Genomic DNA, 142,695 nt, shown 5'->3' on the forward strand with positions numbered 1-142,695 from the left:
CCCACGGATCCTTACTTGAGCTGGTGGGACTTTATTCCTTACAGTTGAAAGAACCCAACTAAGTCCCTCTAACCCAATAATTTCCCTGTAAAATTAAAAACTGTACGTGACCTTTAATGATTCTGTAAATACAAGCCAAAAGCCATTTATAAAGTTCTGCCATTAGATGCTACACTGTATTCATTGTATATAACCATGTCACCAACCAAAAACTGGAAAACCACTCTTCTATTTATTTATGTATAGACAGGGTCTCAGTCTGTTGCCTGGGCTAGAGTGAGTGCCGTGGCGTCAGCCTAGCTCACAGCAACCTCAGACTCCTGGGCTCAAGTGATCCTCCTGCCTCAGCCTCCGGAGTAGCTGGGACTACAGGCATGCGCCACCATGCCCAGCTAATTTTTTCTGTTTTTAGTAGAGACAGGGTCTTGCTCTTGCTCAGGCTCGTCTGGAACTCCTGAGCTCAAGCGATCCTCCTGCCTCAGCCTCCCAGAGTGCTAGGATTCCAGGCATGAGCCACTGCGTCTGGCCCCACTCTTCAATTTAAAACCATCCTTTTATTAACTCTCTTCTTTTTCCTTTCAAGCCTTCTTTACAGGGCCAATTGTTCACAAAGACCTTATTGTTCCCTGCAGAAAGGCAGATGCTGGCCAGCGAGATTCACTCACTAGCCTTCCCTCCTGCAGGCACTGTCCAACCCATGTGTCAGCCACACTGCAAAGGGCCTCGTGTCATGGCGGCCACATGCTAGATCCTAGACCTGCAAGTGAATGGTGCCAGGCCCCTCTGCCGGCTGCTCTTGCAGCCCAGCCGTGTTTGCCACCTTGCTGGCACCTCCCATCACTAACCCCGAGGGCCCATCTGATTCTCACGGACATCCTCAGAGTTGGCTGGAAAGGGCGAGAACACCTGCACCCCCGGCCCACAGGCATTTCCTCCCGGCTGGGGCATCTCACGGGTATGGTGCAGGAGCCCCTTGGCTCATGCAGATCTCAGGGCTGTGAGTGTTTAACGAGCTAATGGGCTGTGTTTCCAACTGGGCTCCACCACCTTTTCTCCCTCCCCTGAGTGTGAGGATTGAGTCTTAGAGTCTTTGAATTCCCCAGTCCTTTAAAAAATGTTTTTTCGTTTCCTCGATCATCTGTACAAATGACTACCAGTTCTTCTGGCTCATCTGAAGATTGAGGTGCCACATTTACAGGTGAGATGCCAATTGCCTGCTGAGAAGAGATCCAAAGATAAAGCCATGAACTGCAAAAAGCTGTCCCTTGAAGAGGCAGCGTACATTATTCATGCTTGAAAAATTCTCAATCAGCTAATTTAACTGTGAGAAAAATACCTGCTCTAAGAGCATGTATAATTTGGATATTTGCAAAGATCTCAGATGAAATCTTCAGTGAGGAGGGTCACCTCTCTCCTGACTCTGTCAGGATGTTTGGTTGAATTATTTCCATTATGACCGAGGTAGGTCCTTATTGGACTCCTGCCAGCAGCCCCCAGGCGCCTGCTGGTGGGTCGGCTTTTCCTGCGGGTTTGCCTCGACACCAGCTCCCGGAACCTGCCTGGGCATCTGAGAAACACACAACAGCAACATGCGTGGCTCCCAACCAGATGGCCAGGCCTGAACCTCCTGCCCTTTGTGGACAGGTTTGTTTTGCTGCGGGGGGCACTCAGCCCCTCACACTCGTGGGGGAAGCTGGCCTTCTTCTCACACCGTACCCAGCGCAGCTACAGGAGGGGCTTGGGGCCCGGAGGGAGTTTTTCACACTTATTCAAAGCGATTTGCTCTCCTGGGCTTGACCCACTGCAGGACTCTGCCTCCCACTCAGAGCCTAAGGAGAGAGGCCGTTGCTTGTAACAACAGGAGGAAAGAAAAGCAGAGTATTCCTGGGCTCCGGAACCAGCTGCAGGCGGTGGGAAGCCTGGTGCAGAGGAGCCGCCTGCCCTGGGATGAGGTGGGACAGGGTGTCCCCAACCTGCTTTGGAGCTGGGAGCCCCGGACAGGACGGGCTCAGCTGGCAGGACAGACCTCCCGCTACTGGGCCCCTCGATGACGCCATGATGTCGTGACTTCAGGCCCAGAATAGTTGAGAACGACTGGGAAATTCACACTCTAAAAATACTTCCTTTTTTCATGCAGTCAAGATAACACAGGAGAGTGACAGTGGCTTACTAAGAATGCGGTTCCCTCATTATGTAACGCGGGCAAAAATAAAGTGTTCTGGGCCGACACAGGACTGGGAGAGGAATGTGAAGGAACAGCATGGACAAGTCATCGTTCCCTCAAACTGTGGTGTGGCCGGAGAGCTCGTGTGGCATCGTGTGTCACTGAGGTCTGACCGGCCCCTGGCGCAGGTGTCAGTAGAGGAGGGGGCAGCAGGGCGTACCCTCCCCTTCCCCGCAGCAGCAGGACTGGAGACTCCTGGGTGCAGCGGGGGACAGGGGTCACCTCCTGTGGACACGTCCACTGTGTGACACGTACTGCAAAGGGCACGTGGCTCCGCCGCGGGCTGCGTTGGCAGACCCCCTTCACGACAGCAGCTGGCCCCTCAGGGTCACGGGGACACCCTGGCTCACCGCCCACCTACAGCCCTTCACAGAGTCCCCCTGAGGTCGCCTGCTCGGTCCCTCCCCCCAGTGTCACTACCGTAGGTCAAGGCCACCACCCGCGCTCGCTGGGCTCACTGGTGGGTCCCTGGCGGGTCTCCGTGAAGGCTCCTCTTCACTGCAAACCTTTCACAGCTTCTCCGCCCTCGCGGAATTCGGTCCAAACTCCAGTATCTGCAGCAGACGGGCTGCTGCCCCCCAGCACCCCGCTCCCCGCCCCTGACCCCCTCTCTGCCGCAGCCGCTCAGAGCCCCTGCAGGTCACCCCTCCCGGCACCCCCAGCCCCTTGCCGCCAACGCCCACCCAGCCTTTGGATAAAACCTCCTTCTGTGACCCACGCAGGGGCAGAGGGATAAAAGGGCAGTTCATTTGGTGAGACGATAGGGGATTAGATGGGAGCGGTTCTGTCTGGGAACACTGGAGAGCCAGGTGTGCCCTCACGCTAAAATGGTGCTTGTGTCCCACAACTGATCATTCTGCCATCCACAACTGTGCCACTTAGCACAGCGGAACAACTCGTCGTTATTAGATTTAATAAATAGTAACAACCTGTTGGGTACTTATTTGTGTCCCCCTTTGGCGGAGGAGAAAACAGAAGCTCAAGGAGGTGAGGGACAGCCCAGCGTCTGTGGCTGGTGCCTTAGGTCGCGGTTGGAAACTGACCTACTCGGAGCCAAGGCCCCGGCTTCTGTGCGTCCCCCCGGCTCAGCCCCAGGACACTGGGCGTCACCAAAGGCTGGATGGCTTTTGAATTTGGCCGTTACGGGCTGAATTATGCCCTCTCCACCAAAATAAATGTTGAAGCCCTAAGCCCGAGTACCTCAGAATGTGACCTTGTTTGGAAATAGGGTCATTGCAGAAGTCATCAGTTGAAAGAATGTCATACTGGAGTAGGGTGTCGCGAGGAAAGAGACGGACACACAGGGAGAAGGCCCGTGACCACGGAGGCAGCGACGGGAGAGCGGCAGCCGCAAGCCCAGGAGGGCCGAGGGCGGCGGCCCCAGCAGAAGCCAAGGGGCCAAGGACGCGCCCCACACCCGCACCCGGACTTCTGTCGTGTGGCCTCCAGACCTCTGAGACAAGCCGGCCGTGTGTGAGACCACCGCGTTACGGCAGCTGTAGGAAACTGACACAGTTACTAAATCTTATTTTTTCTCTTGAGAAATACCTTTTCTCACGGGCCACAGCGCTGCAGACAGGAATCAGCTCGCCCAGCGTGGAGCCAGCCCCGTCGCCCGCACAAGGCACCCCCCCCCCACCTTATTCCGGGACAAGGACCTGCAAATTTAAACAAAAATCAAAGATGCTGTGTGGTTGTGCATGACAACAAGTCCATCCTTTTCTCAGCCTGACAGGGAGGAAATGCAACTTCCTTAGAGAGGCTCCCTCGGCTGGCAGGCACAGGGGGTGTGCGCCCGGGAGCTGCGGCCAGGCCTCTGCCAGGGCGCTAAGGCCGAGTCGGTCCCCTCCTTCCGCCGCCTTCCTCGGCTGGGCAGCTAACCCTGGGAGCGCTCCCTGCAGAGGTGACACGTTCACTTGGGAGGGATCTATCCATGGCCACCTGTCCGACATCACAAGCTGCTGGCAGGTGGGGGGGGGGGGGGAGTGCTGGCGAAGTTGTGCCAACACGAACTAGCTGGAGTTCGTGTTTCAGCATTAGCCGCGTCTCCTTTCACAGCTGAGACAAGTCCCGCTTCTCCGAGCTGGCAGCCCTCCTTGGGTTTTCAGGAGCTAATATTCTGAAGTGTTCTGGTCTCGTGGTGCCCAATGGCTGAAAATCAAAGAGATCGGAAGATTCAAACACAAGAGAGGGGCTGTAATCCTAGCACTCTGGGAGGCTGTGGCGGGAGGATCGCTTGAAGTCCGGAGTTCGAGACCAGCCTGAGCAAGAGCGAGACCCCGTCTCTACTAAAGTTAGATGGACGTAGTGGTGCACGCCCATAGTCCCAGCTACTCGGGAGCCTGAGGCATGGCTTGAGCCTAGGCGTTTGAGGTTGTGATGAGCTGTGATGACGCCACTGCACTCTAGCCCGAGTGACAGAGCAAGACGCTATCTCAAAAAAAGAAAAAAGAAGAGTGGGGCTTCTTTTGCCATAGACACATTCATTCATTCACTTTCGCATTTGTTGGCAACAAGCCTGTCCGTGTGTGTGCCCAGAAGGGAGCTGGCGGCAGGGGCAGTGGACAGGGCACCTGTTGGTTTGAAGCAGACTGAATGGTGGCTTCGTGGTCTCCTCTTCCACACCCTGCCCTCCAGTGCCTGGCATGGAACAGTGCCAGCGGCCCAAACTCCATGTGGCCCGGGGCAGAAGTTTTCACTGTACCACTGCACTGCTGAAAGGCTCTAGGGGAGACCCATCTTCCCTCGAGGCAGCTCCCTCGGTTCATTCCCAACCAGGATCACCTCGCCCTGAATGCAGTTGTTACTCTGCACACCAGTCAGTTCTTAGTCCTCACTGTACTTGACAACTCAGTGGCATTCGACACAGTCGATCAACTCCCACCTTGAGTTTTTTTCTTGGATTTTAAGACATCACACTTTTGGTTTTCCTTCTACTTCATTAACTACTCCTTTCTCGTCTCCTCTGCTGGTCCTCCCCCCCCCCTCCTCCTTTGCTCAATCCTGACCTCTTCCCTTTGCTGTGAGGTCCCTCCCCAGGTGACAATGTACTCCGTGGCTAAGTACTACCTATATTTCCCAATTTATAACAGAAGCCCCAACATTTTTCTTATATAACCAGCCACTTGGGTATTAGTTATCTATTGCAGCATACTATTAATAAGTCACCCCCAAACTTAGCAGTTTAAGACAAACATCTCACATGGCTGCTGAGGGTCAGCAATGTGGAGTGGCTCAGCTGGGTTGTCCCGGCTCAAGGTCTTGGGAGTGACATCCCAGCCCTACTTCTGCATCGTGCTGGTCACAGAGACTAGGCCTGGTACGATGGGCGTGGGGCTGGGGCCTGCACAGGGTGTGGACTCCCGGAGGCAGGCGGGGAGGTCACTGGGGCTGTCCTTCAGGCTGGCCACACAGGTGTCTAGTTGACATCTTAACACTAACATGTCCTAACTCAAAATCTGTACTCACGGCACCCCCACAACTTGCTGTTCCCTGTCTTTCCCACGGCAGTAAATGACAGCATCACTCCCGCAGGCCCCGACCTTCAAGTCATGCTTGACTCTTTCCCGTTCCCTCACTGAATCCATCAGCATTCTGTGTATTCTGCCTTCAGGATACGTATCGAATCCAATCCCTCCCCCCACAGCTCCCACCCAAACACCTCCCCAGCCTCTGCAGTGCATGCTGCCCACGGAAGCCAAAGGGGTGACTCCTAAATGTCACGTCAGGACACTTCCCCCACTGCCTTCAAGAAAACAAATCTCTTGAGGTCTGGTTTTTTGGGCTGCAGTATGTAGACAGCAAAGGTTATTTTTAAATTTAAAAAAAAAGAATAAAACAAAGAATGCAAATCCCACGTCCTAAGGCTTCATGTAACCTGCCCTCGCTGGTGCGCCCAGCGTTCTTTCCCGCCGCCCTTCCCCGCGCCAACTCCACTCCGGCCCCGCGGGCCTCTCTGTGCCTCCGCGCCAGGTGCACTCCCTGCCTGGACTCGCCTCCCACGCTCTGTGCACGAGGGCTGCTCCCTCCCTTCATTCAGGCCTCTGCCCAAAAGCCACCGCCTCACAATCCCGCCTCACAATCCCTCCGTTACCACTTTCTAGGCAGTCCCTGCCTCCCGAGATAGCTGTGTACACTGGGTGTCCCTTACTGCCAGCCCCATGAGGGCACGTCTTTCATTTGTGCTGTTCACTGCTGTCTCCCCAGTGCCGAGAACAGTACCTGGCACACAGCAGGCACTCGAGAAGTATTTGCTGGACTAGTGAACGAAATATAAACAGAAATGCCTGGAGGTTTTGAAAATTCCAACCCGAAGAAAACTCTGATTACGGTGGTGTGGGAAGGTGTAGGTGTGGGAGGGCCCCAGAGTGAGGCCACTTCCTGTTGCCTCCACAGGCATCTGTGCACCTCTCCGGAGCACAGCACCAAGCACACAAGGAAGATCAGCACTGACACTGTCATTGCTACCTTCCTTCCAAGGGGCTTCCAGATGAGTTCAAGATCTAGGACTCGTGTACTTTCTCAGCTTCTCCGCTCCAGCTGCCCTGCTGCAGTGTGGCCTAAACGCCCCCTGCGTCACTCCCTGCTTAAAACCCTGCAATGACTCACCACTGCCCTGAAGGTAAAGCCCAAACTTCTCGCTGTGGCTTACCTAGAACTTCTTGGTCCTGCCTCAGTTTACCTCATCATCTTCATTTCTCACCCCTTCCCACGCTGGATACCATGCTTCAACCAAACTGAAATGCTGGCTGTTGCCTAAATATACATTTTCTCTTATTTCTGGGTTTCTGCCCATTCTGTTTCCTCTGCTTGTTGCACTCTCCCTATCCCCTCCTGCCGGGTAACTTGTGCTGCACAACACAGCACCCGGCTCTCGGCCTGGCGCAGGCTTTTCCCCGCAGTGGTCGGGGCTCTGGGTGGGAAGGGAAGGCAGGCCCCGTGGGCAGCGCCCTCCAGGTCTCTGCCTGCGTCACACTTGCTAATGTCCCACTGATCAAAGACTCGGCGCTAAGTCCTGACTGAAGAGCTGCAGAAATAAACTCCGCGCGTGGCACAGTCACGAGCATCAGCGAGCACACAGGGGTGGGAGAATCAGTGAGGCTCGGTGCAAACAAATGCCTCAGCACACTTCCTGCCCCTTTCCCCAGCTCCCGCTCATCCCCTGGTCTCCAGAAACCACATCCTCTGGGATGATTTTCTGGATCCCCAAAGCCTGTGGGAAAACCCGTTCCCACAACACCTCATCCTACTACTACTGCATTTAGTGGTAACGTCAATGAACCAGTGAGTGGCTGGATCTGAATGACAAATGCCGGCCCTCCAGACCACACAGCTGCGTTCACCGTAATCTGATGGTAACGTCACGCCAGTCTCCCCTACGGGCAGTGTGTGTCGGTTTCTGTTTCATCTTCATTGCCAGTACGGTACCTGACACAAAGTGGGTACTTAAAAATGTGAAATAAACTAGCACATAACTATAATAAAAATAAAATGGGATAATTACCTTTAAAAAGGCACAAAGAATGTTCTTCAGACTCCTGTTCTGCAAGACCCGGGAGGCTGCAAATACTCAGGAAGATCTGAGACAGCACAAAACTAAGTGAAATAAGGCTGAAATAAGTGAAATAAGGCTGAAATGCTCCTCAGAGGGGAGAAAATAAGAGAAAATTAGCCACAGAAAGCAGCACTCTCCTTTTTATTAGACTCACAACGCCTTTTTAAAGTCTGACTTTTCCTTTTGTAGAATTTTTCTTTGTTATGAACTTCCTCATTAGAAAGCAAACTCTGTCCTTGAAAGAAACGTCTTCTACTTGGTCCGGTGCTGTCCCCAGGCCCGTCCGCACGGCTGGCCGTGGCGACAGAGTCCGGCCGCGCAGAGGAGATCCCGTGAGGCTGGCGGCCGTCAGCCAGGGCTCCGACTTCATACGCACACACAGACGCCTGTGTGTACACACACTTACTATATACACACATTTTTAAAATTTTTACAAAAATAACATAACACAGGGTTTGCACAGCTCTATCAATTCCTTAGAGTTACACAGGCAAGTTTCTACTTCAGTATAACCATTTTTTACTTTGGATTGAAGTGGGTACTGTAAGGCCTAAAAATAACTTCAGATCAGCAAACAGAGGCCATATAGCAAAACAGCTTAATACATCCTGATGTTCACATAACTAGAAACATGGTGGTTATCCCCACACTGGGTGTTACACATCCCCACAGATTATTTTCAACTAAAATACAAAAGCAAAATAGGACATTAAAATAATCCTCTACTCACTGCATTAGCACATATACCAAACTATACTAATTGCATGATAATCTCTATGTACTGAGACTGTATCTGTAGCACGTGTTCCTCTCGACTCCATTCAGACAGTGCCCAGCCAGCACCCACGCGAAGGGACGCATGCTGCTCGGCAAGACAAGGGGAGAGCGAACATTTGCCGGCTGATAAGCTACATGGTGACCAAAAGGAAAACAAATAAGAGAAAACAAATCTTACAAGATATATAAAACTAATTTGCCAGGACATTTTACAGTTTTATCAGAAAGAATACATCTAGGTTACACTTACATGGAAAAAGAGAAACTGAAATTCTAGGCTTCCTCCTAGAATATTCAAAATGCTCATGAAAAGTTAATTAGTATAATAAAGATGACCACCAGGTGATTGAATAAACAGAGTGTCATGTAGCATTTTAAAAACACAGATTCTGGGACTAGAAGCTACCACCAAAATATCCAGAAATTAGAGTTAACAGATACTCTATTTTGCATACTTGATACTAATAAACACAACCATTAAGTGTTTACACAGACTATGAATGCAGGCAGTAGCCTGGAGGACAGTCACAGGAAAGACTAGAATGAACATTATCCTGCCAGAGTGAGTACAGAGAGCTTCGCTGTTCTGTGTCCCCACCCCCTACCTCCCACCCCATTTACAAAGGCCGTCTCTTCAGGGCAGAAATCTCTCAATAGCGCGAGCCCGTTTTCTCTGCCTCCACCGAGAAACAGAGATGAGAAACAGAGATAAGCTCGGGGCTGGCAAGTCTCTCAGATGCTGGTTTGATTCCTGATCACTCCACTGCACGGGGCCCTCAGCGTGACCGCACAGGTTCTCCCTGGCACACCCACCCTCTCGCAGAAGAGGCAGCACTGTCTCGGAAGCCACCAACGAGGTAACACCAGAAGAATTAGAAGAAGGAGGTATCTGATGAAAAGGCACCTGCGAGTCTAAAGTCCTCTTTGGTGAGAACACTGTACATTCGCTGAGGCAGAGCTTTGGAGTAGGGAGCAGGGCGCGGCACCGTGGTGCGCAGGATGAATTCCCGGCCAGCAGGGGGTGGGAAGTCTGACACCAAGTTCTGCCGTCTTTCCTCCGGGGAGCCCAGCCTCTTCAGTTCCTCTTCTGGTGGAGCCATGGCTGCAGCCTTGAATAGAATCAAATGCTAAATTCAAAAGCAAGGCAAATGCTAAACTCAGACACTTTTGGGGGACAGATGAATAAACATGATAAATACATAAAAATGTCCTACATTACTCAGTAATGCAGTCAGCTATTTTATGATTATTCAAAAAAAATATAACACAGAAAATGCAAGAAGCTTGAAACACTGCATGAGCAGCCAGACTGGTGACAGAGACAGAAGGGATAATGACTGCCAGGCAATCTGCTTTGAAAAGTGAGGGCCATATTCAGACATCTGATGAAAAGGGATCATGAAGCTGAACGGGTTTCTATACGTTTCTTCTAGCAATGACCCAAGTCTACATCTGATGTCCTCAGTCCAGCAAGGAGGTGTTTCTCTCCAGAGTCTCAAAAGAGGATTTTCATCTCGACTCTTTCAATCGATTGCTTTAAGGTTCACTTGCCCAATTAAAACTGGGGGCATCGATTTTGTTTGCTGGGCAGCTACTGTGGTCATAGCGGTCCATATAGCAATGGCCACAAGTTACAGGCATTATTTTTTCACTACAAAATTAAAAATCATTATTATAGGCATCTATTTTTTCGTTAAAATTGCATAGGATAAATACATATTCATTTATAGCCTTCATTTTTAACTCTGATCACTATACGTCTTTCACAATACCATCAATTTGGGAAAAAAGAATTGTTTTGGCAATGGAAATATGAAATCATGTTAATATAAACATCCGCAAGAAAGGTATGCCAAATCCAGACTGTTAAAAAGAGGTGGTTAGTTTTAATGACCTTATGAAGTTAGAGGGATGGGAAGGAACAAGGAACTATGAGGGACAAAGGCTATTTTGTTACCTCATCAGAAGATTCAGTCAGCTTGAGAAAGGGTGAGAAAAGAAACCGTGATGAAAGGAAAACAAGCAAGATGGTTTAAAAAGGGCTAGACAAGAGATTTCAAGGTTATTTCAGAGACAGCATGCACTACATTAAGGAACATGATCCTATCAAAAGAATATTCAACACAAACAAAGTCGCACCACATACAACACACCCGGCTGTCAAACAGAGCAGACATACCCCACTACTCATGCATCTAATGGTGCCACAGGTGACGTACAGAGTGCCATTTAATGGAGAAATGACTGGACAAAAACCTAGCTCTCTTACTGAAGAATTAAGATGCTAAAAAAAAGTGCTCATGGCTTAAAAAACAGATAATCCAATGAATTTAAGAAGTACCTAAGAATTATTCAATTTAGCTAGTCTGAAGCAAAATCCAATCAGTTGTTTATTTGCTGAATTCCATTTAAATATGTACATACCACAGATACATAATCATGATAATCATTTATACTTTTAAGTTCTAAATATATAAAATTACTACATACCATAAAATATTCCCAGTAAATTTTCATCACTTTTTAAAAAATGTTAAAATCTTGATTAATTAGGAAAATTGATATAGTGTCAGCTAATTATAACAAGAAAAGTTATATGAATAAACTTTAACAGTTTACTTTAGCCAGACATTTAAGAGCTGAGTTTAAAAATGTACCAACCAGATGCTTGTTATATGGATTACACTGTCTACCAATTCCCTAAAAATATTCACTACAAGTTCTGAAAGTTTGAAATCTTTCCTTAAATTACATAATGTGAGATGAATGTACAATTTCAGTATCCTTGAAAGGGGATTTTGAAAGATATCTTAAATATATTAAGTGGAAAACAAGAATAACAAAGTTATTATATAACATAAACCTATTTTAAATAAAATATATATATTTGCATATACTAGATGTTAAATGTTGACATTGATCATCAGTGGGTAGTGAGATTGTGATTAATTTTTTCTTTATAATTTTCTATATTGTCAGAATTTTTATAATAAGCCTCTATTTACTATTGGTGGAGGAGTGGAGAGGCTATTTCTATTTTGGGGAAAATAATTTTGCTTAATTATCCAAAACAAGTAACACTCTCAGCACTAAAAACATAAATACTTGAGATTTTTAATCCTCTTAACATACAACTTTTAAAAAACGATCAAAGAAGAGTTTTTACACTATGGGGAACATTCATATTGGTGGTTAACAAGGAAATGTGCTTATAAGCTAAGATATTATAGGATGTAAAAACAAATTCAGTTCTTAGTTTCACGCTAGGGACAAAAATAAAATAAATCAAAGAAAGTATCTATTGTTTTCTAGAAGTCTAATTTATAAGGAAATAAAATATTTGGTTATTAACTTAGAAACTTAAGTTTAGGGAGCTATATCCCGTAAATCTCTCTCAGTTTTTTGCTCTTGCTAAAAATTCATGTCAGCATATTTGGCTATGATTTTGAATATGTTAACTAGTTATACTCCAGACCAACTCAACAGAAGTTATCAAGTTGTTATTCCAGATGTAGACCCACAAAAATTCTTTTTCTTATTTAATTCTGAAAATTACACTCTCAAAACTGTTATTCTAGTGCCATCACAGTACCAGGTAAGGGAAAATTTTATTTAGTGCACATCATAATATTTTTATCAAAATCGCTAATATCAATGAGCCCTGACATGAAATCATCTGTGAGATGCCAGCACTTCTTAACCAGTAACCAAGGTACCATATAATTATAAAACCTTTACATTCACTAGTAGAGTTAATGATAATGGTAATTTTTCAAATTGGTCTTTTTTTCTGTGCTAGAGTCTAAGTTTCCATAGTCCTAAAAATCCAAAATCTTCCTCTTCCTTTCTAGGGAACCTCTAAAGTTAGATCTCTTCAGCATTGTACAAACAGTTAGATTTATAATTCAAGTGGAACTGTAAATCCAGTTTGCAGTACATGGGGTTCAAAGAGATGGTAAAACTGAACTCTGTTCTAACTGGAAAGCACCTGTAGTGAACACTTTTCCACAGCACAGCACTGGCCATTGCTAACCCAGTCCCTGCCAGCTTCTGCAACAGTGGATTTCAGACCCTTCTAATTTCTGAAATTTAGGTCCCAGAACATACATATCATTTTACTTAAGCATGTAGGAAAGCAAATGGATTTCAAAGACTCAGAAGTCAGAGAGTCTTCAGTGTTAAAACCCAATGCCCAGACTTACTCTTGGTTATCAGCTGTATAATTAGCCACGTGTGGGAATGAAAACAGCATCTTCCCAAGTAGAGGTCTGCAGAGCTCATGATACAGTCAATAATGAATCTCACATACCCTCTGAGCATTCACAAACAATTTGTGAATGATCCTGCCAGCATGTCCTCTTCCTGCACCGGTGACTAACACTTCAGGCTGCTCCAGCAGGCAACTCACAAACCTAGGGGAGAGGGGCAACATGAGGATGGAGAGCAAGCTGCTCGGGCTGCCTGGTATCCATCCTCCCACGGGAATTTTGTTGACAAGTCCTCCAATTGATACTGGCTAAGCCTACTAAGGCTGGAGTGGAAATTTTATAGAATAGATTGACATCTGGAATTAAAATCGACTCAGCTGACAATCTTCCTGCTTTTTCAACTGTTTTCATAAAATTTTTTAAAAAGCCCATCTCTGTCAAAGTGTTAAGAGGAAATAGTCAGTCTATTTTTTTCAGACTAGAAGCTTAGAAAATGCTACAGTTAATAAAACATGAAAAAAATTAGGGGACAATAGAAGCTAAGTTTTATTTATTCAGTAAAGCAATGATCCATATTTGTTTTTGTTTTTCTAAGGTGTGTGTGTGTGCGCGCGTATGCTTAAATATATGTTGTGTTGGGCAAAGTCACAATTGTAAACTGTGCCATTACGTGCTGGAAATACGGTACTTCCAAGTACATCACAGTAACGTATGGTGGAACTAACAGAGGCGAAGGCACGGAGCCACCAAGCCTGCACCACCTGCTCACTAATTCATACTGCTATTTTAGAAATGACTCCCTTGATTAGAGCTTATTCTTCTCACTTAAAAGGAAGAAATCTTCAAGAGCAAAGTAGGCTGGGAGAAAATTTCACTCAACAAAAGATATAAAAGTCAAACAAGAACTTGTTAAAAGCCATAACAAACGCCTTGTCATATATTAATTATTTAGCATCAATAATGCCATTTCTCATGGAAAGGCTGACGAAAATTTTAAAATGATGGCAAATTTAAACCACTGAATAAGCTAATTTAGAAACACTTTATCACACACTAAAACAACACTGTCCTTTCAAATAACACAGGCAAAAACTGGCCAGGGATCCACACTGATGTAGGCTCCACGGGCGATGGTGTCAAGTCTCAACGAGAGAGAAAGACAGCCCTAATCATTTGCCTCTTCTGAGAGAAGCCATCTGGTCACTCCCTCCACATATAACTACAAGGTACATAGGATGTATACCTTTGCTATCACAAATATTGTTTAAAATGAAATAAATAACTAGGAATAGTGACCCGAGACATAGTCTCAGCACACCCCGCACTGTGGTCACGGAACAGTGAGAGCTGAAAGCGGTTTCAGGGCACTGTGAGCAACAGAATTAACAGCTCCTCCGCAGGAAACATCAGGTACCGCATCTCCAAGGGCAAACAAAGGAATCCCTAGAAAAAGAGGCTCTGGTAGACTGTTTCTAAAAGTGGGAGGAATGGAAACATCTGGCAGAGACTCAGATATATCACAGAGGCCAAATCCTATGATAATTAAATATTTCTCTGTCTTTAGTCAATGCTTATTTCAAATAATAAATGAGTACCACAAGAGTCTCAATATCCTATTACAATTTTTCTTTTTTCTTCTTTTTAAGAGATGGAGTCTCACTCTATTGCCCAGGCTGGAATGCAGTGGCCAGATTACCAGATCATAGCTCACTGAAACCTTGAACACCTGGGCTCAAGGGATCCTCCTGCCTCAGTCTCCCGAGTAGCTGGGATGACAGGTGCACGCCACTGCACTCAGCTAACTTTTGTTTTTTTAGAGATGGGGACTTGCTATGCTGTCCCAGGCTGGTTTCAAACTCCTTGCCTCAAGCAATTCTCCCTCCCTGGCCTCCCAAAGCGCTGGAATTATTGGCGTGAGCCACCAGGCCCAGCCTATTAGAATTTTTCTTAAGAGAATGGTGGGTTTTCCTACTGCAGACAAAATTGAGTTAGCCAAATAGCAATTACCTTTCAAGATCTTCCTTTTCCTCCTCCTGTTCACATTTCTCAGTTCCAAACTTGGCTTTCAGTGACCGGGCTCTAGCAATTAGAGCTTCCACATTAGTAATCTGGTGGATGATTTCCTAACAGTGGAAAAGGGAGAGACATACGTTGGGAGACAGCAAAAAAGCAAAGCCTTTTAAAAACATATCTTTAAAATAACTATTGCCAACTAGGGAGAACACTTGGCAAGATTCTGACACCACATCAAACTTACTTCCAATTTCTTGTCTTCTGGACTGGGGAAGTGCAAAACTTTACTGGAATGGGATATTATCTGCTTTATAATCTTCTTAACTGAAGAAATGTTTTCCAGAGTTTCTATTTTTAAAAAGATCAAAGCAATCATTAAATAAAGCAAAATATAATTTCACTTTGGAAATAAACTAATGACTAATCAAATTTGACATTTACCTTCTTCCTTTACCTTGAGGACAGCTGCATGAACCACACAAGGTAACAGGTGCCGAGCAAGGTCTGCAGGTTTCTGGATTGCCAGATAGTGCAGCACCTGAAGGAGGCAAGTTACGTAAGTGATGAATGCAGGTGTCACAGAACAAAGCAGCCATTACAAAAGTACAAAATCCTCAACCACTCAACTCCCATCTTTTAACAAGAGAGTAGAAAAGAGCTCTCTTCTCTTAGTACCTAACCCCTACACACCCAGGTAAGTAGCTACTATGACCAAAGTTAAGAATAAGAACCTAGGAACGTCAATCTTTAATAATGATAAATATTCTCATAATTTTTTCTGCTTCCATATGCAATACATGCAAATTGGGAAAACACAAAGAAAATATAAACCATTTGTAAATTAGAATACCTAGAGATAACAATAGTTAAACATGGAGCACTTTCATTCCAGGATTTTTGAAGATATAGAATACACATATTAAGGGCACTAATATTAAATATGTACAATACTGTCTGGTAACTTGCTTTTCTCATTTAATATTTTTAAACATTGTTAGTTACCTTCCACAAATTTCTTTGGTTTGTTTACTTGTTTTGGTTTATTTTTTTCCAAAATGGAAATTGTTTTTATTATTTTTCTTATAAAAATACAGAAGTATGTATAACACATGGACCTTACCTTTAAGTTCCTTATTCAACAGCAGTAAAGATAAAAGTAGAATCCTATAAATATGTATAATTATGTATCAATAAAAAATTCTTTTAAAAGTATAATCTCATAATGTGTGCCTGACTGATAAATGCTCATGGATTTCAAAAATAAATATAAATATAATAAAGAAATTCTCCTGAAATCCTACTTTCTAAAAAAACCCCACATTTCTGTGTTTATCCTCTCAGACTTTTTTCTATGCCCATTTAAAAACAGATATAGGTATAGATGTAATTTCCTAACAAAAATCTATAATTCATATACTGTTCTATCGCTTTTGTTTTTTTTTATGGAGACAGAGTCTCGCTCTGTTGCTCAGGCTAGAGTGCTGTGGCATCAGCCTAGCTCACAGCAACCTCAAACTCCTGGGCTCAAGCAATCCCCCTGCCTCAGCCTCCCAAGTAGCTGGGACTACAGGCATGCGCCACCATGCCCAGCTAATTTTTTTTTTCTATATATATTTTTAGCTGTCCAGATAATTTCTTTCTATTTTTAGTAGAGACGGGGTCTCGCTCTTGCTCAGGCTGGTCTTGAACTCCTGACCTCGCATGATCCTCCTGCCTCGGCCTCCCAGAGTGCTAGGATTACAGGCGTGAGCAACCATGTCTGGCCTCTATCATTTGTTTTGTTCATTTAATGATTTATGGTAGTTTTTTATTTTTTGGCTTAGAGTTTCATGTGATTTGAAACTTTTTTAAAATTAACAAATATACATACTAGAATACTTGCAAATAGTTGAAAGAAAACATGAACATCTGTTTACTTACCCATCAGCTTAAGAAACAGCATATCACCAGTACTTTCCAAGTCCCCCAATCAAATCTCCCTCCCCCACCACACCCCTCCCACTTCTCCCCCAGAAGTAACTAAGAATCATTTTTCTGCTTTTCTTTATAGTTTTCTCACATATGTAGCCCTAAACAATATATTGTTTAGTTTTATCTGGTTTTAACCTTTATATAAATAGAATGTTTCTATTAATACCCCTCAATGACTTGCCTGATTTAAATTCAGCCTTGTTTTTGAGATTCATGTATGTTGTTACATGCTACAGTTTATTCATTTTCACTGCTGTATTAAAATGTTCCTCCACTAATGTTGTATACCCCCACCCCAATTTTTGGCTATTACAAATAATGTTCCTGTTACATTATTACACCTATTTCCTGGTGTACATGGCACATACAGAAGAATTTCTTTAGGGTATATACCTGAAAATAGAACTAAGATATGTACAAGATGATGTCAAATTATTTTACGAAGTGTTTCAACAGATTTACACTCTTATCTAGAGTAATGAGTTCCCATTGTTATACATCCTTACTAACATTTACTATCCTAAATTTTGTTTTAACTCATAGAAAAATAAATTTGCAAGAATAACATAAAATATTTGAATGCCCTTTATCTAGATTCACTTCTTGCTAACCTTTTACTGCCTGTTTTTAATCACCTGCATCTCTTTTTCTCCCCTCTAGCTGGGTGTGTGTACACACTATATACATAATTTTTTTCTGAATTATTTTGGAGTAAGTTGTATACAATGTCCCTTATCACCAAATATCTCAACGTGTATTTCCTAAAATTAAAAATATTTTCTTATAATAAAAACGCAAATGATTCTGATTATATAAAACAAAACAAATTTAACATTGATAAAATACTTTTAATTTAACCTACTATCCTTATTACAGTTTTATCAACTGACCCAATAATGCCCTTTATGACTTTTTCTCTCCATCACTACAGGCTCCAGTTAAGGATCCATCCATTGCCTCTAGTTGTCAAAGCCCTTTACTCTCAATCTCCAAGTTTTTTACTCTTTTATAAAAAACATTGACATTTTGAGTATAGCCTTCCCTTCCCTCCTTGCTTTTTGATTAACTACATTCCATACTTTATTCAGATTTCCTTAGTTTTTAAAAATTGGGATATAATTCATGTACCATAAAATTCACCACTTTAAAATAAACACTTCAGTGGTTTTTAGCATTTACAAGGTTACATAACCATCACCATTAACTGATTCCAGAACATTTTCATCACCCCAAAAAGAAATCCCAAAGTAGTCACTCCCTATTCCCCACCTCCCAATCCCTATCCCCTGGCAACTACTAATCTAACTTACTGTCTCTATGGATGTGCCTGTTCTGGGCATTCCAAATAAATGGAATGATGCAATATGTGGCCATTTGTTTCTGGTTTCTTCCAATTAGTACAGTGTTTCTGAGGTTCATCCATACTGTTACACATACCAGTAGAATATATTCCATTGTATGGCTAGACCGTATTTTGCTTATCCATTCATCACTGATAGACATTTGAGTTTGTGCTATTTTTTTGGCTATTATGAATAATGCTCTCAACATTCGTGTATTCAACTTCCTTAGTTTTTATCCTTTTCCTAGTGTTTGAAATACAGCTGGGTTAATTTGTTGTGGCCTCCTTTCTATTTTAGGTTATTTCCCCTTCTCCCATCCTTGTTACTTTTTTGAATATGCAGAACATTAATGTTCTTCTGGAAGTCAAAAGTATACAGAAAATACACCCTTATCTAAGTGTCACTCCTTCCCATGTTCCTTCTCCTCTGTCTTTCCCTCCCTCTTCTATCCTTCTGGCTAACTTCACTGTTTTCTGGTTTATCTGGTTAATCTTTACTGAGTTTCTTTTTGTAAAGAAAAATATATGTTTTCTTGATTCCCAATCTTCTTTTTTTCTTTTAAACACAAAATGTAGCATACTATATACTTTTTGCACTTTACTTTTCTCTTAAAAACATATCCTAGACACCACTTCTCATTAGGTAATTGGGATCTTTAAATTTGGACATTCAGGCAGTGTATAATATTTTATAATGTAATGTGGCAATGGACAAGCGCATGCATTTGTATTGCTGTACCTTTGAAAATATTAGAGTGAATTCTTAGAAGTGGGATTCCTAGGCAGAAGGGTAAATGCATACATAAATTTTGTTAGATATTACCAAATTCTCCTCCATGGGAATTCTACCATTTTGCCTTCTCACCAGCAATGCACGAGAGTGCCTGTTGCCTCACAGCCTCACTAATGGAGTAGTTGCGCAGCTTTTGAACTTTTGCCAATCTGATATGTGAGAAATAGTATTTCAGTGAAGTTTTAATTTGCATTTTTCTTACTATGAAGTTGAACATCTCTTGATGGGTTTAAGGGTAATTATCTTTTTATGGTCAGTTGTCCACTCATACCTCTTGCCCACTTTTCCACAGTATTTTGAGCCTTTCTCTAGGATACATTTTTCTCCCAGTTTACAAATATTTCTCCTAATTTATCATTTGCCTTTTGAACTTCACTTATTTTTCTTTTTGTCATGCAAAAGTTTATTTTACACAGACAAATTTTAAATTGCACCTGAATTTTGAGTCCAAATTAGAAAGGCTTTCCCTATATCCAGATAACAGAGGAATTCATCCATATTTTCTTCCAGTACATTTATGGTATCATCTTCAGTCCATTCTTGTGTATGGTATGACAGAAAGAGCGAATTTTACCTTTTGCCAGTTATCCCAACACCATTTATTAAAAAGGCCATCTCTGCCTCTGTGATTTGAGATGCCATCTTTATCATAGACTAGACTTCTACAGATATTTATGCACTGTTTCACTGGGCTATTTGTGCACCATCATCCCATTATTTAAACATGTAGGCTTTGTACTACGCTTTAATATCAGGTAGGGTTAGTCCTTCCCGACCCCACCAAAGTGCTCCATTTTCAGTCTATTCTCAGCTATTCTTGCATGCTTTTTAAAAACAACAATTCACCCATGTAAAAGTGTACAAATTAATGGTTTTGGGTATATTCACGGAGTTATACAACCAAAACCACAATCAACTCTAGAATACTTTCATCACCCCAAAAACAAATCCATTAGTGGTCACTCCCCATGTCTTTCCCAACCCAAATCCTAGGATGGAATGTTTCTTTTTCCATATGAACTTTAGTTAGTATCAACTTGTCTGGCTCCATAATGAAGCTTTCTGGTATTTTTATTAGGATTGCACTTAATTTAGGGATAAACTGATTTAGGGAGAATTGACCGTGATGATATTGAGACTTCCTAACCAAGAACAAGGAAAAATCTATTTGTTCACGTGTGTTTTTGAGGAATGTTTTATTTTCTTCATTCAGATTTCAAACATTTTCTGTTAAGTTTATTCCTAAATACATTACCTTTTCTCCCCTCTTATAACGAAAATTTTATTTCCATCTTCTGAATGGTTATTAGTGTACATGAATGATAATTACCTTTATATCCTGCTGCCTTGCTGAATTCTGTTGTTTGAATTGGTTTATCATTGATTCTTGGGATTTTTCCAGGTATGTTGTCATATCATCTGCAAACAGAGTTCTTTCTCTTCAACTTCTATGGCTCTGCTGTCTCTTACCTAATTACATTGTCTGACACTGCCAGAATAATGTTTAATGGCAGTGGAGAGAGTGGGCAAGCCTTGCCTTGTTCCTGACCTTAGCGACCTCTAGGGCTTACCCAATTAAGATGCTGTGTTCAGGATTAAAGTTTCTATACATTTTCTCATTTTTAAGGAAATAGCCAACATATATTTTCTCAAGAGTTTTTATTAAATTTTTCAAAGGCTTTTTCAGCATATATTGAAATGATATAATTTTCTGTTTGGACCTATTAATGAAGTGAATTATATAAAAAGACTTCTAAATAATCATTCTCACATTTGATCAACATATATTATTTTCTTAAAGTGGTATTAGAATCTGTTCACTTAGAATTTTTGCACTGAATTTCTTAAGTATTACTTGGTTTTATTTTTGTTAATATGTTATATTTATCAAGTTTAGGTACCAATGTTATATAGTTGCTTCATAGAAAGAATCTGGAAGCTTTATTTAGCATTGGGACTACATGGTTTTTTGATATTTATTTGAATTTCCCTGTGAAACCATCTGGGCCTGGTTCTTTTTTATGTGGCAGTTCCTTGATAACTGTCTCTATGGAAATTGGTCTGTTTACACTTGCCATCTTTATTGGGATTGTGTTTTGGTAGGAATTTGCCTAGGAAATTATCCAATTCAACTTGGCTTTAAAATTTATATACTCAGAAGATGTACAAAGTAGGTTTTTAAACATTTCCTTTGTATCAGTAGTTATTTGCCCTTTTTGTCTTTCTTATTTTGTTTATACATGCTGTTCCCTTTTTTCTTGATTAAAGTAGCTAACAGCGTCCATTCTGTTGTTTTTAAAAGAACCAGATTTAACTTATTAATTTGACCTGTTTTTCTAGTCTATATTTCATTTTATCTTTATTTCCTTCCTCTTGTTTTCTCTTGATTTTTCTGTTGTTCTTTTTCTAGGTTTTTGAATTAGGAATTTAGGTCATTTATTTTCATTCTTTCGTTTTTACTGATATAGGTGTTTGGGGCTATGGATTTTCCTTTGATCACTTCTTAAGTATATCCTATAGGTTCTAACTTGTAATGTTTTCATTATCATTTTTCAGAAACTCTGTAATTTCTCTTTGTATTTCCCCTTTCACTCAAGCATTGTTTAAAGGAAGGTTTGTAAATTACAGGATGGAAGGCTTGGGTTTTGTTGTTTCATTTTTAACTTCTAGTTTTATTATAAAGATTAGACTACTGGTTGTAATAGTTCTATTATAAAGCCTACTGATGGTCTTTTTGGTGCCCTAATAAATGAATTTTTGTGAATGCTCCATGTATGCTTGAAAAGAAAATACATTCTATATTAGCAAGATGTAGTATTTGATTTATATCTAAAGAATCAAACTTACTGAATATCTTATTTATAGATCTTTCCTTATTTTTGATCACTTGACTGTCATATGCAGAGAATAGTATGTCCTCTCTTCTTACAGTGTTTTGATCTATTTCTCCCTGCAAGTTTTTGTTTTTGTTTTATATGGGTGGTTACTGTGTTATCTAGTGCATGAACACGAACAACTGTTAGGTCATCATTGTGAAAAATAACTTTTAGATTATAAAACAATCTTTTCTGGTCTCATTTAAGGTTTTTTTTCTTTAATTCTACTTTGTTTGGTACAAGAATTGTAATGTCTGCTTTCTGTTTCCATTTACCTGGTAAATCTTTGTCCACCATTTAATTTGTAGCCTTTCTGAATCATGGCATCTCCTCTGTTTATAGTACATAGCTGGGTTTTATATGACTGTCTTATATTGTGATTATTCTGCATGTGATATGATCTTTATTACGTATGTTTCTCTATTTGGTGTGTTTGCTTTTTTAAAAAACTTCTCTTTGAAGTGAATCTCATGGAGGGAGAGAGTAGAATGGTGGCTACCAGAGGCTAGGAAGGGAAGAGGGTTGAGAAGGGTACAAAAGGGTACAAAAGGGTAAAATGGGTACAAAATAGAGTTAGAGAGAAAAAATAAGTTCTAGTATTTGATAATACAGTAGGAAAATTACAGTTAATAATTTATTGTTATTTCAGAATAGTTAGAAGAGAAGAACTGTCATGTTCCCAACATAAAGAAAAGATAAATGCTTGAGGTGATAGAAAACAAAAAAAACTTTTGGTATTTGGGAAGATTTATATTTCTATTCTAGTACATATCCTCGCATTAATACTTTTTACAGTGCCCTTAATTCCCTTATATATTTAACTGTTTTATAATCTGGTCTGACAATTTTAAATGGCATCCTCTGATTACCACCTATTATCTGTGTAAGAATCAATGATTTATTCTACTTCCTTCCCCCTTTCTCCCTTTCCATTCCAGTTTTTTAAAGAAGTTGTACGCTTTCTACTTTGTCTAAACATATAATTTTTATATCTTCTTCTTCTACCATGTCCCATGTTTTACAGCTGAAACAAAAGTCTTAGCACTAAAATTAAATAAATGAAATGCTCATTGTTAAGTCCTTTGCCACAGTTTCCCCAGCCACCTCTAAGAGCTGGATAAAGCTCATCCTCCTACACTATGCTGTTCAATAAGGTAGCCACTCGAGACACACAGCCACTTACAAATTCAGTTCCTATGGGTTCCCCCCCAACTTTTTTTTAGTTCCTATGTTACATTAGTCACATTTCAAGTATACAATAAAGCCACATGTGGCCAGTGGCTACCATTTTGGATGGCATAGTAAAAAACATTTCTAACAATCCAGAAAGTTCTATTGGATAGTGTAATTCTAGTGGATTCCTTAGGAAGGGTATTGTGTGTATAGTATTAAATGGGCAAAAACTCAGGGAAAAATGTTTTTATAGGCTTGATACTTAGATATCTTGGCTGAATGTAAAATCCTTGGTTCACACTTTTTCCCTAGATTTCTTGAAAATGTCGCTCTATGTTGCCTTGCTTTGTATGTTGCTTTTGAGAAATATGATGCCTAATTCTCTTGCCCTTTAAGTTATTTTTATCTTTTTGCATAAAGGTCCTAAAGACTTTCTTTTTTAATAGTTCGGATCTAGTAGTTTTACAATAATGTATTTTGGAGTTTGTTACTCTTGGTCAATTTTCCTCTGTACTTGGTAAGCCCTTTCAATATGTAGAGTCAGGTTTTCCTTGAATGCAGTTTGTAAATTCAGTCATGTACTGCATAACAATGTTTTGGTCAACAACAGATGTATATGTGACAGTGGTCCCGTAAGATCATAATACTGCACTTTTACTGTACCTTTTCTATGTTTAGATATGTTCAGATACACAAATACTTACCATTGTGTTACAGTTGCCTACAGTATTCAGTACAGTTACATGCTGTACCGGTTCACAGCCTAGGAGCAATAAGGCCATACCATATAGCCTAGGTATATGGTAGGCTATACCATCTAGGTTTATGTAAGTATACTCATGATGTTTGTACGATGACGAAATTGCCTAACGATGCATTTCTCAAAATGTATCACTGTTGTTAAGCCATGCATGACTATGTTAGTTTTGCCTTACTGTTCTGATTTTTCTTCTTCAAGGACACTAATAAAATGAATATTATTTCTACTCTTCTTACCTTGCATTTCTACTACTGTTTCTCCAACTCCTTTTACTCCTTTATCTAATTCTCTTGGCTATTTTCTTGCTTTTCTTCAGTGCCTTTTATTAAATTTAAATATAAATCTCTCTCAGGTCCCTTGTAATTTAGTCTTCATTTTCAATATGGTTGTCTTTTTCTTCTACTTCCATCCTGAGTTAAATAGCTGTGATTTCATTTCTTTGTGGGCTTTTTAAAAATCCATTTCTGTTCTTGGTTTTAGTATTTCTGACTAAACATGGTTTTTTGTATCCACCATAATTGTTTGAGGGTATCTGATTCAGTATGGACCATCATGTCATAATTTTCTTCAGCTTTGTGGCAGATATTCTGAGAAATATTTTCATTAGCTGAAATGATTCGGTTAGCATTTCTGTTTTTTAAAGTCGTTTTGTATGGATGTGGTCTGTTCTCTTCTATTCCTAGCAATATCACAGACAGAAAGTGCTCTCTTCTGCAGTTTCTTTAATGGCTAGAAGAACTGGAGGAGGTTGAGCGTCTTGTTTCTCTTTCATTTCTACAGGATCCTTAAATTTTCCCCTCTATTCCTTCTTTCCCATCATTGCTTTACCCCTGTGGGGTGTCATTCCTTCTTTATATATTTGATTCTCTCCCAGGCTCCACTTCTAGTCCTGTTTACATTCAAGCCCCTTCCCTGTAGCCAGCACCATGAACTACCAAGCCCTACCTGTGTTCAGTATTTTGGCACACAATGTTATTAGGCTGTGTCTTTCAGGCATGACTTTGTGTTTCATCTGGGTGCTCTGTATCTTTTGGCTCTTTTTCTTTCCCTGCCCCCACTCGCTACACCCACAGGCTTACAGTAGTGGGAGCTCCACTGGAATTTGGCCTATTTCTCTACTTACTATTAATTTGAAGGTCACTGTAATCTCTATCTCCTAGTAATGCTGAATGCATGGATTTGTTTACACTACTTATTGATTGCATGACGTTTCTGGGGAAGTGGGAGGGACAGGAGGGTGTGCAGGGCAATTTGATATCAGTTAGGTGGCGTCATTCTCCATAACTCTATTATGTTTCTTAATAGTTGCAAAGCAGTCCACTAAATGGATATACTATAATTTATTGAACCAAGCCCCTACTGTTGGAAACTGCAATTGTTTCTACTTTTTCACGTAAGGACTTTCTTTGTTGAATGTCATTCATATAAATAGGTTTTGGTGTAATTCCTCATTATTTCCTTAATAAATTTGTTGGTAGTAGAATCGTTAGGTCAAAGGACATGCCCATTTTAAATGCTTCTAACATATACTGTGAGACAGTCCAATGGTAAGCAGTCTGCATAGACTATGCATGTCTTTTCTTTGCCCTATTGTCAACTAGTTCTAAAATCTTAAATGTGAATGCTAGATATATAGAAGTGAATGTTAATGCTTTGCTTCCCAAGTAGGTCCAAAGCTCCCACATCTATGATAACTGAGTTTCTAAAATAAGTTTATAAAATGCAAGAATGATAATTAGCATTCTAGTAGTAGAAATTCAAACTTCAATTACCTTTTCTGCTTCCCGTGTATCGTCAAAGAGTCTCCTTTGCCTTCTAGCAGGAATTGGCTTAGCTGTTTCCCAGGCTTCTACCCACATGTTGCTTGGAATCTTCATTCGGGCACTCAGCTCTCCTTTCAGCACCATGTTGCCCTTTTCATCAATCACCTCCTCTTCAATATAATCCCGGGGTGAATACCACCTCACAAAATCTTCCAGACAACAACCTGGATTAGCAGCCTAAAATAAGAGAAAAAATTCAGCAGAATCAAATAAAATCAACAGTTATTGATAAGCCTGTTTGCAAAATCATACTTTTACTTTCACAAAAATCCTCTCTAATCTTTACAATAGGTAAAATAAGTTTGGGTGTTACTTTTAAAACAGGTCAGATGCTAAAGTGTGAAAAGCATTTTATTTGTTGTCTCAGTTTTATAGAAAAAGAAAACATTTTCATTTGGTGAATTTGGAAATAAAAACTTGATGTAAAGTAAAAATCATCTTCTAAAACAGATTATATGTTCCATAATTCAGTTTAAAATTATAATGTAATAACTACTCAATACTAAGGAAAGTAGCAGAGAAGCTCAAGTCAAATAAATTAAATAAAACACAACATGATCAGAATAACATAGTGATGAAAAAGTTCTGCTCCTCTTTTCCTCAATAAATCAATACTGGTATTGCAATAAACATCAGCTAACCTGAAAAATGTTCTAGTCAGACATCAGATTCTTGTGCTTTATATAACAAATTACCATCACATAAATTGGTTTTGTGCTGTTAAGGAATTGGAATTCAAACTATTGTTTTTCAGGGTTCTAGAAGCAAACTGATTAAAGTTTTATTCAGTGGTTAATTCTATATAATTAATGATGATGCATGCCAAAAAGCTTTCAGTGATTCTACTCAAGCCTGGAATAAAAGAAGAGGCTTCACAGTGTTACTGGTAAGGCATAAAGGTCTGTTTGCAAAAGTTCCAGTAATGTACTAGTAGAGTACTAAGGATGAGCATAAAAACCAACATAATGAGAATGGTCTGTCTTAAATGTGAAACTGCCAGTTTCTTCTCATTGGACTCACTGGCTACCAACTTCACTGTTCCTACCATCTCAGGAAATCCCGAGGGGATGAGGACTTGGAGGAAGGCCATTCACTGTCAACATACATTTCTAAGGGTTAGGACATGGTCCATGGGAACTGCTGTGACTTGCAATGGGTCACTCAGTGACTCAGGATTTGTGTACAAAGATCTGAATCTTAACCAGGCAATACCATACCCATAAGAAAACATCTTGGGAAACTAAAGCAATAGGTCCTGAGTGAAGACAGCAGACTTAAAAAGAAAATAATATTCAACTCATGCATTATAGATTAAATAAAGAGCTTTCACACCGGAATTCTTCCTTCCGGTTGTCCTTACTATGCCAGGCTACCAGGAGAGAGTCAAGGCTCACTTCAGCTACTGCTTATCTTCTTTTTACGTTAAAGGTATGTAGTACAACAGCATGCTCCAGAATCTGCCCTGTCCTTCTGGAACTGTGAGATGTAGGTGCTTCAGGTACATATCAGCATTTATCTAATGCTCCAGGGACTCTCTTAGTATTTCTTTCTTTCTTTTTTTTTTTTTTTTGAGACAGAGTCTCGCTCTGTTGCCCAGCTAGAGTGAGTGCCGTGGTGTCAGCCTAGCTCACAGCAACCTCAAACTCCTGGGCTTAAGCGATCCTACTGCCTCAGCCTCCCGAGTAGCTGGGACTACAGGCATGCGCCACCATGCCCAGCTAATTTTTTCTATATGTATTTTTAGTTGGCCAGATAATTTGTTTCTATTTTTAGTAGAGACGGGGTCTTGAACTCCTGACCTCGAGCGATCCACCCACCTTGGCCTCCCAGAGTGCTAGGATTACAGGCGTGAGCCACCGCGCCCGGCCAGTATTTCTTAAATCATCTCTATACAGAAAGGTAAAGGCAACCATATATATTTTAGAGTGATTACCTATTTCCTTAAATATATTATCTGATTCCTACATAGGGGCAGATGTATAAGTTGGCTGTTTGAATTACAATCTACTTTCTGATTAAAATGATGCTATACAAGATTTGCAGGTGTGCAAGTTAGTCCCAAAGAATCTAATGATCGCAGTTTTGCTGAAGCACAGTATTACAGGAACTATATAGAACCTTACCATGAGGGATCAGTATGTTTCCATGGGGAAAAACTTTCACAGCTCCTATTTAGAATCTCCTCCTATACATGCCTCTGTAAAGATACTACAGCAGGACAGGGACGGATGAATATGAAGGCAGCTAGACGTGAGGTAGAAAACAACTGCTGAGGAGGCTGCTATTTCCCGCTGTGCACACACACCCTAATTTGGTTTTACGTGTGCCCTGAGAGCCAAATGGCTTCTCTTTATCCATCGTACCAACTATTTGTTTTAAAGCAACATATCTTTCTCATCATGTGGCAGAATAGAACTCACAGATTTTCTGTATCTTTTTAGTCTCTAAGGAAAACATATATCTCTTAAGAGGTTTATTACAGATTTTCCCTTTTAGTAAAGGGAATAAAAGGCTCCCTTTTATTGTCACTTAAATCTGCTAGAAGGGAAGGATGAAAGTGGCATAAGAGTTCATGTAGAGCTTTATGTTTAAAAAAAATACACAAGTATTTCAGAGAAAATTCAAACTCCAGCTGGCCTATATAGCACAGAAGCAGGACTGAGTGAGGGCTGTGGACTGGGAAGACGGAGGCCACCACAGGTTAAGCAGGAAAGCCTGGGCGCGGGAGACAGTTCACAGTATCAGCAGTAGGAAAGGAGGCCCTGTGGCCCACTGGGCTACCCACTTCGGGTTTTGTTTTGTGTTTTAAATATACATGGACTTGCCTTTGCTTTCAAGAATAAATAATTCAAAATAAAAGTCTTTTCTTCATTCTTGGGTTTTTAAGCTAATAAGACAAATGTCACTATTTCCTGAATCCTATATGTGCTAGATACAGGCCTGTATCTAAGCCTAAAATGTTGTTTTTCGGATAGTAAATGCCTTCTCATCCTAAATGGTGACTCTTCTGAGAAATCTTCCATGACCCACTCAGCAGAGTCAGTTTCCTGCCTTTATAAGAGAGCTCATCACATAACAGTTATTTACATATATTCTCCCACAACCTCAATAGACTGTAAACGAGGGTAAAGACTGTATTTCTTAACTCATCTGATCATAGTGCAAGGCACATAGTAGGCACTGAAAGGTTTGTTGAGTGAAGCAACCCACGTTAAAACCTAAGGGTTTCCTAAGAGCCTTGCATTAAATTGGCTAACACACAAAGGAAGGAAGCATTCCAATGCACATACAGAAATGATTCAATTCTCAACTTTCAACTATTAATAACAGATTGGTTTTTTTCCTTTTTTAAACTTAAGTTTGACATAGTTTGACTATGTCCTTTGGGGGATGGTGGCAGGGTGTTATAACTAATAATGAAATCCAAACACTTAACAAAAAAAGACATTCAGGCCTTCATACCACTTTATAGAGTGACTTTCACAGTTTCATCCCAGAATAGCTCAAAATAGACCCCAGAGCTCTGAAAGTGTGACCCACCTTAAAAGACTCCATATCTGAGAGCAGACAGGCACTCTGCATGCGTGCTCGAAGGTGAGCCCCTTCTGCCGATGTACCTAATTTAGCTAAAACCTCAGACTGCTCTTCTAGCAGATCTTCTGTCATAGGTGCTGGTTCCTGTGAAGTGCAAAAGGACAAAGCTCACGAATATCCCTTTTTAGACAAAGCAGAACTATAAAAATAGAATAAAGACAACAATTATTTCAGCTGTAGCAGTCACAAGATATGTATTTTTTTAAAAATTGAGAGAAATGCACAAGTTTTTTAGAACATATGTTAAAAAAGTAACAAATTAAGAAGAATAAATATGGCTTTCAGGCTTCTTCCCCCTCACAGATAAGATTACCACATTTCCCTTGACAACGACTGACGCTAAAAGATAGAGGAATTTGGGTCCATTGAACAACATTTTCTTGCCTATGAATAATAAATAAATGAAGTCCTAAGGATATTCTTATACATGTCATCACTAGCTGCATGAAGGTTTTTTCTTATAAGTAACAGAAATGGTTTGATTTAAAAAAATGGGAGGAGACTGCTTGAATAATGATTATCCCTGGTTATGGAATTAAGAGTTTTTGTTTTCTTTTCTCTACAGTGAACTTATACCACTTTTCACTACCCAGAAAGTACCAAGCAAGAGTCTCACACTGATACTTAGGTTTGAACAATAATCAGTAAAGGCTGTATGGCATACAGGTCAAGCGCTTAGACTCCAGAAACAGTGTGCCTGTGTTTGAATCCCAGCTTTCTGACCTCAGACAATCACACAACCTTTCTGTGACTCACTAGTCTAAAGAATAAATTCTGGCACACGCTCAATACATACTAGCAATTAAAGACAAAATACTTAGATTATATTATGAGCTTCACCTTCTACTTTCTCTTTGACTACGGGAAAGTATGCTTCTCAAAATATCTCAGTCAAATTGACAAATTATATGAATCTCCAATGAAGCAGTACACTCACTGCTTCATTCTTTCTATGAACAAGGAGCTACTTTTCATTGGCCTCTAGCCCTGAAATCAGAGGATGGCAGGAAAGGAAGATGTTGAGAGGACACTGACTACCCCTCCGACCTAAAAATCTCAGCCATCTGAAAGCACGTGATAAAGAAGAACATAAGGAGAATAAGAAGCAAGCACAGCATATATGATTTTCATATATACTACTTCTGAATATGCCCAAAGCTGCTTCCTATACATGATCTCATGTGATCACTAAAAGGGAAACAGGGCATTTTACGCAACAAAACTGAGGCACCAAGATAAAGTGCCTTGCCCAAGATCACCAAGTGGCAAAACTACCAAGCAGCGAACCGAACACAGAATCCAGGACACTGTCTAATGCTGACTCTACTATCTTGGTTCCGATCCTTTGGCTACAGATTCCTGTTCTAACAGATTCTCCACATTTTTTCCTTCTATCCTTGAATCTAGAATATTTGGTTAAAGGCTTTAAACTTTTTCTAGTCATAAATTTTAGGTTGGCCTAAGTCTACATGAATGGTACAGAGGAGTATATTTGAATTTTTATAAAGCAAGGACCTACATAAAATCCTATTTTTTTTGGTGAAGTGGGCGACTGACACACTTAAGCTAATTTCTAAAGCTTGAAATTATATTGGTTTCAAATGAGATCATTCTGAATTCCAACCATTTCATATAAGTAAATTTATAATGGTTATAATTCAAATAAAATTAACTTTAAAGAAAATAAAATGGACTAAAAATTTGTCTAGATCTACCTAAAAGTAAAATATAAAATTAATTTCTAAATACATAAGCTGCATGTTGAAAGAAGAACTTTACATCCAGATTTAGACTATAAATTCAAATGTGAAAATTCAAGCATCTGAAATAAATAAGCATAGCCTTTTGGGAAAAAAAAAAGCACTACAATAAAAAGCATTATTTTTTCATTTCAAGAAAAAGTCTGAGCTTCCAGAACAACTTTCTCAGACTGTTTATTAACCCAATTAAGCCAAAGCAACAAATAATGCAATTAGCTCGTTAAAAACAGGGACTACTATTAATTAAAACTTGGAAGGAGGCTGGGCATAGTGGCTCACACCTGTAATCCCAGTGCTTTGAGAAGCCAAGGTGGGAGGATCGATTGAGGCCAGGAGTTCGAGACCAGCCTGGACAACATACTGAGAACCCATCTCTATAAAAGATTCTAAAAATAAGCCAGGTTTAGTGGCACATGTCTGTAGTTCCAGCTACCAGGGAGGCTGGGGTGGGAGGCTCACTTGAGCCCTGGAGTTCAAGGTTACAGTCAGCAACGATCATGCCACTGCACTCCAGCCTGGGTGACAGAGTGAGATCTTGTCTTTTAAAAAAAACTTAGAAGGAGAAAGGACACAGAAAAAATTAACCTTTCCTGAACACACGCATGCCAAGTGCTTTCAAATATAATATGTGATTTAATCTTGAACAAGCCAGAGTAATACAAGCTATTATTACTTTTTAAATATTCAATATTTATATTAAACACATAGGTAGGGTTTTAAAACTGCAGACATGTTAGAATAAGATAAAATAGAAATACTTTCATTTTTTCTCTTTGTTAAGGATTGATCATGTGACAACTTAATTTTTTAAACAGCTTTTTTCAAGTATAATCAACATACAATAATTTAAAGGGTACATTTGATAAGTTTAACATATGTATATACCCATGAAACAGTCACCACAGTCAAGATAATGAATATATACATCTCCCTCAGGAATTCCCTTATGCCCAATTTTAGAATGTCTATCAACAGCAAATGGATAAACCATTGTGGTATATCCATGCAATGGAAAACTAAAGCAAAAAAAAAATGTATGAACTATTGATGCATACAATAATATGTGTGAATCTCAAAATAATTATGCTGAGAGAATTCACACACACGCAAAATACATGTGTTATTCTATTTACATAAAATTCTAGAAAATGCAAACTAATTTGTTATTGTTTTTTAAGATGAGAAAAGGCTCAGAAAGGAAACATAACTTGTACTAACAATACTGTTAATAAATGGCGGTGCCAGAATATAAATCCAGTTCTGCTAGGTCCCAAAACCCAGGCCTATAACAAGACCTCAATATCAAAGGCATTCTCCATGACAAGATTAGAAAAAATATAGATTTGGTTTCTAGCATTAGAAGATTCTATTATTAATACAAAATTTAACAAAGAAAAATCAAAAATCTAATTTATTTTTCAAAAGATATAATAAAACAAATAGTATAATGGCTGTCAAACAAGAAAACTAATCTGGTAAATTATATCTAGCAAAGAAACAATATGAACATGGATAATAAAGTTAACAGAATCCATGTTTTAAATTATCACCAATCTCACTGTAACTAGTCATTTATTGACATTGATGACTATTAAAGCACATTATCATATAACATAAAAAATCCAAGTTGAAGGATTAATGGAAAACACATATCCCATTGTATAAATATTACAATTTATCAACCCATTTCAGAATATGATGACTAGTTACAAAAACTGAGTAATCTTTGCATCCTGAGCAGGAATATTAGCCACTTACATAAGAAAGTTCTCAGAAGAATAATAGCTAAAAACTAAGTGCTTATTTTTGACTAGACACTGTTATTCACTCATCACATATTATTTTATTTAAAATCCACAATTATCTAATGGTGTAGGTGTTACTATGAACCTATATTATAGTTGAAAAAACTAAAGCAAGGAAAGATTAAATAACTACCCTAAGTCACACAGCTATTAAGTGGTAGAAATGGAATTTAAACTCAGGCAATCTAACTCTACTGTGTTCCTAACCATTACATGCTATATGACTCCTTACAGGTTTGGTGGGCTTAAAATAAAGGATTAAATATTAGAACTAGAATGATAGTTACCAGAGGCTGGGAAGAGGGTGCAGGCGTGGTAGGGGGATGAAGGGAGCTCAGTTAATGGATAAATGTAACACATGAGAAAAGAAGAACGGTCAAATATCAATTATCTAAGCTTCTAATGCAAGAAGGTAGAAAAATAGCAAATTAGTTCCAAGGAAAGTAGAAGAAATAAATAAATCAATGAAATAGCAAACAAAATCGGTAGAGAAAAATCAACAAAACTAAAAAGTTTCATGAAGTTGAAAAGATTCATAAAATTGATAAAACTCTATGACTGATCAGGAGATAATACACAAAATTCCAATTTTAAAAATTAAAACTACAATATTATAGATTCCATAACTATTAAAAAGATTATAAAAATACTCTGAAATCATTTACCAAACATGAAATTTAGAAAAACGAAAAATCCCTTGAAAAACATTATGTGCCAAAACTGACTTAAGAAAAAAAATCAGAACAGTTCTGTATCTTTTTTTTTAAGAGACAGAAAACTAATGTAAAATTAAGCCTATAACTGAAAATATTTTTATAAACAAAACTTCAGACTGTGAGTAGCTTCACTGGTGAATTATGTTCAACATTTAAAGAAGCAATAAAACCTATTTTATATAAATTTCCCAGAGAATTAAAAAAGAGGAGACTCTTCCCAGGCAAGAACATAACAAAGGCCATCTCTGACATATGGATATAAAAATCCTAAAAAAAAAAATCACATCAAATCCAGATATATAAAAAAGGAGAATGCCCAAGTGGGATTTATATCAGGAATGTAAGGATGTTTTTATACTCAAAAATGAATCAATGCAATTTACCACATTAACAGAATAAAAGAGAATAAAATATCATTACTTCAATATTCAGGAAAACCATTTGATAAAATGCAATCAATACCTGTTCATGATAAAAACTCTCAGCAAAGCAGGAATAGAAGAGACCTTTCTTAATATGATAAATGATTATCTATATCAGATGCCCTCAATAATTATCATATGCTGTGTTTCTGAGGTTGGACCCAAGACAGAAATGTCCACTATTCAACACTGTACTGGAAGTCCTAGCCAGTGCAGTAAGATAAGAAAAATAATTAAAAAGTGCAAAGACTGGAAAATCAGAATTCAAACTACCTTTATTAACAGAAGGACATGATTATAACCATGTAACATATAGAAAACCCCAAGTAATCTACAAACTACTAATACAACTCAATGTAGCAAAATCGTTAGACCTAAGTTCAATACAAAAAAATCAACTATTTCTATATATCAAGGGAAACAAAATGAAATTTAAAAATACCACTTATAATAACATTTAAGGAATTATAAATACCTTGAAATGCATCTAATGAAAGACATGCAGGACCTCTACACTGAAAACTAGAACACTGGCAAGATAAAAGAAACTTTAAGTAAAAGAGAAGATATTTCATGGACTCAATATTATTAAGATGTCAATTCTCCAAAAAATGATCTACAAAATTCAATGCAGTATGAATTAAAATCCCAGTAAGATTTTAAATATGTGTTTATATATGAAAATTGACAAGCTGATTCTCAAATTGATATAAAAATGCAAAGGGCCTAGAATAGCCAAGATAATCTTGAAGGAGAACAAAGTTACACGATTTACACTACCACATAGACTTACTATAAAGCTACATGAATGATGACAGTATATTACTGGCATAAGGGTAGACAAAGACCAATGGAATAGAATAAATAGTTCAGAAATAGACCAACACACATACAGTTGCTTGATTTACAATGAAGACATTACTGTCACTCAGTGGAAAAAGGTAGATCTTTTCAATAATGGTATTAGAACAATTTGATCTCCACATAGAAAAAAAGAAAATCTTAGGCTCTTCCTCTAACCAAACACAGCATTAACTTGAGATGGGTCACAAACATAAATGTGATTAGTAAAACAATAAAACTTCCAGAAAAAAACAGAAGAGAATATCTTCATCACTTTGGTAAAGATTTCTTAAATGGAACACAAAAAGCACTGCCCACATAAGAAAAACATTGGTAGGTCAGACTGAATTAAAATTAAAAGAACACCTTTTCAATAAACGGCACCATTAAGAAAGTGAATAGATATGCCACAGAATAGGAAAAAAATATTTGTAATACAAATATCTAAGGACTCATACCCAAAATACATAAAGAATTCCCACAAATCAATAAGAAAAAAAGACAACTATTTTTTTTTAAATAGGCAAAGGCCTTGAAAACAGGTACTTCACCAAGAAGATAATGGGCAATAAATACATGAAAATCTGTTCAGTATTAACATCTACCAGGGAAATGTAAAAACACGAGACTATCCTTCAGAAAGGCAAAAATTAAAATGACTATTAAAAGATGGTAAGTGTGCAGAAAAGAGTTAACATAGCAAGCCTGAGACTGCTTTCCTAAAGAAGGCCTATCTGCAAAGTTAGCCCTTACTAGCATTTGGGAACTGGGATTTGGGGAGGATCCCCACCATTTCCAGAACTGATAAAAAAAAATCGGCTCACTGTGCTTAAACAGTTTTTGCAAACAATATGGTTTATGCTGAACACCTGCTTTCTTTCTGGGAGTCTGGAATTTTGGAATTAGGCAAAGAGTAACTTTTTATGTATGATAATCCCCCCAATAAAAACCTAGGGTGTTGTGCTTGTAAACAAGCTTCCCTGGTAGACAATAATTCACATATGTGGTCACAATTTGTTGCTAGAGGAATTAAGTTTGCCCTGTGTGACCACACGGAGAGTAGACGCTTAGAGGCTTGGGTTTCATTTTCTCCAAACTATGTCTCATGTGCTTTTTCCCTTTGCTGATTTTCCTGTAATAAATTATAGTCATGAATGTGATAACATGCTAAGTCCTGTGGGTCCACCTAGCAAACCATTAAGCCTGGCAGTGGTCTTGGCGACACTCAGCACATCAAGTGGGGGAGGGATTATGTAGAATAACTACATTACTATACATTGTGATGGGAAGGTCAATTACTTTTATCACTTTGAGACACTATTTAGATATATCTACTAAAGCTAAAACATATTTCTGCCATATAGCCCAAAAACTGTTAGGAATATATCCAAAAGAAACTGAATGCCGGTGTCTACCAAAGACAAAAGAATGTTCCCAGCAGCTTTATTCATAGTAGCCCAACGTGAAAACAACCCAAATGTCCACCAACAGGTGAATGAATGAACACATTGTGACAAATTCATACAATAGAATACCACAAAGTAATAAAAAGCACAAATACTAATACATGCAACAGCATGGATAAATCTTAGATAGTAGCTGAGTGAAAAACAGGTCAACAGTACACAATGTATGATTACACAATGTATGAAAGAGTACACAATGTATGATTTATATATAAAAGAACAAAGTATGATCTCGTTTATGAGGTTCAAAAACTGACAAAACTAACCTATGGTAATAAAAGAGAAAGAGTTAGTTGGAGGGAGTACTGGGCTATATGCTATCCAATACATCTGGCTATTTGGATTTAAATAAATTAAATAAAATTTAAAAATTCAGTTCCTCAGTTACATTAGCCACATTTCAAGCACTCAATAGCTACGTGTACATAATGGCTATATTACTGGATGGCAAAGATAGAGAATGTAAAACATTTCCATCTTCACAGAAAGTTCTATTAATCAGCACTGTTCTAGGACGATGGGAATTTTCTATATCTTGATCCAAGAGGTAGTTTCATGTGTATATAAATATGACAAATTGACCAAGCTGTACACCAAGCTGTAAGATTTATGTGCTTTACTGTGTTAAGTTTTAACTCAATAAATAAATATATAAACATGTTTTAAGAATGACTAGCAGAAAATACATACAATATGTATAACTGAAGATTCTTATCTAAAAATATGAAGAATTCATAAGAACAGGACAGCAACCTAAAAGAAATATCACAGGTAATTCACAAGAAATGACGGCCACTAAACATATCAAAAGATGCGTATGTTCATCAAAAGTCATGGAAATACAATTTAAAACATTGAGATACTACTTTTGACTATAATAGTGGCAAAAATTTGCATGATTGGTAATATCAATTATTTATTAGAATTGAATAGAATGTAAGTACCATGAGTGCAAGAATCTTATTGTCTAGCTTCCTACTAAATTCCCAAGGTTGAGAACAGTGATTGGCATATATTTGTGAAAGTGAGGAAGAAAAGTTGGGGAAAGAATGAGTATTCCTTTACTCTAACATTCACCATTGATGGGAGTGTAAAATAGATGCAGCCATTTTGAAGAGGAATTTGGTAACTTGTACATCCTTTTACCTAGCAATTGCACTTGTTATCTCCCTTAAAGAAACACTCATATGTGAACACACAATATATAAAAAACCTGTAAGAATCTGTATTGCAGCACTGTTTGTAACAGCAAAAACTTGCAAATAACATACACTGTGATCAAAAGGGAATGGTTAAATAAAATATAGCTCTTTCATGCCATGGAATATTATGCAGCAATTAAAAAGAAATGAAGTAGTAATGACACGAAAAGACCTTCAAGACATATTAGCTTAAATAAAAAGTTGCACACTAATACACACATTTAAAAACAAACAAATCCATAAAACTATGTATCAATATGTACATACATACATGTATATCGATGCATAGAAACAATTATAAGAAATGTGACCCAAACCAGTAATAGGTAGTGGGTGGTGGCTTTCACTTTGTCCAGATTAGAATTTTTCACAATAGAATGTCTATATTCTCATATTACTTAAGCAAAAACAAACCATCCAAAACTATTATTGCTGTTGTTGGGTTGTTGCTGTTCTATATCCTAATGATGTAACATGGCTTCAAACTGCATTTTTGAATAGATAAAAACTAATCACATAATTGAAAACAAATTTTTTTTGGAGACAGGGTCTCACTCTGTCACACAAGCTAATGTGCAGTGGCACCATCGTAGCTCACTACAACCTCAAACTCCTGGGCTCAAATGATCTTCCTGCCTCAGCCTCCCAAGTAGCTGGGATGGCAGAAGCATGCCACCACACCTGGTTAATTATTTTATTTTTATATTTTATAAGGGGTCTTCGCTATGTTGCTCAGGCTGGTCTCCCATTCCTGGCCTCATGCAATCTCCTGCCTTGGCATCACAAAGTACTAGCATCACAGGCGTGAGCCACTGCACATAGCCTATTGGAGGATTTTTACTTTTGTTCTCTCCCCACCATTATTTTTGGATTTTTTTTCTTAAACATTTGAGTATTCGCCATTCAGTTTAAGAAATAATAGATCACCTTATACATGATGAGCTACTATCTACTTAAACTTCAAAATACTTCTCAATTTCAGAAATGGTAAACCTAAAAGCCCCAAAAGTTTACATAGATTTCAAATCTTTAAGTGTCTCTAAACATAAACTTTTTAAACAATTTCCCCTACCTAAACCACCTATCTCTTACTAGGATAAAGCTATATAAACAACAAAATAAATTAAAATTGAAAGAGCCTGAGCATCCTACCTGGGTTATTGGAATGTAGAGAGGTTCTCCATTGTGTAGCAGCATAAGATTCCCATGCTGATAAAGGCGTCCTTCTGGCTTTAAATTTGCTGTCTCCTTAGGTCCTCCTTTCTTGCCACTCTCTTGTCCATTTCCTTTAAGTTCTTCAGTATCACTTAGGCATTCAAAAAATTCTTCTTCGCTGTCACTCCAGGAATCCCAAGATTTTCCCACCTCTCCTTTTTCCTTATCTGTATCTTTCAGATTATCTGGCCCCAACTGGTCTCCAGTTTTTCCAGCATCCCCTGGATAAGTATTAGTGACATTATCTGAAGTACTTGTCTTTTTCCCCTCATCACGTGCCTTCTTTCTTTCAATACAACAATTTAACATCTTAAGAAAACAGAAATAACATTTACAGTTGAATTAGTTACAGAAAAATAAAAATCTATCCACTATTTGAATATTTGATTTTCATTCTCTACTTCTCAGGACCTTGTTGTGACTCACAGTGACTACAAGCAACCTACAGCAGTATGATGACACTAGGCTATAACCCATCATTACATTTAGATTTAGGACAGCTCTAATTAAATCAAGACTGTGTATATGTCATCAGGAAATTTTTACCTGTAGTTTCTGGTGCAGTAAACAACACCTTAGATCTGGGGGTCCACTTGCTAATCTATCAAATAAAGAAAAGAGAAAAGAAAGCTTAGTTTTAGTAAAATTGCTTCAGATATGATTTTTTCTATACTACCATTATTTTTTAGTTATATTGTTCAGAAATCAAACCAAGATCTATGTAGGTAAGGTAACTGATTTCCAGAGGGGCAGCACATATGATTAAAAGATGAAAATTTGTTTTATATACCTAGCCCACAAATTACCAACAGCAAATATAATAGATACTTCAAAACATAATAGCAGTTGGGCATGGTTGCTCACGCCTGCAATCCCAGCACTTTGGTAGGCTGAGGTGGGAGGACCATTTGAGGCTAGGAGTTTGAGACCAGCCTGGGTAACACAGCAAGACCTCATCTCTACAGAAATAAAAAAATAAAAAAAATTTGCTAGATGTGATGGGCTCTAGTAAAAATAGGAAAATTAGCCGGGCATGGTGGTGTGCACTTGTAGTCCCAGCTACTTGGGAGGCTGAGGCAGAAGGATCACCTGTGCCTAGGCATTTGAAGTTGCAGTGAACTATGATTGTGCCACAGCACTCCAGCCACTACAGAGCAAGATCCTGTCTCTTAAACACACACACACACACAAGATATAATAGTAAATTAGTGATAGCTTTTAGGCTAACAGAAATGTAAAATGAGAACAAGTCTCTAAATCCACCCCAGGAAGTAGCTTGCATACAGTATTTTACACCATACAAAATAAATCAGTCTATATATTTAGTTCTAAATTATTATCGTGGATTCTCACTACAAAAACCAAGATCTCCACCTCTATTTCAATGGTACCCCAGACTGATTCTAGTTCTAAACCACTATGTTCCCGGCAATCAGCCAAAGGTACTCTTGTCATATTCAATATGCTTCTGGATCTGTAATAAGTTCCAGAACAAACGGATTAGAGCCAAGAGAAAATCCAGATAAGCAAAGACTGACAAATGACATAAAAGTAAATGGTTCTGGATGAGACACCACTTTATATTACTCATAGTCACGATTCTCCTGTCTTAGCATGAGAAGATGAGTGCTAAACTATGTAATATTAACATATATGCTAACTAAAATCTTCTATGTGATGTGAAATGTCAATATAAATTATAGGTAATGTTTAATATCTGAACTTATGATGAACTTTAAAGATGTTTTCCTTCCATTTACAAAATACGTGTTTACTACAGAAGACTTAGAAAATACATAAAAGTATAAAAAATAAAAATATAATTTCACACCTGGGAAAACTGTTAGCACTTGGCTATATTTCTTTCCAATCTTTTTTCTATACATCTATATTAGCATAATTAAAAGTACTCTGAGTACAAATTATTATATTCTATTCTATTATAAACATTATGAACAGTTTATGTTATTAAAGAGTCTTGGGGAAAAAATTTTGTAATGGATCTATAATTTCCTATTGTAGAGATATAACATTATTTAACTATTCTTTTTGTTTGATATTTAGGTTTCACTTTTATTTCCTACTATAAATTTGCCATAGTGAACACCTCTGAACATAAACCATATCCAAGTTTCTTACGACTTTCTTAGGGAAGATTTCCTGGAAGGGGATAATTAATGGGTCAAAAGTCAAATGTCTGCTAACAAACAAAAATCCTATCTAAAAAAACTAAAAATTGAAATTATTACCCTGGAATCAGAAAGTTGTTTTCCCATCTGAAACGCATTTCAAGAACAAATTCCTGCCAGAGGTGTGCCACTCCTTTCAATCCTCCATGGTAAAAATTAATCATACAAAGACACAAAGCCAATTTGTATGTTAAACTGTCAGATGGTGCAGATTTGAATTGATTGTAGAGATTCTAAATTTAACAAAATAGAAACAAAGCAAAACTTGTTAGCAACATATTTTGCAAATATTATTAAAAAGTGTATAGGGAGAGATTTTAATACTAAAATTAACATATCCTACCAAAAGTAGCTTTTATCAAACGTTTAATACACCACTGCATAAATTATTCTTAGGCAGTTCCATGTTTTTAAGATTCCTACTAAGATAAAAAAAGTGAAGCTATAGTTTAATGAGGCTAAAGTTATAGCTTTTAATTTCTTCCGTGGAATCTTTAAGATGTATTCTAAATTTTGTGTGTTGTTTTAAACATCTTTTAACTACAAAATGATGTATATACCTGTCAAAACAAAAAAAAATAAAATCAGAACTCTATTAACTGAAAATGTAAAAGCTGGTGCTTTTCTACCTCACTTCATGAAATCTACTTCTCAACAATAACTACTGTAAATAGTTTGATATATCTCTAACCCTCTCATTTAAAATTTCTCATAGACAAGAAAAATATGAAAATTTTACACATTTTACTTCATTAAAGAGTTTTCCACCACTCACAATCTAGTTTTGAAATACAGAAGAATCTGCTGCAAAACATAAATTTAATGATTTCACAAAAACTCAAAAATGAGGGAAATCCTCTAGCTATATACAGTGTATTTATGCTATTTTTCATTGTTTCTGGAAAAATTCCTGCTACCCAAAATATGTATCTATGCCAATATTCTGTACCAGGTCATTATCTGAGTGGTGGCCATGATCTTCATTCAATATTCCAAAGGTGATTTTTAAAACAAAAGGACACTTAGGCTGTTAAACTAGAAATATAAAAAAAACCCTAGAAATTCAAACACATTTAAAATATTACAATATTGAACTCCAACTTACATAGTCCTCACTCTCTGATGCAGGATTATTATCTGTTGAAGTAGTAGTTCCATCTAATGGTCTCTCAGAAGCAGCGTCAGGGAATAAGAACTTAGAAGGAAGACAGAAAATAATCACATTTTGGAATATATCTCCTATATTGTTGATTTTTATAACTCATATAAGTACTATTTAACTTTTTAATGATTTTTGCTTCTAACACAATGGGAATGTTCCTACTGTACTGGCCAGTTGGTTCTACACTATCTCAATTTTTTTCTGTTTCTCTTTGAAAATACACAGGGTTTCAATGACTAGCCAATTTTAGAAATCAGGCATTTTTCTTAAAAATAACCACCTGATTCTGTGTGTTGAACAGTGTAAAAGTAAAATCTCTTCTCTGTGATTTGATGCTCATCCAAGGCCGTTACATATTTTAAAAAGTGTTAATACTATTAGAAAGAGAAAACTATAAAAGACAATTTAAAAACACCCACATACTCATGAGGATGTGAAGAGATATCACCCACAGGTTTTCATATGTGGAATACCAAAGGTATTCAAGACCCACACCTTATTTTGTGAGATATTCCCAGAAAGCAGGAAGCAGTCTAAACCTGTAGTAACCAATGTATCTTTTCCACATGCTTTCTCTGTGTGTGTGTATGTGTGTGTGTACGGGTAATCAAAAAAATTGAGTGTATATGACAACTGAGCTACATAATTTGAATATAATCTCTAAGGATACATTCTTAAGAAGGAGCCTTCTCTACAGAAATTTATTTTCAGTCATTTTATTGCTGTCCATACCAATTGTTTTGTGGTACTGCTGACTCGTAGTTCCTCTTACCATATATACTTTGCCATATATTATAGAACATTTTCAAAACACTTTAAAATTAAAGGACATACTATGTGCCAAATGCCAGTACTAGGCACATTTATAAACATTATCCTATTTTTATAATGCTGTGTGAGCTAAATATCACTGCCCACATCTTCCCACACCATCTATAAGCTAAAAATTTATCTAAGAGTCTTGTTCAGATAAATGGCAGGGATAAAACTAACATCCAGTTTCCAAGTCCAGTAGTCTTTTCATTAAACTATTCTTGAAGGTTCTTCCCCAGACTGTCTTATGCACATATTGCCAGGAGTATGATTATAACTACAATTACAGAAAGAATACCTATCACTTATCAAAGCCATGTTATATACCACACAGTGTCACAGAAGGTCCTTTAATCCTCACGATAATCTCACAAGGTTTTGTTAGCCTCATTTTATAGATGAAGAAACTGAAGCGTCTAGTTCAAAGTCATACAGTAAGTCATGCAGGGATTACACTGCGGCATGGGTAGCTCCCAGGCCGGACCATTCCAAAACACTACACCTAGGAGCCACTCTAGTCCTCTACTCTCATCCTTACTATAAAGCTTTCTCTCGATTATTGTCAAAGTGATCGTTCAAAAATACAATTCTGATCATGTTGATCTTCTGCGTAAAACAGTATTAAACTAAAAGATAAAATCCAGCCCTTCAGCATGGCAGGTTACCTGCTACCTCTGCAGCCTTGACCCTGGTCACTCCCTGGTAAGCACCCTACAAAATACCAACTGTGCAACATGCTCTCAGGCCTCTGCTATTCCTCTGCTTCTAAAGCCCTTTCTTTAAGATTCAGCTCAAGTGTCCCTCTTGATGGAGGCCCTCCCTGATTCCCACTGCCTAGACAGAGACAGGTGCACCCTTTGTTGTGTTCTCACAGTCCTTCTGCCAGACTTTTCAGGTACAATAGGGTATTTTAACTATTGTTTACTTTCTTTCTTCCCACTGTACTAGTGGGGATTCTCTGAATGTGTAGACTTTGTTTTACTCATTTTATATTCCCAATTAAGTGCCTGCCACATACATAGAAGGGACTGAACGTAAAATGAATAAATGAGTATGCATACAGACCTATAAAGATAGAACATTTAGTTACCAGGAGAATAGTATTGAGGACATCATTATTCAGTGGTGACTCTTCTACTCCTCTGTGTTTTCGTATTTTCTTCTTTGCAGTGTGTACCATATTTGATACTGATAATTTATGAATTGGAACTGGTGCTGGTTCTGTCAACTTTGACAAAGCATGACTTATATCAGCAACTTCTATAAAAGGAAAAGAAATGAATACAAATTATATCACCAACCTTAGTAGGTTAAAGTGATGAGTAAATTGATGGTTATATAGAATATTTTACTCATTCTTTTCACTAGTGTCACATGGTCTCAGAATTATTAGATTTTAATACACATATTCAGCTTTATATGCAAGCACGAGTGACAAAGGTGTCCTACAAATTATTTCTTCACAGGAGACTTCAAAAATAAACCTCTAAAACTCTACTTTTCAAAGTATCTTACATTTTTGGTGGAAAGAACTTATTAAATGCACTTAATGTCTTAACAAGCTCTGGGTATAGCCTAAAAAGGAATGGCAGCTGTCTAATCCATCAAAACTTGCTTTTCCAACTTAATTCAAAATGAGAAAATACAGGAAAAGTTGCTGGAAAATACGTGGAAAGTTGCCTTTCTAAAGAAAAATGGTAAAATTTGAAAGTAACATTAAAAAAAAAAGTTGATTACCTCTTCCTTCTTCCTCAAATGTGGATCGTCCAAGAATCTCATCAGTTGACTCCTTTCGACGGCAGATTTTAAAAAATTCAGTGACAAAATCACCTATATAGAAAATAAGTTACTCATTTTTGACACTTAACTAAAAAAAAATCAATCTTATAAATTAAAATATGTCTTCTCACAAAAACTATTAACTAAGATATGGTAGAAAATAAAATCATTCAGTTTTTCCACCAAAGGAAAAAATTAACCCTATGTCACAGGTAGCCTTGTTCTTCCTTCCTTTCTCTCCACATCCCAGGATATTAAAAGTTTCCTTAGAATTCCTTCTAGAATGAAAGAAAGAATAATTGTACCTAATATTAAGCACTTACCATATAATTCACTGAGACAAAAGGTATCCATTGTCGCTCTTATATAAGTAACAAGAATATTACTGTATGTTTGTTTCTTTCCCCAACTGCTATCCTACTAGAATCTAAGTCCATTAAAAAAATAATAAAAAAGAAATTCTAAGGCCACGCATAGTGGCTCATGCCAGAAATCCTAGCACTTTGGGAGGCCAAGGTGGGAGGATCGCTTAAGGCCAGGAGTTCAAGACCGGCCTAGGCAACATAGCAAGACCCTGTCTCTTAAAAAAATATATAAAAAATTAGTGTGGCATGGCAGCACAAACCTATAGTCCCAGTTACTCAGGAGGCTGAGGGAAGAGCATCACCTGAGCCCAGGAGTTTGAGGTTGCAGTGAGCTACGATCATGCCACTGCACTCTAGACTTGGTGACAGAATGAGACCCTGTCTCTGAAAAAACAAACAAACAAACAAATAAAAAACCCCAAGAAATTCTAAAGATATGTTTCTAGAGGATTATGTTGGATAAAGGTGTTTCAGTCTCTGCTGTATATTAATGGTATGCTTTGTCATCAAGAGGGAAAGGGGTTTGATATCTTCTAAAGACCTTCAATGAGGTATGTTTCCACAAAGAAATTAATGCTTAACAAGAACTATCAGTAGTAAAATTCATCAAGTGCATCTAAGTTTTAGAATTTAACAACTAGTTCTGAATAAACCTAGCACATTTTTTGGACTTTCTGAGAAAGGTAAGAAAAGTCTCTATATAATCTAGTCATATAAACTAGTCAAAGAGGTAGGGTGAGATCATGGAACAGTAACTTAAAATGAGAATATTTTCAATTCTAAGGTCCTCTGGAATTATCATAGAAGTCAGTGGATGAGGCATAGTGAGAGGAAACAATTTACTAAGTACATTTTAAAATGTAATAATTCAATGATTAAACAACAGAAACCATTTATTTGTTCATTTACTATAAGAAAGGCACTGTGTTAAATGTGATACACATACACACAGGTACATAACCTCATTTGATCCTCCCAACAACCCTATGAAATATGTACTACTGTTATCTCTATCTTACTGAGAAGGAGTGTGAGGCTTGAAGACATTAAGAAACTTGACCAAACTGATGGATCTAGGATTTGAACCAATGTCTATCCAACTCTAAAATTCTTGATATTGACCCTATACTGTTTCCCTAAAGCCCCAGACAAATTTGCCAGTGGCAAGAATTTTACCTTTATACATCTTTGTCTTCAGTATTATATAGTTAGCACAAATGGCAACTGCTAATTATTAATAGCATTTAACAAACAGTACATCGTGAATGACAAAGAGCCCAAGAAAATAATGCTTTAGAGAAATGCATCATTATTGTCATAATAAATACTTAGTAACTCTATCAGTTGAATGGTAATATATCAAGTGATATGGAGTGAAGGTGGCATGGATGACCATAAAAAATAGAGAAAATATTTTCATGTGTACTAAATATAAGGAGGAAAAAGATAAAAATGCACATTAAGGAGATGGGTTCAGAAGAGTTCATGAAAGAGATATACCTATAAAAAAGGGAAAGGAAAGAATCCCAGACATGAGATACAATAATCTATCTAAATAGCAATTGATCTTTTTCAAAGTACTTCCATTTATGTTACTTCACTTGATTTTTCAAATAACTCTGTGAGGTGGACAAGATTATTTACACCTCTTTTTCCATATCAGAAAATAGGTTTGCAGATGTGATACGCCTCTACAGAAGAACTCTAATGCACACTGTCAAAATCAGTGCTCTTTCTCATTAGATAACACAGGTCCGTGGGAACAACAAAAAGTAAAAAGGGCTCCACTAACAGGAATAAAAGATGCAGACTATGCTACAGGAGAAAGAAAAGGGAGTAACATAAAAACATCAGAAGAATAAAACTGAGATAATGAGAATATAATGGATAATTCTAAAGTATAGTAAGGTATAGGCTAGTATATAAAACTGAAAGACAAGAAAGAAATCCTGTTAGTGGTATTCAAAACAGGAGTCACTGCTGTTGGCAAAGATTTTTAGCACATGGTGTTAACTGAGGAAGTGACAAAAATTAAAAAAAAAATTTTTTTTGATACGATGAAATAAGGCGTAAAGAATGTATTCAGTGTACCTGATTTGGAAGATAGGCAGATTAGTGGTATTTCCAGAGAGGAACATAATATATCTTACCTAGCAAACACTGAGGATTATCAGCTTTTCTCACCCTAACAGACCAATGGGGAGCTTGAAGAGGATCCAAATCACTAAAATGCAAAACAATAAACAGAAGATCCTAATTAGAATAATCTGCAAGATTCAGGAACATATCAAAATGTAGTCTAATGAAAACCTTATATGGAAGGACAAGCAATCCATTTAGTCTCCCTTAAACTAACTGTTATCCAAATATACAGGCCATATGGTTAAGTTTTTTTTAAATAACATCATAAAAAATCAACGTTCTTAGACAAAAAAATACAAAAGGAAACACCAAAATCAAAACAAAATAATCAAAAAACACATATGAAAATGACTCTGAACAGGCAATGTACACTAATAACCTAATGAGAGAATTACACTTTAAGAATAATATAAAAAGGAATGAGAAACAAGCAAGTATGAACAATTATCTTAACCTGGTTTTAATATCACTATTAATAAAAAAGAGTATAGAAACTTGCATAAAGAAACTTGCATATTTTCTCAATTAAATAGATTAGGGTGCATCCACTTAAAGGAATACTATGCAGCAATCAGAAAATGACAACAAAGATCTAACGATGTCTGGCATAAAAGATGTAAGATAACGTATTAAATGAATATAGCAAATTAATATATAAATTTAAACTTTAAAAAGATATATACCAAAATGTTAATTGGCTACTTTTTAAGTAATGGGATTATAATTAGTTTTAGTTTCTTCTTTAAACTTATCTGATGAAGAAGCACTCATGTTACTTTTACCATCAGCAAATACAAGAAATTAAATTATGAAAAGAAAAAGTGTCCTACTTCTCACTGTTCTACATCAAGCACAAGAAGGTACTAAAATTGCCTTCCTTTTTCTCCACATTCTTCCTAGGTAACGCTTACTGTAATTTTCAAGTTATTTCCACTGCAAAGGAGTATAGGGCATGGATGTTTTATTACTTCCAATATTTAATAATCAAGTATTATTCTTACACATCTCTTCAAAGATAATCATCTTTGAAGACAACCATCATCTCTTCAAAGCACTTCAGGAAATGCTTTTTACCAGCTAAGAGTGGTTCAACAGAATTATGTACTGAATCCCATACTGCTTAAGAGGTATCGTCTTTGCTAAAATATAGTAAAATTTAAATTGTTTATTATCCCTGAACTAAGCATCACACCTCTAAAACTAGCAACCTAAAACACATCTCTAATACATATTATTGGTCTATAAAAATAGAAAACTCAACCAGCCTTATCAGAAACTCATGTAAACAAAAAGGAAAATTGCTAGCCACTTGGCACTTAATTTACTCTAAGTTTTTTAATCTCAATGTACTACTCTTAACATACTTACGAATAAACATCATTATCCACTATGATCCCCTCGGTTAGATGAGGCCATGTAGTTGCTAAATGGAGTTCACTGAAACATAAAATATATTCAAAAACTTTAATACTGTACCTATATCCTCTGACTCAGCAATTCTACTTCTAGAAATGTAACCTAAGAAAATAATAATATGTTTAAAGTGGTGTTATTTATAATACAATAAACTAGAAACAACTGGTTCAGCAAATGGTAGCATCTCCTTGTGAGGCTAATGCTTTGCAAACACTGAAAAATCATGTTACACATAATGGCCAAAAAGTGTAAATAACCCAGCAATGATGAATGGATAAACAAAATGTGGTATATATCCATACAATGGCACACTTATAGCCATAAACAGCAATAAAGTACAGTAGTCCTTCTTTATCCAGAGTTTTGCTTTCAGTTGCCTGTAATCAATCATGGTCTGAAATGTTAAACAGAAAATTTCAGAAAAAAAAATTCATAAGTTTTAAATTGTGGACTCTTCTGAGTAGAACCATCCCTTTGTCCAGTGTATTCTACACTATATACACTACCCACCCATTTAGTTATTAAGTAGCCATCCTGGTCATAAGATTGACAGATCACAAGAAGAAGGGTGAGTATAGTACAATGAGATATCTTGGCAGAGAGAGGGAGAAGGAGATCACATTCACATAACTTTTATTACAATATATTGTTATAATTATTCTATTTATTATTGCTGTTAATCTCTTACTGTGACTAATATATAAATTAAACTTTATCATTGGTATGTATCTACAGGAAAAAACAGTACATACAGGTATTGGTACTATGCACAGTTTCAAGTATCCACTGGAGGTCTTGGAACATATCCCCCAGGGATAAGGGGGGACTATCATTCTGATTAATGCTACAACATGGATGAACCTCAAAAACATTATGCTCAGTAAAAGAAGCCAGACACAAAAAGCCACATGTTGTATGATTCCATTTATATGAAATGTCTAGAATAGGTATTAATAAATCCATAGAGACAGTTTCTTTTTGAGGTAATGAAAATGTTCTGGAATGAAATAATGATTATGGCTGTACAACTCTAAATACTAGAAACCACTGAATTGTACACTTTCAAATGGTAAATTTTATGGTAGGTGAATTATATCTCAATTCTGAAAAATCATGTTATAGATTGGCAGTTGGCAAACTTTTTCTACAAAGAATCAAAGAATAAATATTTTTAGGGTTTATAGACCATGCACAATCTCTGTTATATTTTTTCTTTTATAACTCTTAAAAATGCAAAAACCATTTTGAGCTCACTGGCCATATAAAAATAGGCTACTGGCCATAGAAAAATTGGCTACTGGCCAGATTTGGTCCATAGGACATAGTTTGCCAAACTCTTATTATAGATGAATATTAAATTTCAGAAAGTTTTCACGTAAAATTAAAAAATAAGGAAAGCAGGTGTAGGTCTTTATTTCTAGTACTACATTCATCTCAGCAGGCTATAGTGTCATAAAACACAGTAAAATTAACATCAGTATTAAATTTTAAAAGCAAAATACTTCACAATTCAAATGATAGGTTGAAATTCCCACCTAATAGGATCCTCACAGGCACCAAATGGTAACTTGCCAAACTCCAGGCCTCCAACTTCTCCTCCTACAAGGGCATCTATATCTAAACAAAAGAAATATTTTCCATTATTTGGCAAAAAATATATAGAAATAAGAATCTAATCTAATTAGGTTAAGTCCTTTGGAAGATTATAGCTTTAAAAGTGCCTATAACAGAACACATGTAGCAAGCTCAAGTAAGTAATAGCACATATAGTCAAATATTAAAGACTTCCCCTGAGAAAAATAGGGTTAAAAGGACATGCTTATTTCCAATTTATCCAGTGTTTCACTCAAGCCATGTATTCTAAATTTTACCCTTCTGAAATATTCCTTAAATATTACTTGAGAGAATATTATTTCTGTAAAATTTGTTTGCATTTTCTAAGAATGTGATTAATATAACATAAAATACTACCCAAGTATTAAAAAAATTAGTCGCCAACTTACAGTCATCAGTTTTGCTGTCAATAATTTCCTAATAGCAAATTAGCAAATTTGTCACCAATAATGAAACTATATTCTCGTTAATAGTAGATGGAAATATTTAAAGTTCAGGAAAGAACCTCCTTTCCATTATGAATGGTATATGAGACTGGAGAAAAATTTAGAGGGAAGATCACTCTCCTTAATTGTATCCCTCCTGCGGAAGTAATAAACACTTCTAAAAAACATCAAAAGGTATTTATTTCTCTTTGAAATAATACAGATGGTGGCTTTGGATTATTCATACTACACTAGGAATTCCTAAATTTAAAGTCCACTGAGTTATGAATGCTCTCCATATTTGCTAAAATCATGCCTGACAATTATCTACATCCTAACTAAATTATTAAAATTAGTCATTAAATATGGATCAATTACCTGATTCAGTAAATTTTCTCAAGTCAATTCATTCCATTTTTCCAACTGAAGAATGCGTACAGTAATAAAGATCACAATCACTAGCATTATTATAAAATGTGAATTTTAAGAGCTATAAAATTACAATGAGCCCATTTTTATAAAGTAGTAAATTAAAAATTATTACTATAACTGTGCAAAGGTTTTAGCTGAATTAAAAGTTGAGAAGCAACACTGTGGAATGAAAACAACATAGGATTTGGAGCTTGACTAGTGTTTGAATGCAAATTTTATCACTTCGTGACCATGTGATCTTGAGCCAGTCCTTTAAGACACTTAACAATTTCTAAGAAACTTACATCTCTAAGAAAGATAATGCTAATCTTGTAGGTAAATGTGAATTACACAAAATAGGATACAAAATACCAAGAATAGTGTCTGGTGTATACTACCTAATATGTTCAGTTCCTTCCCCTTATAAGAGAAAATGTTAAAAATTTATATGGCTTTCAATCCACTGAGGGAGGTGGTTAGTATTTTTATTCCCATTAAAAAACTTGGCAAAAGAACATTAACAAAGACCTTATTGGCAATCAGAATTATAATGCTAAGATTCTAGTTCTTGGGCTTCTTCTTAGATCATGAGCAGACCATATCACCTTGGGAAATCTTTTAAAATTGCTTAATAGTAGAGTGGCCTTGGAAAAAGAAAGAGGAGGGTAAGAATTTAAACTTCTTTTTTTTTTTTTTTTTTTGAGACAGAGTCTCGCTCTGTTGCCCGGGCTAGAGTGAGTGCCGTGGCATCAGCCTAGCTCACAGCAACCTCAGACTCCTGGGCTTAAGCGATCCTACTGCCTCAGCCTCCCGAGTAGCTGGGACTATAGGCATGAGCCACCATGCCCGGCTAATTTTTTTGTATATATATTTTTAGTTGGCCAGATAATTTCTTTCTATTTTTAGTAGAGACGGGGTCTCACTCTTGCTCAGGCTGGTCTCGAACTCCTGACCTTGAGCGATCCACCCGCCTCGGCCTCCCAGAGCTAGGATTACAGGCGTGAGCCACCGCGCCCGGCCTAAACTTCTAACTAGAAGTAGACTACAGATTGTCCAGTGGGTATTTTTATCTGGGAACTAAGATTACTAAATACAAATATTTGAGTCTTTCTTCTAATATAAATATAAAGCTTAGCTTTTATTTCTTAGCTGTAGTTTAGATAGTCCTTTTATTGTATATTAGAGTTTCAAATTCTTCAGTGGTATATAAAACAAAATAGTAGCAGTACGCTTAACTCTCTAAAGCTAAAGATGTATTACATTAATTTTTATGTCATCTCATGCCTATCAATTATTATTTTCAATCCTATAGACTACTTAGAACAAAAATAAACAGTAAAGAATATTCATTTATTTTATTTCTCTTTGGGGGAGACAGACTGAAAAATGTTTTCAAGCTAGTACAATCCTTGTAATTATTTAAAAGTTTGTATTAAATTTCTTATTAGATGTACTTCAAAATAAACACGTGAAAGAAACACGCAGGAATCAAAACCTCACTTAATTAGGATACACGTCTAACAAGCTGAGCTTTTTTCTAAAACTTAGATAATGTATTGTTCATATTTCTGTCCTCAGCACAGCCTGGTCTATTACAGGCTAATAATTAATGAATGCTGAATGAATCAGTTTATAAACGGCTAAGCAGGCAAATTGATTTTGATTACATTTTTATAAAATACAAGTTAAAATAAAATATTCTATCATTTCCCCATAAGTGTGTGTATATACACACATATTTTTCTTCTCTGCTTTCTTTATTTAGTCCTCTTCTTGAAACTCTAAGGTTCTCTGCATGTCTGTTTTCAGCTTATGAATGTGACTTCTCTTATTATATTCTAAAAACAGACATTTTAATCATTCACTTCATAATAATTTACAGTACATGATGTTCCACAACAGGGGATGCCTTATAAATAATATCAGCTTTCAAAGACAGATTTTCAAATATAGAGCAGTATTGTCTCTAGAAAACCTACAGAGTTTTTCTTTAGGAGAAAAAAATAATAAAAGCAATGAAATCAGCAATATTACACCTAAATTACAAATACTGTTAATGTGAAACACTGTTAGCTATAATAATTTTAATTTCTGAACATATTTTCTTTTCTATTTATATTCAGTAAGTTAAATATTGTTCTAAATGACCTTACCTGGAGGTTGCTGAGGCCAAAAATACTGCTGCCAATCCTGAAGTACATAGGTAAATCGAATAGCAATACTAACTGGAGGCAATGGAGTTAAAGGACATCCCTAGAAAATATATGCAAAAACAATACCATGTAAATACTCTTGTTCTATTAAATTCAACATCAAAATTTCAAACTTATGAAACGGATAAAATATTACCTTTGCAAACCCTGGATTTTCAGATTCTAGTGTTAGACAATAGTATGCATATTCTCGCCATTATAAACGTATGATATCCTAGCCATTCCAAAGGAAAGATAAGTCACTGACATTATCAGAGCCACAGATGCAGAATTTAGGAAATCATTTTCATGGAAGAAATTCTCACAGCCCAAAAGCTCAAGAGGTGAATCAGGGATGAAATCAGGGATGACCAAGAGGAAAGATCCTATAGTAATGAGCGGTCCTGGCAAATGTTAGACTGGGTTTTAAAAAATGGAAAAGTAAACTCTCCAAAGAATCACTGTATATTTATCCATGTATTCAGGTATACACGAGACTCCCACAATTTCTGTGTACTGCTTCCACAAATGCTTTCATTTGATGTAACTTTAAAAAAAAATTGTAAAACAAAGCCAGAGGGCAAAATGCTTTAAAATAAGGCTGCTTAAACTACTCAGAAAGGAGATATTAAATTCTATTAAGCAAAATGCTTTTTCAAAATATCTTACAATTTTATTTATAAAATATAACTCTTACTATTCACCTCAGGCATTAAATATGAAGAAAAGGTGATTCACTTTTCAAATAAGTAAAACTATTATAAAGCATACACCTAGGTTGGGGAGATGATGACTTTTCTTTCCTTTAAATGAAAACAAACACAAATTAAAGTCAGTCTCAAGTAGAGCTTTAGATTAAGACAAACAAATGGTCATTCATAAAAAATAGATTAATGAATCAGTTAACAAAAGAAACCTTAGAATTATTTGTAAATTCACTAAAAATCATAAAAAGTGATATTATCCTGCAAACATCATCCTATGACCTCAGCTTCCCTTCATAATACTTAGCCTACACTAACGTAACATAGGACTTAAACATGCAAAGAAATCTTTACCTAGGGAACTTGAGAAAATGTAGATTCAATACTATTCTACATATCTGACCAGCTTCCAGGTGTTGCTAAAGCTGCTGGTTAGGAGACCACACTCCAAGTAGCAAAGGAGTAAGTGACATTTACATTTAGCTCAGCAGTGACATCTATAAATGTCACTAGAAGCTTTAACTGAATACAAACTCAATCTGAAGTCACAATATGAGGTGGCTGCCCACAAAAAAAACTAATTCAATTTTGGGCTGCTGTGTCCTAGACAAGCAAGGGTAAAATAAGATTTTGGATGGTCAGTGTATCAAATTTTTAGTCAGGTCCAGATATCAAATGAGCATTTACCCATGAGGTGCAAATGGTTTAGAAGCCATAACAAGGTCACTCTGACATATAAACTCTGATCCAGTCACACAGTGATGTAGATAAATACAGAAAGAGATAACCAAAAAGAAATAGCTAGGATAAAAAATGACAGAAATATCTATGTGGAGCCTAGAAAAGGTACAGAAAACCCAAAGGGATATGTGGAGTTCAAGGCACATGCCTGATGAGTTCCAAGTGTGGAGGAAGGAACTGACAACCTAGGATGACAGACTGCATTACATGAAACCAAAAGGACTCAGTCCAGAGTAGGGGCATTACAAGACTCTTCTTAAGCCAGGCACTAGGACAGGGCACTACTGCTTGATACCAGCTTTATGGGAGGTTATGGGCCTGGGCTTTATTGCGTGAGGGGGAAAAAAACTTCATTCTCTCGTAAGCAAGCAACTCAAAACCCCCAATATCACCACATAGCAAGAGGCTCCAAACACCATTTTAAGACTTGGTTCCGGCAGGGGGTGGTGGCTCACGCCTCAATCCCAGTACTTTGGGAGGCCAAGGAGGGAGGATTGCTTGAGGCCAGGAGTTAAAGACCAGGCTGGGCAACCTAACAAGACCTTGTTTCCGCAAAAGATAAAAAAATTAGCTGGGCATGGTGGCACACACCTGTTGTCTCAGCTACTAGGGAGGCTAAGGTGAGAGGATCATTTGAGCCCAGGAGTTTGAAGGTTGCAGTGAGCTATAATCACGCCACTGCACTTCAGCCTGGGTAAAAGAGCGAGGCCGTGTCTCCAAAAAAAAAGACTTGGTTCTGAAATATTCTTCAATCATAAAATTATAAAACCACTAGAGAAGATGGATGGGAGAGAAAGTTAAAATTTTAAAATAAAACTCTCATTCAAAATAAGCCTGGAAACTAAAATTCACAAAACATGAAAAAAAATGGTTTTAAAATATTCAAATCAACAATTACAACATAAAACCATGAAAGGTAAAGAATATCTGAAAGAACTAAGAATATTTAAACTGAAAAAGAAAAGACTAGGATACGAAAGAGATTTCAAATATTTAGATTATGGTAGAAGGGGATTTAAACTTAAATTTTGTGTGACTCCAAACAGCAAAACTGGGCCTCCCAAAAAGAACCCTTTGCTAATGATTAGATCTCTGTGAAAATGAAATAAACTGCCAGTGTAGGGTGGGTGCCCTGAAGCACATGAAATGTTAAAAAATAATTTTTTATAAAGACAGTTTTATAAAGATCATAGAGGAGAGTCACATATTGGATAGCTTTAACTATTATAAAACCTCTAAAAAACCCAACTCAGATCTTAATTAAGTTCATTTCTTCTCAAATCAATTTTGAGAGATGTTTCATATCAGAAGAGGGAGTTTCATTAATGTTTTGACAGATGATGCGATAAAAACTTTAAGTACAGCTAATAAATGGCCTACATCAGGATCCACAGATCAAGCAAGTCCCTACTTTCAATAAAGAAAAGTGGAGTTACATGGAGCAGTGACAGAAAAGATCCAAAAATAATGTTCATTAATGTTTTCTTAAGAAGGAATCAAGTATAAATATTTGCATCTGACCAGAAATTTGATCTAAAAATTTTAAATATAATCGAAGACTTCTGGTAGGAGAAAAGGAAAATTAATGGCGATATTAACACATAGTTGCCTTCTCAAAAATTTCCCAAAATACTACATGTAAAATTAAGCAGTACTTATGGCATTTCAGAGCCTAGAAAGTTTTTTCTTTCTTTTTTCTTTTTTGAAGAAAGGGTCTCACTTGGTTGCCCAGGCTGGAGTTCAGTGGCATCAGCATAGTTCACTGCAACCTCAAACTCCTAGGCTCAAGTGATCCTCAGGTTCCTGAGTAACTGGGACTACAAGCATGTGCCACCATATCTGGCTAATCTGTTTTTTATTTTTTGTAGATACGGGGTCTCACAAGGTTGCCCAGGCTGATCTCAAACCAGGCAGGCCTCCTGCCTTGGCCAACCGAAGTGCTGGGATTGCAGGCATAATTCACTGCACTCAGCCTATACTGAGGTGTTTCATACTGAGGTGTTTTCGTACAATAAGATATATTCAGCAAGTGTTTTTATAATACGAAAAGATATATTCAGCAGGTCAGGTCCCATTTAACCCTGCTGCTCTCAGTCCTAGGAATATAAGCCACTTAACCTTAAAAATCAAATCAAATAAACACTAAAAAAAAAAAAAATTCAGAAACCAAAGGGTTCCAACCTTAAGGAGCTCACAGTCAAAGCCCCAAACAGCTACCTGAAGCCCACTAAATTGAGGAGATTGGCAATATTACTTTTAGAGGACAACAAGTAGAAGAGATAACACTCTCTATAAACATTAACACACTGAAAAAACAAACAGATCAGTTGTTTCTTTAGCATTAGTACACTCAAAATATAATTGGGTATTTTGTTTCTTTAAGCACACAAAAAATAATCTATACAGGCCAGGAGCGATGGCTCACGCCTGTAATCCTAGAACTCTGGGAGGCCGAGGCGGGAGGATCACTCGAGGTCAGGAGTTCGATACCAGCCTGAGCAAGAGAGAGAGACCACGTCTCTACTAAAAATAGAAAGAAATTATCTGGCCAACTAAAATATATATAGAAAAAATTAGCCGGCCATGGTAGCACATGCCTGTACTCCCAGCTACTCGGGAGGCTGAGGCAGTAGGATCACTTAAGCCCAGGAGTTTGAGGTTGCTGTGAGCCAGGCTGATGCCACGGCACTCACTCTAGCCTGGGCAACAAAGCGAGACTCTGTCTCAAAAAAAATAAAGATAAAAAAATAATCTATATAGTCAATTACAGCTTTCTTCTAAGAAATTATGTTATCAATAGTATAGAGAAATGTTTCTATATACTCAATAAAATTACCAAATCGCTACTTTTATCTGGATCTCAGATAAGATTGACAATATCAATGCCAACTTACAATCTTTGATTTGAAGATATCCAGCAGACCTGATAAATGAGTGTACTGATTTGGCACTTTTCGAAGATGAACCATTTCAAAATCAGTACGGACACCAGGTCCTTGACATTCTCCCACATACATTCTTCGCCATTTGTGATGAATCTGCACAAAGAGTGGCACCTGGCTGCAAGATGATGATTAAACAGGAATAGAATGCAAGCTTAATAAACATTAAATAACTCCTTAAACCTTAACAATTTCCCATGTGAAATTATTTTAATCTCAAATATTTAAAAGCACTGAACAAGGAACACTCCAAAAACACAGGTTTATATTTTATAACAAAAACATTCTTAGTTCCTTTTCTCTTTACACTGTTAAACTGAAGAAACTATCATCTAGTGAAACTTTAGTCAGAAAATTGTTCTAAAATGGCTAAAGTCAGGAAACAACAGAATGAAAACTGTCTTGAATAAAAGTGAGATTTGTTCCAAATTAATAATAAAACCCAATTCACAGGTATTAATAATTAAAACAACATTTTGGTGAAATAATATATTTCACTTTATAATTTAAAGATATAGTCAAGCTTCATTATTCACAGATTTCCATATTTGCATATTAACCTACTAAATTTATTTGTAACCTCCAAATCAATATTTGAAGCATTTTCACACTCATTACAGACATGTGCAGAGCAGCAAAAATTTGAGTCACCCAACTGCACAAGTTCCCAGCTGAGGTCAAACAAGCCAATGCTCAATCTGCTTGTTTCAGCTCTTATACTGTAAACAAGTATCCTTTTCATAATCTTATTTAGTATAGTACTACATTTGTTTTTGGATTTTTGTACTTTGTGTTCGTGATTTAACTCTTTAAAGCAGCCTCGGCATAATTCTGAAGGTAGTATTCCTAAGCACAAGAAGATTGTGATGTGCCTTACAGAGAAAATACACGTGGTTAGGCAAGCTTTGTTCACACGATACATTGTTGTTGGCTGTAGGTTCAATTTTAATGACTCAACAATATATATTAAATAAAGTATCTCTTCTTTAAACGGAAACTCACATAAAACAAGGTTATGTATTAATTGACTGACAAAAGGGTGACTAGAGGCTCACAGGATTTCTCCTAGAAGCAATGGGTCAGGATTTGATAATTCAGTGTTTGTGGCAACTTCATAGTTATACACATAACTACCTTAAATAACAAGGATGGACTGTACAAATATATTTCCAAGTTAATAACGCTACATTATTAAATATTCTAACCATTGCTTAAGAAAATAAGTCCCAATTATTCACTATAAAGTACATTCACTGTAATATATTCATTTTTCCCTAGTAAGTTTACAGTGTTTTTTAGTCTACTTCATATGCAAATGAAATAAAACTGAAAATAGCAGAATAATGATTAAGCAAATTTCATTTCTTAAATACTTCCATTTAAGAATAGGGCCTAATGGTACTTGAAAATCAGTTTTAAAAAGTTCATCCAAGTAATATCTAAAATTCCTGAAGTTCTAAAATTACATTTTATAACTTAATTTAAATAACTAAGCATTTGAAAGCAAAGCACAAAAGGATAGTAAATTTATTCATTGTAAATATACATTTAATATTTCAATAAGATTCCCTTTAGAAATGGCCTCGATCTAGGTTTTATTAATTTTGTCCTTATATATCAAATTCTAGTATAATAAGATGCAAGTACATTGTTAAAAGAAAAATTTTCAGGCCAGGTGTTGTGGCTCATACCTGTAATCCCAGCATTTTGGGAGGCTTGAAGCTAGGAGTTCAAGACTAGCATGGGCAACATAGTGAGACCCTGTCTCTACCAAAAACATAATTAAAAAATTAGCTGGGTATGGTGGCACATGCCTGTGGCCTCAGCTATCTGGGAGGCTGAGGCAGGAAGATCATTTGATTACTTGAGCCTGGAAGGTCAAGGTTGTAGTGAGTTATATTAATGCCCCTGCACTCTAGCCTGGCCAACAGAGCACGACCCTGTCTCTAAAAAAAAAAAAAAAAATGAGTAAAAAGAAAAAAAATTTTTTTCTAACAAATTACATTTAACATAGTTTATTTGAGAAAAGAACAAGTTGAGAATTGGGCAACCCTCAGAACCAGAAGAGGTTCAGAGAAAGAGCTCTGCTCTGCAGCAACATGGGCACACAATAATTAATGACAAAAAAGGGAAGTGAGGTACAAAAACAGTTTAATTGGTTACAGCTCTGAAGTTGCCTTGTTTGGGCACGATCTGATCAGTTGGCAGCCCATGATTGGCCAAACCTGAGCTGCTGTGATTAAGACTCAGCTAGTTGTTCCAAAAGGACTCCTAAATTAGGCTTTCAGTTTGTACATGGACTCACTTACCTAGCAGTTCTTTATAGCAGGGATGCAGTTACAAAGGTGGTAAATATGTATTTACTAAATTCCTGATTATAGTCAAACACATAACATTTAGTAACCATTTTCCTTCATAAGTTATCACTAAAAATAGTTTTAATTTATTGTCTAGGTTTTCTGAAATGTCCACCTACCAGCCAGTGTTTCCCAAAGCAATAGAAACAGAACTCAGAAGAAGGTTGCACTTCGACTCACTGAGAACAGCATCACTGTGTGCAGCAGGGGCAATCACTAGGAACTCACGCAGCCCATACCTTAAAAAAAAAAAAAAAGAATCATTACATTAAGCAGGGGAAACTTCAGAATGTAAAAATCCATTATTTGAAAAACATGAAAAAATTTCCCTACAGGAAATTTAACAAATCAGGTTTGAACTACAGGTGTTTCTTTTTTTAAATGGCAGCTGAACCTATAACAATCTCAATTTTCTTTAAGAAGCATTTCCATCATCTACCTACTAGCTCCCCTCTATTATCTACAAATTTAAAGCAATTTACTGAAATCATAAAGGAAAGACCATTAAATAACAGTTTTGCCTTAAAAGTTAAGTTTACAAGATAAAAGAAGAAACCAAACATTGAAATCTTGCCGTAATGAATGACATTAAGTCTACCAGTGGAGAAAGTAAAGTTTTGATAGATTCACTAAATTGGAGGAAAATTATCAGCCATGATGTACATGTGCTATCTAAAAGTGAGAACACAGTTTACTAAGTATCCTAGTTAAGGAATTCTTGTATTCAATAACATACATTAGATAGAAGTCACAAAATTATCATAAAACTACTTAATCTTGTTACAATTATCTGCATTTATGAAAACATCTCATTTAGTTGCCACATTCTTTAAAGTTACAAATTTGCTGCCAATTTTTAACAACATATAAGGTCAAGTTAGTGATCTTGCCTACTGAATATTCCTGTCCTATCCACTCCTCAATGTATTTTTAATTTAATTTTATTTTGTTAAGAGATAGGTCTTGCTCTGTCACCCAGGCTGGAGTGTAGTGGCACCATCATAGCTCACTGTAACCTCAAACTACTGGACTTAAGCAATTTTCCTGCCTCTGCCTCCCCAGCAGCTGGTACTACAGGCATGTGAGGCATGTGCCACAAAGCCCAGTTAATTTTTTAATTATTTTGTAGAGACAGGGTCTCGCTAAGTTGCCCAGGCTGGTCTCAAACTCCTCACCTCAAGTGATCCTCCCGCCTTGGCCTCCCAAAATGCTGGGATTACAGGTGTGAGCCACCTTGCCTGGCCTATTTTTATTTAATATTTTTATAAATAATTTATGAAAAGAATTACTCATTTGCCTAATTTAATCTGTGGATATGTAAAGTTATAAATGTTTGTTTTTATGAACATTCTCCTCAAAAAATCCCTCAAATAGCAGTAAAGAATTTTTTAAAAAGTCTAATTCGTAATCTGTTTATCACAAGTTATTGTTTAGATGACAACAACTTACTTTATTTCCTCACCTCTCATCCACCCTCCTACCCCTGAAATCAAAATGAGTTATGCAGAGTGGCATCAAACAATGGAAAGAATTCAAAGGTTTGAATTTTAAGCTCTGAAGGTCTTTAATTTAAAATATAGTTCTCTTTTTTGCAAATGTCCTTGGAAGAAAGAAAACAAAATGAGTACATTCCCCCATGTCATCCCCCACAGTAGTGTGAAACTATCAACAGTTTCTTGTTTATTCTTCCAGAAACGTTTCATCTGTCCTTGTAACCACCTTATCCCCAAATAAGATAATACTATATGCATATAGTTTCTATACCTTCTTTTCAAAGGGCAATGCCATACTGATCAATATTTTGTTTCAAGTTTTGGGCTGCCGCAATAATGCTGCAATCGTCTATTTCTACAAGTACATTTGCATAGACAATTCCTAGAAGTTAAGTGTCAGATAAAAGAGGATATGCATTTTTAACACCGATGGCTACTGCCAAACAACTTCCTCACTGTCCATGCACCCACACAGAGTGACAGTGTATATTCCCATTAATGACAAATAAGCCAAACTAAACTTTCTATTTATCTGCAATATACCTGCTATCCCATATGTATTTGTTTTCTCTATCTAAAATGTCTCCACCTCTGCCACTCTACCATCATTACTAAATACCCAAATCCTAATGAACCTTTTTTTTTAAAGACTTACCTCAAATACCACCCTATCACACATCAAATGTGTTCCCTTCTCTGAATTCTAACATCTTTTTGCTACTGTTATAATCTTCAAAATGTCAACATAATAAGTAACAGATTTACTTTCCCTACCAGGTCTACTTGAGGCCTGAGACCATGCTTTCACAAGTAAATAACACTGAGTGGAGGCTTTAAAAAAAAAAAAGAACAAAAATCAGCAATAAAAAAAAGAACCAGATTTTTAAATGAGCAAAGGATTTGAACTGATATTACTCCAAAGAAGATATACAAATGGCAAATAAGTACATTAAAAAATGCTCAACATTACTAACCTTGAGGGAATGGAAACCAAATGCACTATGAGACAACCACCTCACCCTCATTAGGATGGCGATTATCAAAAAAAACAACAAGAATGTTGGCAAGGATGTAGAGAAATTCGAACCCTTGGGCACTGCAGGTAGGAATGTAAGATCCTCCAACGTGTGGTAGTTCTTAAAATTAAACACAGACTAACCATTTGATCCAGTTAATTCCACTTCTGGGCATATATACAAAAGAATTGATAGTCGGGGTTCAAATAGATATTTGTACACCCATATTCATAGCAGCATTGTTCATAATAGCCAAAAGGTGGAAACAACCCAAATTTCTATCAACAGATGAATGGATAAACTAAAATGAAGTATATACACACAACAAAATATTATTTAGCCTTAAAGAAGAATGAAATTCTAATACATACTGTGACATAGATGAACCTTGAAGACACTATGCTAAGTAAAATAAAAGCTAGTCGCAAAAGGGCAAATGTTATATGATTTCACATATAAGAGGTACCTAGAGGAGAATTTATAGAGGCAGAAAGTAGATTGGTGGTTACCACGGCTTGGATGGGAGGAGATAAGTTATTGTTTAACAATTACAGAGTTTCAGTATGGGATGATAAAGTTCTGGACATGGACAGAAGTAATGGTTGCACAGAAATGTGAATATACTCACTACCACTGAACTGTGCAGTTAAAAATGGTTAAAATGGTACATTTTGTTATGTTTTACCACAAAAAATTAAACATAAAAAATGAGGGAAAAAATGACATACATTTTAAAGATTAAGAGATATAAATGGCTAATATCTATTAAAAGATGATCAACCTCACTAGTTATTAGGAAAATAAAAATTAAAAAAAGATACCACTGTCAACCTATTGGCAAAAAAAATAAAATACTGATAAGCTCCAGTGTTGGCAAGAGTCTTGGGTATGCCACAGGTGGTGATATAAACTTTAAGAACATTTTTAGGGGGCAAAAGGGCAGAATATATCAATATTAAAATTGACAAACCTCAAACTAATTATATCTCTTCATATCTATGCTGTAAAACCATTCATATAAATGCAAAAAGATATGTGTACATATATCTAACAAAATATGCACAAGATCTGTATAAGGAAAACTAAAAAATTCTGATGAGATATCAGAGAACTAAATTTTTAAATGGCGATATTCCATATTCATGGATAGGAAGACAATATTATCAAGATATCAGTTCTTTCCAACTTGATCTATAGATCAATGCAATCGCAATGAAAATCCCTGCAACCTAGTTTGAGGACATCAACAAATTGATTCTAAAGTTTATATGGAGAGGCAAAAAACTCAGAATAGCCAACAAAATATTAAAGAAAAAGAAAAGTTGGAGGACTAACACTACCAAAGTTCAAGAACTATTATAAAGCTACAGAAATCAATAGTGTGGTACTGCCAAAAGAATAGACAAATAGATCAGTGGAACAGAACAGAGAGCCCAGAAATAGACCCACATAAATATAGTCAACTGATCTCTGCAGAGGAGCAAAGGCAATACAATGGAGAAAAGATAGTGCTTTCAACAAACGGTACTGGAACAACTGGACATGCACCTGCAAAAAAATGAATCTAGACGCAGAGCTTACACCCTTCACAAAAACTAACTCAAAATAGATCAGAGGCTGGGCACAGTGGCTCAAGCCTGTAATTCTAGCACTTTGGGAGGCCAAGGAGGAAGGATCATTTGAGCCTGGGAGTTTGAGACCAGCTTGGGCAACAAAGCAAGACCCTGTCTCTACCAAAAAAAGAAAAAGAAAAAGAAAATTAGCCAGGCATGGTAGCATGTGCCTGTCGTCCCAGCTGCTAGGGAGGCTAAGATGGGAAGATCACTTGACCCTGGAAGTTTGAGGTTGCAGTAAGCTATGATGACACCACTACACTCTAGCCCAGGCAACAGAGCAAGACCCTGTCTCAAAAAAAAAAAAAAAAAGCTGATCACAGAGAAGAGTATAAAATGCAAAGCAATAAAACTCTCAGAAGATGGCTCACACCTATAATCCCCAGCACTTTGGGAGGCAAAGGCAAGGGGATCACTTGAACCCAGAGTTCAAGAACAGCCTGGGAAACACAGGGGAACTCCATTTCTACAAAAAATAAAAAAAAGTAGCCAGGCATGGTGGCACATGCCTGTAGTCCCAGCTACTTGGGAGGCAGAGGCAGGAGGATCGCTTGAGTCTAGGAGTTCAAGGCTGCAGTGAGCTATAATCGTGCCACTGCACTCTGGCCTGGGTGACAAAGCAAGACCCTATCTCTTATTTAAAAAAAAAAAAAAAAAAACTACTAGAAGATAATATAGAAGAAAATCTAGATGACCTTGGGTTTTTTTGATGACTTTTTAGATGCAATGCCAAAGGCATAATACGTGAAAGAAAGAATTGATATGCTAGACTTCATTAAAATTAGAAATTTCTGCTCTGTGAAAGACACTGTCAAGAGAATGAAAAGATAAACACAAACTGGGAGGAAATATTTGCCAAAGACTTATCAGATAGAGAACTGTTATCCAAAATATACAAAGAACTCTTAAAACTCAAAAACACAAATACAATCAACCCAATTAAAAAAACATGGGCCAAAAACCTCAAAGACACCTCACCAAAGAATATATACAGATGGCAAATAATCATATGAAAAGATGTTCCTCATATGAAATCAGAGAAATGCAAATTAAAACAACAAGATACCACTACATACATATTAGAATGGCCAAAATCCAAAACACTGACAACATCACTTCTGGCGAGGATGTGGAGCAACAGGAACCTTCGTTCATTGTTGCTGGGAATGCAAAATGGCACAGCCACGTTGAAAGACAGTTTGGTGATTTCTTACAGAACTAAACATACAATCCAGCAGTCATGCTCCTCAGTTATTTACCCAAAGAAGTTGAAAGTTTATGTCCACAAAAAATTCACACATGGATGCTTATAACAGCTTTATTCATAACTGCTAAAACTTAGAAGCAATCAAAATGTCCTTCAGTAGGTAAATGGAAAAATAAACTATAGTACATCCAGACAATGGAATATGATTCAGCACTAAAAAGAAATGAACTATGAAGCCATGAAAAGACACACAGGGAACTGAAATACATATTAAAAGTGAAAGAAATCAATTTGAAAAGGCTAAATACCTTAGATTCCAACTTATAACACTCTGGAAAAGGCAGAACTATGGGGACAGTAAAAGATCAGTGGTTGCCAGGGGTTAGAGGGAAGCAGAGATGAACAGGCAGAGCACAAAGGACTTTTAGGGCAGTGAAACTACTCTGTATGATACCATAGTGGTGGATACCTGTCATTATACACTTGCCCAAACTCACAGAATGCTTAATACCAAGAGTGAATCCTAACACAAACTATGTACCCTGGGTAACAATGATGTGTCCATATAGGTTCATCAACTGTAACAAACATACTACTCTGGTGGGGGATGTTGATGATGGAGAAAGCTATGCATGTGTGGGGAAAGGGAGTATATGAGAAATCTCTGTACTTTTCACTCAATTTTGCTGTGAATCTACTCTAAAACATAATCTATTTGAAAAACAAAACTCACATCATAAGGTCTAGTTAATATGGAAGTATGTCATAAAGGAGATGATAAACCATATGCAACCTACAAAAAATACATATATATATAATTCATATAATCATAAAGGCTTATATAATCATTAGGCTTAGCATTAAACTGGGAGGTGCTTGATATAAAAATTGAAACTAGAAAATTTCAAAATATTAATAGTTATAGATCAACAGATAAACCATCAAGACTGGGCACTTGACAAAAATCCCAAAAATCTATTTTCTAGAATTTGATATGAAAAAGTTAATTTAATCATATATTGTCCCATTTTGATAGGGTCAATCTATACTAATTGTATATTTATGGTACAAATGAGTATACTGTATAATAGTTTTAAATTTGCACTGTCATTGCTTTAATATTAACTTTAGCTTCACAAAAAAATTTATAGGTGAAAACTTGTGTATGTTATTCAGTTGCTAAGAAGCATGATGAGTAATTTGTATCCTTGAAAATTTTGAGAAATTTAATTTTTAGCTATTATAATAAAAATTCTATGAATAATAGTATGAAAACATTATGAACTCCTTTTAAGATGACAGTTCACATTAGTCCTAACTACATACAAAAGTTCTTTCATCTTTTCCCATTCACAACTCTCTGCTGCCATACTCCAGGCTATCCAAACTACCCACAGGTTTCAAAAGTTCATTTAGGCATCATCACCTCTACTAATGCTGTCCTTCTGCCTTGAATATCTTTCCACCCAACTTACTAGTAAACATATTTACCTGGGCTTATTCTCACTTGTCTTTCAGGATTCAGCTGAGGTATCATCTCATCTGGAAACATTTTCTTAACTTAATCTTGTCTGAATTAGGGGTATCTCCCACAAGTTTGCAACAAACCCTGTGCTGCCCTCTATGAGACAATTTATCACAGTGTTGTCAATGTTTGATCCCTTATCTCTCCTCCTATTAGTCTCAAAGATTACTGAGGCAGGGACTATGTTTTATCCTTGGTATTCCAGTATCTGGTTTACAGTAAATGTTTAAAAATAATGCTTGAAGAAAAGAAAATGGATATACTTTTAATATGCTTAATTTTTAAACAATTCTCAAAAGTTTTATTGTTGGCTTTTTAATCTTTAAGAAAGATCAAAGAAGAAAAAACTGGAAGTGACTTCCAACCATGTGGCAAACTGACATGACACAGACCCTCCTTCCCTGAAAACACAGAAATACCTAATCAAATACGACAATGTTGTAAAAATACATAGCTGAACTTTAAAAAAAGGGAACTGAAAGGCAGAAGTGAGCATGCAAGGTGACTCTGAAGAATCCCAGAAGATTATCAGCTGTGGATACAGGCTCTAACAGCTAGGGACTGGAAGCTAATATTTTACAGGATAAGCCGTTTAGCTGCTAAAAGTCAGTTAGTATGACTTAAAAAATGTCTTCAAAACTATGTTGTGATAGAATGGGGAGACTGAGAAGGATGAAAGAAAAGTCTGTTTATGTCTGAGAATAGCATGTATTTTATCCCAGCAGTCATAATGTGAATTATATAACTCTCAGATTGATGAGGTGTACCCAGTCCAGGGAAAGTAGTCTTTGGCATGTATCCAGGCTAGGCTATGTCCAAGAATGCCCCATCCTCATAATAAATACAAATAAAGGTAGGCTAGAAATCATGCTTCCAGAAGTACAACATCAAATATTATTAGGTTGGTGCAAAGTAACTGTGGTTTTAGCATTATTGAAATTTGCCATTTGATACTGGAATACATTCTTAAATAAACATGGTTATGTTATACATCATTTTAATGCACATTTCTCCTTTTATGTATTTTTGCTAATGACATTACTTGCTGTTTATTTTATATTTATTTTAGACTATGGAAATGATGTTAGACAAAAAGCAAATTTGAGCAATTTTCTTATTCAAGTTCAAAATGCATCGTAAAGCAGCAGAGACAACTTGAAACATCAACAATGCATTTGGCCTAGGAACTGCTAACACACACACACACACAGTGAATTGGTGGTTCAAGAAGTTTTGCAAAGGAGACCAGAGCCTTGAAGATGAGGAGCACAGTGGCCAGCCATTGGAAGTTGACAACGACCAATTGAGAGCAATCATGGATACTGATCCTCTGACAACCATGAAGAAGTTGCTGAAGAACTCAAGGCTGACCATTCTACGGTCGTTTGGCATTTGAAGCAAATTGGCAGGTGAAAAAGCTCGTAAGCGGGCGCCTCATGAGCCGACTGAAAATCAAAAAAATTGTCATTTTGAAGTGTCATCTTCTCTTCTTGTACACAACAACAATAAGCCATTTCTCAATCTCTCCATCAGATTGTTGACGTGTGACGAAAAGTGGATTTGATGTGAAAACTGGCGATGACCCAATAGTTGGACTGAGAAGAAGCTCCAAAGCACTTCCCAAAGCCCAACCTGTACCAAAAAAAAGGTGGTCCTGGTCACTGTTCGATGGTCTGCAGCCGTCTGATCCACTCCAGCTTTCTGAATCCAGGCAAAACCATTACATCTGAGAAGTATGCTCAGCAAATCAATGAGATGCACCAAAAACTGCAATGCCTGTAGCAGGCACTGGTCAACAGAAAGGGCCCAATTCTTCTTCATGACCACACCCAACTGCACATCACACAACCAACGCTTCAAAAGTTGAATGAATTGAGCTGTGAAATTTTGCCTCATGAGCCATATTCACTTATCTCTTGCCGACTGACTACCACTTCTTCAAGCATCTCTACAACTTTTTGCAGGGAAAATGCTTCCACAACCAGCAGGATGCAGAAAATGCTTCCCAAGAGTTTGTTGAATTCCAAAGCATGGGTTTTCATGCTACAGGAGTAAACAAATTTATTTCTCATTGGCAAAAATGTGTTGATTGTAACGGTTCCTATTTCAATTAATAAAGATGTGTTTGAACCTCGTTACAAAGACTTAAAATTCAGCCTGAAATCGCAATTACTTTTGCACCAACCTAATATCATCCACAACTGTGCCTTTGCTTATGAAGCTCTGGGACCAGGCAGCTGCATATCTTTTGGATGCCACCAATCTCTCTACTATATAACCTACACACACCAGCTTCCTTCTATATCCTTTAGATTTATTTCATCAATCTAAATGACCACAGAGGTTGCAACATTCTCTCACTGAATGGCCTCTCAGGCATATAGGTGTGCATGAGGCAAGGAACCAGAACTGGGATTTCTGTTTAAAGCCTGGACCCTAGATGGAATGGAGACTTCAATAAAATGAGAATGCCAAGCCCAGAAAGTTTCAATGGCAAATTCTATTAAACAGTTAAAAGAAGATAACATCAATTTTACACAATCTCTTCTGGAAAATACAAGAGAACAAAACACTTCCCAACTCACATTATAAGGCCAGCATTACTCTGATATCTACGTCAAAGAGAAAAGAGAAAAGAAAACTACAGCTCAATATCCCTTATGAACATGGAAACTAAACTCCCTAACAAAATATTAACATATCAAATACAGCCACACACACACACACACACACACACACACACACACACACACACACAGACAAATATAACTCCACAAAGTGGATTTTATCTTGAGAATGCAAAGGTGGTTAGATATCTAAAAATCAATCAATGCAATCACCATATTAAAAATCTAAAGAAGAAAAAACAAATGATCACATCAATTTAAACAGAAAAATCAAAATTCAATATCCATTCATGATAAAAACTCTCAGCAAAGTAGGAATAGAAGAGAACTTTGTCAAACTGATAAACACCACTACAAAAAAACCTACAACTAATATCATATTTAATGATAAATGACCAAATGCTTTCCCCCTGAGAGCAGGAACAAGACAAAGACATCTACTCTTACCACTCCTACTCAATATTTTTACTGGAATCCCTAGCCAGTTTTAAAAGGAAAAGGAAAAGGAAACAAAACAAAACAAAACAGTGATTAGAAAAGAAATAAAACTATCCATAGTCACAGACAACATGACTGTTTATATATACAGAAGATATCAAAGAAACTACGAAACTCCTAGAACTAATAATTGAGTTTAGCAAGGTCATGGGAAACAAAGTAAACACATTAAAATCAGTCATAGTCCTCTATACTAGCAATGAACAATTGGAAATGAAAATCTTAAAAATAATATCATTACAACAGTTCTTTTAAAAGAAAGCAATAATTAGGTATAAATGTAACAAAACATTTACATGAGCTGTATGCTGAAAACTGTAAGACACTGATGAAGTAATCAAGGAAGACTTACAAATTGGAGAGACCTATCATGTTCATAAAATGGAAGAACTGTCGTGGTAAAGATATCAATTCTCCCCAAACTAACCTAAAGATTTAAAGTAATTCCAATCAAAATCCCAGCAGGAGTTTTTGTTGACATAGACAAACCCATTCTAAAATGTAAATGGAAAGGCATAGGAGCCAGAATAGCCAAAATAACTTTGAAAAGGAAGAATAAAGTTGGAGAAATCACACTTCCCAATTTTAAGACTTACTATAAAACTACAGAAATCAAGAGTATCCAGACATACACCCACAAAAATAAACCCTAATTATTTTTAAAAAAGTATAAAAGCAATTCAAAGGAGAAAGGATACTGTTCAATAAATGGTGTTGGAACTGAACATCCCGATATAAAAAAAGAACCTAAACCTCTTACTTTATACAAAAATTAACTTGAAAAGGATAAACATAAAATGTAAACCTTTTATAATAAAACACAGGAAAATTGTCCAGGTGATAAAAGTCAGCATCACTAATGATTAAGTCACAATAGCATGTACCCTGATATCATGAAAAGGGCACTTCACCCCTGTGGTAGTCTTTCCAAAAATCCCTAACCCCCAGACAATCTTAACAAAAACATGAGACCAACCCAAATTGAGGGAGGTCCTACAAATACCTGACCAGTACCTCAAACTACTAAGGTGATGAAAAACCAAGAAAGACTAAGAAACTTTCAGAGACCAGAGACTAGGCAGACATGATAAGTAAATGCAATGTGATATCCTGGATCGGATTCTCAAATAGAAAATAGACATTAGTGGAAAAACTAGTTAAATTAAGTTTAGCTAATAATAATATAACAATGTTGGTTTTTCAGTTTTGACACATGTACCATGGTAACATAAGCTGTTAAGTCAGGGGAAACTGGGTGAGGAGCATACTAGATAGAATAATCTTCAACTTTTCTGTAAACCTAAAATTATTCCAAAATAAAAAAAAATTTATCTTTAAAAAAACATGAGAAAAATTTGTGATCTAGAGCAAAGAGTCCTTAGACATGGCACCAAAGCACAATCCATAAAATAAAAAATTAATAAACTGGACTTCATCAAATTTTGTAACTTTTGTTTTAGAAAAGACATTGCAAAGAGAATGAAAAGACAAATTTGGGAGAAAATATCTACAAATCATATATTCTAAAAAGGATTTATATACGAAATTTAAATAACTCTTAAAAACTCAACAATAAGAAAACAAACACCCCAACTAAAAAATATACAAAAGACTTGAACAAAGACTTTAACACAGACAAGATAACAATGGTTATACACATGAAAGATGTTCAAAATTAAAATTAAAATTAGAATAAGATACTACTACACATCTACTAAAATGGCTAAAAATAAAACATATTGACCACATCAAGTGCTGCTAAGGCTTAAAAACTGGAATTCTCATATATATTGTTGGTAGGAATGCAAAATGGTACAGCTTATTCTAACAATCAGTATAGCAGTTTCTTATAAAGTTAAACATACATTTATTAAATACCTATGACTTAACAATCCCACTCTGGGTATTTACCCAAGTGAACTGAAAATATATTTTCACACAAAAACCTATGCATAAATATTTATAGCAGCTGTATTCATAAATGCCAAAACCTAGAAACAACCCTAATATCCCTCAACGAATGAATGAGTAAACGAACTGTGGGATATCCTGAAAATACTACCCAGCAATACAATGGAACAAACTATTGATATATAGAATTTACTTCAAAGGACCTCAAAGGCACTATGTTGAGTAAAAGAAGCCAGTCTCAAATGGTTACATATGGTATAATTCTGTTTATGTGACACTCTCAAAAGGATAGAAATATAGTGACCAAGAACAGATCAGTAATTTCAGGGATTATAAGGATGTGGGGAGGGTGTGCCTACTAAGGGACAAAAGAGATTTTTTGTGGGGGTTACAGAACTCTTGCCCAAAGTGGCAGAGATATTAAGTGCCTGAGCTAGGAATTAAACCTAATTCAGTCTCTGGCCCAACACTAGGTATTCAATTAATGCTGAATGAATGAATTCATGCAAAGCCCATGTTCTATGATGCCATGCTGCCTTTGATATATTTAGTCATGTTAAATACATGTACTCATATTTTAAAAAGTCAGAAGAAAATCTGGAAGGATTAGAGTAAATTTAATAAATGTAGGCCAGGCGCGGTGGCTCACGCCTGTAATCCTAGCTCTGGGAGGCCGAGGCGGGTGGATCGCTCGAGGTCAGGAGTTCGAGACCAGCCTGAGCAAGAGTGAGACCCCGTCTCTACTAAAAAAATAGAAAGAAATTATCTGGCCAACTAAAAAATATATATACAAAAAAAAAATTAGCCGGGCATGGTGGCTCATGCCTGTAGTCCCAGCTACTAGGGAGGCTGAGGCAGTAGGATCGCTTAAGCCCAGGAGTTTGAGGTTGCTGTGAGCTAGGCTGATGCCACGGCACTCACTCTAGCCCGGGCAACAAAGTGACACTCTGTCTCAAAAAAAAAAAAAAAAATAAAATAATAATAAATGTAATTATTGAATTCGTTCTTTAGTTATCAAGTTGCTTACGTTCACAATTTTTAAAAGATCATACAAAAACAACAGGTATATTTATGAAACATTATCCAGTTTATTTGCAGTTATAAATCATTTTCATCTTTTTTAAATATGCTACAGTCTATCTGCTATAGTAGTCACAATGAAATGAGGAATAAAGAAATAAACAGAGACATCATTTTATCCTCCCTTAGAAATTCTTTAATTAAAAAAAAAAAATCAAAAGACTAACTCAAACTAATAGAGTAAGTTTAAACCAGTACACAAACTTCCTTTAATTAGGTCTCCTTTCTTAACTGTATACTCATACTAGGGCCATTCTGGTGGTGGTATGTTTTAACATCATCTTATCCAAAATAAAGTACAGAGACATTTTGATAACTGAAAAAGCTGGAAGAGACCTTTTAAATGTGATATACTGTAGTCTCCCCTTTATCCTCGGGAGTTACATTCTAAGACCCCCAGTAGATGTCTAGAACTGCAGATAGTAACAAACCCTATATATACTGTTTTTCCCTATACATACATATCAATGATAAAGTTTAATTTGAAAATTGGGCACAGTAAGAGCTTAACAATAGAATAATTATTACAATATTCTGTAATAAAGTTATGTGAATATGGTCTCTTTCTTTCTCAAGATATTTTAAGGTACTATACTCATCCTCCTCCTTGTGATCTGTCAATCTGATAACTAAGACAGCTACTAAGTGACTGTTGGGAGGGTAGGGTACACAGCATGGATATGGTGGACAAAGGGATGAGTCACCTCCCAGACAGGATGGTGTGAGATTTCATCACACTACTCAGAACAGTGCATAATTTAAAACTTATGAATTATTTTTTTCTGGAATTTTCCATTTAATATTTTCGGACTGAGGTTGACTGCAGGTAACTGAAACTGCAGAAGGCAAAACTATACACAAGAAGGGACTACTGTACCTCTTACATTAACATATCACATTTATAGTTTAGACATAAGTGAGTTTTGATTTTACCACATAGCTGTTTGAGATCAACATTTTATTTCAATACAATATCCAATGATACGTATTAAAATTTCTATGATACTTAAAATGTTCTATGCTATCAGCAAAGCTACAGTTAAGCACTACCCTTGATTATGAAACACAGTGCAGAAAAGAGTGAACAGTAGGCCTGTGACTGTTAGTTACCCTTTAGTTGCAGCTTCAATCACAACCTTGCTGGCAAGGCTGGTTCTTAGCTGGCACCCGGGTATTTGGATTTGGGGAGGGTTCTCACCATTCCCAGAACTGATTAAAAGTTATTCGCTGTGCCTAAACTGTTTATGCAAACAATGTGGTTTATGCTAAACATCTACTTTCCTTCTAGGAGTCTGAAATTTTGGTATATACGAGTAAGAGGGTGCCTACATGACCAGTTAAAAACCTTAGGGGCTGAGCCTCTAACAAATTTCCCTGATAGACAATGTTTTACATGAACTGTCACAACTTGTCGCTGAGGGAACTGAGTACATCCTGTGACTCCATTAGAAAAGGACTCTTAAAAGCTTGCACTAACTGGACTTTGTTTCATGTGCCTTTTTCCTTTGCTGATTTTGCTTAGCATCCTGTTGCTGTAATAAATCATCTGTAAGTACAACTATATGCTGAGTCCTGTCAGTCCTCTTAGCAAATCACTAAAGGGTAGTCTTAGAGTCTCTCCAACAAACATACTAAGAGATATCTGAATAAAATATATACGTACCATCTTACCAAGCAATGTGCTCTTGGAGGAAAGTCATTATTCATACATAGCAAATCTTGCATAGATTGTGGAATGACATCTACAAAAACATTTGTTAATGAAAAAGTTATTATGTCCATTATCAGGCAGAGTTTTACAATATGCTTTGAGATAATACATGTCTTGCTAGCCCATGTAGTTTTGCCATTGCTTTAAGATTTATATCTAAAGCTAGCTAAGATTGGGTGGAGGGGGATCTCTCTCTCTCTCTCTCTCTCTTTTTTTTCTTCAAAGTCAGCCTATAAAAAAGACAAATATCATTCCCATGTTTATAATTTTTTTTGCTTCTAAGTCATAACCCAAACAATTCCTCACCCTTACTAAAATGCTTTGTTTGATTTGTTCGTCTTGGCTTGCTCTTGTCTCTCTTTCTTTTCTTCAAAATTCTTCTTAGAGATCTGTCAACTCCCTATACCCTCCACAGCTAGCTTTTTCTGGTCCCCTAGCCATCTTAAATTGTTCTTGTAAAACCTCTACCCAGGTTCCCACTTGTAACCCATGTATCTTTATGCACTAAAATTAATATTCATAAGACACTAACAGCAATGATCACAAATATATAATAAATTCAAGGCATAAGTAGTATCTGTTCATAAAAAATATTTTTTTGTTATATAGCTATTATTGCTTTAAAAAACCTGTATTTTTAATTTTGCTAAAAGAGTAAATAGAACACTAATGATCTGACACTCTACATAACCAAAAGCAATGGACAATACCAAAAAAATAAATGATCAGTGCTTAAATCTTCTGACCTCTGTTAATATAGTTTTATATGTGTAGCTCTAAAACCGAGCTGATGCTTTGCTTGTAACTTCCACAATTAGTCATAGCTTCAGTCACAATCAAATTATTAATAAAAGAAAACTGCACAGTACATACAATCCCTTAATTAGCTTAAATTCATTTTTCTCTTATACCACAGTCCCCGTCATCTCAAAAACACTGACCCTAAGCCTCCTTACTACCACAGCTCTTCCTTGACGTATGATGTCCTTAAATTAACAGTACTTAAAATTTTGCTATCTTAAACATCTGCCTTAATTAATCAGCAGAATGTTGGACCTGGAAATCCCAGGCTATTATGAGACCTCCCACCAATTGCAGACACTTCCCTCTTCCCTTTACTCTGACAGTTCTTATATTCATATTCTGGCTTAATTATTTTATTTGCTGTATAATTGTCTTACACATGTATATATATAGTTGATGTTATCTGCCCTAGTTTCTGAATCTGAACGCAGATGTTACCAAATTGTTTTATTTGTAATAAGAAATTTCCTATATATATAATAGAAAGGTAATATAATTCTATTCCTACACAAAAAAATGCATAGATATTTCAGGTCTCTGTTTATAAATGATAATCGGTTTGTATCTGAAAAACTTTAACAGACATTTGGCCTATTTATTTGCTGAGTGAATAAAGAAAGGTATTTGACTGATAGCTAGCTCTGAAATTCATGTTTTTTCAATGCCATGCTGACTCACTATTATATATATATCTCAGGACAGAAGATTTTCAATGATTTGACCTATTGACAGTTATAAACACCATTTACTGAGTACCTAGCATAGGTCAGGTACCAAGATAGTTGCTTACATACAATATCTCATTAAATCTTCACATTAACCCTCCAGGTAATATTATTTCATTTTACAAATGAGACAACTCAAATTTATAAAGGTCAAATAACTAGTAAGTAGAAAAACCAGAATTTTAATCCACTTGGTCTAACTCCAAAATCTGTATTTATAAATGCTTCAAGGCCAAGATTACTTGTTTAATTGTCCATAACATCTTTTTTGATCACTCCTGATTAAAACTGATCTTTTCTCCTCTGGACTCTAGTAGAACTTTATCCATACTTTGGGATGCCCTTTATCGCTTTCTAACTGCTATTACTACTGTTACTTATCTATCTTATTTCCCCCACTGGAATGTAAGACTGATTTAAGTTTGGGTTCAAAAGGGCTTGGCAGAGTACCTAACACATGTATTAGCCATAATTGAATAGCTAATTAATTAAATGTACCAATTTAATTAATTTTAAAATGAATAGGACTGTAATTCTTCTACTTCAGATGCAGAACGACCTCATACTCTACTTCAGATGTGAAGCAACTTTGCATATGTAAAACATTTCTGGAGTATACTACTGAATTAAGAAAACTAAATTCATAATTCAAAATTATAACCACTCTTAAAAGTCAGGAGTTAAAAATATGTAGTAAAAACTTACCTTCTAATAATTCATCTTTTCCTTCTTTATCAGTGAACTCTTGTACAAGATAATGATGAGTGACTGAGAACTTGAAGTCAGCAAAGGAAATTTCATCTGATTTCTCTTCCCATGTGCCAGAAGTAAATATACCCTGTATATAACAATAAAATGGAAAACCATACACATTAATCAATAGTTAATATTACATTTATTAACCATAGGGATTTTTTCCCCTTTTCTGCCCACTGATCTAAAAGTTTCATCCTCTAGTTAGCCTCTATATAAAGAAAGAACAAAGAAAAACACATAAATGAATAAAATCAAGAGGAAATTATTTTATAAATGATTTATCAGTGTTCCTTTAAAAAGAAAATTCTCTTAGACTATCAAATGACTTACAAAAATTATAATTTTTGTGAGATGTCTTTATATGAAATCATGAATACACAGTAAATCCCATGTCTCTTCACATGCAAATAAAAACCTCTCTACCAACAACAGAACCTCTACCAGTTATTTTTAACTGAAAATGATAAAATTTAAATTTTTGCAAATTTAATCGTTCTGACTTTAGAAGTCAGAAAAAAATCCATGACAATAAAATTCTATTAGGCCGGTAGTGGTGGCTCACACCTGCAATCAATCCTAGCATTCTGGGAGGCAAGGGCTGGAGGATAGCTTCGGGTCAGGAGTTAGAGACCAGCCTCAACAAGACCGAGACCCCCGACTCTACTAAAAATAAAAAGAAATTAGCTGGGCAACTAAAAATGGAAAAAAAAAATAGCTGGTTGTGGTGGCATGTGCCTGTAGTTCCAGCTATTCGGGATGCTGAGGCAGAAGGATGGCTTGAGCCCAGGAAATTTGATGTTGCAACAGAGCAAGACTCTGTCTCAAAAAAAAAAAAAAAAAAAAAAAAAAAATTCTATTATAAAAATCTCAAATCTGGTAACATCACTATATATTACAGCACATAGCATTATCTGACACCAGAAATTCCTTCATAAAGAAGCAGTTTGTAGAATCAATTTAAGTGACTGGCACCTATAGCACTTATTTGCTTGATAGGTATCTGCAAGCTTCTTTATCAAGCTCTGGCATTCAAGTCTTTTCCTTTGAACAGCAACTTTTTGAATGGAAAACACATTTTAATTAAAAGTTTCAAAGAGTCACTTACTTATACAACATAACTAAAAAAAAATATTTTTACCATAAAAAAATACTTTTCCCACAGAGCTTCTAATTTCCTATAGCTGTTCTTTCCACTGGAGAGGTAAACAGTCATTATAGCATAGCACCACCACAATGCAGGAAATGCCAACCAAGCAGCTTGCCAGAGAGAGTCCCAAACTACATGACAAATGCTTAAGCAATGATTCTGCAGGTTGCTGAGTATTTAAAAAATGCTTTCATGGCTATACCTAATATAAACACCTGAAGGTTTTATATATATTCCTGACAAGGTATTTACAATTCTGAATTAAGTTAAATCATATTTTAAGTGTCCTAAGTGCATATTACAAAAATACATCAAATAGCAATCTTTGGCCCAGCGTGGTGGCTCATAATCCCAGCACTTTGGGAGGCCGAGGCAGGCCTTTGGGAGGATCACTTGAGGCCAGGAGTTAGACACCTAGGCAACATGGTGAGACTTACAAAAGTAAAACATTAGCCAGCGCACCTATAGTCCTAGCTACTTGGGAGGCTGAGGTGGGAGGACTGCTTGAGCCCAAGAGTTCAGGGCTACAGTGAGCTATGATAGCACTACTGCATTCTAGCCTGAGTGACAGAGCAAGACCCTATCTTAAAAAAATAAAATAATAAAAAGACAAATACCAATCTTTTTATTAGGAGACGAAATGCCATGTATGATACGTATAAAAAATCATGATTTTTGTATATGGGATTTCTTTAATGAGAGGTTAATCCATGTTAAATGAAGGTATCCATGGCCTACACCCAAAATCTCCAAGCTACAATAAGTAATATGATAATACACAAAAGAGCTTGGTTTGCTAGGAGGAATGCCCACTACAAAGCAGTTAAGGCTAAAACTATGGAAGACGAGGAAGTCCAGAAAATGAAAGATAAGCCTCTTTTTCACATTTGTAGTAAAACTAAAATATATTCTTTTTAAATTATATAGAGAAACTGTCTTACCCTAATCCTAGGTTCTGGGTATTGCTGTAAACCTTACCAATTTATATCGAGGATTTGATTGTATTTAATAAAAAAGAAGGCATCCAGGTTCTGTCTCCAAATAGACTTTTCAAGATAATTTAGCTCAAATGAAAAACAACACTCTAATATCTCACGTTCAATTACATTATGATATAGTAAGTCATTTGACACCAAATTCTAGTATGGTATATATTTGCTATTAGAACCAGAAATGACAACTCTACTTCATCAAAATTAATCTAGTAATTCATTAAAACTAACCTTTCAGGGCCCCAGACAATAAAAACAAACATACAGATTAGAAAGAAAACCGTCTATATTCACAGATTACTTGATTATGTACACAGAATAGCCAAAGGAATCTACAAACAACTAACTCATAAGTTTATACGGTTGAGAAATTCATGGTGACTATGAAAAAATCACCCACATTTTTACATATCAGCAACAAACACTTGGAAAGTGAAATTTTTTTAAAAGCACCTCTCTTACATAATAAAATCAAGAATCTAGGAATAAGCTTAATCAAAAATGAGCAAGAATTCTACCTAAAATACTTCAAAACATTGCAGAGAGCTAATAAAGACATAATAGAGATATATCTATCATGTACATCAATTGGAAGGCACAACATTGTTAAGATGTCAACTCTCCCCAATTTGATCTATAAATTCAACACAATCCAAATCAAAATCCCAACAGGCATTTTATAGAAATTGACAAACTGATTCTAAAACTACTATGAAAATCCAAATGACCTAAAATAACTAAAATAATTTTGATGAGTAAGTATATTACTTGATTTTAAGACTTACTGTGCTAGAATAATTAAGACAGTATAGTACTGGCATAAAGACAGATCAATGGAACAGAGTCCAGAAATACATTCACACTTATTACTTGACTCTACAACAGAGGTGCCACTGGAATTCAGTGGGCGTAACCATGATTTTTTCAACAAATAGTCCTGGAATAATTAGATATTCACATGGACGAAAACATAGGAGAATATCTTGGGATCTTGGGAATATCTTGGGATAGGCAAAGATTCCATTGGCAGGACACAAAAAGCACTAATAGTGAAATCAAAAGCAGAGAAAATGAACTTCCTCAAAAGACACAGCTAAGAAAATGATTAGGGGAAGCCATGGATTAGAGGAAAAAACAAAATACATATCTGAAAAAGTACTCACAACTAGAATATATGAGGATAATAAAAAATTAAACAATCCAATTTTTTTAAATGAGCAAAAGACTTGAAGATTCGACAACAAAAGCAGCAATGAATGACCAATAAACACAGTAATTGTGATGAATTACTAGATGGCTACTCAGTATTACTAGTCATCAGTGAAATGCACATTAAAACCACAATGAGATACCACTTCACACCCAACAGAATGACTAAAAATAGAAGTCTGACAATGACAAGTGTCACAGAGAAGGTGGAACAACTTGCAATCTCATACACTGCTAAGAGCATAAAATGATACAAACATTTCAAAAGAGTTTGGTAGTTTCTGATAAAAAAGAATTTTTTTTTTTGAGAGACAGTGTCTTGCTCTGTTGCCCAGGCTGGAGTACAGTGGCCCCAATCATAGCTCACTGTAACCTTGAACTCCCAGGATCAATTGATCCTACCGCCTCAGCCTCCCGAGTAGCTGGGACTACAGGTGCGAGCAAGCATGTCTAGCTAATATTTTTTTATTTTATGTAGAGACGGGGTCTCACTATGTTGCCCAGGCTGGTCTTAAACTCCTGGCCTCAAGCTATCTTCCCACTTCAGCCTCCCAAAATGCTGGAATTACAGGCATGAGCCACTGCACCCAGCCAGTTTCTATTAACAATAAAATTAAATGCATATAACTACCCTAGGACCTAGCAATTCCACTCCTAAGAATACACCCAAAGAAATCAAAGCCAATTTTCACAAAATTGTTCACAAATGCTTTATTAACAGTCTACAAATGGAGACAATTTAAATGCCCACCAACAGGAGAAAGGATAAACATAGTCACACAATAAAAAGAATATGTACAACACAGGTAAATTTTTAAAACTTAACATGTTAAGCAAAAGTTTCAGACACAAAGTATACACCGTATGAGTCCATTTATACAAAGCTCTAAAACAGGCAAAACTATAATATATAGTGAAAGAAATCAAAACTGTAGTTACCTCTGGGATTGACTGGAGAGAGAAACAAGAAACCTTTCTGGGATAATGAAAATCTTGTATTTTGATTTGGATGGTGGTAACAGGTATATACATTTGTCAAAACAAATTGTTGTATATTTTAGTTCTGTACATTTTACTGTGTGTAAATGATAACCCAACAGAGAAAAAAATTAATAAAACAACCCTTAAAAGATTTAAAAATAAGAAAAAAATATTAATATAACTTCTGAGGAAAATATCAGGGTTAGGGAGAAAAAGATGCCTTTACCAAAAGAAAAGATCATGGCACTTATGTAAGAGCAACAATGGTAACTAAATATCATCACAATTTGGCACCAACAATCCTTTCCACTTATCTTTCAACCTACTCAATAAATTTTAGGTAACTAAGATATATTCTACACCAGAGCTTTGGCAGGTCCAAGACTTCAACAAAAAAAAGATTGTTGCTTTAGTTGAAGCTTTCATAGTATCTGTCCTAAATTATATTAATAGCTTTCCATCCTTCTTCCACACAGTTATCTTCCTAAAATACAAATCTAATACTCTTCCTCCTCCACTTAAAATATTTCAGTGGCTTTCCATAACCTATAATAGTGGCCTTTAAAGCTTTTTAATCATGTATTCTATCAGTAAAAATTTGAGTATATGCCTCTATATATTTTTATTCCCAAGTTATGTATTACGGGTAATACCTAAACAATATATTACATATATTATACAAAAACAAAAAAAAGGACATTAAAATGGATGCAAAACTATAATGTAATTAGAAGTTATAAAACACAAATGTTTCAACACAAGCACCTCCAAGACAGCCATGTACCCACACTGGTAGAAATACAAAGGCCACAGATCTGGCCCTACCCCTTTCTGGTTTTATCCCCCACAGCTACCTTTCTTCTGCTGTGTTACAATTATGCCTAACAACTTATATTTCCAAGAGGCGTGCTTTCTCTTTCACATTTCTGCATAGGCTATTCCTACTGCTCTTCTCTACTTCATTCTTTTTTTTAGAGACAGGGTCTCACTCTGTTGGCTAGACTGATGTGCAGTGGCCTCATCATAGCTCATTGCAGCCTTGAACTCCTGGGTTTAAGTGATCCTCAGCCTCCTGAATAGCTGGGACTACAGTCATGCACTACCACACCCAGCTAATTTTTTAATTTTTTGTAAAGATGGGGTCTCACTATGTTGCCCAGGCTGGTCTCTAACTCCTGGGCTCAAGCAATCCTCCTGCCTCAGCCTTTTGGCTGGGACTACAGGCCTGAGCCATCATGCCCAGCCTCTACTTTATCCTTTTAGCACACTTTTAACTCATTCTTCAAAACTCAACCTAAATGTTAATTCCTATAGAAAATCTGCTTTATCTTCAAGAAGTTATTCTTTTTTAGGACCTTGTTTAAATCACAAGAGTAACACCTTATTCTAATTATTTATTTATATGTCTATTTCTCCATTAGAGTGTGAAAAGCAAAGGCTATGTTCTATTCATCTTTGCAGCCCAGTATTTAACAGTACCCACACACTTCTTAAGCATTTTAGAAATTTTTTTTCAATATTCATAATAACCCCCATTTCTCCCAAAGGTGGTAGGAAATATTTCCTAACCAGTATGTTACCAAGTATATTACATATATTTGGATAATAATACACTGTGACCAGTCTAACAACCTAAAATAGCATATAACCCCATCCAAAAGGTATACCTATGCCTTGAATCACTACAACTGGATAGCCACTTGCAAAAGAATGAAGTTGGATCCTTTTCTTACTCTAGATATAAAAATTAACTCAAAATGGATCACAGATCTAAACGTGAGAGCTAAAACTATAGATAACATAAAGAAAGTAAAAGGACAACTCATGATAACACATGCAACAATACAGAGAATGGGAGAAGATATTTGCAAATTATATATCTTATAAAGAACTTGTATCCAGAATTTATAAAGAACTCTTACAACGAAGTAAGAAAAAGACAACCCAATTTTAAAATGGGCAAAGGACCTGAACAGACATTTCTCTAAAGAAGGTATTCAAATAGCCAATAAGAACATCAAAAAAAATGTTAATCATCGTCAGCCATTAGGAAAACATCACTTGCCTTAGGAAATGCAAATCAAAATCACAGTAAGATACCACTAGGATGGCTATAATCAAAAAATATCAAGTGTTGGTCAGGATGTAGAGATATAAGGACACTTATACATTGCTGGTGGAACTATAAAATGAAAATACTGCTTTGGAAAACTGGGAGGTCCTCAAAAGGTTAAAAATAAAGTTACTATATGACCTAGAAATTCCACTCCTAGGTATATACCAAAAAGAAATGAAAACCTATCTTCACTCACACACACACATACACACACACACACACACACACACACACACACACACACACACACACGAATGCTCACAGCAGCATTACTCACAGTAACCAAAAGGTGGAAACAACCCAAATGTCCATTAATAGACTAATGGATAAATTGAAGGTAGTATGTCCCCTACAGTGGAATATTATTCAGAAATGAAAAGGAACGAAGTACAGTCAGCCCTATATATCTGTAGGTTCCACATCCTTGCATTCAACCAACTGCAGATTAAAAATATTTGCGAAAAAAGCAATAAAAAATGACAACAATAAAAATAATACAAATAAAAAATAATATAGTATAACAACTATTTATACAGCATTTACATTATACTAGATATTATAAGTAATCTAGAGATGATTTAAAGTATATAGGAGAAGGTACATTGGTCATATGCAAATACTATGCCATTTTATATAAGGCACTTGAGCATCCACAGATTTTGGTAGCTGTGGTAGGTGGGGGAGATGGCAGTGGGGGAGGGTTCTGGAACGAATCCCCCTCAGATACTGAGGAACAACTAAACTGATAAACACTACAATGTGGATGAACCTTGAAAACATTATGCTAAGTGAAAGAAACCAGTTACAATAGGCTAGACATTATATGATTCCATTTATATGAAATGTCCAGAATAGGCAAATCTATACAGAGAGAAAGTAGGTTAGTTGTGGCCTAGGGCTGGGGGAAAATGCTAACAGGTATGGGGTTTCTTTTGGAGATGATGAAAATATTCTAAAATTGATTATGGTGATGGTTGTACAATCTGTCAATATACTAAAAACCATTAAATTATATACCTTAAATTGGTAAATTATATTTCAATAAAAAAGTTAAATTGAAAAGATGCTCTTTAATCACAATATTCTGCATCTATTTACTGTCTTAAAAAGATCTCAGGCAATTTCAAATTGGAATGTGCAAAAATCTTTAAAAACAAGATAATACTCACTGGGCATTTCATTTATTTCTGAAATAAAATAAATCAACTGTTTCTTTAGTCACATGTGACCATAGAACTGTACACTTTTCAAATAGCTTCCCCAGAACAAAACAAATATGCAATTATGTTGGCAAAGTATTATGCAAATAAAAACCTAGTAGAACTCAATTCCAACAAGGTACCTGGTCTCCTGATGACTAGAAATGATAATCCCAAAAGAAAGTAAAAATGTGAAAGAATACTTTGAATCTAGAAGGCGGCCATGCTCTCACCATCCGTTTTGTTATAAAGGAGATTTGCTATTTTGAGGAATTTTTATGTGCTGTGACATACTATGTGATATGGTTTTAACACTAATGAATGTTTGTTTTATGGCAATATTTCCAGTTCAGTATGCAGTCATGGATATATTTTGATGAAGACAGGCTGAGATTAATAAAAAATTGTATCTGATCATTTAAAAAACAACCCATTCATCTATATACCTTTCATTCTTCACAGGTGGCCTGGCTGGCCATCAGCCTGGATCAAGACCATCCCACAAAAAGCATAGAAGTAGAGAAGGGAATATCAAGGCTCAGTCTGGAAGCTCTTTTGTATGTAACTTTAACTTTAATTCCAGAGGATTATTAGACACCCTAATAAAGGAAACTTGTAAACAAAGGGGAACTTCAGACAGTTCATCTTGAGTCACAAAAGAACCACAATTCATCCAGAGAACATTCAACTACTTAAGAAGCCTAATAGTTAAGAGATCCTGGGCAAAGAGGACACAGGCAAAGAAGAACCAGACCAAATATAATAGGCTAATGCTCAGGGAAGAGAATTAGCCAGCTAGATTCAAGTAGGCATATACACTGGTTGACTATGTCTTCTTTAAAGGAAACAAGGACCCTTTAGCGCCATCTCAGGCACTCAACTCAAATAGGAGCTTTGGCCTACCTCAGCACTCAAAACCTATACTCCTTTCCAAGCCAGCCTGGCTTCAACTCAAGCTCATGTGTTTTATCTCCTGATCTGACCTCCTTGTTTGTATATATGACCTTCTCATCTGTTTATAAATATATATCACATGTATGTATATCCACCAAGGACTTTAATTAATCTCATTGTATATGCCTGAAGTTCATCACAAATATTTTTAAAAGTAAAAGCAGACTGCACAGATTAATTCCCTACCCTTCAAGATAGTAACTAACATATACTAAGTGCCTGCTAAGCCAGATAATTCATGTGTGTACACACACACATATAAAATTTTATAACATTATGATGTGTTAACCCCATTTTATAGATGATAAAGGTTAAGAGATTGAAACATTTATCCAAGGTTACCAAATCAGTAAGTGGTAAACTGATTTACTATACCACTTACCAGTATGATAACTGGTATTCCAGTTTTGTTCAAACTGGAATTTGATCCACCAAGGCCCTGTTCTTTCCCCTAGAGGCATATGCATATATATATATATATATATATATATATATATATATATATATATATATGGTACTTACATACTATAAATTCAATAGTACATACTAGGACAACAGAAACAGAGAGAACAATCAATAGATCAAAACTTAAAGAGAAGATTGGATAAATGCCAGATAAGTGAGTCATAAATGGATTTGTGCATAAAACTGGATCCCAGTTGCTCTCTAGGCAAGCTAAAGCTGGTAAGAGCGAGCAGACAAGGCTCTGGGGCAGGACGTTGGACAGCAAATTCAGGAAACAAACAGCCCAACTCAGCTGAAGTTTCCTATACTGGAGTAGAGAAAAAAGATGGAGAGTAAGGATCTGACCACGGAAGCCTATAAATATCAGTGCTAGAAGTTTAGATGATCTGTAAGCAATGGAGAGCCATTCAACACTTCTGTGAAGGATTGCAACATGACAGCATTAGTTTACGAGAATTCATCTGAAAACAAAGGAAGGAAAAAAAGAAGTGGGAAAGAGAAGGTAGGGAATGGGAAAACAGATTTCATCAAAATTAAAAACTTTTGTGCAGCAAACGACACCATCAACAGAGTAAAAGGGCAACTCATGGGATGGGAGAAAATATTTGCAAATCACATACCACATATGTGATTAATATCCAGAATACATAAAGAACCCTTTCAACTCAACAACAAGAAAAAAAAACAATTAAAAAATGAGCAAAGGACTTGCATAGACATTTCTCCAAAGAAGACAGACAAATGGGCAATAAGAATAGGAAAAGATGATCAACACCACTAATTATTTTGGAAATACAAACCAAACCACAATGAGATACCACTTCACACTCATTAGGATGACTGTTATTGAAAACAAAACACTAGAAAATATAATAACAAGTATGTGATACAGATGTGTAGAAATGGAACCCTTGTGCATTGCTAGTAGAAATATAAAATAGAGCAGTCACTGTGGAAAACAATATGGCAATTCCTCAAAACTTTTTTTTTTTTTTCCTTTCTGTCCATCTTCGGTTGTCCTAAGTTCCTCAAAACTTAAACAAATAATTACTGTACGATCCAGCAATTCCACTTCTGGTTACATTCAAGAAGAACTAATAAGCGGGAACTCAAATAGATATTTGTACATACATGTTCATAGCAGCACTATTTGCAACACTCTAAAGGCAGAAGCAACCCAAGTACCCATTGACAGATGAAGAATGGATAAAAACAATGTAATATACAATATTATTCAGTCTGTAAAAGGAATGAAATTTTGACACATGCTAAGAATATGGATGAAACTTGAAGATATTACGCTAGAGTGAAACAAGCCAGACACAGAGGAAAAATACTGTATGATTCCTCTTAAATGAAGTTGTTATTGTTTAGTGGGCACAGAGTTTTAGTCTGAGATGATAAAAAAGTTCTGGATATGGATGGTAGTGATAGTTGCAAACCAATGTGACTATATTTAATGCCACTGAACTGTACACTTACAAATGGTTAAAATGGTCAATTTTATGTGATGTATTTTGCCACAGTAAAAAAATATATAAACTCCTGTGAGGCAAAAGACGTTCAAATTAAAACAAACATGCTAGGAAAAATATTTGCAACACAGCATTCATAAAAATATAAAAGCCCTTCTACAATAAGATAGCAGAAAATCAATCAGTGCATACAACAAGCCATCAAAATGGAAATTCTAACGTCTAATAAACATGAAGGAATGATCAATCTCACCAGTGCTCAGAAAAATATTAAAAAAATGAAATAGTCATATTGGCAAAAATATAATGAAAATAAAATATTGAAGGAGAATATGGGTGCTTTCATATACCATTTTGGCAGAAAACATGACTGTATTTATCAAAAATAAGAATCATGTCCCCTTTGATTTAGTAATTCTATTTTTAGAAATCTTACAGCAATATTCACAAGTCTTCAAGGGTATGTTTAATAATGCTTACCACCACAGTACCATACCTACCAAATTGGAAAGTAAATATTCAATAGGAATATGCATACACATTGTGACATACAATGGACTACAATGCAAACATTAAAATAACAATATATGTCTATGGTCTATCTTGCAAACTGTCAACAAAATATAAAGATAATTTTTAAAAGCCAGCTGTAGTACAAAGCATATGATCTTAATGTATTACTTACTTTTCTTACATTTTTCTGAAATCCCAGAAGCATTTTTTTTTAAGACAGAGTCTTGCTCTGTTGCCCCAGCTGGAGTACAGTGGCTTCATCATAGCACATAGCAATCTCAAACTCCTAGGCTTAAGCGATTCTCCTGCCTCAGCCTCCCAAGTAGCAGGAATTACAAGTGCACACCACCACACACGCCCAGCTAATTTTTCTATTTTTAGTAGAGACAGGGTCTCACTCTTGTTCAGGCTGATCTCGAACTCTTGACCTCAAGTGATCCTCCTGCCTCAGCCACCCAGAGTGCTAGGATTACAGGCGTGAGCCACTACACTGGGCCCAGAAGCATTTGTTAAAAAACTTTAAAAACCTGAGGACTAAACAGTGGAAAGGAATTCATGGATAGGAGCCCAAAAGCAGTTTCTGTGACTAATTTTATACATCATTAGGATAAGGAACTCTGTGCTTGGAAGGGTAAAAATTTCTATTTCATTTTTAATTTTCCTTTAGCATTTTAGTAAAATATGAAACCAAAATAATTTTCATAAGGTCAAGTGATTATAATCCATTCAAATCTTTTAAACAAATTAATAAAACTGCTTTCTATTGATTAAATGAGATTAGTGTAATATTTTGGACACAGGGTGAAGATGGGGATAGAAAGTGTAAACAAAGGAAAGAAGTAGATTTTAGAGCATTCAACATTTAAGGGCTGGTAAAAATTAAAGCTCTGGGCCTCAAGACCAATATACTAGGTAGGATTGGTAGAAAGTCTAAGGTGGTAGAAGGATAATCAAGGACAAATTTCACCAACTTAAAAATTACCAGTCTTGTATGCTAGAGTAAGTTATAGCTTCCACACAGACCTGTAGTCTCCGTCACACAAATTGTCCCAAAAGTTCATGTTCAAGTAAGCCTTTGGATATGTATTCTGCCAAAACTAAATACATTAATTTGAAAAATAATAAATATATAAAAATATTAAATAGCTTTTATTTAACTTTTTGTGGGTCACAGGCTCCTTCGAGTATCTGAAGAAAGTTATGGACCATCTCCCAAGAAAATTGTGCATATTCACATTCAAAATTAAGCCTCAATGCAATCTGAGGAGACCTAAGACTCTAGATTAAGAACTCCTATTACATATGGTAGTGAAGTCCCTCTGTCCACAACAAGCTATGTGTCCTTTAAACTGATTAATTCTAGTAACATGATAAAACCTAACTTCTATTATAATTTTCTTAAAAACTGAGTTTGGAGATCTGGTTTAGGATTAACTACCTGAACAGCTCCAAGTCATTAGTTGCACCTGTTGACCTAAAGGAATAAGCTAAGGCAAAATTAACATAGTTTATCTGAGCCAAGGTTGAAGACTGTAGGTAGCCCAGGACACACTACCAAGTAAACTTGCTCTGCAGGCCTTTGGTACAAGCAGGTTTTTAAAGGCAAAGGGAACAAAGGAGTGGGCTGATATAAAACTGTTTGACTGGAATTGTCATTGGCTTACAAAGAACATTCATTAGTGACTGGCTATACATGTTGAACCACAGGGTATGAGTTATGGTATCCAGCGTATATAACGCTACTTGGCATCAGTCTAGAGCCCACATAGCAAGTGGCTTCAAGAAGTAATTATTTAGCTCAAAGGGGAGCCAGAGTTGACTGCTGTTACATTTTAAATGCCTCTCTGGGCCTGATAATTTAAAGAGGTTTGCATTCCTTAGATTAAAAGTTGGTTTTTTCCCCCCTTTCTCAAACCTTTCCTAGAGGGAGAAACAAAAATAATGACAGCTGAGGAACAGATAAAATGACTGTGAAGCAAAGGGAAAAGAATTTAATAATCTGTTGGTGAGGGAGGACAGGGGGAGAAGGTTGTTTTGATAAACAGGAAGTGGGGGAACAATCCTTGGTACACAGTAGGCACTCTATAAATGAATGAATGAAAAAATGAGAAAAACAAATGAACGAAAGGAAGTAGTTGAGAGGAAGAAGAGAGTCTTTTATAGCACGGCCCCAGAAGTGGGGAGAAAATTTTAATATTTTATGTGCTACCCTGAAAAGATACCTTAAATATATCCCCTCTATGGAAAAATGCAATTGAAATTCTCAACATTTTTACAAAGTTTTAGAAGATGATTCATCCATAAAACTTGCCTATTGCAGTGTATATAAAATTCATTAGGAGAAAAAAATCAAATTACTAAATCAAAATCTAAGGAGAACAATTGCTACAACAAGAAGAAAAATAGAAAACAAAACTAACATGTAAGGAAAATGGTTACTTACAAAACTAAATGCAGAAAAATTAAAACTACATAGTTACTTACGTTACAAATACCGGACCATCTAGAAAAAAGACTTTTTACCTTTTGTATAATGCTTTAAAAAAATGCCACCATCACCGTATGTTAACAAAAACCCCAGCAACTAAATGTGATCTGTTTACACTGTGTATCTTATGCAGAGGGAACAAGACAAGTTCATGGAGTTCATCATGTATTCTGGGGAATCAACCAACATTTACTGCGTGCATACCAGGCAATGTGTCATGTGTATATAATAAAAAATGAATTATCAAATTAACTATTATAACCAGTGGTACTGAATCACATCCTCTGTCTATGTGCCAGGCCAACAAAAGGTTAAGAATCATAGAAATACAGATGTAATTACCAAAATCTTCCATAAATGATTATGGTTCTAATTTATTTTTTGTGAAAAATATTTTTTACTGCATTTGTTATAACAAAATGCTATCTACACCAAGCCAAGTGGTAAAATTTAAGTTAGGGCATCATTTAACAAGAATAAGTATTAATTTATGAAGAGCTCACAAAGCTGATTTATATTTGCTGTTTAGAATTATGTTGTAGAAAGATTTTATTACATCAGTCAATATCTAAAATAAGTGAGTAAATGGTTTTGGCTGGGATCTTTTTTTTCCCCAAAGAAAGATTTTTGGATTGGCAAGGTGGCTAACGCTTACAATCAGCACTCTGGGAGGATCCCTTGAGGCCAGCACTTAGAGATCAGCCAGGGCAACCGTGAGCTCCCACCTTCTCTACAAAAGGTAAAAAATCAGCTAAGCAGGGTGGTGCATGCCTATAATCCTAGCTACTCAAGAGGCTGAAGTGGGAGGATGGCTTGACTCCAGGAGATCCAGGCTGCAGTGAGCTATGACTGCAGGACTGCATTTCAGCTGGGCAACAAAGAACCCATCTCTTTCAAAAAAAAAAAATTGTACAGTTCTATGTGCTTTAGTGGCACATGTCCCACATCAAATTTAAGCTCAAAGTGAAATTCATGATGTATACTGAAAATATTATTTATCACATTGGAAGAACAATTTATCAGTGAAAATTTTACTTATCATACATTTGGCTATTGTGCTGTAACTAAATGGCAAACAAATCTTTAAAAATGTACAAAAGAAAAGAATTAGGGAACAATAGAACTAAAAATGTACACAAAGACATTTCATTCTTATCTATCTCAGAATTAAACTTGAGCTTTTTCAGCCAGAATACATTACATAAAGCTTTTCCCTCTAGCTAGGTGTTATGTTTTTAACTGCTAGGTGCTCTAAGAAACAACAAATGATTTTTATTGCAAAAAAGTGTTAAGCAATTCTATTTGTTTATATTCTACTCTACTTAAGCAAGGATCATTTTACAGCCGCTGGCAAATATCTGTGAGAGAGAGGAGCAATAATATTAATAACAGTAACTAACAATAATTGAGGCAGCACAATGCCACAAAGTGAATAAGCAACAGAATTAGGATTCCAACACAAGCAATATGACTTTATAGTCCATATTTTTCACCGCTATGCTGTGCTGCTTCTAAAAGATATCCCCTGACATTTTATATTGCAATATAAAACCTTTAACAACAACAATAGCAAAAAACAACAACCTCCCAAAACTTCCAATTGAAAGAATAGGAAATATAATAAAACATCAATTTTCTTTCTTCTGAATAATGTCCAGAAGAAAGATTACTATTTAAAGGAAAAATTTAAATGAAGGAAAAAAACCAGGCTACAAACCTTATTTTAAATGTCTTATTCCTAAAAAGTTGTGAGCCACTCAATGTTGCTTTCATTTTTACTTCATTTCAGAAACAGAGCATTCTCATCAGTAACTAATCCTCAACTGTCTACAGTTTCCAAAAACTTTAGCTTTAAAGAAAATCTCCACTCTTCTACTTTAATAATCCATAAAACATCTAAATGTTTGGAGAGAATGCAAATAAAGGAATTTAAACTGTTTATTTAAAGTTTATATAAGTCCCAAATGTGACCTACTGTTATAACTTAGTTTGGGAAGTTCCTCAAACTAGAGAAAACCAATAATTCAAATTTGTTTTAAATTCATCATATGAATTTTAAGTAGTGAAGTGTCATTCCAATCCACTGAGTGGATATGAAAAATGTGAACTCATTTCAATACTATTATAGTCATTATTCTTCTATTAATATTCTAAAGTTAATGGTTCTTCTTCCACGAATTTTTAAGGAAGATAAGACTCACGTCACTGACTAAATAGTTCTATTACCAGCTCAAGACATACCTAAACTTAACATTTCATAAAAAAATACTTAAAATTTTTGCTAGCAACATAGAATTAAAAAATTGCAAGGCTAAAAGGAATTTAAAAGGTCATTTCCTTAATTCCCCTGCCTTTAAGCAGTATCATACTACCAAGATTATTATCTATTTTATAAAGCCTAAGACACTAAAATTCCAAAATCTGCCTTAAAACCTATTTTAATACTCAAACTAATTCCATTTACTTAATTTCTGAAATCAAAAAGGGCAGAATAAAGGAGAAACAATGTGATGCTCAGTATTTGCCATTTCCTCCCCTCTAAAAATTGTTTCCTAGCACTGTAGGGTCTGCTAATGGTAAAGTAGCTTGGTCAGATAAACCTTCCCTCAGACAAAAACTACAGAATCTGGACAAAAACACAATTTTCCACGGCTCTGGAAAGTGACCAAAGTCAAGTAGAAACTAGAGAGGAGTTTACCCATGGAAAAAACGAAGTGTATCTGACAAGATGTGCATATTTATATCTTTTTGTCTAAGACAACAATTCTCAGTTTTGGACTCAGGACCCCTTTACAGTCTTAAAAATTACTGAGGATCCCACATTAGAAATTTTTTGGAGAAAATTCTAAGTTATTTATTAATTTATTTAAAATGATAATAAACTTATTATATCTTAAAATAAAGTTGCCATGTTTTCCAGAACAAAAATACTGAGAAGAGTGGCATTGTTTTACTTTTTTGAATATCTTTTTAATGTATAGTTTAAAAAAGAAAGATAATTAGATTCTCATATCTGTTTCTGCATTCCATCTTTGCAATCCATTTTTTCTAATTGAAACATATAAAGAAAATTCAGCCTCATGAACACAATGTACCTAGTTAGAAAAAGCAGGGCCTTGACAACCAACCCTTAAAAAGCTCTGAGGGACAGAGTTCCTAAGATCACACACTGAAATTGCTAACCTAAGGGTGTTCTAATCTGTGTACAACTCAAGGCAGCAGAAAGATACAGCTTTACTGAATTTAGATAACAAAGGACAAAACTTCAAAGCTGGCAGGGCAGTTCTAACGTTGAGGTATAAATTCTGAAAGGGAAGAAGCCAACAGGGGGTAAGCTCCAAAATTTACATATAAATTGCCCAAAACCTTGGCTATCTGCTCACTGCTATCTGCTCACCTATGTATGTGCAATAGAGACTCTAGGGTACAATTACAAAGGAGGAGCTTGAAAGAAAAACATTTCAGCTGTTGGCATCACCAAGAAGAGGAGAATAGAGTTTTAATCCAGCCATGCAAACTGCTGGCTAGAACAAAACAATATTCTTCAGAGGAGTACAACAGAAGTATAAATTTTATGAATGAAAATTTATGTTTACATAATTTTCACAGGAACACAACAGAAATTTTATGAATGAAAATTTATGCTTACATTATAACTGAAATGTAGACTGCATTTGATCTCTATGTTTCATTCATAATGTAAGCATAAAATTTAAAAATTATTGGATACACAGACACATTCCAAAAAAAAAGAAGAAGAACCTACAAAAACCAAACAAATAAAAAGTCAGGAATGTGCCCTATACTCAAGAAAAATAGAGTCAACAGAAACCAACCCCAAGATGACCTAGATGATGCAACTCCTCTTAAAATCTTTAGGCTAGCTATAATAAATATGCTCAAGGACTAAAGAAACATTTTCAAAATAAATTTATAGATGACGAATCTCAGAATTGGAAATTGTAAGAACCAAATGGAAATTCCACCCTAAAAAGTAAAATAATTGAATTGAGAACTATACCAGATAGGCTTAACAGCAAGTTGAAAACAATAGAAGAAAAGAATAAATGAACTTGAAATCAAGAGGAATTATCTAACATAAAGAACAAAGAGGAAAAAAGACTGAGGACAACAGAACCTCAGAGACCTACCTGTGGGATAGTATCAAGAAGTCAAATATAACTTTAGTCACAGAAAATGTAGAGAATTGGACAGAAAAAAAATTTCAAAAAATAATAACCTAAAACTTTCCCAATGTGGTAAAAAACAAAAAAACTTACCCAATAATTAATAAACTCTAAGAAGTAAATGAAAAAAAAATCTGTGCACATCACAGTCAGATGGTTTAAATAAAAGATTTTTTTTAAAGAGCAAAATCTCGAAAGCAGCCAGAGAAAAACACAAAGTTTAACAAAAATATGAATGTTATCTACCTTCTCACCAGAAACTATATAGAGAACAGAAGACAATGAAAGTATATCTTTAAGGAACTGTAAAAAAATACCTGCCAAGCCAGAATTCTTAAGCAAAACTATCCTTCAAAAACAAGGTAAAATAAAGATACTTTGAGGTAAACAAAAACATAATTTGTAGCCAGCCAAAAATATGGCAATCCTCCCCAAAATTAAAAATAGAATTATCAAATGATCCAGCAACTCCACTTCTGGGTATAAATGTACAAGAACTAAAAACAGAAACTTGAACAGATACTTGTACATCCATGTTCATAGCAGCATTATTCACCATAGCCACAAGGTTGAAGCAACCCAAGTGTCCATCAACAGACGAATGAATAAATAAAACGAGGTATATACATACAATAAAATATTATTCAGCCTTAAAAAGAAAATTCTGACACATGCTACAACTTTGGATGAACCTTGAAGACACACTATGTGAAATAAGCCAGGAATAAAAGGACAAATATTGTATGATTTCACTTATATGAGACACCTAGGATAGGCAAATTCATAGAGACAGAAAGCAGAATAGTAGTTACCAGGAGGTTGGGGGGGAGTGGGGGGGGGAGTTATTATTTAATGTCAGTTTGGGCTGAAGAAAAAGTTCTGGAGATAGACGGTGGTGATGGCTGCACAACAATGTAAAAGTACTTAATGTCACTTAATTTTACACTTAAAAATGGTTAAAATGGTTCATCTTAGGATAATTTACAATAAAAAAATTTTTTAAATCAACATAATTTACCACATTCAGAGAATACAAAACATGTACGATTATCTCAATATATGCTGAATAAGATTTGATTAACTTAAATACTCATTCACACACAGACACACACAAAACCATTCACAAATGAAGAAAAAAATTTCCCTTAGTTCTTATAATGGACACCTATAAAAAGCCTGCGCTTACTTAAGTGTTGAAGCATTGAATGTTTCCCCCCTCACATTGGTAAGGCAGCAAGGTCCACTCGCAGCAGTTCCAGTCAACATTTTACTGAATGTCCTGGATAGTGCAATAATGACAATAAAGTTATAAATGTTAAAAAGACATTGTCCCTATTTGCATGAATAATTATTAATGCAGAAAACTCAAAATGCTTATGATGAGTAAGTACGATGAGTCAGGCCTGAAGATACGAAGTCAACATACAAAATTTTACTGTATATCTATGCACTAGAAACAAACAACTAGAAAACTAAAAAAAATTCCATTTTACAATTACATCATGCAACATAAAATACTTGGTAATAAATTTAACAAAAAATGTATAAGACTTTCACCAAAAATTATGAAATATCTCTGAGAAAAACTGAAGATGACCTAAATAAGTAGAGACACGTACCATGATCATAACTGGAAGTTTTAAGATTGTTAAAATGTCACTTCTCCCCAAAGTAATCTAAAAATTCAACACTATCCCAATTCCAGTCCCAGCATAATCATAATCCTTTTTCTAGTAATTGGCAAGCCTATTCTAAAATTCATAATTAAAACACAAAGGACCTAAAATAGACAAAACAATCTTGAGAAAACAACAAAAGTTTCTGAGAATTTACATTAACTAACTTCAGGATTTACTAAAAAGCTGGGGGCAATTTTGTCCCTCAGTTGGCACTTGGCAATGTGTGGATACAATTTTGGTTGTTACAACTGGAAGGGTACTACTGGCATCTAGTAGGTGGAAGCCAGGGATACTGCTAAATATCCTATAATGCACAAGACAGCCCCATAACAATACAGCCAAAAATTTCAACAGTGCCAAGGTTGGGAAACCCTAAACTAGAGTAATGAAGATAATACACTATTGACATAGGACAGTCAAACAGATTAATGGACCAGAATACAGATTCCAGAAGTAGGCCTCTTAGGTCAACTGTTCAACAAAGGTGACAAAGCAACACAATGGAAAAAGAAGTGTTTTCAAAAGAAGGTTCTAGAACAGGATATTCATATGTAAAAAAGTGAAACTTGATCCCTACCTCACACCATATACAAATAGTAGTTCAAAATGTTATCACAGACCTAAATAAAATTTAAATGATAAATCTTCTAGAAGAAAACACAAAACATCTTCAGAACCTAGGAAAACTAACATATGAGAAAAGACTTATGCAAGCACATGAAAAAAGTGGTCAACATCAATATTCACTATAGAAATACAAATTAAAACCACAACAAGAAACACAAATGAAAAGCACAACTACATACCCAAGGATGACTAAAATTTACAAGAGTGAAAACAACCAATTGTTGGTAAGAATGTAGAGCAATCCAAACTCTTATGTATTGCTAGTATGTGGGTAAAATAGTACAAATAGCTTTAGCAGTTTCTTATAAAGTTAAGCATACACCTACTCTATTACCCAATAATTCCACTCATAGGTACCTATCCAAGAGAAATGAAAACGTAAGTTCATGAAAGGCCTCATACAATAATGTTCTGCTTTATTCATAATAGTCAATATGTCTGTCAACAAGAAAGTTTATTCATACAACAAACTACTTACTACACAGCAATAAAGAGAAATGAAATACTGATATGTGCAACAACCTAGATGAATCTCAAAAAACATTATGGTAAGTAAAAGCCAGGCACAAGAGTACATACTATATGATACTATAAATATGAAATTCTAGAGCAGGTAAAAGTAATCTACTGTTAAAACAAACAAACAGCAGATATTTGGGAGCATAGGGATGAACCAGAAAGGGCCACTAAGGATTTTTCTGGGATGACAGAAATGTCCTATATCTTGATTGGAGTGTGAATTATACCAGTGTGAACATTTGTCAACATTAAATAGTTAAGCTTTATGCATTACAATGTCCACAAATTTTATTTTTAAAAAACTATTAAAAAAATCTAGTGGGGGTAGGGGAGTGGACAGAGGTACTAAAACAAGAAATGGCAGAATATGAATCATTGACACTGGGAGATGAGCACATGGAGGTTCATTATACTATTTTGTTCACTTCATATATGTTCGAAATTTTCCGTAATGAAAGGTTTTAGAAAAATAATTTCTCCTAATTGCCTGAGTGAAGGAAGAGAATTAGTAGTCACTATCCTTCATACAAATTAAAATCTTTCATTAAGGCATTCTCTAAACTTCCTTTTCTATGCCAAAGAATCTTTGTCCTTTACATTTTCTCCAATCTTATTCATCATAATTAGAGCTCACCTTGAAATCTGTCATGTTTTCCATATCTTGTTTATGTACTACTATCTAATAGGAGAAATGAGCTGGGACTAAACTTCTTTAGCCTCTACTAAATGCCTGGCAGTATGATACCCACCTTAAATACATTTAAATCCCAAAACTGAATTTAGCATTTAACATTTTAATTCCTTAGGGTGACTACAGTCAACATTAATCAATTGTACATTTCAAAATAGATAAAAGAGAATCCAAATGTTCCTAGCATAAAGAAAAGAATTTAAGATGAATATCCCAATTACCCTGATTTGACTATATGAATGTATCAAATTATCACAAATACCCTGAAAATATGTACAGCTATTATATATCAATTTAAAAAATAAAAAACAAATTAAATTTTAATCTGTTTACTTCTTTATCACTTATCTCCCTCACTGGAATTTATGTTCAATGGCAACACAGATCTTACATTGTTGACTATTTCTTCACATCTGGCACATAGCAGGTATTCAGTAAATACGTATAAATCAAAAAAGAATATGACAGCTCAGAAGTACCCAGTTTAGCTCTTTTTGGTAGTATAAATCATTCCCTATACTACTAGCTATATCCAGCTTATTTTGCCTTTAATCTTATCAGCATCTATATCAATTGTCATTAATGTATTTGTATCAAGTGTAATAGAATGATCTTGTCTGAAAATGTCACATTCTCTTTATTCAAAAATGTAATATAGTAATATTATAAATCAATTTACTCTATATATTCCAACAAAGCCTTAAATGATGATTTCTATATGTATTGTTACTTTTTCTGCTTTTATTCCTAAGGATAATGAAAAAAATCTTACTGCTTTTTTGACAGTCTCAAATTCTGTTATCACCACCATAGCCGAAAAACCCTAGCAAATATTGATAATTAAGAGTTCCTTTCAGAGAGGTAAAGTGCAGTTAAATTATAATTGAGCTAATAGATTTGTAAAAATGATCAATTTTACTTCTAAAGATTTTATCTAGGCTGGGCACAGTGGCTCACACCTGTAATCCTAGAACTCTGGAAGGCCAAGGTGGGTGGATCGTTTGAGCTCAGGAGTTTGAGACTAGCCTGAGCAAGAGCAAGACCCCATCTCTACTAAAAATAGAAAGAAATTAGCTGGACAACTAAAAACATATAGAAAAAATTAGCCAGGCATGGTTGTGCATGCCTGTAGTCCCACCTATTCAGGAGGCTGAGGTAGGAGGATTGTCTGAGCCCAGGAGTTTGAGGTTGCTGTGAGCTAGGCTGATGCCATGGCACACTAGCCTGGGCAACAGAGTAAGACTCTGTCTCAAAAAAAAAAAAAAAATTAATCTCACAAACTAATCTTAAATTGTTAAAATTCATTCAGTAAATCCAGAAAATCTAGGTTTACTCTTAAAGTATATTCTTCAGTGAACATCTGGGGTGTGGTTTATGAGTAAAACTACCAATATCTTGGATTAGAATTAGAGTTCCACATCATTTTGAAGAGTAATTTTTTCATTCTTAAATAAAACCTTCAAAACATTGTAAGTTAAAAGGGCAGGAACAGAGGGAATGCTATTAGTGGCATCATAAAATATATAAAAATTGAGTAAAATAGCTGTCAGTGGTGAGACCTAGATTTTTCCTCATTTGTTAAGCAAAATACTATACCCAAGAAGTTAGTAATTGCAATGCTTCTCTGACCAACTAAAAAACCTTGAAAAAGATTTTGTAACATCCCAAGGAAGAAGGCAAGAGAGAAGTAAACATGAGGAGAAACAAATGAAATTACTCACAAAGAATATTATACATATAACTTTATTATTTAAAAACACATCACAAATGTCTTACATATATCATTTGCCACAGATTCAAATCCAGATTCTTCCAGATGCCATCTGATGTTTATAGATTGATTTTATACATAACTTAAAAAACACCCATTTAATTCCAATGGGTCAAATGCAGTAAAGGGCTGAAAAATAGAGAATTCAAAGTAAATACTCATTTAGAGACATCAGCAAATAGATCTGACCTTTTCAAGTGGCTTTCCCAAAGAGTTTCCAATCAGTTTCCAGTCATTCAAGACTTCTTCAACTTTGGAAATAAACCTAGGAAGGAGAAGGGAAAGTCTTCTAAATATGTAACAGTACATTTTTTCCTATTGTTATATAATTTCTTTAAAAAGGTACTTTTTATATTTTAACATTTTGACCAGAGAAGGCCCAGTAAGTTTAGTACTGTTAGCCTAATTTATGGAAATGGAATAAAAGTAGAAATAATCTTTAGCTTAAGAATTTATAGATTTTGATTCATTTATGTCTGCTGCTTACCCAACAGAAGCATTGTCTTCTATAAAATGTAAATTAAGAATTAATAAATTGCTCTATTAAAATGGATACAATAAATTTGGGAAAGAAGTAAAAATTGACAGACTAAAATGATACTATGAAAGATAATTATGAAACCAATAATGTCTCCCCTACTTTCAAAATAACTGATCTATTTAATTAACTTTTCCTTTAAATATCTTTAGGAATTCCCTGATTTGCCCTCCTCCCCAAAAAAGAAAACATCATTTGGGAACTTTGCTCATTAAAATAAAACAAGTTTTAAGAGACAGCTGATGAGAAATTGCAAGTAGATTTGTCAGCTTTAAAGAACAACTGACAAACAGATTTTAAAACAATTCACTAACCTTTAAACCCAATGAGCAAGATCTCTTAAAAAGAGAATTGATTTCTGGTAGCAACGTGCTCAACATCAGCAAATGAAAACTGTCAAATCTCAGTAGTAGTATTAAATACATATTAAAAGACACTTAGCAGACCTGTTATTACTCTAAGAAGCTGACCTCTTATGTAAGTATGATGCAATCTAACAGCAATATTGCTCCCTAAAATACCTAGGAAGTATTGCTAGAGTACTAGAGTTAATTCTAGTAAAATTATATTCAATGTTTTTCCTTCAGTAACATTATAAACTAATATTACATTTGTTTTAATATAATGATAGTAACGATAAATCATTTTATGATGCATTTGCTCCTAATTCCTCTTTAAAATTAAATGCAGTATTAATTCATATACTAATTCACTTTTGGAGGAAGTAGTCAAATGATAATTACTAATTCTGAAAATGAGTGCTCTAGAAATAAGTTTACTTGTTGACAAAATAAGAAAACTTTACATATATCCATAGATGAGTAAAAATTTGCATGAAATGTATAATGCCTTTATAAAGGTGAAAAACTGGAAGATACTTAATGTCCAACTGCAGTAAACAGTTATAAATTAATGATATATCCACTCAATGGACTAGTAAGCACCCATCAAAAACGCTGAAGAATGTTCGAGGAAATAGGAAAATGTTCATATGTTAAATGAAAAAATGAAAGCTATAGAAATAAGTATTAATATGATTTGACCCAAAAAGTTTATAATAGACACAGGTTAGAAAGAAATATGTCAAAAAATTAATAGCAGTTATCTCCTGGTGGTAAGTTCACAGGTGATTTTTATTTTTTTATCTACTATGAGGTATTATCATTACAGTAAAAATAATTTAAAATATAGCTTTCACAGTTAAAGGAGAAACATCTTAAAATACTTATTGTATAAATTCTATCAGTACTAGCTAAAAGAGAAAATTTGGACTCTCTCACAAATACTGAGATTTGACTAGAAAAGTTAACTTTTTCCTTAAAAGCTCTCCAGGTCTTAGCTGAAGGGTTATTTCCTGACTCTTCATTCTATATTAGGTTCCTCTGTTATATTCTAAGGCCAGGATTCTTTCCCTGCCTAGCTCTTGTGTAAATTTGTAACTACAGACTCGTTGGTATTATTTGATTCTTGTCTGTCTCTTCCACTAGACTGTACATTTAATAAGAGCAGAAACCATTATGTGTTTTTACTAACCACCACATCCCTAAATCCCTAACGTATATTGTGCTTGATACACAGTCATTCAATAAATACTTCTTCAACAGGTAAGTGATAAAAAGAGTTAGGGGCTTCTATGTAGTCCACTCAGTAAGTCGTCTATATGGTTCATAACATACTGTACTGACAAGAACTTTCACTCAACCATTAAACTCAAGGTTTAGGAGACTCCTAAGTCTTAACATTTTTCTCACCAACTGTAAAACACTAGTTTCACTCTACAAACAAAACACAGAAGTCAAAAACCAAATTTCCTACTTTGTGATAGTTCTCTGAACTGTGTTAACAATATTTTCCTATACGGAGCTAAAGGATTTAATAAGCCACTTCAGGATATTTCGAATATTTAGCTAAGGGAAGTGATCATTTCTCCATTCAAAACTCTGATGGTTCCCCACTCCAACCCCCCAAGATTTGAAATACATTTTTCTAACCACCTTCAAGACATCACATTATTTCAAATTCAACAGGTCCAAAACCACACTCTTCTCACTTTGACACTTTCTTACCTTCATTCTTTCAGGCAAAAAACTGCAGTTCCATGTTTTGATTCTTCCTACTCTTATGCATCATCATGCTCATCTATCTAAATCTTCTTTGAAATATCTTATAATCCTCTCTTCCTAGACTCCCTTTCTCTCCAGTCCCCCGATCACCAACCTAACTATGAATCAAGGTAAGTCTCTCACCTTTATTTTATCTCGTGTCCTGAAACCACTCTCATCATATCACCTGGCCATTCTAAAATTAAGGTCTCTCACTGTTGTCTTAAACAGCGATTCTTTTTTAAGTATGGTCTCCTGACCAGCAGCATCAGCATACCTGGGACCATGCTAGAAAAGCAAATTTTTGGGTCCCACCTCAGACCTACCTACCAATAAGAATCTTTGATAGTGAGGCCTACACCAAATCTGGATTCCTTTACTTAGCTTTGGAGGCTGTCTATGACCTAATCCCATATTCCTTATTTCCCTTCAACAGGTAGCATTCACTCCAGTGAAGATATATTTCTTCATGAAGTCCCAAAGGTTCATTCTCTCCTTTGTTTCTGCCTATGTCAGTCCATTTTCCTGTACAACCAACCACTTTCCACTTTCAAAGGCCAGCTCAATTCCCATTTTTTCTATTAGAGTATCTCCAACTTACAGTTCACAACAATATCATCCCTATTTAAATTACTACGTTTATGGTTAGTACTAACTGGCTTAAATTTTAACTGTTTGCTGGTTTGGGGTTTTTTTTTTTTTTTTTTTTTTTGAGACAGAGTGTCACTTTGTTGCCCGGGCTAGAGTGAGTGCCGTGGCATCAGCCTAGCTCACAGCAACCTCAAACTCCTGGGCTTAAGCGATCCTACTGCCTCAGCCTCCCTAGTAGCTGGGACTACAGGCATGAGCCACCATGCCCGGCTAATTTTTTTGTATATATATTTTTTAGTTGGCCAGATAATTTCTTTCTATTTTTAGTAGAGACGGGGTCTCACTCTTGCTCAGGCTGGTCTCGAACTCCTGACCTCGAGCGATCCACCCGCCTCGGCCTCCCAGAGCTAGGATTACAGGCGTGAGCCACCGCGCCCGGCCCGGTTTGGGGTTTTTTTAACATAGGAATCAAGTTTTTGTTTTTCCCTTAGTCTACACAGCTCTGGACATACAGTACCTGCTCAATGAAGTCTTGCCAGTGTGGTTTTATCTTACTCTTCCTCTGAGGAGAGTACCACAGGTCAAATTATTATTCAAGCAAAGATCTTTTATATTTTCCTATGCCATCTGCTGACATGAGATCCACAAATTTCCTCTCCCAACTGGAAAGGCAGTATGTTGCAACAGTCTAAATGCTGACCTCAACACCCAGAAAACTTTAGAGTTTCTGTGACATAGAACAAAAAACTACTCGATTTACACTATCACTCCTCCACAGACTGGGCTTTCAACAAATTTCAGTGATATGATAGTTTCCCCCAGACAGCTGTTCATCTGAGTTTGATAGGCACAGGAAGCCTGGGCACAGTACCCACTGAAATGTCACAACTTCAATCAAAGCGTTCCAAAGCCATGTGCAGACTTTTTAAAAAGGTTATTCTAAAAGACAGGATGGAGATGGGAGTGTGGCAGATGGACAACCATTAATACTCTGCAGAAAGGCCTCCGCCAGAAAGGGTATAACTAACGTACACGGGAAAACAAAAAGCATCTGGGAAGTTTAATACTTGCGACAACCAATGAGTTAAACGGAAATGAAAACAGAAACAGCAGTGGTAGCTTTGGAAATTGTTCTTTCAGGTGGGAAACAACCAGAAAATCAAAGGTCTAAGGAACGTGGTCTGAGAGTAGAGAAAACAAAACTTTTTATGAGAGCCTGAGTCTCAAGGGTTTGGCTGACGGGGGCGGGGCGGGATTATCCGACGCGAGACGCGGAAGAGGCTTGCGGCGGACCAGAAAAGAGAGGCGGCGGCGACCCGGGGCCCACGGTTCTTATTTTTCCCGCAGAAGTGGCGTCACATGTGTTGTGGCTGAGTTAGAGGAGCAGCTGGGGGACACGGGGGCCCACAGTGCTGGCAACCAAAGATGCGACTCACTCACCTTTCCCATTCCGAGGCAGTGGTGAAGTCGGTGATCTCAAATACCTCAGACTCGGGCTGCGGGAAGAGGAAGGAAAGAAAGACACTGAGCCCCGGGGAAACGACACGGAAGACCGAACTTAGTGACAGGGACAAGCACAGAGCTCACCTCACTGTCGGCCGCCATCTTGAGGAGCTCCGGATTGGCGCTAGGGCTGCCGGGAAGAAAAGCTGAACTACGACGGCGTGAGGAGCGCGGTGAGCTGCCGTGGGCGGAGCCTACGCGCGGCCCCGCCCCCTGGTGGTGAGTCCCACCTTGGGCGGGGGAAATTGCTCTTTGTTCCCCCAGGTCTGGAAGAATTTAGTGTGTCCTCAACTCCCTCTAACTGGTTTAATAAAATTTGAAGATTTCCTGTAGAGTAATGAATATGGAAAGGGAACAGAAGCAAGGAGGTAGAACAAGGCCCTAGACTGATGTGGATAAGACTGTATTGAAAAACTTGGATCATATTGGGTTTGTTTTATTAAACAAAGTTATGGGAGGCCATTGTTCTGAACTGACCCACCTGCAGAGGCCCCAAAAGACCAAACCAAAATGGAGTCACTCATAGCAAATGTTACATGATCAACCGGAAACTTTGAAGAAGCAGATAAATCCCAAAACAGACCAGTTTTTTTTTTCCTCCTGGAAACAAATTTCAGCATAATAAGGAAGCCCCTCTCCCACCAACCCTTACAAAAAAGTAACCTGAAGTAACTAGGGTTTTTCCTATTGTTCTTTTTTCTTGTTCCCACCTTACAAAATCCACTGTTATATTTCCCGGTGGGACTTGAGACTAAATAAGTCCATTTACTGTGGTGACAGAGTGACGTACAATGCCTAAAGTTTTGGTCAATTTCTCAAAGTTGAGAGGTTAACCAAAAGGGAAGAATTATTAAATTAAGTTTAGCCTAAAGTTGCCCCCTTACATATTTTAAGTTCAGCCTAAAGGTTTCTCCATACAGTGAACTGTAGCCTAACTAGATGTGTAAACAGCCTATAACCTACTTTTGTGCCAATAACAGAGTTTCAACCAGTCACAGGCGGCCCTCTGGCGACTGTTCAAATAAGGCAAATGCCCATTTGTGGGTAATCCAGCTATTTCTGTACTTCACTTCCATTTTCTGCACATCATTTCCCTTTTTCTTTCCATAAATGTTGTCTGACCATGTGGCAGCCCCGGAGTCTTCTGAACCTATTCTTGTTTGGGGGACTCCCCAATTCTCAAATCGTTCCTTGTTCAATTAAACTCTGTTAAATTTAATATGTCTTAAGTTTTCAGTCACCCTCTATTTATTGATTGCAAGACACTGAGCTAGGTGCTGTAATACCAACCCACCCCAACAGCCCCCTCAAAGAACCTACCCAGTATGTTGTCATGAAATAGGATCATCATGCTAGTTATCTAGTTTCTGGGAAGAGCATGCTGTTCAATGAACGCTTCACTTTTTAATCCACTGAAGAACAGAAAGGGTGTCAGCTAGCACCTAAGAATTCTATCTCACACATACGGAAATATTTACAGATGAAATGATACCACGTCTGGGATTTGCTTCAAAGTAATGGGAAGGGGAAACGGGAGGGGCTAGGAATGAAATAAAAGTTAGGAGTGGATAATTTTTTAAGCTGGTGATAGTTACATGGATGTTTATTGTGCTATTTACTTTTGTTTAGTTTTGAAATTTTTCATAATTAAAAGCTTTAAAAATTAGGCTGGGTACAGTGGCATTAGATTTGGCAAGATACAAATTAAAAAAAAAAATTAGGCTGGGCATGGTGGCTCACACCTGTAATCCTAGGACTTTGGGAGGCTGAAGCAGGAGGATTGCTAGAGTCCAGGAGTTCGAAACCAGCCTGAGCAACATGGCGCGATGCTATCTCTACCAATTTTTTTTTTTAAATTAGCTAGGCATGGTGGCACACACCTGTAGCCCCAGCTACTTGGGAGGCTGAAGCAGGAGGATCACGTGAGCCCAAGAATTTGAGGTTGAGCTATGATGACACCACTGCACTCTAGTCCAAGCAAAAGAGGGAGACTCTGTCTCAAAAAGAAAATTATTTTTAATTAAATCTCATTTAATGAGTCTTGCATCCCAAAAAGGGAATTTGGAGGTATAGTACTAGAAAATGCAGCTTCAGTAATAAAAATTCTTACCCTTACCTGTAATTCCAGCACTTTGAGAGGCAGAGGGGGGAGGAGGATTGTTTGAGGCCAGGAGTTCAATACCAGCCTGGGCACATAGCAAGACCCTGTCTCTACCAAATTATTTTTGAAAGTAATAATAAATAAAAAATTCTTAATCTTAAGAATTAGTGATATCAAAAATTTGGTGATGCAGATAGACAAGATGAGGAAACTAAAGGTCAGAAGAATGTTGACAGTGGGTTGTTATTGCCAGTGCCAAGCCTTGAACCCCCGTCTCTTCTTGTTCCTTCTAGTTTCTGTCCACTACACTGGTGAGGGACTGTGGGTTACTACTGCAGCAATCTTTCCCAAAAGGCCTCAACTTGCACCTTCATTCATTTACAAGCATTCATTAAACACCTACTAGAAGCCAATCCCTACGCTAGGCTCCAGTGATATGAAAATGTATTATATATACAGTTTCTGACATCAAGGAACTCAGAGTCTCATAGGGAAACTGGAAATTTGCTACATGAAGAGAAAGAAGAGGTGTTACATATGTCAGCACCACTATTAGCATTATGGAGGCCAGTGGTAACCTAGAACAAGAAGAATCTTAGAGGAGAGCTGAAGTATAAGATGGAGGCAGCCAGGTTAGGGGTGATGAAGGCTTCTAAGCAGAGGGAATAACATATCCTGAGGCTCATAAGTAGGAAACTCTGATCTGTCTAATGAACTAAATGAGAGCCTTGCACCTAAAGCACAGTGTTTGTGATAAAGTTGGAGAGAGAGGCATGGACAGACCATACAGGGCCTTTTAGACCAGGGTAAGGCTTTATATATGACCCAATTTACATTTTGCAAAAGTCTAGATGCTGTATGAAAAATACATGGGAGGGGAGCAAAAGAAGTTGGAACAGCTGGTGACTATTAAAGTCCCCAGTGGGAAACGGTGTAGAGGCTTTGTGGTCAACAGATGAAGTGAACTGATTGGATCTGTGTTTTGGAGAAAGGAAGACAGGACTTACTGCTGGATTGAATTCAAAGATAAGGGAGAGGTAAGAATCAAGGATAATTTTCAGTTTCTGGACTAAGCAACTGTGGCGGGGAAGGTGCCATCTCCTGAGACGGGAAACTCTGGAAAGCACGAGAAAACAAGAGCTTGGTTTGGCAGGTGTTAAGTTTGACAGTCTTGTAAGACACCCCAGGGGAGTTGTCAAGGAGAAAACTGGGTACAGGAATAGGACTCAGAGGCAAGACCTAGGGTGAAGATATAAATGTGAAGATATAAATGTGGGAGTTGAGATGGTATTTTAAACCACAAGACTAGGTGAGGAGAATGTAGGAAGAGAAGGAAACGTAGCTCACATAAGGCCCTGACGAAATTCTATATTTAGAAAATGGAGAGACGAAAAGTATCCAGCAAAAGAGAGAGGAAAGAAATGCCTAGAAAAAATAGGAGGAAAACAAGGAAACAGTTATGTAACACTGGAAGAGAGGCTTAGCATGACTAACTCCATTTTGTTTCTGACCCCCTGCATTAATATCCTTTAGTTTAAAAGCTTCTGCTTGACTCTGCACATAGCCCAGCTAATTGCAATAAGAATTTAGTTTACATTCAACTCTAAAAGAAAGGTTATAACCATCCCTTTCCCAAACTAACTTCCAGAAAGATAAGCAAAGTATACACATAAGTAACAATGCTAGGTTGAAGATTTATAGGAACATCATAACCTGACCTACATCATCCAAAGTTAACTGACCAAAAAGCAAAAAAGTTTTACAACCTCCTCAGACCCTCATTGACACCCAGATGTCTGCGGTTCTCAGTTACCTCTTGCAACCGCCCCCTCCTCCCCTTAACATAAAAAGGAGCCAAAAGTTCGTACTAACTTAAGATGGTTCTTTAGGACATTAATCTGCCACCTTCTTGGTTTGCTGACTCTCCAAATAAAAGTTGCTTTCCTGGCCCCAACACCTTGTCCCTCAACTTACTGGCTGTCCTGTGGCAAGTGGTAAGAGCTTGGACTCAGCTTATAGTTATGGCACAGAATCCAAGAGAGGAGAGTGTTTCAAAATGGTAAATTTTGACTGCTGCTGAAAAGCAAATGAGAGAAAAATATAGAGTCAAGGGTGATTGGTTGTTGTTGTTTCTTGAGTTTTTTGTTTGTTTGCTTTTAGGGCATGGAATAGTAGACATGTTTGTATGTTGATGGAAATACTCCTGTAGAGGAACTGCTGAAGGAGACAGTTCTTAATCAGGTGAGAGGGGAGAAAGTCCACAGAGCTGGTGGTCACACAACTCCAGGGGACACTGCTCATGTTGTGTTCTGAAGTCTTGCATCGGGAGGTGCCACCCACAGAGAACACCTTGTGAACGGCACTCCTGGCGTTGTACATCAAGGCAGTATGAGGAATTCCGAGCACATGCAACAGGAGGGAATGAAGCATATGTGGTAATGTTGGCCTTTTCTGAGAAGAGAAAGAAAGGAAGAAAAAGATGGATACAGACATACTGAGATATGTACATATAAAACGAACAGAGTTTCTTGTTCACTTACTTTTTAAGATTCTCAGTTGGGTGCAGTGGCTCATACCTGTAATCCCAGCATTTTGGGAGGCTGAGGCGGGATGATTGCTTGAGGCCAAGAGTTCAAGACCAGCCTGGGCAACATAGCAAGAGCCTCTCTCTAAAAAAAAAAAAAATTAGCTAGGCATGGTGGGCCACACCTGTAGTCCCAGCTACTTGGGAGGCTGAGGCAGGAGGATCACTTGAGCCCAGTTCGAGGCTGCAGTGAGCTAAGTGAGCTATGATTGCACCACTGCACTCCAGCTTGGGCAAAAGAGTGAGACCCTGTCTGTATAAAAAGAAAAAGAAGAGAAAAGAAAAAAGAAAAGAGTCTTAACAAGCGAAGTAAGTTTGTGGGTTTTAATATCAGATAGAAGATCTGGGCTCAGTCACTTATTAACTATATAACTTTGGGAAAATTATTTGATCCCTCTAAACCTGTTTCTCCATTAGTAAAATGGGACTTATAATAGCTATTGCTACATAAGATTGTGGCAAAGTTTAAATTCTATCTTCATATGTAAAACTTTATCCTGGCATGTAATAGATGATCAATTATGGTATAATGAATGTACCATGAAAACCATATAGTGCTCACATGCAAGACATTACTTTTTGTCGTTCTTGCTTAGCCATGAAGAAGCTTCAGTACATAGCAAAATCAGAAACTAAAAATTCACAAAGGCTTTACTGCATGAAGTTAAATTTTAGAAACCGTATGAAACTGTTTTATCAGGTTGCTAGGTAAAGTTTTCTTCCAAGATATTTTTGGGTCCCTGTCTTCTCCCTGGAGAAATTTTTAAAATAAGTTATTTGTTAAAGCAAAGCATGAAGCCAGGCTGCTAATGATGTAAAATACCCAGGGGAGACACACTTTTATTAGATTTTCACTGGTTCACAAAGCAGAAAAGATTCTGTTTCTTCAGTATTAAGAGCTATTTTGCTACACGTCCAAAGGCAAGGGCTTTTTCATGCAAGTGAGTTTCCTCTCTGGCATAATTCAGTTATTTCAAGGTGTTACCAATAATGGCCATGGGGAGATCTTTTGACACATAGGCAATTTAAGAGATTAGAAACCTGGAAAAATCACCCTGAGCTTAGTCCTTAGAGAAATATGGGGGCATAACAGTTTAATTAGGTCTTAGTAATGGAGCAAACATTGTTTGTGAAAGGAGCAACAACCGTGGGACTATCTATACCAGCCTCATCTACATGGCCTCCGTGCAGGGAGAATTGGGAATTCTCAGTGATGCTGCCATGAGAGTGGTTGCAACAGAAGGTACAACTGGAAGAGGAAGACTTTCTGTGAAATTCTCCAAATCAACATTGTCAGACAGCATTTTTTCATTCAGTTAGTAATATTTACCAAGTGTCTACTGTCATGGCAGTATGGTCAATTCTATGCAGGGATTCAGAGACGAATAATCCCTGCCTGCTGGGTTCTCACAGTCTGAGCACCTACAGATGAGACATAAGTAACTATATGTGGTTAGAAAGGGATGTGTGATGGGTATCCAACTTCTTAAAGCTCCCTGTAAAATCAGTAGCAGAAAAATATTCAAATGACTTTTCAGAACACACACACAATGCCTTATATTCTTAAAAAAAAAAAAAAAAAGCAATCCATTATTTCTTGAATCAGAAAGCAATATAGTTACCCAGGCAAGGAATCTCCAGAGAATTTCAAGAGAAGTAATACAATCTTCATTTATTCACCATACATTCAGCCATTTCTTAATACAGTAACATTTGTTTTTTTTTGAGACAGAGTCTCACTCTGTTGCCCAGGCTAGAGTGCTGTAGCATCAGCCTAGCTCACAGCAACCTCCAACTCCTGGGCTCAAGCAATCCTCCTGCCTCAGCCTCCCAAGTAGCTGGGACTATGGGCATGTGCCACCATGACCGGCTAATTTTTTCTATATATATTTTTAGTTGTCCATATAATTTCTTTCTATTTTTAGTAGAGGCGGGGTCTCACTCTTGCTCAGGCTGGTCTCAAACTCCTGAGCTCAAACGATCCGCCCACCTAGGCCTCCCAGAGTGCTAGGATTACAGGCATGAGCCACCGTGCCTGGCCAATAACATTTGTTAAAAGCAACTGCTATGTGCCTGGTACTGCTCCAGAAACTAGAAAACAAAAATATAAAAACAAGGTGCCTGCTCTCAGGAAATTTCAAATAGGAAGTAATTGAATTCTTCTAGATGGTAATAAGAAGTCGAGAACAGCTCATTCCAGTCCTTAAGTTTATAATTTGTTGTTTGGCAGGTTCAGACAAGATGATTGCTTCCTGGCAGGTTGATTTAGTTTGTCCAAGTTTATGTGTTTCTATATTTAAAACATATTTTAATGACTCTTGAACTCTGAATGTGGGAGACAAAGTAATTAATTAAAAAGTGTTATGAGGCTGTGCAAGGTGACTCACACCTGTGATCTCAGCTCTTTGAGAGGCTGAGGGGCGAAGATCTCTTGAGCCCAGGAGTTCAAGGCTTCAGCGAGCTATGATCACACCACCACTGCACTCTAGCGTGGATAACAGAGCCAGTCTCTAAAAAAATAAAAACAGTGTCATGAGAATTTCGCACAGGTTTAGAAAATAAATATATTCTGCTACGCATGTACTTGTATGTGCATATATCTACGTACTACTAATTACTATATTTTATACACATATATTCCTATTTAAACTCGAATCTCTCCTTGTTGGGGATGGTAGCTATTCTCCTTTGCATTATACTAAATGTAAAATCTGAGACCTAATCCTGACTGTCTTAGTCTGCTTTCTGTTGCTTATAAAAGAATACCTGAAACTGGGTAATTTATAAAAAAGAAGAATTTATTTCTTACAGTTATGGAGGCTGAGAAATCCAAGGTTGCAGGGTGCACCTGCTGAGGGCCTTCAAGATGGTGGGGACTCTCTGTAGAGTCCTAAGGTGGCACAGGGCATCACATGGTGAGGGGGCTGAGTGTGCCAGATCAAATCGCTCTTCTTCTTCTCATAAAGTCACCAGTCCCACTCCCTTTAATTAATTAATTCATTTACATATTAATCTGTGGGCAGAGCCCTCATCATCCAATCACCTCTTAAAGCGCCCCCCTCTCAATACTGGCACATTGGGATTAAGTTTCAACATGAGTTTTGGAAGGGACATTCAAACCATCACACTGACCTTCTTTTGTGTCATGCTTTTCTTAGTCCCACTTAACTACTTTCACAGCAATAACCTCTCCAAATGTTTACTGATCTGCTCAGATGTCTTTTAACATTCACTTCAGTCTAGTTACTAATGTTTAAAGATTTCCAACTCTACTTCTTCTTCTTCTGTGTTGCTGCAGTTGATCTTGTATCTTCCATTTATGTCTGTTCTTTGGAGATACTCATAACAGTTTACCTCCAAAGGTAGAGCCTGGGAATCTGTATTTTAATTCAAACTGTTTAAGTATTATACAAGTAATAGGAATGTCTTTTCATTGTAAAAGTTTCCAATGATAAGCACAAAGTGAATGCCTTCTTGACTGTCTTTTCAATTCTTGTACTCCCAAGATATAATCACTAATACCAGCTAAGTGCAAATCTTTTGAGATGATTTCCTGTTATGTACATATTTTCAAATAGAGAAATAGTTTTTACTATCTTTTGATCATTTTTTTGCACAAAGAAGAAAGTGTGGCACTTAGTGTGAACGTTCTTTTAAAGGCTTTACTCCTATTAACTCATTTAATTCTTATAATAACCCTATATAAGGCAGATATTATCATCATACAAACTTGTATTCTATAGATAAGGAAACTGAGGCAGAAAGAACGTAGACAACTTGCCCAAGTCACCCACCTAGTAAGTGGTAGGGCACTGGCCCCTGGGCATGTTCTCTGAACCTTCTTATCATACCAGTATCATACTATATGAATTATTTGGCAACTTGCTTTTTTAAACTTAAGTATATGGCTTGGAGTCCATTTAAGACATAATGTAAAGCTCTTTCCTCCTTTTTAATACTGCTGCACAGCATTCCGAAATTTAAAATATAGATGTACTACTTTTGTTTAACTGTCTCCTATGTCTTGACATGGAGGCCTTTTACTATTGACTATTATAGCTGTTAGTAACAGTCTTAGGTGGGTGAGAAGTACATGGATATTCACTCTATTACACTGTTTATTTGGTTTGTTTGAAATTTCCATAATAAAAGTTTTTTTTTTAGTACTGGGGTAAAAATTTATTCTACCTGCATCTTTGTGATCACGTATGAGAATTACTCTAGGGTAAATAGTGAGAAATGGAAATGCTGGGTTTAAGAGTGTATGCATTTTGCAATGTAACAGATACAAACAGATCACAATGTCCAAAATCAACTTTACTAACATACTTGCTAATACTATACAAGAGTACATAGTTCCCTCCCACATTTTAAACTGTTAATCTTTTATATTTTTGCCAATATACTGAGCAAACAATGGTTTGATTTGCATTTTCCTGATTCCTGGTCAGATTAAACAATTTTATGTGTTTTTTGGCCATTTGCATTCCTTGCCAATAAAGAATGATTTCAAATTTTGCTTGGTTTTCTGTGGAATTGCAAGAAGCTGTGTTTTTATAAAATCTCTCCAGATGAAGCTGATGGTCAACTATATTTGGGAGCCAAGACTTTAAGGGATGTCATCTTTGGTTTCATGGCATAGAATCGGGTACCTACATACTCACGTTGCGTTTCTGAGTCAGGAAACACCTTAGTTAATCAATCCAGTGGCCACCCATTAAAAGTGAGGGAAATCCTGGTCTCTCATATTTCTCCAGGCTTCTGTGACTCTTGGCTCTCAATGATCACCTTTATCTCTTCTCAGCCCACTGAGATGCCTTCTTTATCTTGCCTCCTTCCTTCCATTCCCTATTCCTTCTACCACCTTCTATGTGGAAAAGAAGAGATTTGGGGCAAAGTGCTCCTAGGAACTGTATTCCTTAAAAGCAACAGTCTTCTTCCTGGTCTTCCTGAAAAATCTTCCACCTTTTCCCACAACTGTGTTGCACAGGACAAACAGGTCATGTTTAATATGCAGAAGACATAGTTCACATTTAAACCACTGCTGCCTCAGCAGAAAAGCTCTCTTTAGAACCTTAAAATCCTTTAATCCTTTTCTGGCTAATACATTGGGGTTGTCCAAGCATTTCAAAATTATTCATTGTGTTCTCTTACAGCTAACATTAGAATCAAAACCGTAATTGTCATCCCTTTCAAGCCCCTCCTTTACAGCCTCTCATTTGACACTATTATTTCCTGAAATAATTTCTCCTCCTTTCCACCTAACCAGAATATAATAAAAACATGGCTCTGCTGAGAACGTAAGCTTCTGCTAGAGTGAGCCAAATGCCACCGCACGAGATTCTCCACTGTTACTGAGCACACCTGGGCATACATTCAGTTCTCAAAACAGTCTCTGAGAACTTTCTATGTGTAAAATACATAAACACGATAGAGGAAACAAAGGTAATTAAACCACATTTCTTATCCTCCACAAACTAGAATCTCATGGAGAGATAAAATAACTCTAAAGCAAGGCCGGCTCCATTAAATGCCATAATAGAGGTACGAAATGACCTGGGAGTGGGGTAGACTGGGGGCTTGGGAGAAACTAAAGCTCTTGAGAGTGGAGCTGAATGAGGGGCGGGCATTTGACCATGTTGACCACCAGAGGGAAGACTTGACCGCTGTTGTGATTCTTACTTCTGTCTTAGTTTTTCTTGTGTGGAGAAACAGTTTTTCTTACTTCCTGTTTTGGAATCCCAGATTTTTAGAACTCGAGGAGATTTTTGGAATCATGTTACACAATCCTTTCGTTTTATAGGTGCGAAAACTAAGCCCAAGTCACATGACTACGTAACATTGAGGATGAGAGGTCAGTAATCCTAACTTCTATGGTAGGGCCCCTTTCACCAAAAATATTATCTTTGTTATCTTATTTTAATTTCTGTGTTCTTCTGTCTCTTAAAATATTAATGTCTGATATCACCTATAGGAGGGGGCTCAAATGCATGTTTCAAAGATAATTGCATTCGGTAGCCAGATAAATGTGTCTGTGTGTCTGTACACAAAAGATCACATTGCCAAATTGGACTCACGTCACGAGAGATCTTACCTACTATCAAGCTTTACTAATAATTTCAGGAATACAATCAATCAACAGGAACAGGCAAGGAGGGAGAGGTCTGAGACACTGGGAGCAGCTCCCAGGTCCTTTCTTCCCATATAAGACATAGGCTCTCCGTAATGAAACATCTCAATTTTACAGTCATATATAATAGCTAATAGCTTTTGTGATGTTTTTCAGTAAGTCGTGCTCCTTAAATCCATAGATTCACCATAAGTAATGCTAAAGTAGGGATATCCTGCAAAAAGCATTTCATAGATAAGGGCTCTCTTCCTAGCCAATAACAGTACATTCACCAGGAGGTCCAGTTATCAACATGTTTACAATACCAGGTCACCTATCTCCTTTCTTTCTCTAGAGCATCTCTAGCCCCCACCTCCATCCTCAGCAATGGGATATAAATAAATCACAGGACAGCTGCCTTAACTTCTTCCTGCCCAATATTTATATATTCAATAAGGAGTAAGCCCCTTACGTATACATCTTCCATAACACTACCAGATCATCATAGGAAAGAGGAAAAAGCCCATAAGCCTATAGTTTTCCATATTTAGCTATGATCAGAGTGAGGGGAAGTAGAAGTGTTAGAATTTTGGCTCTAGAGCATCTTTACTCATAATCCATAAAAATGTTAACCCAAATTTGTTTTTTTGGGCCAAATAAATAACAGAGACCCACAGGCGAGCAATCATTTCCCAAGGCCTTTTATTTCACTCTGCCTTTGTTTCCCCCAAAAATTTACTCATAAGAATGTCCTTCAACCAAGAGTACTTTTAAAATCATTTATATTTTTTGCCTTTGAAGCTTTCATTCTTTGGCAGGTAATTATGCAAACCAAGTACCAATTTTTCTTTAAGAGTTAGGCTTTTGCTCTGTCACCCAGGCTGAAGTGTAGTGGCCTGATCGTAGCTCACTGTAACTTTGAACTCCTGAGCTCACACAATCCTTCTGCCTCAGCCTCCCAAGTAGCTGGGAGCAGAGGGGTGTGCAAACACACCCAGCTAATAAAAAAAAAAAAATTTTTTTTAGAAGCAGGGTCTCGCTATGTTGCCCAGGCTGGTATAATTGGTTTTATAGTCACCTCTGTCTCCCATTCTTGTGCCCTACAATCTTTTCTCTATAAAACTACCAATGTGATCTTCTAAAAAACCAAATAAGACCCTATCACTTCTTGAGTAAAATGCTCTAATGGTTTTATACTGTACTTGGAATAAAATCAAACTCCTTACTCTACCTATAGGGCCCTTCAAGACCTGGCCCATGCATACTCCTGCTACCTCAATTCTAACACCTTCCCCAGCCTCCATCGTTCTGTCTGTTATACATGACTTAGGGCTCTTGTACAACCTGTTCCCACTACCCACAACTCAGCCCCCGACTCGTCAAAGGCCTGGCTGCTTCTTTTCATTCAAATAACAAGTGAAATGTCATCTCCCAAGGAGACTTTCCATGAACACACAGTCTATTATAATAAAGTTCCCCATTAACCCACAAGTGTCAGTCTCTATCTATCATTTTAATTTTTTTCATAGCATTTATGACCAGGTATTACCTTGACTATTTATTTGTGTATCTTATCTGTCTTGTTTATCTGATATCTCTCAGTGCTCAGAGTAATGCTTTGCCCATAAAAAACCCACTTGAGATATGGTGTTGAATGAATGAATGGATGGATGGGCCCCCTTTTTTCCTTCAGGCACACTTTCAGGTAATCTCACCCGTCCCAGGGCCTTATGTCATCCATATGGAGATGACTCTCACATTTTTCTCCCTCACCCAAATAGTACCTCTGAACTGCACACCTCTATATCCAGCTGCTTATTTGATATAACAAGCATCTCAAACTTAAGCAGGTCCCAAATATAACTCTTGATCATTTTTTGACCTAAACTTTCCTCTACCACTATCTGCATTTCAGTAAATTATACCCTGACAAAGAAAAACTTATAACAAATTTAGTTTAAGGATCTCAGTTGTGTTTATTTGTGATTCCATAGTCAGGTAACACTTCATTCCACAAAATAGAATAAGTGTTCCAATGAGTAGAGCAGAAGAAATTGGCTTTATAGCCAGGGAAGGACTCAGGAATCAGAAACAAAGACAAAAAGTGAATGGATCATTTCAAAGTTACTTCCTTTGTAAGGGGGAAATGGAAACAGAACAAAAAGAGAAATAACTGACTGGTTAACATCAGGTTACTTCAAGTTACCTTTTTTTTTTTTTTTTTTTTAGAGACAAATTTTCACTCTGTCACCCAGGCCGGAGTGCAGTGAAGTGATCATGGCTCACTGTAACTTCAAACTCCTGGGCTCAAGTGATCCTATCCCTCAGCCTCCCAAGTACCTGGGACTACAGGCACATGCCACTACGACTGGCTAATTTTTAAAATCTTTTGCCTAGAGATGAAGTCTTACTATGTTGTCCAGGCTGATCTCAAACTTCTGGCCTCAAGTGGTGCTCCTACCTCAGCCTCCCAAATTGCCTCCCAAATAAATGCAGAGGGATTACAAACCAGGTTACCTTTTGTGTAAGGATTAAAGGCAGAAGAAACTTCATTATCATGCTGATTGAAACTAGCCTGTTTGGGAAGTTAGGCTGTTATCTCTTTCTCCTGATTCTCAGGTCAGTTAACAGCTCAGCATGAATGAATTCATTTTGATGTTTAGTCTGGACTGTCCGGGCCTAATGCAAGAGCTTAGTCTTAAATAATGGCCTCCTATAATTTTTATGAAACAACCTCATCCATACATTTGCTGAAGTCCCAAATTTGAGTCTTCCTTGATGCTTTTCTATCCCTCACCTCCCAGTTCTAATCTTCTCAGTGTATCATGTTAATTCTGCTTCCAAAATACATTTCAAATTGTCCATTTAAGAACTGGAACACCAGCCTGAGCAACAGCGAGACCTCATCTCTACTAAAAATAGAAAGAAATTATATGGACAACTAAAAATATTATAGAAAAAATTAGCCAGGCATGGTGGCACATGCCTGTAGTCCCAGCTACTTGGGAGGCTGAGGCAGGAGGATCACCTGAGCCCAGGAGTTTGAGGTTGCTGTGAGCTAGGATGATGCCACAGCACTCTAGCCTGGGCAACACAGTGAGACTCTGTCTCAAAAAAAAAAAAAAGAACTGGAACAGAAACCATGACTTACAAAACAAACTGTTCCCTGGCTCACAAAACAGATAAATTGTACCAAACCATGATGTACAAAACAAACTGACTCAGCTTAATTCAGAGCCATATTTTCCAAAACAAGTCCACAGTCATAGTAATTTGACATTGATTCACATGTTCTAAAGATAAGGCCATGAGTGTTGGAGCAATCCACCTGGGTTACAGATTCCCTGTGAACTACCCTGGGACTAAATCCAGCACTTAAAAGTCTTAAGTATGCTTCTCTAATGCCCCCTTTTTAATAAATTCACTTCTTTTTTATCTGGTATTATCCACTACAGCTTCATAAAACCTAGTCGATCGATTATAACAGATGTCTACTGCAACCAGTTGGATGAAATGATGAGGATGCTTGTGATTAAGCAGCTGAGATTGGTCAATAGACACAGGCCAATCCTCTTGCAAGACCATATGTCTCAAAAAACAACGCTGCCCAAACTACAAAAGCTGGACTTGGAAAGTCTCTGTCATCTACCGTATTCACCAGACCTTGCACCAACTGACTGCCACTTCTTCCAGGCTTTGGATCACTTCTTGCAAGGAAAAATATTCAATTCTCAAAAAGCTGTGGGAAATAGCTTTCATGATTTCATCGCCACTGGCTCTCCAGGCTTCTTCACTGCTGGCATAAGTAAGCTACCGTTAAGATGGCAAAACTGTGTCGATAGTTTAGGCACATACTTTGATTAATTGTACTGCTTCTTGTTTGAGATATAATAAACTACACTTTTGCCTTGAAATCAGATATTTCATATTTAATGATCTAATAAATATCCTTTTTTGTGGAGTGGAAAGTTATTTTCAATTTTTTTCTATAGGGTTATCTTTATTGACATCTGAAAGTTATTTATATATTCTGCATATTAGCCTTATATTGTTTGTATATGTAGCAAATATCTTCTCCCACTATGTGGCTTGCCTTTTCACTTTTTTTTTTCCTTTTCTTTTGCGAACTGGTGCTCTCAAAATGAGACAATGAGATGGCGTTATGAGTGCAAAAGAGTTTATTGAGGTATAATATCTCAATTCCAACTCTAGACAGCAATTCCAACTTGATGAAGTCTCAGCACCCCAACAGGAAGCACTGGGGCAAAAATTTTCCATTAAATGAATCCTCTGTTGGGTGGAAATTGCTAGCCTCTTACATAATACCATCGCCTTGCTCAGTCAGTCATTGGCCAGGATCTCCCTGAGAAAAGAATGACCTTAGCTATCACTACTTGCTCTGTTTTTCACTGTGGAAACCACTCCAAGAATAGCATGACCTTGGCTTAACAATTAGGCAAACTTGATAAAGCTAACAGCTGGAGGCTGTCGCACTGTTGCTGGAGGAGAAGGAGGAGCCTTCTCCTAATGACTGACCCAGAGACCAGGTGAGGAAGAGGAGCGTTTATTCACCCGTGAGGCTCAGAGGACAGGGTCCAAATTCTGAGACCCGAACAAAGAGTATTAACAGTCCTTTATACATTTTAAGGAAGGCTGAGGGGCACAGTTACAATGTAGTTATCTCTGTTCCTAGCAGGGGCAGGATCTTGAGCAGGCTGTGGTCAGACATGCATGTCAGCCTTGAATTCTTACTTTTCTGGTGCAGGCCTGTTCTTTGTAAGTAAGTAAGTTACAGAAGTCATAAAGCAAGTTAGCAGTTTTACAACCTCAGTTCCTGGTACAGAGTTCCCATAGAATTTCTTTCTTTTTTGTTTCACAGGGGCTGGGGACCCCTACCACAACACTACCACAATCCTTGCAGCTGGGCAGTGAATCTTTAAGAGAGCTCTGAGTGGGGCACATTTCTATGTTGGCCACTCTCTTTTAATAGTGTGTTTTTATGAACAGAAGTTTTTAATTTGGATCTAGTTAAAATTTCAATTATTTGCTTTATGGTTAGTGTGTTTTGTATCTTGTTTGAGAAATCATGAAGATAGTTTTCCATATTCTCTCCTAAAAGCTTTTCATTTAGCCTTTCACATTTAGGTCTTGAAGGCATGGGTTTCATTTTTGCATATAGTGTAAGGAGGAGGTCTATTTTTCGTCTTATGGATACTCTATTGGCTCCACATTATTAACAAGACCATCCTTTCTCTGCTGATTTGTAATACCACCCCTGTCCCTTACCAAGTGCCCATGGCTGTATAGTGTGTTTATGGGCCTTCTCTGCTGTTCCATTCTAACAACAGAGAAAATTTTCTCACTGTATTCTTCTTTAAAAGTATCTTGATTATTTTCAGCCTTTTAAATTTTCATATAAATTTTAAAACCAGCTTGTTAATGTCCCCTAAAATGACTTCCATGATTTTGATTGTAACAATGTGGAAAATTTTACATCTTCCAAATTATAATATAAGCCTTCAAATCCATGAACATGTTATATCTCTATATTATTTATATCTTCTTTAAGTCTGTGAATAAAATTGTAATGATTTCCCCCACAAAATTTTTAGACATATTTCATTAGATTTATTCCTAGATATTTTATATTTATTGACAATATTGGAAATGGTAATTTTTCAAAATTTTTATTTTTTAAATTTGTGTTGGCATATAGAAATACAAGATATTAATCTCGGTATATTGATTTTGTATCCAACCCATTGCTAAATTATTTTATTAATTTTTTTTCAGAGAAGGGGTCTCCTTTGTTGCCCAGGCTGGTCTTGAACTCCTACCTTCAAGAGATCCTCCCCCTTCAGCATCCTGAGTACCTGAGATTGTAGGTGCAAACCACTGTGCCCAGCCTATTTTATTAATTCTTAAAATTTACCAGTAAATACTTTTTCATTTTCTACATACACATTCGCATCACCTGTGAATAGTGACAATTTTGTTTCTTTCTTTCCAGTCTCTACTTTTTGTTTCTTATTTCTTTTTTTACTTCTTTTTCTTTTGCCTTAATGTGCTGGATAAAGTCTCCAGCCCAATGTTGAAAATAAATGATGAGAGCATTCATCCTTAGACTCTCTGGGTTCTTGTTTTCACTTAAATTTTGGCCTGATAATTTTTTACTACCTTGTTAGTTCTTCATTGCTTTAAAGAAAACTCTAAAGTATTTTACCTAGGATTTTTATTTGTTGTTCATAAAATAATTGGTCTGAATAACCTAGCCTATGGTATTCCTTGAAAACCTGAAACATGCTTTGTTTTATTTTAATGTCCTTACTCAGTTCCTTTCATTATTTTTGCTGTCATTGACTTAGGTTAAGTCACCAAACTTTTTTCCCTGACCCATTATAGTAATCTTCTATTTTTCTACCTCCCTCTCACCTTCAATTAATTTTAAATAATTTTAAATCCTACAGTCAGGAAGAACTTTCTAAAATAAAGATTTTATCATATATCTCCCTGAATAAAATCCTTTAATGTCTCTCTCAATTGAGTTGGAAATAACTTCACTTTCCCTCTTCCCCTCATGTATTCTGTATCCCCCTCCCACCCCACACACAGTATTTTCAACATTCTATGCTTTCTCTTTCCCCTGGACATGCTATTGCTTAGTCTACCTGCAACATCTTTGTATCTATAGTTTACTTGGTGAACTATTTGTCCTTCAAATTTTAGCTCAAATATTATCTCTTCTGTGAAGACGTCCTATGCCCACCCCCCATGATGGGCTGAATCACAGTCCCCAAAATTTGTATGTTGAAGCCCTACCCCCTAATACTTCCAAATGTGACTGTATTTGGAGATAGGACATTTGAAGAGGTGATTAAGTTAAAATTAGGCCATTAGGGTGGCTTCTGATCCAGTCTGACTGCTACCCTTATGAGAAGAGATTATGACACACAGAAAGACTCCAGGGACTTCCACATACAGAGGGAAGGCCATGTGAGGACATAGAGAGAAGGTGGCCTTCTGCAAACCAAGGAGAGAAGCCTCTGAAGAAAGCAAACCTGCTGACACCTTGGTCTTAGGCTTCTATCCTCCAAAAGTGTGAGCAAATAAATTTCTGTTGTTCAAGGCCCTGAGTCTGTGGTATTTTATTATGGTAGCTGGGGCAAACAGACATCCACCACCTCCCACCCAGAAAGTCAAATACTCCCCTTCCATGCTCTCTCAGAGCTTTTTACATAGCCCTGTGGTAGCCTTATCACCTAATATTGTCCTTGCTTTGCATGCCTATCCCTCCACTTTTACTGAAAATTTAAGTTTCTTGAAAAAACATGATTTGAATGATGTCAGCTATTTCTCACAATGAGAGACAAGAGAAAAATTATTTTTGAGATGCTAATTGAAAGATTCATGGATTGCAGAGCAGCCTGAACCTTAGGGTAACCCTGCAGAAATCCTGAAAGTCAGAAACTACAGTACTGATAACTTCCTCTTGGCATAAAAGGTGGGAGAGAGTACTATTCTTGCTGGGAGTAGAAACAAGGTAGGGTGTAGATGGTAAAACAGTAACAGCCTGTGTACGCTTAGATTAGTGTTAAGCTTCCGGCTGACTTGGGCAATGAAAGAGTATACATAGACCTAACAATCTCTGAATGGGTCTTGCCCTGAAGTCTTCATTCACTGGAGAAGTGTGTGTGTGAGTATGTGTGTGTGCGTGTGTGTGTTACAATAGTAAAAGTGGTATTCTAACATTGTGGTCATGGTGTGTAGGTTCAAACCCTAGCTCCAGCGTTTATTAGCTTAAAATTTCTAAGCCTCAATGTCGTCTCCTGTAACGTGAGAATGATGGTGTTTATCGTGTCCACTCTGCAGAGTTGCGAGGAATAAATGACATCCATGGTGTAAAAGACTAACCTAGTAAGCATTTGATAAATGTCAGCTGTTGTTATTATGATAAAATATCTGTACCCCTTTCAGTTGAGAATATATAATGCTACATACTACTTTAGAAGAGAAACCCCCACCTCCTTCAGTAAGTGGCAGGAAAAAATCTAGCAGCACACAAATGCCAGGTGACCTTATTATGTTTTGAAGTGCTCTGGGTCTAGTTCCTCATGAGTATGTTTTGTAGTCCATGATTTGAGTCTCTTTCAGCCGGTTTTATTACCACATAAAAGTCAGACAAAAACGCTGTCCATTTACTGAAGCTTTTGCTTCTGAATACTACAAGCCTGTCTAGATAAGAAGTGCGTTCTAATGTAAGGATTTCTGTCCACTGGTCCTTTCTCAGGTATGAGTCTAGAACTACAACCAGTTCAGGGGTAATTGATAGGATTCTCACTCTGTGCTTATATTCAGACTTGGAGGGGGACTTTCCGGCCCCTAACAGGGACATGGCTTTCCTGGAGAGTCTCAGTGGCTCAAGTGATCATGGCAGTTGTGCCAACCATGGCAGTGCACCAGGGTCCAGCTCTTTTAAGTACTTAAACAGCAACTTGGAAGAATATACACCACTTGTTTTCCTTCCTGAATGAGATTGTCCTGCTTTCAATTCTCCAAGCTGAACGCACAGTGGATGGTTGCCTGGGTGACAGCCTGTAAACTAAGCAGTCTCTTTGCAGCTAACTGAAAGGTTTGCATACGCAGAACCAGCTTTAATTATTCTTAAAAAACAAAAAAGTATTTGGGCTGTGCAACACTGGAAAATAATCAAAGAAAAAAATCTAAATCTATGCTGCTTTTAAATGGATCCCTAGTTGAAGAGTGGGTTGACAGCTGTCCCAGAAATCAGTGCCACGATGAGTTAGGATGATGTTGGCTGCTGTTTGGCTTGGTGTTTCTTCAACTCTCTACCAACTCCCTTGGCAAAACACACCACAGGTAAGCCAAATCTTCACTTTTCATTCCATTTTAGATGATACCATATGTTGCAACTTTTTTTTTCTCCCCAAATGATGTCCCAGAGGAGGAAGATCAGGTAAACTGATAGAGGAAACTGTGTCCTAATCTCAAATAATTATATCCTTACAGTTGTTGTACTAAACTATTTTTGACTTTTCAAATATTGTGAGAATCCCTTCTAATACTTTATGCAAGCACCTCTAGACCATAGGATAAATTAGTAATGATAAGAAAAGAATGAAAAGCATATAAAAACACTTGCTTCCATTGAATTATACTCAAGGACAATCTTTAATTTTAGTTTAATCACCCAAATACATGTAAACTTTACAGGGTGTAAATCTTCTTGTAACCGCTCGTATTGTATACATGCATTCTTGGCCATGTCTTCTCAAAATTAAAGTGATTTCCCATTGTTTTAAATCTTTATTATGTAAGATTCCAAATCAAATGTACAGGGCAAAAAAAGTTTTTGGCTTTACAAATAGATACAATTAAAACTAAAAATAAAAAACGCTAGGCTTCAACCAGAAATTCCTGTGGAATAAAACTTAAAAATCATTGATCAAAACAATTCTAATGGAAAACTGAGAAAAGTTTTCTTGTGAAGAAACTTAAAATAGAAATGTATAGATTGAAGGTCTGAAGAGAAAATGAAGCTCACTGGTAAAAAGCAATGTGGGTCTGTCCATGTTAATTAAAAGAATGACCCACATATAGGGATACTTCTATATGTTCATTCAATCTTCATGGTCTTCCTCCAGTCACTCCTGAGTGTGTGAGACAATGAAGGACCAAATAATGACCACGTTGCCCAGTATTGAAGTGATTTGATTTGATAACTTTGGGGTTGCAGTTTGGTTAAATCTAAATTTTTATTTTTTATTTTAGGTGGTAGATACTACTTGTGAAATACCCTCCCTTAAGTGTTACATGAAAGAGTTAAACCATAACTCCATAGCGTACATTACTAGGTAATAACATTGGGAAAAAATATGTTTGAGTTTTTATTTCTACTTTATGAATAAGCTGGTGATATTAATATCTGTTTCTTGCCTAGTTATTTGAATATCCAATTTTTAGCTTTATGGAAGGACAAGTTTTAATTATCTTTTGTTTCTGAAAGTTTTTCTTTTTACCTGCAATGATATTACAAATACTGTTGCATTGTTAAAAACAAGCATATAAATCCAAGTCGCAAAGCAATTTGCTGAGACAGACATGTGAGGTATTAAAATTTTCTGTGGGCTGGGCGCGGTGGCTCACGCCTGTAATCTTAGCACTTCGGGAGGCCGAGGCGGGTGGATCGCTCACCGTCAGGAGTTCAAGACCAGCCTGAGCAAGAGTGAGACCCCATCTCTATTAAAAATAGAAAGAAATTATCTGGCCAACTAAAATATATATAGAAAAAATTAGCCAGGCATGGTGGCACATGCCTGTCGTCCCAGCTACTCGGGAGGCTGAGGCAGTAGGATCGCTTAAGCCCAGGAGTTTGAGGTTGCTGTGAGCTAGGCTGACGCCACGGCACTCACTCTAGCCTGGGCAACAAAGCGAGACTCTGTCTCAAAAAAAAAAAATTGTTTTCCTGTGGCCTGATTTTGAGTATATCCTCTGTTCCTTCTGCCCTTCGTAAAGTTCCAAGAATGCTTCTTATTAAATGGTAATGATTAGGATAATGATGATTAAGTGACAGGAATCAACTAAATGTCTGTTTCTCTCCGAAGACTTTAAAGAAAACAGGCACTGCTGGTGGGAGTGTAAATTGATACAGCAATCTGGCAGTATTTAGTGAAATTAAATTCACTCAACCCATTCGCCCCAGAAAAACTTTTGCACAGTGTGTAACAAGGCCAAAACAAGGATATTTATCACAGTGTTGTTTGTGGAGTGGGAAGTTGCAGGCAACTTAGTTGTCTGCCACCAAGGAAGAGAATAATAAAATACGGTGGATGCCTAACAACCAGAGGTATATACAATTGCAAGGATAAACCTTAAAAGCAAAGTGTTAAGTTAAAAACTAAGTAACAAGCTCTATAGTAAAATATCATTTGTGTGCATTAAAAACCTGTGTGCGCACACACACACACACACCAGCACCATATGCCTTATAAAGATATGTACATAACTGAGGAAACCTCTCAGGCACATTAGATTGGGTTCTTGTGAGGCAGAGTAGATCAGAGCTGAAGGGAAAAAATAAAATAAAACAGGAGAAAAGCTTGAGACGGTCCAATGGAGCTAATGAGGAGTGTGATTAACTCACCCCTGTATACCTAAGGTTCAAACATGGAAATGAAAATAGGCCTATTCTACAAATGCTCCTTTAAATACTAGCTCCATTAAGTCTTTTCAGGCACTAGCACTGTCATCTCTCCAGCGCATAATCTATAAAATAGGGATAATAATACTATTCTGATGGTATTATTTGAAATTAAGTAAACTACCTGAAAAAGCATTTATTTTATTTTTAAAAATTTTTATTTGTATATGTACCCACCAAGCAACCTCCCATCATCCACCCCCACATTTTCTTTATCTGATCCTCCATTGATGGACACTTAGGTTGACTCCATATCTTTGCTATTGTGAATAGTGCTGTGATAAACACATGAGTGCAGGTACCATTTTTATATATTGATTTTTTCATTTGGTAGATACCCAGTAGTGGGATTGCTAGATTGTATGGTAGTTCTATTTTTAGTTCTTTGAGAACTCTCCATACTGTTTTCCATAGAGGTTGCACTAATTTACCTTCCCATCAACAGTGTATGAGTGTTCCATTTTCTCCGCATACTTGCCAACATTTGTTATTTTTTTGTCTTTTTAGTAATAGCCATTCTGATTTGTGTAATATGATAATCACATTGTGGTTTTAATTTACATTTCTCTGATGATTAGCGATGTTGAACATTTTTTCATATGCTTTTTTGCCATTTGTTTGTCTTTTTTTTGAGACAGAGTCTCACTCTGTTGCCTGGGCTAGAGTGCTGTGGCATCGTCAGCCTAGCTCACAGCAACTCAAACTCCTGGGCTCAAGCGATACTTCTGCCTCAGCCCCCCAAGTAGCTGGGACTACAGTGTGCACCACCATGCCTGGCTAATTTTTTCTATTTTTAGTTGTCTGGCTAATTTCTTTTTAATTTTAGTAGAGACGGGGTCTCGCTCTTGCTGAGGCCAGTCTGGAACTCCTGACCTCAAGCGATCCTCCCACCTTGGCCTCTCAGAGTGCTAAGATTACAGGTGAGAGCCACCACGTCTGGCCATGTTTGTCTTCTTTTGAAAAATGTCTATTTGGGTCCTTAGCCCACTTCTTAATGGGGTTATTTGTGGGGTGTTTTTTTTTTGTTGTTGTTGTTAAGTTGTTTGAGTTCCTATCCTATTCTGGATAGATAGTTGGATGCATAGTTTGCAAATATTTTCTCCCATTCTTCAGGTTGTCTGTTTGCCCTGTTAATTATTTCTTTTTGCTGTGTAGAAACTTTTTAGTTTAAGTCCCATTTGTCTATTTTTGTTTTTGTTGCCTGTGCTTTTGAGGTCTTAGTCATGAATTCTTTGTTTAGACTGATGTCCAAAAGAGTTTTGCCTGGGTTTTCTTCTAGTATTTTTAGAGTTTCAGGTCTTACATTCAAGTCTTTAATCCATCTTAAATTGATTTTTGTATATGGTGAGAGATAGGTGGGTTCCAGTTTTATGGCAACGGCAATCCATTTTTTCCCAGGATAATTTATTTAAAAAGATGTCCTTTCCCTAGTGTATATTCTTGTTGACTTTGTCAAAGATCAGTTGACTATAAGTATGTGGCTTTATTTCTGGGTTCTCTATTTTGTTCCATTGATTTCAGTACCTATTTTATACCCGTATCATGCTGTTTTGGTTACTATAGCCTGGTAGTATAATTTGAAGTCAGGCAATGTGATGCCTCCAGCTTTGTTCTTTTTGCTCAAGATTGCTTTGGCTATTCAGGCTCTTTTATGGTTCCATATGAATTTTAGGATTGTTTTTTCTAATTCTGTGAAACATGACATTGGTATTTTGATGGGGATTGCATTAAACCTGTAGATTGCTTTGGGCCCTATGGTCATTTTAATGACATTAATTCTTCTGATCCATGAGCACGGAATGTTTTTCTGTTTGTTTGTTTGTGTCACCTACAATTTCTTTCATCAGTGTTTTGTACTTTTCCTTGTAGAGATCTTTCACCTCCTTGGTTAAATACATTCCTAGGTATTTTGTTTATCTATTTATTTTTTGTAGCTATTATAAATGGGATTACCTTCTTAGTTTGGTTCTTGACTAGAATGTTATTGGTGTCTAGAAACACTACTGATTTCTGTACACTGATTTTGTGTCCTGAAATCTTACTGAATTCATTTATAAAATCTAAGAGTTTTTTGGTGGAGTTTTTAGGGTCTTCTAGATTAAGATCATGTCATCAGCACACAGGGATAATTTGACTTCCTCTTTTCCAATTTGGATGACTTCTGTTTTTTTCTCTTGCCTGATTGCTCTGGCAAGGACTTTGAGTACTGTGTTGAATAAGAGTGGTGAAAGTGGGCATCCTTGTCTTGTTCCAGTTTTTGGGGGGAATGCTTTCAATTTTTCCCCATTAAATATGATTTTGGCTGTGGGGTTTTTGCATATGGCCTTTATTATTGTGAGGTATGTTGCTTCTATGCCTAGTTTGTTGAGGATTTTTATCATGAATGGATGCTGAATTTTATCAAATGCTTTTTCTGTTTCTAGATAATCATATGGTTTTTGTCCTTAATTCTGTTTATGTGATGCATCCTATTTATTGATTTGCATATGTTGAAGTATACTTGCATCCCTGGTATAAAACCCACTTGATCATGGTGTATTATCTTTTTGATGTGATGTTGGATTCTATTTGCTAGTATTTTGTTGAGGATTTTTGTGTCTATGTTCATCAATCATATTGGTCCTTGTCTTTTCATGTTGTGTCCTTGTCTTGTTTTGGTATCAGGATGATACTGGCCTTGTAGAATAAGTTAGGGAAATTCTCTCCTCCTCAATTTTTAGCAATGGTTTCAGGAGGATTGATATAAGTTCTTTGTATGTTGGTAGAATTCAGCTGTGAATCCATCTGGTCCTGGGCTTTTTTGTTGGGAGAATATTTTTTACTGATTCAATCACATTATTCATTGTTGGTCTGTTTAGGAGTTCTATTTCTTCCTGGTTCAATCTTGGGAAGTTGCAGTTTCCAGGAATTTATCCATTTCCTCTAGGTTTTTTAGTTCATGAGCATATAGTTGTTCATAGTAGTTTCTGATGATCTTTTGTATTTCTGTAGTATCAGTTGTAATGTCTCCTTTTTCATTTCTAGTTGTGTTTATTTGGATCTTCTCTCTTCTTTTCTTGTTTAGTTTAGCTAGTGGCTTATCAATTTTGTTTATCTTTTTGATGAGCCACCTTTTTGTTTCATTGATCCTTTATATTTTTTTAATATTAATTTCATTTAGTTCTACTCAGATCTTTGTTATTTCTATTTTTGTCATAATTCATTTTTATTAATAGAAAATAAGCACTTGTTCCAGTTTCAAAGTTGTTATACTTGAAGATACTAATAAAATGAATTTAAAATAATCACTTAATCCTGATTTAACTTAGACAATGAAATGTGGTTTTAAAAAAGTACTCAGCACCGTATGCTCATAGGTATTTCAAAACTTTTTCTTAAATTTTCTGGAACTTTCCTGTTGTAAAGTACAGGAATTGCTGAGCTATGTGAGAAAGCCTCTCTGGGAGAGCCAATGGGAAGTTAAGCAATCATCATAAAGGAAACAATGTAAATTCAGCATGGTGACTTGGACTATACAATGGTCCCCTCCCCTCCACTTTAGCTTGGGAGAGACATGTTTCTAAGCAGAGGTATGAGGAGTCACACTGTTGTTTGCTGTTAGAATTGGTCTTTCTAGCTAGTAACAGTGAATCTCTGGCACAGATACTATTGGTCCTTAATGTCGTGTGATTTTAGGAAATTCTGTAAATAGTTTGAGTTTCGTTCAATTCAAAAATTAAGCATGTTTAATAAGGTTCACTACTTTGGCAGAATAAGAGTCTTATAAAATATATACAACATGTGTAGGTAAATTATAGTCTTAAAGTATACTTAGAATACTGCATTTTTTAAACCAATATCTATTTTAACAAGTGTCTGTAATTAGAGGCAGCTGATGAAACTAAATCCAAAGTTATGACAAGGGAGACTCACTCTCATCTGAAGCTCTGTTGCTTAGAGAACTTTAAAAAAGCATGTGGCCTTAAAGCCATTCAAGGAGAGGTAAGGAGGCCCTCCCCCTCATTTTTTTATTGTAGGATTCCAATTGGGGCTGGGCCAGAAATGAGCACTTCTAAATATTTTAGAAATGTCAAAAGAAGTGTTAAAAAGTTTTTTATGCAAAAGAATGTCTGCCTTTCTGCATCAATGAGTACTGGTGCTCATCAAAACTTCCTAATAACACAAAGTCAAGTCCGTACACTTGATCGCATGTCAAAGGAATGAGAGATGAACTATTATGTCAACCCTTAGTTGAAGGTCCTGGTGGCTTTTTCTATATACTGTTCACCAACGTGAGTAAAGTGGACTTTTTTTGAGACACTAACATTTGATAACCAGGACCTCTTCTGAGTATTTCTTTCTAAGAGGCATACACAACAGATAAGGACGTAGGGGAGGTAATAGAGGGAAGCTACTGTTTCCAACTCAGAAGTTAATGAAGCCCATATGTGCATTCAAGAAGCCGATGGGATCTTCTAGCTGTGGATAGTGGCTAATGTGGTCATTCAGAATCGACACTGTGGACTGCAGCAGTGTTTTTCTGCACAGCTCCAAAAAACTCTGGATAGGGATTTACAGGATCCATTGGCCCACAGATAAAATGAATGGAAATAGCTACAGAGGCCAGAACTCCCACCCAGCGTCTTCCAAACTTCTTCCTCTGATTGATGTATTGTAAGAGACTGTCGATGACTAAGTTCCCATCATTGTTGCAGATCCCCGCTCACAGTCCAATAGCTTGCTCTTGGAGGGCCAAGTCTATGGCCCAAAGACTGGGATAAGACCTTGAGAGAATACAAAAAAGTTCATCAGCTGTGTGAGGAAGGGTGACTGCATACTTCCATCTTTGAGTAGGTTTTAGAGAAGGAGAGGACAGTGAGTCTCAGGAAAAATACTTCCATTTGACAGACAGAGACTCTTGATGGTAAGCCAACCAGATCAACTCTGCTTATACCTATAGAATAGTTCCTGAGCAACAATATTTCCATAATAATGAGAAAAAAGGTTGACCTTGTGGTTTGGAGCCCCAAAAGGCACAGAAGCACTTCTGCGATGCTGGCTTGCGCAAATATGGAATAATGATGTGGCCTCAGTTTGTCACTGAAGCCAAAGCCTAAGAAATTAAGGGCAATCACTCAATTAAACTCAAGGTCAGATCTTCTCAAATCTTCTACCAATCATACCTGGATGTTGAAAAGCTGTGTAAAAGCACAACTATCTCCATACTTTCAATGACACCCCACAGAGTCTTTGTAGAAGATGTGCAATCCCTTCTAAGTGAAATATTTGCCTGAAGACTTCCATGAGTGAAGGGCAGGGGAAAGCTGAGAGGGTGGAATTTGCAGGTACACAGTAAGCAGGGGCACAGCCAATAACCCAGGTTAAGACCTGAGTTATAAGTAAAACTCCATGCTTGGGGGAACTGGTTGTGCATGCCTGTTATTTCTTTCATCTACTAACTTTGGTTTATTCTTGTTTTTCTAGATTCTTAAGATGCAATGTTAGATTGTTAATTTGTGATCTTTCTACTTCTTTGATGTAGGCATTTAATGCTATAAACTTCCTTCTTAGCACTGCTTTTGCCATATCCCACAGGTTTTGGTATGTTGTGTTTTCATTTTCATTCATTTAAAAAAATTACTTTTCATCTTAATTTCTTTGTTGACCCTGTGATTGTTCAGGACCATGTTGTTTGATTTCCGTGTATTTGTATAGTTTCTTTTCTTTCCTTCTTTTTTTTTTTTTTTGAGACAGAGTCTCACTCTGTCGCCTGTGCTAGAGTGTCATGGTGTCAGTCTAGCTCACAGCAACCTCAAACTCCTGGGCTCAAGCGATCCTCCTGCCTCAGCCTCCCAAGTAGCTGGGACTACAGGCACATGCCACCATGCCCAGCTGATTTTTTCTATTTTTAGTAGAGATGGAGTCTTGCTTGTGCTCTGGCTGGTCTTGCACTCCTGAGCTCAAGCAAGTCTCCCACTTTGGCCTCCCCGAGTGCTAGGATTACAGGCATGAGCCACTGTGCCCGGCCACAGTTTCTGAAGTTCCTCTTTGTATTGATTTCTAGCTTTATTCCATTGTGGTCTGAGGAGATACTTGATATGATTTCTATTTTTTCAACTTGTTAAGACTTGTTTTGTGGCCTAACATATGGTCTATCCTGGAAAATGTTCCATGTGCTGATGAAAAGAATGTATATTCTGTAGTTGTTGGGTAGTATGTTCTGTAATTTATTAAGTCTACTTGGTCTAAGGGCCGATTTAAATCCAGTATTTCTTTGTTGATTTTCTGTCTTAATGATCTGTCTAGTGCTGTGAGTGGGGAGTTGAAGTCCTCTGGTATTATTGTGTTGCTGTCTGTCTCTTTCTGTAGATGCAGTAATATTTGTTTTGTGAATCTGGGCTCTCTGATGTTGGGTGCATATATATTTAGGATTGTTATATCCTCTTGCTGAATTAATCCCTTTATCTTTATATAATTACCTTTTTTTTTTTACCTTGTTTGATTTAAAATCTGTTTTATCTGATATAAGTGTAGGTACTCCTGCTCATTTTTGGTTTTCGTTTGCGTGGAATATCTTTTTCCACCCGTTTACTTTTAGTCTGTATGTGTCTTTATGAGTAATGTGAGTTTCTTGTAAGCAGCATATAATTGAAGTGTGTTTTTATTAAAAATCTATTCTGCCAATCTATATCTTTTTAAATGGAGCATTTAACTCTTTTGCATTCAAGGTTAACTATTGAAATGTGAGGCTTTATTCCTGCCATATTGTCAATTTTTTTCTAGTTGTTTTATAAATTTATTGTTCTTTCTTTTTCTCTTTTTGTCTTTGTGGTTTGATGAAATTCTGTCACGTTGCCATTTGATTCCTTTGTCTCCCTCCTTTGTGTGACTGTTTTATAAGACCTGTGAGTTTTATATTTTCATGTGTTTTCATAATGGTGAATATCAATCTTTTGTTTCCCCATTAAGGAATTTTAAGACCTCTTTGTTTAAGACTCCTTTTAGCATTTCCTATGGGGCTAGTTTAGAGATGATAAATTCCCTCAGTAATTGCTAGTCTGGGAAAGACTTTATTTTTTCTTATTTATGAAACTTATTCTGTCAGGATATAAAATTTTTGGCTGATAGTATTTTTCTTTCAGCCCTTCGAAAATGCTATCCCATTTTCTTTTGGCTTGTAAGGTTTCTTCTGAGAAATCTGCTGTTAGTCTGATGGAGTTTCCTTTATAGGTGACTCCTTGTTTTTCTCTTCCTAATTTTACAGTTCTTTTTTTCACTTTGACTTTAGACATTCTGAATGTAATATGTTGTGGTGAAGTCCTTGTTGCAATGTATTTGCCTGGGGTTGCTGGACTTGGGAAGTTTTCATTGATTATTTTCTTAAATAGGTTTTCTAAACTTTTTAATCTCTCTTCCCCCTTAGGAATACCAACATAAGTTTGGTCTCTTTATGTAGTCCCAGACATAATGAAAGATTTGTTCCTTCTTTTTTATTTTTTTCCTTATTTTTTCTGACTAGATTATTTCAACAGACCTGTCTTCAAGTTCTGAGATTCTTTCTTCTGCTTAGTCTAGTCTATTATTGAAGTTTTCGAATATACAAGAGCTGTCCAGAAAGTATCCAGCCATTGTATCCATGTATCCACTGTATCCATGTCTGATACCTTCCAGACAGCCCTCATATTTTGTATTTCTTTCAATGAATTTTTCAGTTCCAGAGTTTCTGTTTGGTTTTTTTAAAAGTTATCTATCTCCTTAGTAAATTTGCCATTTATATCCTGAATTGATTTTCTGACTTCTTCGTATTGATTTTCAGATTTCTCTTGCATCTCATTGAGCTTCTTTAAAAGCAGTAGTTTGAATTATTTATGTGGCTTTTCAAAGAGTTCTTTTGTTTGAGACTTGTTCCTGGATAATTATTTTGTTCCTTTGGTGGTGTCATATTTCGTTGCATTTTCATGCTTCCTGAGTCCTTCCATTGATACCTGTGCATCTAATGTAGCAGTCACTTCTTCCAATATTTTCAAATTGCTTTCATAGCAGAGGATTTTTTCCTAAAGATATAAATATGTTGTTGGTTGAGTAGGACACTTTGGCGTTGTTTTTGGGTGCTGTGATAATGTGATCTTTTTATGATTTCTTTGGCAGTACACAGGGTCAGTGGTATCTGTGATTTCCTCGGTGGTGTAGGGTATGGTTATTTGTTGAGACTGTGGTGAAGTTTTGGTGGGGACTTGGACATCAACTGAGCCAGTCTTTGGGCCCTGGTGGTTGCAGGAGTGGCCTGAGAGTGCTCTAGGTCCCAGTGCAGCTTACACTGGCACCAGTGTTAGTGGATCTTGGAGGACCATTTTTGGGTCTCTAGGTGGCTTGCGCAAGAGCTAGTAGTGGGAGTGGTGGGCCAGGTGTATGGGCAGATTCTTAGGCCCCTGGGTAGCTGGTGTGATGTGTGTGATGGCAGTAGCAATGGTGGAGCCACCCACTGGGACTCAGGCAATCCATGTTAGTATTGCTGGTAGCTGCAATGGGTTGGGCAGGCTAGTCTCCAGTCCCACAGCCACCCAGAGCAGAGCAGTGGGTACTGTCCTAAGGGTGCTTAGGAGAGTTTTGTCTCCCCTGTCTTTCCACAGCCAGGTGGTGGCTGCAGTCGTATGGCCTCAAACTCTTTCTGAGGGGAGGGTGTAGCCCTGCATTTAAACTCTAAAAATGGCACTGGCTGTGGCCTGCAGCTAGAGAGAGTGGGGCTCCTCTCCAGCAACTAGCATGAGCAAGAAGCTTTGAGGAGTGCAGTCCACTCATGTCTTGGTCTCACAGCAGCCCATTGAGGGCAGTGAGTATTGTCCTGGGTATGCATAGTAGAGCCTGGTTTCCTTGTCTTTCCTCAGCCTGGTGGTGGCTGTAGCTGCATCAGCCCAGACTCAGACAGAGGGTTGTGTGCAGCCCAGCATCAAACTCTCAAAATGGCATCCTGCCCAGCCAAGCAGCATGGGCAAGAACTTGTGGGGGGTGTGGTCTTCTGACATCTCAGTGTCAACCCCAGCCCACAGCAGGGCAGTGGGGACTTTCTCAGGGATGCAGGGGAGCACCTGGTCTCCCTTCTCCCTCCACAGAGTAGTGCAACAGTAGCCATGTCTGTAGATTCTTGGTATGGAGGCTCTCAGAATGATGCTGAAGCTGCTCTAGGCTTGGATGCCTGTGGGAGTCCATGTGGGTCGCCTTTCTGAAATAACATCTCTGTGCAATCTCTAGGCAGCTCCCTATGTTAGGCCTGAAGCCTGCATGGGTTGAGGGGTTCTCCTGTAGCCAAGCATGTAAAAACCCTTTAGGAGTGTGAAGCCCTGGGGGTTTCTCTCCTACTGTTTCCCCGCATCCAGGAGCTTCTCCTGGCTCTCAGCCAGTCCCCAGCTGGGCAAGCTGCCTTGAACCCTCTCCTTACTTACTCTTGGTGCTTCCCATTGCTTCTCTGCTGGATCCTGGTGTTCTTTGCTAGATGATCCATTCAAAATGTGAGCGTCTGCTTACCATTCTGATTCCTCTCTGTGGACGAGGCACATACCACTTGCGTCTAGTCAGCTGCCTTGATCTGCAAAGCATTTCACACAGTGTATGGCACATAGTAAGCATTCTATAAATGTTGGATATTATTGCTATTATTATCATATTATTGTTTTTATTATGTAACTTCACTTTGAACAAAGGTAGGGAAAGACTTGAGAAATTCATTGTCAACTTCAAATTATTCTGTATTAGAAAATTGGAGGGAAAACTAACATCTATCCTAGGAAGTTTAAATCAAAAGAAATAACAGGTGGTAATAAGAAATGTCAGTTAGAAAATAATTGACATTGGATTGCAAGAAAGATTGTGGATTGAATTCTAATCACTAGGTCAGTGCTTCCAGAAATTGATGATAGAAATCATCTCAGCGTTCAATTAAAAAATGTGCCTCCTTGAGACAATAAAAAGATCAGTGGTTGCCAGGAGTTAGTGGGAAGGGAGGGATGAATAGGCAGAGCATGGAGGATATTTAGGGCCGTGAAACTATTCTGTACATACTGCAATGGTGAGTACATGGACAGACATCATTATACATTTGTCCAAATCCATAGAATGTACAACACCAAGAGGAAGCCCTAATGTAAACTATGAACTTTGGTTTGTGGGTTCACCAATTGTTAACAAATCTACCACTCTGGTGCAGGCTGTTAATGAGGAGACCAGTAGAGGGTAGGGGAAGGGGTATACTGTACTTTCCGCTCAATTTTGCTATGCACTTAAAACTGTTCTAAAGAATAAAGTCTATTTTTAAGTCAATTTAAAAAGTTAAAAATTAAGAAGAGTCTCCAGCCTCCTCTCATATCTACTAAAGGAGCCATAGAATCTTTTTTTATTATTTGGATAAATGTATGGGATACAAGTGTAATTTTGTTGCATGGATATATTGCATGGTGGTGAAGTCAGGGCTTTTAGTGTATCCAACACTGGAATGATATATATTGTACCCTGAATCTTTGTTTATAACAAGGGAGGAGGCAATTTTCATGCTCAAGCAAGTTCAGGAAACTGCACTGAGCAAAGGCCACCATTTCTTTGAAAGCCAAGGAGACCACACGCCCTGTTTGTACACTGGCTCTGTTGCGGACCTCACAGATTGTCGTTCCATAAAAGGAAACACCTGCCTCCCCCAGCATCGGATACTCCCCAGTTCCAACCCCTTGGACTCACATGTTCTACAGCCAATCAGTCCTAAATCCTGTGAACATTTGCTTTCAAATGTTTGTTTCTGCCTTTCTATTTTCCATCATAATAATCTTCCTCAAGTACCAATGTCCCTAAAAGGCACTGCTGAAAACTCTCCATGGGCTTCCCAACCTGTTGGGGAGTTCAGTGTAAATTGCTATCTGGTTCTACTCTCCTCCTTGGCCCTGGGTATAGGACCTGTGCACTGACGTAACTGCTCTTGCTCCGGCACTCTGATTCTCCAGATATTATGGATCGCTTCTTTCAAGGGTGTGTTCTGGCTCACACTGCCACCCCGTTTCTCAAGATTCGTTACCTGTTGTTTGCGTCGATGCTTAATTATGCATTTTCTTTCTTATGTTTTTTTCTTAACTATTTTGTGTTATGTTCTATTGGGACAGGCCTGTGAAAGCCCCTAAAGGGCATATAGTATTAATAAATTCCTAATGAATAGGTGAATTCATGGAATAGTACTATTTCTAGGGTGAGTACATAGTCTCTTTTGAGAAGGAGAGCTCTACATAATCTTGCCCAGGAATTCTGAAGGCATTTGTGTGTTTAGAACATTAAAGACCAATTCCAGACTTTTGCCTGTTTTTCTTACCTTTCCTCCACAATGATTTACTATGAAATGAGCTTCTTGTTCTTTTGCTTTTACATTGCAAGTAAATTGCCCATTCAATGAACCACATGTGGCTACGTACAGTGACTATGGTGTCAGAAGCAGAGGTTGGAACATAGAGTCTGACAAAGGATTTTGTGCTGTTTCTAACTTCAAGAGGCTCCATGTAGAGAGAGGGTAGTTTGGTGATCCCCAAAATTGCAATTCAAGAGCTACTTGAATGATTTGGGAAACCAAGATGGGATATTAAAATTAGGACTTCCCTGGAAAATCTAGAAACAGGTGCCACCATGCTCCTCCATAACTTACTCTGTGCTAGAATTATAGAGGATACGAAGGGTAGGGCATGGACTTCCCCTGCTGTTGAGGAGTTTACAACATTGCTGGGGAGGTAGGCATTCCATAAAGGAAGATAGTTATAAGGCAGTTAATAAGCAACACTAAAGAAAATAAAATCCAACAAGAATTTTCTCCTATAATAATGTGCCAACACTCTGTCAATAATATTTCAGATCTTCACCAACTTTTTGTAGAGGGGACTGTCACTTTCATTTTAGAGATAAGGAAGCACAGAGAAGATGAGCAATGTGTTTAAGGTCACACAGTTGGACATCTGTGGAGAAGGGATTTAAATCCAGGCTCTGCTGGGTTCGAAAGCCTGTGCTCTGTCCATTCTGCTGTTGATCCATCCTTTTTCCTGTACTACAGCAGAGCTTCTAAGGTAATGGTAAAATTATCATTGTTCCTAATTCAAAATGTGTGCAAAAAACGAAGCATGGTGCTACTGTGGCATTTTCTCCTTTTTCCAAAATTGTCTTTGAAACTGTTATAATATTTTTGTACAAAAAAGTAGGAAACAGGTGGCGGTAAAGGCAGGATGTGTTACATTGAACCACCCACTGCTTTGCTGGATCTCACATAATTAAATCCTTTCTTTTTTTCTTCAAGGCAATTATATGGAACTAGCAAGATGAATAAAAATAAACTGATTCATGATTTCCTGGAAGTAGTTTCAAGAGGTGATGTGGAACTCATCTGTGACCACATTACTAAAGTCCATTCCATCCTTGGAAACCTTGACTTTCAGCACCCAAGGACGGGAAATACACCTCTTATTACTGCAGCAGAAGAAAATCTAACAGAGGTAACATGTTGTGTGCTGGGCCCAAAGATAAAAAGTCTTCCAAGCTAAGGATACTGAGAATGAGATATCTGTGAATAGCATTATCATCCGTCCCCACGAGAGAATGTCTGAAGGTACAAAGTGGGGTACAGGGAGGGATACCCTAAATAATCTAGATAGGCACCATCTTTATTCATTCCCTCAGTCAACAAACATTCCTGCTACGCCCAAGGCAATAACTAGACTTCCCAGCGGATACAGAGGTGAGTCAAACACAGATGGCACGCTTGAGGAGCCAGTGGTCTACTGGGGCCCCCTAATGGAGCCCGAGGTTTTCCTTCCTTCCCCCTTCCCCACTACCAGCCCCATCAGTACCTGGAAATTTATTCTCTGCTCTAACAAATGTACATAACACTGGAAGTAGGGAACTAGGAGTATATAAGTGAATAACAAGACCTAAAAGGGCAGGAGGTTTTGTCCTCTTTGTTCGAGTCATATCACCAGCTCCATGCAGAGTGCCTGGCCCACCCAGGTGCTTAATAAATATTTATTAGGTGGATAAACTAATGAATAAATAACCCACTTGGGTCTTATTTGTCTTTTATATCATTTTGTGTGGGAACTTAAAAGATCCTTTTTAAGAATGTAGGTGAAAGTGGTAACAATACAACACTTGGAACTGGGGAAGGCAGCAAAAAGGAGGCGTCCAGGAGAATAGAAAAGAGCTTGGAGGCCGGGCATGGTGGCTCGTGCCTGTGATCCTAGCACTCTGGGAGGCCAAGGAGGGAGGATCGCTTGAGCTCAGGAGTTCAAGACCAGCCTGAGCAAGAGCCAGACCCCATCTCTACAAAAAATAGAAAAAATTAGCCAGGTGTGGCAGCACATGCCTGTAGTCCCAGCTACTTGGGAGGCTGAGGCAGGAGGATTGCTGGAGCCCAGGAGTGTGAGGCTGCAGTGAGCTGTGATCATGCCACTGCACTCCAGCCTTGGTGACAGAGACCCTGTCTCAAAAACAAAACAAAACAAAACAAAACAAAACAAAACAAAAAAACCCAAGCTTCACACTGTATATGTTTCTGTGTAACTTGTTGCTGCTTCTACTCATTATCATGCTTTTGAGATTCATCCACTTTGAAACACATAGCTATGGTTTTTTCATTTTTAGTGCTATCTAGTATTTCACTGGATAAAAACATATGCAGCAACTTATTTGTCTCTGCTACCTTCATGGACATCTGGGTGCTTTCCAGATTTTCATTATTACAAACAATGATGCTCCTTTCCATCAGCATTTAAATGTGCTTATATATCTACCTTCTGCTAACATGTAAATAAACAAACTCCTCCACTGATCCCATGTCCTCCTCCAACCACTTCTTTTCCTCCCTCAGCCCCCTTCACTTGCAGACCTCTGTCAAGAACTATGAAAGAGCTGAGATTTTACCCTATTTGCAGCTAACAAATTAGCCTGCCAGAATTACTTGGATTCTTAGCAGAAGAAACATAACTCCTGGATCAGAGACAAAGGGCAGTTTAATACTCATAATAGTCGCATTAGAATAGTATCAGTTTTGCATCAGTTCCCTGAGCCCCAATTCCCACTGGGTGGTAGGAGGAGGACCAGAAGCCCACTGTACATGCAGTGGGTTGTATTACAGCAGAAGAGCCCTAAACTTAGGAACCCTAATCATTTACAGTGGGCAGTAGGCAAAACTACTCTTTGCCCCAGAGGGAGACACTATCTCTGCCTTCCAAGGTTGTTCACTGTACAAACAAGCTTGAAAAGTTAGTCTGGAATAAAGAGAGTCAGTGCTTTTGCTCATAAGACTTGCAGAAATGTGAGAGACCCATGGAGACTTGTCTCCTAATGACATCTATTCCTCATTCCTACACTTTCTTGGCTTCTAATGAATTTTCCCATAATATCACCACTCTGTTGGCCTCTGTGATTCATCTGACCAAGAGAGGCTGGAACCAAGTCTTTCAATTTGTCTCATACAACATTTGGTGAAAGCTGTTATCAACACGACTCCAAGTAGCCAACCTACGGCACGTTTATAATTGGATAGTTCCTGTCATAGGGAAAATTACCTGTAAATGACAAGTTAGCTATTTCTCTGGGAAGCTCCCTCAAGTAATCAACAGCAGCTTCATTTTGGAAAGAGCACCACAGTCATCAGAGAGCTACATCATCTACTGATGGTATTTTCTTCAACATTTGTAGATCTCTTGTGACCATCCCTAAGGCATAAGTCGCTGTGTCTTCAGGAGGGAGCCAAGTTAACACCTGGTTTCCACACAAGAAGTGCAGTCCTGGGGGAGCCTCTGGAGAAAAGAAAGTGGTTTTCACAATTGTTAGGCCTCCCAAGTGAGACCTGCCTCAGTCGGAAGCACAGGCTGACAGTGCCTCCAATGCGGCACCTGGTCAGGAAAAAAGCTGGCATGTTTGAGCTGTGGAAAGGGGACTAGATTTTGCAGAGGGAGCGTGAAGAGTGATACAAGATGAGGCCAAAAGTGTAAGCCAGATCACGAAGGGCCATAAAGGCATGCAAAGCCATGTTCAAAAACAGCTTTACTGAGGTATAATTCACTTTCCAAATAATTCATCCACTTAAAGTGGACAATTTGGTGGTTATTAGTATATTCACATGAATGTGCAATAATCACCACAGTCAATTTTATCACATTTTTATCACCTCAAAAAAGAATTCTATCCCCTAAAAAAGAAGAAAAAAAGAAACCCAATGCCTTTTATTTTTTTTTTATTTTTTTTGAGACATTGAGACAGAGTATTGCTTTGTTGCCCGGGCTAGAGTGAGTGCCGTGGCGTCAGGCTAGCTCACAGCAACCTCAAACTCCTGGGCTTAAGCGATCCTACTGCCTCAGCCTCCCAAGTAGCTGGGACTACAGGCATGTGACACCATGCCCAGCTAATTTTTTTGTATATATATTTTAGTTGGCCAGCTAATTTTTATTTCTATTTTTAGTAGAGATGGGGTCTCGCTCTTGCTCAGGCTGGTCTCGAACTTCTGACCTCGAGTGATCCACCCGCCTGGGCCTCCCAGAGTGCTAGGATTACAGGCGTGAGCCACCGTGCCCGGCCCCAATACCCTTTAGCTATCACTCACTCCCTCTCCTTTCTCGCCAACACCCACTCCAGCCCTAAGCAGCCATTACTCTACTTTCTGTCTCTATAGTTTTTCTTATTCTGGAATTCCGTATGAATGGAACTAGTGTGTGGTCTTTCATGATTGGCTTATTTCACTTAGCATAATGTTTTCAAGGTTCATTCATGTCGTAGCATGTTTCAGTACTTCATTTTTGTAGCCAAATGGTAGTCAAAAATAATATTCCATTACATGGGTATACAACATTTTATTTATCCAATTGTCCATTGATGGAAATTTGGGGTCTTTTTACCTTTTGATTGCTGTGAATAATGGTTCTATAAACATTTGTGTACAAGTTTTGGTGTGAGAAATGTTTTCATTTCTCCTGAGCACAGACCTAGGAGTGGAATTGCTGGGTCATATGGTAACTATGTTTCATCATCTGAGAAACTGCCGGACCACCCGTCAAAGTGGCCGCACCATTTATATTTCCACCAGCAGAAATGGTGGTATGAGGTTTCCAAGGTCTTCACATCTTTCCAACACTTGCTGTTATCTGAATTTTTTTTTGATTTGAGCCATTCTAGTGGGTTTCATGCAACAGCAG

General features: G+C 37.0%; 1 protein-coding gene and 1 pseudogene across 1 annotated transcript; both read right to left on the reverse strand.

Moving 5' to 3' along the window:
* Positions 1–7,904: 7,904 nt before the first annotated feature.
* Positions 7,905–104,645, reverse strand: RAB3GAP1 (RAB3 GTPase activating protein catalytic subunit 1). The gene is made up of 24 exons (XM_045559957.1): positions 104,587–104,645; positions 104,440–104,495; positions 99,958–100,033; positions 76,705–76,837; positions 74,423–74,501; positions 59,909–60,028; positions 57,385–57,550; positions 53,007–53,106; positions 49,939–50,020; positions 48,356–48,424; positions 46,996–47,069; positions 44,439–44,531; positions 43,792–43,961; positions 41,832–41,921; positions 40,787–40,959; positions 39,084–39,138; positions 38,475–38,846; positions 29,055–29,192; positions 25,464–25,691; positions 15,218–15,314; positions 15,021–15,124; positions 14,771–14,886; positions 12,865–12,967; positions 7,905–9,664 (listed from the first exon to the last, which is right to left on the reverse strand). The coding sequence occupies exons 1-24, from the start codon at positions 104,602–104,604 to the stop codon at positions 9,428–9,430; spliced, it is 2,949 nt and encodes a 982-aa protein (XP_045415913.1). The 5' UTR covers positions 104,605–104,645; the 3' UTR covers positions 7,905–9,427.
* Positions 104,646–130,918: 26,273 nt separating this feature from the next.
* On the reverse strand, positions 130,919–131,865 carry LOC123643558 (annotated as a pseudogene).
* Between the last annotated feature and the right edge of the window lie 10,830 nt (positions 131,866–142,695).

The sequence above is a fragment of the Lemur catta genome, chromosome 8, assembly GCF_020740605.2.
Source record: "Lemur catta isolate mLemCat1 chromosome 8, mLemCat1.pri, whole genome shotgun sequence".
In the NCBI taxonomy this organism is placed as follows: domain Eukaryota; kingdom Metazoa; phylum Chordata; class Mammalia; order Primates; family Lemuridae; genus Lemur; species Lemur catta.

Coding starts and splice junctions, on each gene's coding strand:
- RAB3GAP1 (XM_045559957.1), bottom strand. Junction 50,021..53,006: donor TTGGCCTCAGCAACCTCCAG/GTAAGGTCATTT, acceptor TCTTTTGTTTAG/ATATAGATGCCCTTGTAGGA. Junction 12,968..14,770: donor GAAAAGGAAGATCTTGAAAG/GTAATTGCTATT, acceptor CCTCTCCCCTAG/GTTTGTGAGTTGCCTGCTGG.